Here is a 117,198-nt window from a genome sequence, read left to right on the forward strand (position 1 = left end):
ACCCCGCCCGGCCGCAGGGAAGGCCCCTGGCCCCTCGGGCTGTGCCCCCCCCCCCCCGGGTCGGAGAAACACGGAGCGGGGCCTGGCCGGGTGCCGGCGGGGCGGCGGGGTGGGCGGGACGCGGGGGAGGATGCACGGCCGGGGGGCGGGCAGACCCCAGCGGCGGACGGGACGGCCGCCCGGAGCGCGCGCGCTTCCTCTTCCCCGGCGGCCGGGACGCGGGGGCCGCAGGGCGCGGGCCGGTGCGCGCGGCCCGGCGGGCGCGAAGGGGTTAAGGCACCTGGGCCGCCGCCCCCGGCCCCTCCCCGCGGCCGCCCGCCCCGTCCCGCCGCCCGCCGCGGCCAGAGCCCGACCGCGCGCCCGCTCGCCGGGGCCGCCATGTCTCAGTGGTGAGTGGGGGGCGCCGTCGGGCCGCGGGGGTCCCGGGAGGGCGGGGACCCCCGGGCGGGCCCGCGCCCCGCGCGCCGCGGCCCCTCGGGGCTGACCCCCCGCAGTCGGGGCGGCCCGTCGGGGGCGCGGGGCCGGCGGGAGCGGCTCGGGCGCGCCCCGCACCCCGACCCTGCGCCGGGGCAGCCTGGGGGTCTCCCGGGGAAACGCGGCGGGGAGGGGACCCAGCCTTCTCCGCGGGCGCCGCCTCCCCCCCATCGCCCCGCCGCCGCGGCAGCCCTCCCGGCCTGCCCAGGACCCCCGGAACCCCGGGCCCGCTGCCGCTCCGCTCGGCCCGGCCGTCTCCCCTCCCACCCCCACGGGAGCCGGGGGTCCGGGGTCCCCGGCGGAGCCCCGCGGGCGCTTTGGCCAAGCCTCATCCTGCAGTCGGGGGCAGCGCGGTGTCTTGGCCGGGGGCCGAGGGTCCCGATAGGGTCCCGTCCTGGGGCAGTGGAGCCGGGCGCCCTGCAGTCTCTCCAGGATAAAAGCTTGGGGGGCCCGGGGTGAGGGGACAGCTGACCGGGTACAGGTGGGACTCACGCGGGGAGCAGCCCCCCTGGCCAGGCCTCCTCCGCCGGCCACCAGGGGCAGCCTGGGCCAGTGAGGGGCCCGTGTGGAGGGACAGGCCCGCACCCGGGCCCCCCCGCCCCCCAACCGGACAGCAGACGGGGGTGCCGCACGCGTTCACCGCGTTTGTACAGGGGAAGGACAGCAGATGGACGGGGTACAGGGTGTTCGAGGGCACCCCAGGCCCTCCAGCCTCGCCTCTGCCATCACCCTCCCTTGGGGGGAAGTCAGGAGGGGGAGAAAGTGGGTTTGGGGTACCACAGAGGGCCCTGAGTTTGAGTGCCTGAGCTCCGGGGGGGGGGCAGGGTGGGGAGAAGGGAGGGAGGGAGAGGGAGCAGGACCCCCCCACTCCCCCACCCTTCTGGCTGGGAAGATCCCGGCGGCCTCACCACCCGCTCCCCCGCCTCCCCCCTGCAGGAAGAAAACCATCTACAAGAGTGTGTGCCTGTCCCTGGCCGTGCTGGTGGCCGTGACCGTGTTCCAGCGTGGTCTCACCCCGGGCCAGTTCCTGCCGGGGCCCGCAGCGCTCCAGCTCAGGCTGCACAAACCCAGGGGCCCCTTGGCGCAGCCCCAGGACTTCTGGAAGACCCCCGAGGATGCGGCGCCCCCCACGCCAGCGGCCTCCCGGGGGCCCCGGGCCTGGGACGTGACCAGCGTCAACTGCTCGGCCAATGCCAACCTGTCGCAGCAGGCCTGGTTCCAGGGCTTGGAGCCACACTTCCAGCAGTTCCTGCTGTACCGCCACTGCCGCTACTTCCCGCTGCTGCTGAACCACCCCGAGAAGTGCCGGGGCGCCGTGCACCTGCTGGTGGTGGTCAAGTCGGTGATCACGCAGCACGACCGGCGCGAGGCCATCCGGCGCACGTGGGGCGCGGAGCGGGCGGCGGCGGGCCCGGGGCTGGGCGCGGTGCGGACCCTCTTCCTGCTGGGCACGGCCTCCAAGCGCGAGGAGCGCGCCCACTACCAGCAGCTGCTGGCCTACGAGGACCGCCTGTACGGCGACATCCTGCAGTGGGACTTCCTGGACAGCTTCTTCAACCTGACCCTCAAGGAGACGCACTTCCTCAAGTGGCTGGACATCTACTGCCCCCGAGTGCAGTTCGTCTTCAAGGGGGACGACGATGTCTTCGTGCACCCAGGCAACGTGCTGGAGTTCCTGGCGGGCCGGCGGCCCCAGGAGGACCTGTTCGTGGGGGACGTGCTGCGGCACGCGCGCCCCATCCGCCGCAAGGACAACAAGTACTACATCCCCGTGAGCCTGTACGGCAAGGCCAGCTACCCGCCCTACGCCGGCGGCGGCGGCTTCCTCATGGCCGGCGGCCTGGCCCGCCGCCTGCACGGCGCCTGCGACTCGCTCGAGCTCTACCCCATCGACGATGTCTTCCTGGGCATGTGCCTGCAGGTGCTGGGCGTGCAGCCCACGGCCCACGAGGGCTTCAAGACCTTCGGCATTTCGCGCAACCGCCACAGCCGCATGAACACGGAGCCCTGCTTCTTCCGCTCCATGCTGGTGGTGCACAAGCTGCTGCCCCAGGACCTGCTGGCCATGTGGCGCCTGGTGCACAGCAACCTCACCTGCGCCCACCGCCTGCAGGTGTTCTGAGCCCGAGCTCGGGCCGGGGCCGGTGGACACCGCAAGGGCGGGCGGGCGGCCTGGCTCCCCGCCGCCCCAGCTCAGGTACAGAGCCAGGCCGGGCCCCGGCTGGGCCCGTGGCCACCCTCAGAGAAGAGTCCCCCCTGCCCCACGCCCTGGTGCCCCCCGGGTGCCTCTCCCCGGAAGTTGAGCCTGTGCTGGCTCACAGGTGCCCCTCCGTGCCCCGCCCCACACCCCGCCACGGTGCCTTGGCGTCAGCTGTGCCCTGTGAGCTCCGTCCCGGCCTATCCCTCAGCCCCGGTGGCCACCCTGACTACCTCAGTGACCCTCAGAACCTCCAGGGGGGGCGGCTGCCCACCCCGCCCACGGGCAGAAGAGCAGTGCTCGGCCCCCTCGAAGCCCGACATGGTGCCGTCAGGGCCCCCTGCAGCCTCTGCAGCCCTGGGCCCCGGATGTGGACGTTCCTCCGACTGTGAAGTTTATTTATGAAGAACCGGGAGGGAGAAGGCGCCAGGCCTGCCGGCCCCCCGATTCAGTGGACCACCTGCTCGTCGGCCTCCCCCGAGCACACCCATGCCTGGCAGCCCCCTTCAGAGCCCGGCCCGCACCCCGCTTTGCGGGGCCCATGCAGACCAGCGTCTGCCCCTGTGGAGGGAGGGCGCAGCCCCGGCTCCTGGGTACTCGGCAGGGGCGGGGGTGGGGGGCAGGCTGACCCCATGTTCCTCGGCCTCTGACACTGGTCTGACCCAGGGGTCGGCCCTCCTCAATAAAGGCTGGTTTCCCTGGTGTGGCGGTTCCAGGGTGTCATTCTGCCTGCGGGTTGATGGGGTAAAGCCCTGTTCCCCCCCCCTTCCCAGCTGGGGTTCCCGGGACCCCTGGCTGGGCTGGAAGGAGGAAAGGACCGAGGCGACATCCCTGGGGTCAGTCTAGAAGAGGGTACAGTGGACAGTGCGCCGGAGGCCCCCAGGCTGCCCCCCATAGCACCCCCGGCCAGCCTGGAAGCATCGCTGAGGTGGAGGAGGTGGGAAACTGCCCAGGGGGCCATCACGGCTGGGGGGGCCCTGGGCCACTTAGCTCCAGGTGGGCGGGCAGCACCCAGGAAGATCACTGGGCCCAGTGAAGCCAGAGCCGCCTGTTGGGGAGCTCGGCGGGGAGGGGGTCCCCAGGCTGGACCCCAACCGTTGGGCAGGATCTTGGAGCAGAAGAGGGGCCAGAATGGTCCGCCCTCCCTCCACATGGGTGCGAGCCCGGGAAGACTCCTTCCTCCCACCAACTCTCGGCCAGCTCTAATCCGTGTATCAGATGAAGGTGGCTGCCCGAGAAGCCCAAATGCACACATACGCACACGCGCGCACACACATATGCACACACACACACACACACCGAGAAAGAAGCAATCTGAGGGATCCAGGAGAAGTGGATGGGGCTGGGGGAAGCAAAGGCAGGCCTGGGGGTCGCCAGACCTCAGTCCAGAGAGGGCAAGGTTAGCGGGAGACACTCAGGAGACAGGGGTGCCAGTCCAGGGGGATCCCAGCGAACCCAGAGGAAGGGTGCCCCGAAGGAGTCACGCCTGGTCCTGAGTGCAGGGTGGGCACTGACGTGTGTGGGCTGGGGGGCGCCTCCCATCCCGCCTCAGACCCTAGGGGCTGGCCATGGGCTGGCTGAGGCTGGGGTGCAGCGGGAAGAAGGGCTGAACCCACTGGAGGGGCCCTGCAGGACCCCAGCACAGGGCGGGGAGAGGCTGGGGGGCACCTGGGCCACGTGTGGAGAAGGCGCTGCCCACCAGCAGGGGGGACTCGTGCGGGGTCCGGCGCTGGGAAAGGGGCCTGGTGAGAAAGGCAGACCCACCTGGATTAGGGTGCTCTCAGCGGGGAGGGCACTGGCCTTGCCCGCAGCAGTCCCGGGTTTGATCCCCCAAGCTCGAAGGAGCAATCCCTGAGTATCACTGGGTGTAGTTAAAAAAAAAATGGGTTGTTCAGTCAGAGCTGGGGTGCTCAGTCAGTGTTAGGGGCTCAGAGTCGGGGTGCTCATAGTTAGGGTGCTTAGTCAGCTGGGATGCTCGGTCGAGTCGGGGTGCTTGGTCAGAGTTAGGGTGTTCTGTCAGAGCTGGGGTGCTCAGTCAGTGTTAGGGGCTCAGAGTCGGGGTGCTCATAGGGTGCTCAGAGCTGGGATGCTCGGTCGAGTCGGGGTGCTTGGTCAGAGTTAGGGTGCTCTGTCAGAGCTGGAGTGCTCAGTCAGTGTTAGGGGCTCAGAGTCGGGGTGCTCATAGTTAGGGTGCTCAGTCAGCTGGGATGCTCGGTCGAGTCGGGGTGCTTGGTCAGAGTCAGGGTGCTCTGTCAGAGCTGGGGTGTCTGCTGAGCAGGGAAGAGACCCGGATGTCCCTAGCCTGGGACGCATCTCACCCCCAACCTCCCATGTGGAACTTGGGGGCAGACACGCAGCGCCCAGCACCAGGTCAGAACAAGGCCTCCTGTCACTGATCCAGTCCCTCTGCGAGGACCCCCCCCACCGGAAGAGGGGGCTGGTGACTGGGACCACTGTCCTCCGCCGGCCTCTGGCCCAGCTCCAGGCTCCCTCTCAGCTCACCAATGTGTCCTCTGTCTGCCCGAGAAAGAAACACCCCCCAAAAACGTTATTCTGGAAGGTTCCAGAACATTCAGTTATTCACAGTCCTGCTTCTGGATGAAGACAATAGCAAAGACAATAGCAATGACCACTTCATGGAACAAATAGCACGCGTCATTGGAGTAACCCGTCCATATGCCACATACCCTAGTGGCAGGGAACCGGAGCAGGGGCCGGAGCAAGTGCAGAGAGGCACTTACCTGGCGTGCAGCCAACCCGGGTTTGGTCCCGGCACCTCAGGGACCCCGAGCCACACCAGGAGTGATTCATGAGCCCAGAGCCAGGAGTAAGCCCTGAGCACTGCTGGTTTTGGCCCCCCCAAGAAAAAATATTGAAGGAAAACAAGAACATCCCCAAATGTGCCTCTTTGCTGCCATGACGCAGAGGAAGGGGCTGAGTGTTTTCCTCCCAGGCAAAAATTCCAGCCCCGGGGCTGGAGTGTTGGCACAGCAGGTAGGGCATTGCCTCGCACGCGGCCGACCTGGATTCCGTCCTCAGCATCCTATATGGTCCCCCGAGCACTGGGAGGAGTAATTCTTTAGTGCGGAGCCAGGAGTAACCCCTGAGCATCGCTAGGTGTGACCCAAAAAAAAAAAAAAAAAGAAAAAAAGAACTCACGCCCCAAACTGGGATCACCCCTCAGAACATGTTCCCGGTGGAGCTTCCAGCCTCGTCCTGGGAATTCTCAGGGCTCCCTTGGGGAGGGCAGGAAGTCCACACTCAGGACCCCAGACCCCTCTTCTCTTCATCCTCCTCCCCCAAAGGACAGCTGAGCCCTGTGGCTGCGGCCTGCTGGGGAACCCCCACAAACTCTGACCTCTCTCCACTACCAACTTCGGTGAGTCCCAAACTGACCTCTGGGAGCCGGTGATGGGGCTGCCCTTGGCCCCCAATTCCTGAACGGCCCACCTGCCCCCTCTGCCCGCATTCCAAGAGGCCCTGAGAGGGGCTTTTGTGCAGCCTCAAAAGGTCCTTTTCTGTCTGCCCTCCAGCGGGCTGAAGGTGTCTGCTCCCCGAATTTACATGACTAAGGAAGACCCCCGAACAAAGACAGCCTGTTCCTAGGTGACAGCCACCCAGACTGAGGACAAGCCAAGGAAGCTTCTGGAACCCTGCTATGCACCACTTCAGGTGATGACAAGGGTCCCAGGGTGACCTGAGCCCGAGATAGGGATGCTCTTAGCCCAGGTGGAGCTCCCTGGAGAGCCCTTCCCTTTCTCTCGCAGAGGGGTGGGAGTGGATATCGGGGTTCAGAGTGCTCCCCCACACACCTAGAGAAACACTGTTCCCTGTGTGATTGCAAATTTGGGACTTGGGTGTTTGGGGGACTGTGGTATTAGCACTATGAGATTTTTTTTTTTTTTTTTTTGCTTTTTGGGTCACACCCAGCGATGCTCAGGGGTTACTCCTGGCTCTGCACTCAGGAATCACCCCTGGCAGTGCTCAGGGGACCATATGGGATGCTGAGATTCGAACCTGGGTTGGCCGCGTGCAAGGCAAATGCCCTACCCATTCTGCTATTCCTCCAGCCCCAACTATGAGATTTTTTTTAGGGGCAGGAGAGCTAGTACAGCGGGTTAGGCACTTGCCTTGCACGTAGCTAACCCAGGTTCAATCCCCATTTGGTCTCCCAAACCCACCAGGAGTGATTCCTGAGTGCAGAGCCAGGAGTAACCCCAGAGCATCGCCAGGTATATTAATAAAATTAAAATAATAAAACAGCAATAATAATAAAAAGTTTTTAAAGGGAGGGGACCCAGAGCTATCGTACGGTTGGTAAGGTGCTTGCCTTGCATGAGGCTGACCCAGGTTCAATCCTAAGCACCACCAGGAGTAATTCCTGAGTGCAGGGCCAGGAGTAACCCCTGAGCGTTGCTGGGTGTATCCCAAACCACCACGCTGCAAAACACAAACAAAAAAAGACTAGCCCCAAGCACTATATACTTTTTAAGGGGACCTGAGTGGCCTGAGCCATAGTCCAGTGGGTAGGGCCATTTGCCTTGCAGGTGGCTGACTGAGGTTCGATCCCGGGCATCCCATAGGGTCCCCCGAGCACCACCAGGAGTAATTCCTGAGTGCAGAGCCAGGAGTAACCCTGAGCATCACCCAAAAAAGCCCCCAAAAAAGGCGGGGCGGGGGTCTGACAATAGTAGAGTGGGTGAGGTGCCTGCCTTGCACACAGCCAGCCCAGGGGGAGCACTCGTATGTTCCCCAGAGCCCACCAGGAGTGACCCCTGAGCAAAGAGGGAGTAAGCAGTGAGAGCACTGAGTCTCTCCGCAGAGACAGCACCCTGGGGTGCTCAGCGGGCACTGTTGCTGAAAGCTGGCCCAGTCTCCTTCTTCCTCTTCAGACTTTGCTCCCTGGTCCTCTCAGGTTCCCGGGGGCCAGGCATTCCTGGGAATGCTTATCTTGTCCAGAGGCCTCCCCTGATTTCCTCCTGCTGGAAAAACCAGTTTTCCTCCTCTTGCAATTCAATTCTTCCCCTCCATGTCAGGACGGGCTGCTCCAAGCAGCCTGTGAACCAGCAGAGAGGCTGCCGGCATAGGGGGGTAACATTCATCTTGAGCGTTGTTGTTCTCTCTGCGGAAGCTCTTTACTTGCCTTTTCCCAGCAAAGCGCCTTTCCCCAGCCGCAGGTGGACTCGGAACTGCAGCCTCGCAGGAGTTCGAACAGCCGAGGCTGCGGGCATCTCCTGCAAAGTTTGCAGCCCCGAATTTACTTCCCTTTTCCTCAGGGGCTGAGCGCAGAGCTCCGGCCTTCCCTGAGGGGCTCGGCTGACTTGATTGCCCCGAGTGAGCTTTGCAAAAGTCAAGTCCCACCTGTTTGCAAGTCCCACCTGCGCAGAGCTGCTGGGACCTCGCGAACTTGCAGGCGCGCTGGGCCTCAGGGTGGGCGCAGCCTTGTGGGGGACGCGGGTGCAACTCGGGCAGCGCCCCCCGGGGACTGTCCGGCCAGGACTGGGGTTCTGCGCCTGCTGGGCTGCAGGGACCTCCGGGGAATGTCTTCACGCTGTTCTGCTCAGGAATGCCCGGAATTCCTGCGCCCGGCCCCGGGCTGGAAACCGGCAGATAGCGGGGTGCGGGCATCCCAGAGGTCACTGCAGACCTGTCTCTCGCCCCTAGCTGCAGTGGCCCGCGGCTGTCCCAACCCCCGACGCTGCCCTGGCCGCCCTGGACGTGGGCACGCGCCCCGCAGGGGTTCCACCAAAGTCCTTTGCTCTCGCACGAACCGCGCTCCGGTGCACGCTCCCGCTCGGACGCCCCTCGCCAATCCCCAGGCCCCCCTGCCCCCCGCACCCGGGCAGGCTTCATCGCGCGTGCTGGGGTGAGGGTAGTCTCCACTGCACCCGGGCCGGGGTCTCAGGACCCGCAGCAGCGCCCCTCCGGGGCTCCCGGGCATCAGCGGACCGTCCGCGCCCCGCGCCCTCCTCGAGCGGGCAGGCGCGCCCCCCGCTGGCCACCAGGACGTGGTGCCGCTGGGAAAGTCGGATTCCTGCCGGTAATGGAAACCTGGGTCTTCCGCGTCCTCTGGGGACAGGTGTGCCTCAAAACACGTTGGACAGAGCCAGAGGTAGTGTTGCTTGCCTTGCACGCAGCCACCGGGGTCGCTCCTGGAATCGCTTATGGTCCCCTGAGGACCACCAGGAGTGACGTTTGAGCATAGATACACACACACACACAATCACAGCAATCACACACACACTCACACGCAATCCATGCAATCACACACACAACCACACACACGCAAGCGCACACACAATTGCACACGCAAACTCAATCACACATATGCAATCACACACACTCACACGCATGCAATCACACACACACAGTCTCACACATACACACACACATACACATGCGTCACACACGCACACACACCCACCACCTCTGCAGTGTGACTCAAAAACCAAGAAACAAATGAAAACCTAAACTGGAAAGTGTCACACCAGACTGTTTAGGATTCGTTTCCTGAGAACTGGGATTCTAGCTGGGGGGTGGGGGGTAGTATTTTTTTTTTTATCCTTTTCTTTCTGGCTTATCTGTGTAAGACTTGGGAGAGGGTTTGGCCCCAAACCTAGTTCTTGGGGGCCAGTCCTGGCTCTGTTCTGGGGTGTAACAGCAAGGCGAAGGCCCTGATCCCTGCTCCATGCCCCCAACTCCAGAAAAACCTTCCAGGTGAGCAGGTGACACTGAGCGAGGGTCCCCACAAACACGGTGGTCTTCCTAACAGGAAGGTGGCTTTAGGGTGCCAAAATCCACCTGCCGAGGTGGGGGGTTTTCAAGGGAAGGAGGAATGCTTCTGTTTGCTGATTGTTTTGGGGGTCACTGGCTTCCTCCTGGCTCTGTGCTCAGGGGTCAGTCCTGGTGGGGCTGAAGGATCTTATGTGGTGCTGGGGATCGAACTCAGTCAGCCAAGTGCCCGGCAACACCCTTCCCCGCTATCCTACGCTCCAGCCCCAAAGCTGCTCATTTTGTGCTTGACAGAGCGAAAGGCCGGCGCCCTCCCCGGGCCATTTGAGGTGGGACTTTGCTGTCATTGCCTCTGTCCAGTGTCTGACCCCTCCTGAACAAGCTATTCTGCGACCCACATTTATAAAAGCAAACCTACAGCAGCCAGCATTGCAGGGGTACATCTGGTTGCTTGCGCATGGCCCACCAAGCATCCCGTAGGGTCCCCCAGCACCACCAGGAATAATTGCTCAGTGCAGAGCCAGGAGTAACCCCTGAGCATTGCCAGGTGTGGCCCCAAAGCAACAACAAATTACTGGGGGGTTGGAGAGGTGGTTGGTGGAGGATCCGCACCAGCACCCCTCATGTAGCTGACCCAGCTTTGACTCCCAGCACCCCATGTGATCCTCCGAGCACCACCAGGAGTGGCCCCTAAGCACAGAGCCAAGAGTAACCCCTATTGCCAAGTGTGACCTCCCCCAACAACAAAAATGAACATACACATGATAGGTATTTTAAACTACTTTTAATTTGTTTGAATGTATAATCTACATTCAATAAAATATAGAAATCATCCCTATGGTTGACTTTTGTGAGTTGTGACATCTGAGTAGGCATGACCCCAGTGAAGATCTGGGCACTTTCCATCACCACAGAAATTCCCTTGAGCTTTTCCGGCAGAGACCAGCACTGTCTGACATCACTCACAAAGGTTTTCTGACTAGTTCAGTGTTTATTCTGCTTCATAGAGTATCTGTGCCTGCTGTCCTGAGTATTTTGTAAATTCTTACTACAGAATAGTGTTCTACTGTGCTCTGGACCCCAGACCGGGCCAGCAGCACCGGGGAGCCAGACGGAGGAGGTACAGCCGGTACGCCTTCTCCAGATGGAGCCCCGGCGACAATGAGCAGCAACTAACATGGCTCCGGGATGTGGGACTGGGACAGCTCCGAACCTCGCCCGCACAACCTTTTCTGAAAAATGAAAACATACAATCTGTTGATGCCATCCAACATGTCTGCCTGTTGGAGGAAAACCTCGAAATAATGATAGTGAGATCCCTGTTGAAAATTGAATGTAATCAAAGTAAGGAAAGAGTAAAGTGAAAAATGTCTGCCACACAGGCAGAGGGGGAGTGGGAGGGGGTATGTGGGAGGTTGGTGGTGGATCAAATATGAAAACTTTGTAACTGTATCTCAGTGATTCAATAAAAAATAAAATTAAAAAAAAGAATAGTGTTCTACTGTCCTAATTTCAGTTATTCATCCATTCTCCTCTTGACATGCAAGCGAGTTGCTTCCAAGTGTAGACTACTAGGAACAAAGCTGCTACGCACCAGCTTATGAGTCTTTTGGTCTTGAGGCCACACCCAGCGCTGCTCGGCATCACTCCTGGCTCTGTGCTCAGGTGTCACTCCTGCTGCTGCCGGGGCTGGAACCAGGGTCAGCTACGTGTGAGACAATGACCTTCCCAGCTGCCCCATCTCCCCGGCCCTATCCAAGTCTTAATGAAATGCTCTTTTTTTTTTTTTTTTTTTTTTTGCTTTTTGGGTCACACCCAGCGATGCTCAGGGGTCACTCCTGGCTCTGCACTCAGGAATTACCCCTGGCCTGCTCGGGGGACCATATGGGATGCTGGGAATTGAACCCGGGTCAGCCGCGTGCAAGGCAAACGCCCTATCCACTGTGCTATCACTCCAGCCCCCCTCTTTCCTTTCTTAATCCACGTGAGGAGGCTGGAGTGATCGTACTGGGGGAGGTCATTTGTCTTGCATGTAGCCCACCTGAGTTCATTCCCTAAATCCCATATTGTCCCCAAGCACCGCCAGGAGTAGTTTCTGAATACAGAGCCAGGAGTAACCTCTGAGTATCACCAGTATACCTCCCTCCATAGACCCCCCTCCAAAAAAAAAACAAAAAACCAGTGAGGGGCAGAGTTATAGTACTGCAGGTAGGGCACTTGCCTTATACGTGGTTGACTAGGTTTGATGCCAACCCCACATATGGTCCCCTGGGCCTAGCAGGAGTGACCCCTGAGCACTGGCAGGTGTGAGCCCTACCACTGAGTCACAGCTCAGCTCCTCTTGTGAAAGTTTCTTTTGGGTCACGCACAGCAGTGCAGGGAAGGACCAAACCCAGGCCCCCCTCAGCAAGAACCGAGCCCGTTGACTCTCCAGCCCATTTTCTGTTTGGTTTTGCTTCCATTTCTGTTTGGGGGCTCCAGGGGCCGCACCTGGTGGTGCTCAGGAGTCACGCCCTGCTGGAATCTTTCCTGAAGTGTTTCCTGATGAGCATCTTACTGTGATAAAGCCCATGTATTTTTCCCCCCCGAGGATGTTAATACTTTTGTGTCCTAAGACAACTTTTCCAACCCTTGTTTTAGTTTTGGTCACACCCAGCACTGCTCAGGTATCAGTCCGGGAGGCGGGGCTCAGGGACCATAAATTGTGCCAGGGATCAGGGCTCAAACCCCAATCAGCTGCATGCAAGGTGTGCCTTACCCACTGTATTATCACTCCAGCGCACCCTTGGTAGTTTTCTGCCAGATTATATTTTGTAATTTTTTTTCAAAAAAAAAAATTTTTTTTGGCTTTTTGGGTCACACCTGGCGATGCTCAGGGGTTACTGCTGGCTCATGCACTCAGGAATTATTTCTGGCGGTGCTCAGGGGACCATATGGGATGCTGGGAATCGAACCCGGGTTGGTCGCATACGAGGCAAATGCCCTACCTGCTGTGCTATTGCTCCAGCCCCTAATCCATTAATTTTTTTTTCATTTTTTTTTCTCTTTTTGGGTCACACCCAGCGATGCACAGGGATTACTCCTGGCTCTGCACTCAGGAATCACCCCTGGCGGTGCTCAGGGGACCATATGGGATGCTGGGAATCGAACCCGGGTCAGTCGCATGCAAGGCAAACGCCCTACCCGCTGTGCTATCCATTAGATTATGTCTTTTTAATCCATTAATTTTTTATACATAATTTGAAACAAGCTTTTTTTCCTGTTTTGGGGTCATACCTGTCTGTGCTCGGGGGAGCCTGCAGTGCCGAGGAACCAGAGCCCCCGCATGAAAGCCAGTGCTCCAGCCCACTCAGCCCCGGGCCCCATAGTCCTGCTTTGAATATGAATAGATGGTTTGCTCAGCACTGTTTAGTGAAAACACTCCTTTCCCTATGGACTGCCTTGATGGCTTCTTGATTTGGGGGCCACACCTGGCAATGCACAGGCTTACTCCTGGCTCTGTGCTCAGGAATCACTCCTACTGGTGCTTGGGGACAGTATAGGACAGAACCCAGGTTGGTCACGTGCACAAGCGTCCTACCCGCTGTGCCTCTGTCCAACCCCTGCCTTGGCAGCTTTATCAAAAATCAGTTACATCTAGGGGCCAGAGTGATAGCACAGCAGGTAGGGCGTTTGCCTTGCACGCGGCCGACCCGGGTTCGATCCCCGGCATCCCATATGGTCCCCCAAGCACTGCCAGGAGTAATTCCTGAGTGCAGAGCCAGGAGTAACTCCTGAGCATCACTGGGTGTGACCCAAAAAGTAAAAAAAAAAATCAGTTACATCTATTTGAAAAATCATTTCCATGTTCTAGGCCGTGTAAACACAAAAAGGGCAGCAGCGCTCTCTCCCGCCACCCGCGTTCCGTAGTCTTATGCCGCTTCCCCCACCCCGGGGAGATCGATGGCGATGGGCAGCCGAAGGAACGAGGGCCAGGCTGGCCGGTCTCAGTTGCAGTTTATTCCATTCCCGTCTCCATTCTCCTCTGATTCTCCTCCTGCTTCTCCCTCCCCCATCCTACTTCATTCTCCTTCCCGATCTCTCATCATTCTCCTTCTCCTCCTGGCTCTGGCTCTGGCTCCCCCGCCCCAGCCCACTCTTACAGCCCCGTTAAATCCCCAAGCATGAGGGGTTGGGGCTTATACATAGGTGTGGTCACAATTCTTTCCCTCGGGGGATGCTGCTTCTAGGACAGATTCCCATACAGCAAGATGACCCGCCTAAGGGCGAAATGCCATCTAGGGGCTCTAGGGGTCCTAGTTTCTCCTTTTCTTAGTCCAACAAGCATACATTCATAATATTAGTCATTTTGTATGGACACAGTAAGAGATACATTAAACTTATAGGATTGCTCTCCTGGGGTCATCTCGATCTCAGATGAGTGCTCAGGCCAGATTAGTCTTTCCTATCCCAAGCAGAGTCCTAGTCTCGTTATTACTTTTGGATCATGACAGCATTTGTCCATGATCAAGCTTTTAACTTAGAGTTAAGAATCGTGGTGCTTTTGCCTGGCCCATATTGATGCCAGGGTAGCTCACAGCTTGCCCTGGGTCCTTTTTTTTTTTTTTTTGCTTTTAGGGTCACACCCAGAGATGCTCAGGGGTTACTCCTGGCTTTGCACTCAGGAATTACTCCTGGCAGTGCTTGGGGGACCATATGGGATGCCGGGGATTGAACCCAGGTCGGCCGCGTGCAAGGCAAACGCCCTACCCGCTGTGCTATAGCTCCAGCCCCATCCCTGGGTTCTTTCAATCCTTCGTTGGAACCCTGCTTTTGGGGTGCTAGGAACTAAGGGCAACTGAGGCTTAAGTCAAAAAAGCAGATGCCCGGGAGGGAATAATATTCAAAGCCAATTAAATCCCAAGTCACAAAGCATAATATTGACTGTCTTCCTGCATCTATACAAAAAGGACATTGCTTTTTATTTATTTATTTATCTATTTATTTATTTATTTATTTATTTATTTATTGCCTTTTGGGTCACATCCGGCGATGCACAGGGGTCACTCCTGGCTCATGCACTCAAGAGTTACCCCTGGTGGTGCTCAGGGGACCATATAGGATGCTGGGATTCAAACTCGGGTCGGCCCTACTCGCTGTCCTATCACTCCAGCCTCAGACATTGCTTTAAAGTAAACTATTAACAAGACATAGAGGAGAAAGGCAGTATTTCACTCACACATATAAAATCATAGATTTCTGAGGAATCTGACCTTACAAGTTAACAGAGTCTGATTAGGGAGAAAAGGTGATAGACTGGTTAGGGAAGAAAGCATAAAGAGGAGTTCACAGATAAACACAGTGGAATGAAGTGCCTCAGGAGCACTGTGATAAATCTGAGTTCCCTGTGGCAAGGGGAACAGGACATACCAATTTTGTCCTAAAATGTTTAGACCTACATTCCAATAAACAGAAGATGGAGGTGCTTCAGGAGCACTGTGATGGGTATTACCAGATAAACCTAAAATCTCTGTGGCAAGGGAGAAAGGACAAACCAATGATATCCTACGGTAGGCTATTTCATTGACCCATTGATCCTACCTTACTCACTCCAAATATTGTCTTGAAGTCACGGTCACTGTCATCCCATTGCTCATCAATTTGCTTGAGCGGGCACCAGTAATGTCTCCATTGTGAGCTTGTTGTTACAGTTTTTCGCATATCACATATGCCACGGGGAGCTTGCCAGATTCTGTGCGGGTGAGATACTCTTGGTAGCTTGCTGGGCTCTCCGAGAGGGGCAAAGGAATCGAACCCAGGCCCGCCACATGCAAAGGCCCTACCCGCTGTGCTATCACTCCAGCCCATCTTGAAGTAATTTAGCCTAAATATCCAGCTATATATTTTTTTTCTCCTGATATTTGGGGGAATGGCTTCCCCTGCAGCACTCGGAAGGGGAGGGACTACTCCCAGTGACATGCAGCCTCAAAGTATGGATGGTGACTCAGTGCTCGAGGCCACACCAGCCCATACCAGCCCACGCCAGGTTGTCCACTTTATTTTTCAGTATTTTTTGTGTGGCTACTCTAGTTCTTCACTTTTCCACATAGGCTTTCAAAACACCTTGGTTTTTTGTTTTGGGGCCAGACCTGGCAATGCTCAGGGGTGACTTCCAGCTCTGCATTCAGGAATACTCCTGGCAGTGATTGGGGACCATATGGGTTGCAGGGGATCGAACCCTGGTCGGCCATGTGCAAGGCAAACGCCCTCCCTGCTGTGCTATCACTCGGCCCCATCTTGTTATTTTCTTTTTGTTTCCTGAGGGTCAGGAATATGGCCCAAGTGGTAGAATATAAGCCTCGAATGTGGCGGGGCTCTGGGCGACCCCTTGGTGCGCATAACCCCACTCCAACACCACAGGGCTGGCTCTCCAAAGGGTTGCCAAGGTGACGATCATAGCCTTGCAGAGCACTGAATCTTCAAGAGTCCTTGATAGCAGGCTTCAATCCAGAAAATGGTGCGTCTCCCTACAAGCTTTTTACTGAGGGGACGGGGTCTGGCCATGCCCCATTGCTCAGGGGTCTGAACCAGAGTTGGCCGAGGGCAAGGCAAGCCCCTTAGCTCCTGTACCATCTCATGTCTCTGGACTCCACTTCCATCTTTTTACCTGTCTTGTCTTTTATTTTTTATTTTTTTGCTTTTTGGGTCACATCCAGCAATGCCTAGGGGTTACTCCTGGCTCTGTACTCAGGAATTACTCCTGGTGGTGCTCGGGGGACCCTATGGGATGCTGGGAATTGAACCTGGGTCGTCCCCGTGCAAGGCAAACACCCTACCCGCTGTGCTATTACTCTAGGCCCGTCTTGTATTTAACACGATTCTCTCTATAAATAGCCAATGATTTGTTCTTGAATTTTCAGTTGGAGGGCCTCTGCTTGTCAATTGTGTATTTGCCTTAAGGTACTGCTGTGACTAAGTATGGGTCTATCATCTATGTGAATTTTAGTGTTCTACCGTAACTTCTGCTTTTCTATGCTGCCTATTTTGGGTTTTGTTTTGTAGTATCGCATTGTTTTTTTATTGACTTTTCAGCTATACCTTTACATTATACTTAATGATTACTATGGAGATGACAATACGCATCTTTTATTTACCAATATGCCTTGAATTAACACTGTTCTAGCTGAAGTGCAATGTAAGAATCTGAAATGGCCAGAGATGTAAAGCATTTGCCTTGTACAGATGAGGCTCTCTGGGTTCAATTCTGACATGGGAAAAAAGGGAGGGTGCATTTTAGGACTATAAACTCCCACTTACCCACCTCCCTTGGCGTACACTGTCATACATTAACTCTTCACATATATAATAAACCTCTTCAAAGATGTATTTGGCTTAGGACAGCCACCTTTCAAAGGGAATATATTTCCCATGCCCAGTGCTCTTGATTCTTCCTGCAGATCTAGTTTTCCAACTGGAATCACTCCACTTCCACCTCAGTAACTGTAGTCTAGAAAGACTCAGCTCCTGGGACTACACTGGGGCTCGTGAATTCTCTCAGCGTCATTCATTTGAAAGGACTCGCTTCACCTTTAGTTTTGAAGACTAGCTAGCTCGCAGGTGGAATTCCGGGTTGGCCCTTTTCCTTTAGCCCTGTAGCGACATCATTCACTGGTGTGTTTATCTTGATTCAGAATTAGTCATCATTCTTGTAGATGTTTTTCATTGTGCTGGGTTTTTGTGGTTTTATGTCTCACTCAAGTTTTTCAACAATTCCATTTTGATGAGCTGACACGTAGATTTCTTCTTGGATTACTGTTTTTTGTTTGAAATCAAATCTGGAATGTTCAGTCATTAGGTTCTGGAGATTTTCTTTCTGCTGTCTCTTCTCTTTCCTTGCTCTTGGGCGCAATTAAATATTAGACAACTTGATGTTGTCATTGGGGCTCTGATCATTCCTTCCTCAACCTTTTTTCTCTTTGAGCCATCAGTTTAGGTAAGACAAGGGAGGAAAAATACCTTCCTCCTCTACCCTTCTAAGTTCACGGCTGGAGCCCCTATAACAGAAGACAAATAAGAGAAAAGCATACAAACGTATTTAATGTACAGTTTACAGGACATGGGAGCCTTTCAAATGAAAAGCCCACAAAGTGATTAAACCAGGGTGTTTTTATCTTGTTTGAAGAGTTGTAAGAAAACAAATGATAGGCCCCAAGTCAAGGGTGTATGGTAGAGTAATCGGAGGAAGAGCAAGGCCTTGTTCCGATTCTTCAGAGAAGGCTGTGCCTTTCCTCTGGGTACTGACGGGATGGTGCATCTCATGACAGCCCTCTGGTCTAAACTAGGGCACATTTCCCAAGTCCTTCCTGCCCTTGCTATTTCTCACGTTCCTTCAGCTTGAAGTATTCAGTGTGCCAAGTAGCGGTATTTGGAGTGCCATAACATCTACAGCTGACCCTTTTTTCATTATGGCATCAGAGTGCATTTTTGCAGATCTAGGAATTACTTGGAAACATAAGAAATATCACAGTAAGGCAAATCCAAGGACTTTTTTGGCCTCCCTGGGGACATGCAAGTTTACACGATGCTTTAGTCTCTTAAGTTAGTAATAACATCCTTTAAGAAAGCAACATACATGCTTCAATGTGAAAAAAAACGACTTATTGCTCAGAAACACCAACTGTGGGGCAGAGAGGGCTCAGCAGTTGGCATGCAGGAAGCCTGGGCTCACTCCCAGCCGCACTTGGTTCCACACCTTTGGGAACAACCTTGGAGCAGAGTCAGGGAACAGCCCTTCAGCACAAAACAAGCGAAATTCTGCTATCAAAGTCCTTTATTAATCGAAGCTCTTACTGCCAAATGCTAATTTGCAACGTGTAATGAAGAAAAAATGCCTCCCTCTTACTTTGCAGTTCTGGGGCTTGTGTACGAGAGCCACATCGGCAGTGCTCAAGGGCTTACTCCTAGCCGTTCACTCAGGGATCACTCCTGGTGCAGCTTGGGGAATCATACACAAGGCTGAACCCAGCTCAGCTGCACGTAAGGCCACTGCCCACTGTAGCATCTCTCTGCCACCCCAGTTTAGTTTATCTTGGGACAGCATAGAGGAATGGACCACACATAGCCGTGTTCAGGGTTCACTCCTGGCGGGACCTGGAGAACCATGTAGGATGCCAAGGATTGAACATGAGTTGGCCACAATAGCCACTGTACCAGCTCTCCAGCCCCCAAAGACATTTTAAAGCAGGTTGCTAACTAATAGCATTCTCCTTTACACGCGCGCGCACACACACACACACACACACACACACACATATATATTTTTTGGTTTTTGGGTCACACCTGGCGATGCACAGGGGTTACTTCTGGCTCTGCACTCAGGAATTACCCCTGGCTGTGCTCAGGGGACCAAATGGGATGCTGGGATTTGAACCCGGGTCGGCCGCGTGCAAGGCAAACGCCCTACCCGCTAAGCTATCACTCCAGCCCCCCTCCTTTATATTTTTGCAATGTATTTTGAAGTACTTCAAATAAGTCAATTTAAGCACAGCAAAGTAAGCACCGTAACTCACGTACTAATTCTTCAGCCCAATCCTAGGAATACTTGGTTCTTTCTTTAGATCACAGAAAATCTCCATCACGTTTTTTTTTTCTTTTTGGATCACACCCAGCATTGCACAGGGGTTACTCCTGGCTCTGAACTCAGGAATTACTCCTGGCGGTACTCAGGCGACCATATGGGATGCTGGGAATCGAACCCGGGTCGGCCACATGCAAGGCAAACGCCCTACCTGCTGTGCTATTGCTCCAGCCCCTCCATTTTTATCTTTTATTTGGGTTTTGGGCCACACCTGGCAATACTTAAGAGAAATTCCTGGCTCCGTACTCAGGTTTTTCTCCTGGGCGTGCTCGAAAAAGCAAGATGGGAAGCCAGAAATCAAAACCAACTCTTATCTTGTCATGGGAGATGAGGGTACCCCTGTACTCTCTAGCCTGATTCTTTTCAGAACTCTTTTAAACACCACGGTTCAGTTGTTCATAATAGCTTTGGGCATGCAATGTTCCAACACTGACCCCAACACGTGACTTTCCCTCCACCACTGGACCAGTTTCCCAGCCACCCCAGCCTGCCCCTTAGCAGGTACAAAATAACTTACCCAATTTTTTTCTGGCATTTTGGGGCACACCGTGCAACACAGGAATTAATTACCTCTGGTAGTGCTTGGGGAACCATAAAGGCTGACCATACAGGGGTCCAATCCTGGTTGGCTGCCAGGCAAGGCAAACTCTCACTCTGGCAACCCAAATTCTCCATTTGAAAATCAACTTCCTCCTTCCCTGTACACTAATGAAAATCTATATATGGTGCAAATCCCAATAAACACTTTACATTTTGATGCTTTGTCCTTCTTTTGGCTCACACCAGTTCAGGGATCACTCCTGGTAGTACTTAGGGGCCATTTAATACCAGGACACCCTCAGGCGCCCACAAAGACCTAGTTATACAACAGAGCCTGGATTTACTAGTGGGGCTTCTTTATGGCTTTGCTGCGGTAGCCAGAGGCCTGGGCTGGGAGTGCTGCGGTGTCTGGATAGTGTTCTCGCCTGGTTTCTTCCTGGCTTTTTTGGTGTGGTGAGAACTGCAGACCCAGTGCTCAGGGGTTACTCCTGGCAGTGGTGGACAGACACTTATCAAATTCAGGTGGGCTACATGCATTGCAAAGGCGCAAACGCCCTATCCCTGAACTCCCCAGCCTGCCTTTGCTCCTGGTTTTTCTTGCCCTGCACATACACACAATTTAAGAATTAGCCAATCGGAAGGACTTTATGGCTTTCTCAAAGTCTTCCTTTCTAATGACAAAACTCAGTTAAGATGCTTTCTGTGAACTAAGAAACCGTACCAATTTGGATGTCCTCACAGGCAAAAGCAGACTAAACATGGACTTTACCTATGTCCTTACCGGATTCCAAGGATCTTTTGGTTCGTCTGAGGTTAATGTCCCACCCATTTTCTTAATGAAATTCCTTGAAAAATTTGGGAAGAGGGGGCGGGGGAATACACCAGCTCACTGAGGGGTTCATGTGATGCTGAGGAAGAATGGCCCAGGGTTCTGTATCTTTGGCCCCTAATTATCTTGAGTTTTAACTTTTTCAAAAGGAAATACTTTGCTTTTTGGTCCACACCCAGTAATGTTCAGGGGTCACTCCCAGCAGATCTGAGGGCCATATGGAGCAATGGGAATCAAATCCAAATTCAGTGTTAAGAACCCTACCCACTCGAGACTCCAAGTTGTGCACATTTAAGTAGTTCAGTTACCATTGGGTTTCCTAAATGACTGCCAGATACTACAGGGTTTCAAATACCACCCTCTGATCCTTGCATATGACCTTGAGCACTGCCAGGAGTAGCCTCTGCATATGCCCTGTGACCCAAGCCCCAACCACTCAAATGAAGTTTCTAGTCTTTTGAAATTGGTGAGAAATTAAGTCGAACTTGCCCTGAGGTTCACTTCTTGCTGGTACCAGTGCTCCCTGTGGTTGAGGGAAGGAGTTTCTTGAGCACCTGTGTCAGGCACTACTTGAGATCTGTGTAGGCCAAAGGGCAAATGCAAGTCTCTTCACATGTTCCCATGTTGAGGAACCATCTCTAGATGCCCTGGAGGCCTCTGATATAAGGCGGAGTCATTGGATAGCATTTCTGTTAATGGGGGAGAAAGGGTGCAAAGGAGCAAACCCGGGCTGGCTGCATGCAAGGAATCTTACCCTCTTCGGGCTCAAGTTCTCCCTTTCCACTCACCCCAGCCAAGTGCTGGAGCTGCCCCCCACCCTGAAGTCTGCCCAGATCTTAAGGTTGAAGAAATTTCCAAGCAGATTCAAGGGACTCAGCTACGAGGCAATGAAGTGCAGGACACGGAGAGGGCTGGATTGCCACAAGCAGGAGTCCAATCCGGCTCAGAGTGGGAGGCACGTGGGGAGCCCTTCTCAGTTTGACAAGGAAGGGAAAACAGAACAGCAGGGTACTTTGCCACACTTAGCTGAGGGGAGACGAGATGCCAAGGACATTAGGGAATGAAATGCAGGTCATGAGTTCCCAGACTCAGGACAAACAACTTTCACACGAGTCTCCTCCAGATTCCACTGTTTTGTGTGAATACTCTGCAGCTGCCCAGAGCCCCCTATGCAGGGCTGGAGGTGGAACCTGGGCCTGAGACAAGCACCTGTTCCATATGATCCAGGTTAAGGAACGGTTCCACTAAACTCGAAGGTTTCTCAGCATCCCAAGCAGCCGTTTCCATGCAGATGTGCTGCCACCTGCTGGCTGGCAGGAACAGTACCACCTGCTAAACGGAGCTGGACTCCCTAAAATGGCTCCAAGATCCCTCCCTCCAGAGTTCCAGTATAAGCAGCAGAGAAAGCACAAGATCAAGATGCTAGCAGAACTAATTCCTGAACGTTGCGCAACCCCTAGGGCCCCTCTAACCCTAGAGCAGGGCAACCCCCACCCAAGGCTCCTGGTCACTGCACAGGAAATCCCAAATTGGCTGAGAACTGCCCTGTAGGCTTCTAGACTACAGCTGCGGCACATCAGTACACCGAGTGCCAAGCACTCTACCTGAGTGTGCCTATTTACATGGCCAGTCAGTTCACACTTTAGATTTCCTACCAAAGACAGTTGCTCTACAAAGAGCCCAAACCTACATCCAAGTCTTCCTCTGCCTCACCGGCTGCCCTAGGCTCAGACTGGAGCAGTCCTAATTCGCGCGGCTAGACAGCTTATCACACAGGCCAGAGCCGAGCAGCAGCTACGGGATGCACTACTACTTTAGCACAAGGTTCTAGAGTGAGTCCCCAAAACCCCAACACACAGGTCCCTCAAAACCTGGCTCTAAGAGAAAGCTGTTTTGTCTAAACCCAATTCCACCTAAAGTAATTTAGGACTCACCACCCTGCCCCTATAGACGGTAATAATCTGGATAGTGCCAGGGATTCTGAACCCAAGGCAGGGCTCAATGTTGAGTTCAACCTAAGGCACCTTTTTTCCTTGATTATCAGTATATTTGACATTTCCACTAGCTAGATGGCAATACGCATTAAGACACACAGGAATTAGGATTTGAATTTTCAGGTAATATTGCCTGAGCGGCACAGGACATAGCTTAAAGGGCTAGACATCTTATTTGGCAAGATGGGCCCTGGGCTCCATCCCTGGCACCACCATTAGCCCCCAACACTGCAGGGAGTGGTGGTGGTGGCATACGGCTGAAAACAAACCCAGAAACACCTTTCTGCACTGACTGGAGTGGGGGCGGTTCTCCACTGCACCAAGAAGCCTTACCTTAGACGGCCTAGCCTTTACCCTGTGAGAAAGGGGCCAAGGGAAAGGGAGCCGCTCATCACCAGCCCCCCCTTCTTAGTACTACTCATAGTGGTAACCCTAAGACACCGGGTCAAGCTCAGCTGAGGTGGGAAGACGTCACAGTCCACAGCCTCCACTGTCCATTTCCACCAGCGTGAAGGCTAGTCACCGTCAATTCCAGATCCAGGCTCACGCCTCGGCTGCTCATTGTCGACGGAAAGCTGACCAGTGCTCTTGCCTTTCATTCCAGAGGCACTGCTTCAGGGCTGGTGTGAGCCGCCTAAGCCGCAGTGCACTGCCAACCACACACCAATCACTGCACCCGATCTTCCGGCCAGAATACTGGAACCCAAAGCTTCAAGCTTGTCTGTTAAGAGTAAGTAGGTGGACCTGGATGTGGTGGAGTTGGCCTTGCCAACGCTCCACTCTCTACCAACTAGTAAGTACAAGTCTGGCACCAGAGTTCAGGACTTTTAATTTGTCCCAAAGTAGCTGAAGCAAAAAAAAACATAAAACATTCTGCTTTCCTTTACACCCCCGAACACAAAACAAAAAACAACTATTTGTAGGAAAAAATGGTTTTGTACATGGGAAGAAACAATATAAATTCAAAACTTACAGATAAGGGTTAGCTCTATCACTCATCTCTTTAAAAAGTTTATACGAATATCCAGTCAAAACCAACAGTATTCTCCCTTGAAATGTTATCTATACCGATTTCCAAGTAGACCACAGAACTGTATACTGTCTTGGAATGTCCTCGGAAGGCTCTGTCATTGATCAGGTAACAGAGTAAAAACCTCAGAGTCCTTTCAAATGGAAGGAAAAAATGAGGGATCGAATAAACTATTCAAATTTCGTCTTCTTTCCTTGTGGCTTGTGATCTCCGCCTCCTCCTCTGCCTCCTCGGAAGCCTCCTCGGCCTGTAAATAATAAGGGCATTGTTCAGGAAGGACGCTCATTTTCACAAAATTTCCTTTACATGAATAATTTGATCGTTCTATTAGCCATATAATGGTAACAAGAAATATAAAATACTGTGGCCCTACTATGGGGGGGGCAGCTTCAGGGGTGGTTGGGACAATGGGGACAAGGTGAAAGCGGTAGAGGGACTGGTGTTGGAACATTGAATGCCTACAATAAATCATCATAAACAAGTCTGTAAACCACAGTATTCAAATAAAACGGGTGGAGGAAGACCGCTAAGCTAAATCCTCCCGGCCCCAGAAGGACGGGACAATTCAAGAGCACTGTCTGTGGAAACCCGAGCCCTGGTGTTGCCCGTTCTTACCTCCAAAACCTCCTCGACCTCCTCTGCCACCAAATCCACCTCGACCTCCTCTGCCACCACCTCGGCCACCAAAGCCACCTCGACCTCCACCACGACCACCAAAACCACCTTCACCCTTAGGCTTGGCCCAGTCCAAAGTAACTTTGTTTCCATCAATCTCTCCGTCTTCCATGGCCTCCTTGGCAGCTTTGGCATCTTCCTCACTGTTGAAATCTACAAAACCAAACCTGAACCAAACAAAATTCCCCAATTAGCAAAGCAAGTACATACTAAGCCAAGTGCCAAAATTAGCTGCACAGTCAAGTGATTCTCACAGGAAGTCTGAACTGAGAAAAGATCCAAGTGACCAACTCCATAAAAAGTTCCTATTATTAGGTCACTTGAATACCTGTCTCACAGAACAGCAAAATGTGCCTCCAAGATGGAAGCAAACGCACGCTAGCTCTGTGAATTGTCTCTTCTTCTCGTGCGAATCCATAAACTGCCACCAGTGGACAGCAAGGAGCTCAATGAGAAGACATTCTGGCTCAGGCAGGCCTCCACTGTGCCCAGGAAGCTCCCCGCATCTTACCCTTTGGAGGATCCAGTCTCCCGGTCAGTGACTATCCTTGCCCTAACGGAGCCATCAAACGACTCTTTCAACGTCTCCTCTGTGGTTTCCTCAGATAACCCTTTGACAAACAATGTTTTGGATGGCTCTGTAGGGGGGAAAAAAAGTCTTTTAAGATCATAGTTCGGGGCTGGAGCGATAGCACAGCGGGTAGGGTATTTGCCTTGCACGCGGCCGACCCGGGTTTGATTCCCAGCATCCCATATGGTCCCCCGAGCACCGTCAGGAGCTAATTCCTGAGTACAGAGCAGGAGTAACCCCTGTGCGCTGTTGGGTGTGACACAAAAAGCAAAAAATATATAATAATAATGATGATAAAATCAGTTCATAATGATCCCATGCTGATTTTGCGCAGAAGTCCCAACTACTGGCCAGAATGCTCACTGAAGGCTGGAAGACAGTACAGCAGGTACGGCTCCAGCATCTCATAGAGTACCCTGAGCACACCAGGAGTGTGGAGGCAGGAGTAACCCAAGCATTGTTGGGTGTGACCCAAAAAGCACCCCGCCTCAAGCTCAGTGTGCAGAAGTCAGTCATTTAACATGAGGGCACCAAAGCATTTGTGTGAGCCACCACTCACACATGGACAAGAAGACGTTGATGTGTTTAAAAATACAAAAGGGGGGGCAGCAAACCATGGACAAAGCTCCTTGAACTGACAAAGATCTGGATCAGAACTTGACTATCTAGAGGAATTTTCTTGATATTTCATCAATTATTTCTCAGATAATCAATCATCATTTCCAGCATGATTCAGCAACTTGGGGGTGGGGGGTTATGTGTTCATCTGAATAGACAGTTCAGTTCAAACACCCTCTAATAGCAACTTACGGCTTCTTGCATTGGGTGATCCCCTGGGTCCTTGCAACTCCAACCTGATTGCTCTGCCCTCAATTTCTCTTTTATTACATGAATTTAAAGCTTCCTTAGCATCTTCAAATGAGGCAAATTCTATAAATGCATACCTGAAAATGAAGCCAACATTTAGAATGTCACCAAGCACAAACATCTCGGCTCTCCCACACCATGCCACCAAAAGTGCTGAGATCAAGACAACTATGTAAAACCACGTTTTACTGTACACTGACATGTGGCTGGGAACAATTCGGCTTATGCCAACGTTCAGGGAAAAGGGATTTTATTTTCTTAGGTATATGCAAAGCACTCATACATGCTTTAATAATATTAAGTATTTTGATACTCTTACCCTTTAGATTTGCCATTTTGGTTTTGGGGCACTTTGATAAAAGTTGCCTTCTCAAATACTTCTTGAAGAGTTTCTTCTGTTGCACTGTAGGAAAGGTTGCTTAAAACCAGGGTTTTGGATTCACCTATAGAAAAACGAAAACACCAACCTGAGACTCAAGTGTGGTTCAAATTTCAATCACATCTTAAAATCTTACCTACATAGAAAGTTTTTATCAATGCAAATAATTCACATAACTTATTTAAAATACTGAGGGTCCTACTGTCAAGTAGAGACGTAACTCGCTTGATGTGTATCTACTTTCAATTACTAGATGTACAAAAGCACAAAGCCTGGGCTGAACTAGTGCAGCAGGCAGGAAGGGTGCTGGCCTTCCATGTAGCCAACCCGTAGGACCTCTCAGAGTCTTCCAGGAGTGACTGAGGTGTCAGCGTTGGGCACCACTAGGTGTGGCCCCAAAACAAAAAAAGGCACCAAGCTATTGGGACTACCATCAGTGAGAACACTGCAGGACCTGTAAGAAGGCCTTACCACTCCAAGTGCTATTCTTTCCACCTCTGAAGTCCTGATTTTGACCCTTCTCTCCAGTATAGTAGAGGGAAATGGACCGTCCATCTATCTCTGTTCCCTGTTTTTCTTCTAATGTTTTCTCTGCATCAGCTTCTGTTTTAAATTCAATGTAAGCAATCCTGCAACAGGGAAAAAGGGAATTAATGACTCATAAAAAACTGCATTATAACACAAATACAGGGCTGGAGCAATAGGACAGAGAGGAGCATGTTTGCCTTGCACACAGCCGACCCAGGTTCAACCCCCGGCATCCCATGTGGTCCCCAGAACACCACCAGGAGTAATTCCTGAGTGAAGAGCCAGGAGTAACCCCTGATCACTGAGTGTGACCAAAAAAAGAAAGAAAGAAAAAAACACAAATGCAATGGACCCTTGTTTTGGCTGAGGAGAATTAAGGAGGGACCAAAATATAAGGCTTGTTACTTGCCTGGCATAGTTGACACAGTTCAATCAATCCCCAACATCCTGTATGGTCCCTCTAGCACCACTACCAAGAGTGATTCCTGAATGCAAAGCCAGGAGTAACTCCAAGCACCACCAGGTGTAATCCAAAAGCCCCTACCCCACTTCCAAAATTAGAAAAGTAGCCTTTTAAATTTTTTGTCTTTTTAGCCACACTGAGCCAAAATCAAGAATGACTTTTAGAGGTGCTAAGGGACAGTCCAGGGATCACAGAAGTCGGCTACATGTTAAGGCAAGCACAGCCATGTCTTTTTTTTTTTTTCCGCTTTTTGGGTCACACCCAGCAATGCACAGGGGTCACTCCTGGCTCTGCACTCAGGAATTACCCCTGGTGGTGCTCAGGGAACCCTATGGGATGCTGGGAATCGAACCCGAGTCGACCACGTGCAAAGCAAATGCTCTACCTGCTGTGCTATCACTCCAGCCCCAACCAGAGCCAGGTCTTAACCTCTGTCTGCACTATCTCTCTGGCCCTGGCTTCGTTGACTGCAACATTCAAGGATTTCAATTAAACCCTTTCCTCTAGTATTTACAAAGTCCACAAAAAGATTATTTCTTCTTGGCAATTCTACCTCATCACAATATGGTCACAATATCTGGGCCGGAGCAAAAGCAGAGTGGGTGGGGTATCTGCCAGCTTATGGCTGGCCCAGGTCTGTTCCCTAACATGCCTTCAGACCCTAGCAATAACAAGGAGTAATTCCCGAGTGCATGCACAGCATCACCAGGTGTGGCCCAATGCCCCCCCTTCACCCCAAGTTCTTTTTTTATTCTTTTTGGGTCACACCTGGCGATGCACAGGGGTTACTCCTGGCTCATGCACTCAGGAATTACTCCTGGTGGTGCTTGGGGGACCATATGGGATGCTGGGAATCGAACCAAGGGCAAACACCTTACCCGCTGTACTATCGCTCCAGCCCCAGTTCTTCTTTGGTTTAGTTTTGCAGCCATACCTAGCACTGCTCAGGGCTTATTCCTGGCTCTATGCTTAGGGATGGTTGAGGGGACCATATGGGCCAGTGGGAATAGAACCCAGGTTAGCTGGGTGCAAGGCAAACACTACCCATGGTACTATCACTGGCTATATCTAACTTACAAGGGCTATTACTAAAATTCTATTACACTGCAATGAACCACACAACACTTGTTTTATACAAGTCAGCTTTCAAAATCACTCCACAAAAAAATGTCCAACTCTAAATCTGTCCAGATCTTAGAAAATACAACCACCGTAATTTAACTCAGGAAGTACATCCTTTTGATAAGTGAACGTTTTTCAACAGATACATACCCTTTACTCTTCCCATCTTTGCTGACTAATCTGATATCCACAGCATCATCAAATATTTCCTTTAATTCATCCTGAGTAACTTTGTAAGGCAGATTTTTAGCCAGAAGTGTTCTTGCATCTCGATCTATGTAGGAAACAAAAAAAAAAAATTGATGTACAAAACCCCTTACACAAAATCTAAGCAAAAGCAACCACTATGTTTCCTACAGAGGGAGGGACCTAGATGCACTTCATGGAGTTTCACACAGGTTCCTACACGCAGGAGGCCGGGGCTCATTCCATTACCAGCACAACCCAGTTCCCTTAAAGTACTGCTACAAGCAACCCTACCCCACCAGCAAACTGGGTGCAGCTCCCCAACTAAAACCAAATTTATGATCCATTACGTTGTTTTATTGGACCACATCCAGGGGTGCTCAGATTATGGGGTACCAGGGAATCGAACCTGGGTTGGCCATTTGCAAAACAAGCACCCTACCTGTTGTGGGCCCCATGCCACTCAAGTATGGAGTTTCAACGGAGGCAAAAGAGTCTAAGTCACATTTGCCATCTAACTGTGAATACACCAGATAATCCATACATATGGGAGGGAGTTCAGGCATGGCAAACATCACAATTCTGGGGGACAGTGTGGAAATAAATGTGGGGCTCCTGCATGCAAAATATGAGCTTTTGCGCTGTATCTCCAGCTGCAAACACAATCTGAGACACAGTGTGGAGGAAAAGGTTCGGATCCAGATCTACTTCTTCCAAGGGGCACTCTAGATTCCCCTGACCTATCAGGCATTGTATTGAACACTTAAAATATCCGGACTCACAACGATCCTTGATTATTAGAAAAAAGGGAGAAAGATTCAAAACATCATTATCACTAAATTTTACATACCTTTCTTACTGTCTTTTCCCTTTGGTTTTTCTAGTTTAATTTCATTGCCAAACATTTTTAAACCAGTAAGTTCCAAGGCTTTTTCCAAGTCTTCAGCAGATTCAAAATCCACATAACCAAACTTCCTTTATAGCAATAAGAGGGAAAAAATAGGGTCAAAATAAAAGGCTACTTAACATGTATCTCAATTATAAAATATTATGGTTGCATGTGAAAACTGGGATTCAAGCTGTGTAAATACCAAGACCTTTAAGGTGTTAATTAGCGGTTACACTGCTCGTTGGCAATGTCTTTGGGCCACAAACAGCTTTTGCTTCTGGTGCTTGAGACATGGAGCTCTGGTATTGAACCGGGTCAGTTAGCTTGTGCAAAACAAGCACCCTACCCACGTTACTGGCTCTCCATCCCTCCCTGGCATTGGACAATAGCAGATCAGAAATGTAAATCATGACATGAAGGATCCCATCTGGCTAAAAGTTCAAACTACTGCCACTATTCAGGGCTCACAGCTTTAAACATTGAAGAATGAGCACCAAATCTTATATACTTCATTAAAAATTATAAACTACTGCAAAAGTTTGATAATGAAAATGTTCAATTTTGGGATTTTACAATTAGGTAATATCAGGACTTCATCAATTCTGATCTACATTATTTGTGTGCAAGTATGGGCGTAACAGAACAGATTAGGGGCTGACTCCACTATACTTACCTAGATACACCAATTCTGACATCTACAACAGCAAGGTCATTTTTAGCAAAAAGATCACTGATACCAGTCTTTAACTCGGGGGCAGATTTGTTGAAGTTCAGGTTTCCAACAAAGAGATTGAAAGATGTCGTTGGTTCATTGCCTATACCAAAATAGGGGGGGAAAAAATCAAGCTAATGGATTTGTAAGTATGAAAAACATTAATTTTTACTACAATTTTTTTAGCACAACACATCAGAATATCAAGAATGTGACATCAAGTCTCAGCATTAAGTCCCTTTGTCATTCATCATTGTGCTGCTGTTACTAGGTAGCACCCCCACTCTGTCCCCAAGGTTACCTTCTACTTTCTGTTTCTTGGCTTCAGGAGCTGCTTTCTGCTTGACCATTTCCTTCTTTCTTTTCCCAGGTGCTTGTTTAACAGGTTCTGGACAAGATTTTGAACAAGTATTATCCACAAATAACCATATATCCTTACAATTAAGTGCATCCATATAACAAAACTCACGCTACCTTCCTCCTCTTCCTCGTCCTCCTCTTCCTCATCATCCTCGTCATCATCCTCATCCTCATCTTCATCGTCCTCATCATCATCTTCGTCCTCGTCCTCATCTTCTTCAGCCATATTCTTGGCCTTTACAGGAGCAGCTTTTACGGGAGCTTTCTTTCCTTTGGCTGGTGTAATTTCCATAGGTTCTTCTTCTGAGTCTGAAAATGCAAAAAACAAACAAAAAAACCTGAATTCTTTTTGCGCCAAATCAACATCAATTGTTTTTTAAAAAGCAAGAAATCTGGCTAAACAGAAAAGCCTCATGATTCAAGTACTTGCCTAATGGACGCCAGTTTGTCCCTGGGAACTGCACAGGCTCCCCAGCGCAGGAGTGACCGTGAGCAGAGCCAGAAGTAGCCTTAGTACCACTAGACACATCCCAGAAACTCTTATTTAATTCCCTAGAAACCTAATTCTTAACAGCAATAACCCACAGTTCTTGAAGTCTAGCACACCACACACCCAACGGGCCCCCAATGCCCCAAACAGTTATCTAATAAGAGTGTGTATGCTCCTATAGTATTGCTAAAAGTCATGTTACAAAGAACTACTAAAAAATGACTTACCCTCTTCATCATCCTCCTCGTCTTCATCGTCGTCTTCATCATCATCGTCATCATCATCCTCATCGTCATCATCTGAGGCAGGAGCAACAGCAGCTGATGTTTTTATCATGGTTGGCTCAAATTCATCTTCATCCTCATCCTCCTCATCTTCGTCGTCATCATCATCATCTTCTTCACTGTCATCCTCATCCTCGTCATCACTGTCTTCTTTCTTAGCACTTTTGCCATTCTTTGCCCCCTTGGCCGGGGGGACTACTCCCTTCTTCCCAGACACTGCCACCATGGCTTTGCCTGGTGTGGCGCCCTTCTTGCCCGGTGTTGCTACTTTGGCTGGCGTAGCTGCTTTCTTGGATGGTGGAGGAGCTGCTCCCTTTTTGCCAGGAGTGACAACTGCTTTCTTAGCTGGTGTGGCCACTGCGCCTTTTTTGGGTGGAGAAACCACCACCTTCTTTGCTGGAGTTGTGACAGCCTTCTTGCCTTTTTTCTGAGGGATGATAATCTTCAGAATACAAAGAAAGACTAAGTCACTTCAAACCCAAGAAATTCCATGAGCCAACAACTAAGTTCACACTGTGTCCCAGGTTCAAAACCACATGCTTTAAATTTGAGCACCGGAGGGCATGCCAATGCCTATGTAATCAGAGCCCCTGATTCCCAAAGCACCCAACCCAATGTTGAGGTGGGGGAAGCATTACCCAGACTCAACATTTAAAATACATCGGGATGGAGCCACAGTACCGTGAACAGGTCATTTACCTTACATGGGCCAACCCAGCTCTACCTCTGGCACCCCAAATGGATCCGAGCCCACCAGCAGTTATCCCTGAGCAGTCAGGCCTTGGACACCACTAAGTGGCCCTAAACAAAACACCAGAGGGTCTAGGAGAGTACAGGTGTTAAGTTGCTTGCCTTTCTCCCAGCCAACCCCCCAATCTGAATTCCCAGCACTGCTCATGTTCCCCTTAGCAATGCCAAGAGTACCCCCTGAGCAGAGCCAAAGCTAAGCCAAGCCCTGGTATAACCCAAATTCCTTAAATAAAAATTTTATTAAATCTTGGGACAGAAGGGGGCCGGAGCAATAGCACAGCGGGTAGGGCGTTCACCTTGCATGCGGCCGACCCGGGTTCAATCCCCGGCATCCCATATGGTCCCCCAAGAACCGCCAGGAGTAATTCCTGAGTGCAAAGCCAGGAGTAACCACTGAGCATTGCTGGGTGTGACCCAAAAAGAAAAAAAAAAAATCTTGGGACAGAAAAGTAGAGCAGATAGGGCACTTGTTCAATTCCAAGTACCTCATGTTGTCCAAGTCCCTCCAGGAGCGTAGAACCCTGAGCACCTCAGTGTGCCCCCCCCTCCCCGCCCAAAACAAGCTACATTAAGTCCTGATCCAGGAATCTAAGCAAAAAATAGTGGTTTAACTTGTCCAAGCTGGCAAAGAATGCTAAACTGTGTCAACAAGGAAGAGGTGGCAATATTCATGCCACACTTATGCTACCAAGAATTTACAAGTTCATCTATGATGGAATAGAGACCTATGTACCCCTGTTGGAGACTAGGAAAAGGAATCTGCTATGGAAAAACTCAATATATGAATAAACACCCAACAGGCAGAACCTACAGGCAAGTTACTGTCCAGGCTGCAATGTTTAAATGGGGAGGGGGGGGAGCAGAGGCTTATAATACCCAACCCTGTATGCCCACAGAGAGCTCAGGGAAAAGACACTGTAATTCTTTTCCTCAAAGACCTTCTCCTGTTATAACCTGATTCATGAAGCGCTCAGTAAAATACCCAGAGGCTGCTGAGGCCACATATGAATTTAACCCAACTGCCCGGGGATTTTGGCTAAAGCTCCATTTTGCAATCTCACATCCTTCCACATTAAGCTGCACCCAATTACGTGCAATTACCTCCTCTTCTCCACTGCTATCATCGTCTTCATCTTCGGACATTTCCTCGTCGTCACTGTCTTCTTCTACCTCCTTGGGGGGAGGAGCCATTTTCTTGGTGTCACCTTGATTTTTACTGGCCTGGAAAGGAATTATTTCGCTGGGTACACCCGACATTTCGGAGGTGCACTCACCGTTAACCTCCAACTCTCTTCCCACTTGGCCCTACTTTAAACCCCTCCCCCCAGGCCCCCCGCCTCCTTCCAGAACCTGGACCGCCTTTCAAACTAGTTACACACGACCCCCATCTCGGGGGCCGGCCCAGCCAGGGCCCCTCTGCGGGGCGGGTGGGCGCGGGGGTGCTTGCCCGAAAGCCGCCCGCCTGGCCCCCTGTAATAAGCCCTGCGAGGCGGGCACGGGCCGGCCCACAGCCTCTCTGGATGGCTCGCCGGGGCGGCCCCGCCCGGGACGCCACCCCGCCCCTCCCAGACCTGGCGGGCCACGTGGAGTCACCTCCCGGCCACCACGTGCGCGCGGGACGCACGCGGCCCGGCCTTCTTCCGGGGCTCACCACGTGTCCGGGCGCCCCCGTGGGCCGCGGGGCCCGCGGACCGCAGCGAGGCCGCCGCCGCCCCGCGCCCCAGGACCCGGGCCCCCGTCCACCCTACAGGGTCGCCCGGCGCGCGGCACACGTGGCGGACCGCGCGGCCGGACACGTGCGTCAGGGGGCGGGACCGTGCCCCCCCCTGCGCGCGCGCCCGTCGCTTCATCCGTCCAACCCGCGGCCCTTGTCCCCCCTTCTCCGCGCCCGGCCCGGCCGCTTCAATCCCTCGCGGCACCTGCCCCGGCGTTTCACCGCGCCATCCTGCTGCCAAAAGCCGCGAGACCTCCGCGCCAGTCGCGCGAGACTTCCCTCAGCATGGCGCCCCCGAACGCGCCCGGGACGGCGCGCAGGCCCTCCTCCTCGCAGCGCCGCGCGCGCTCCTCAGAAAGCAGGCCTCGGCGTCGCGCCGGCGCGGCCAAGGCCTCTTACCTTGGCGAGTTTCACCATGATGGCGGCTTATAATGGCTGAGTGTGCGGCGGGCGAGTGGCGCAGAGGAGCCCAGAGGAACCCAAGCGACGTCGATGGCGGCCGCTGGGACTGAAGAGCCCGGAGCACGTACGCTGGGGTGCCAGCTAGCGCTCGAGACTGTGTCGAAAGACTGAGCCTGCCCAGTAATCGCCTCTGGAAAGGCGACGACGGCACCCTCGTGACTCCGTCTGGGCCAATCAGCTCTTACTCTGGTCCCGTGAGCCAATCACGAGCCCCTGACCGAGAGCGGCGCGGGGCGGGGCGCGGCGAGAGTGGGCGGGCCCCGCCTGCGGGGAGGGGAAGGAAGTTCGGCGGCGGCGCCCGGGGGGCGGGACTCGCTTTGTGCGAGGCGAGCGCCGATTGGGCCGTGGGCGCGCGGCCTCCGGGTGCCGCTTCGTTGCCGGCCTGGGCGGCGCGTGCGCCGTGGGGCGGACGCTTTTGGCGCCGCGAGCGCCCGGGTCCCGGGAAGGTGTGTTCCGGAGGCCGGGGGTTCTGGAACGTGTTCCTCCTGTCTGGCGACCTGGGTGTTCCGCGCGGTGCCCCTCGCACGTGCGGCCCGGCCCGCCGCAGCTCCCGGCGGCCGTGGGGGGACGAGCGCGCCTCTGTTCCCCCGCTGAGGCGCCCGAGCTCGCCGGAAGTGCGGGGACCAGAAGGCGCCCGTCACCCTCGTCGGGGATCCCCCTGGAGCCCGCGGGCGGCTCCTGATACACGTGCCCGGGGCTGCCCGGCCGCTGGAGACGTTCGCGTGTGTTTCCGACCTCACTGTGGCCAGTGCCCAGGCCTTAACCCGCCGGGACCCCTGAGTTTTAGGGGCTTCTCCACACGGGGCCGCGAGAGACGGGACTCGGGCCGCCACAGGGGAGCGTGACGGCCGTGGGGGAGGAACTTGATGAGGCCGACCACCCCTCAGCCCCTCAGTAGTGCCGCGGACCCTCACGGCGCCCTCTCACTTCGGACTAACTTAGTCGTTAAAGGCGGTGGCGGAGGCGGCGAAAAGGTCGGGACCAAGGGAAAGTGGCCCTCTGTGGTGCGCAGATTTCGCATGTTACTCAAGTGTGTCGCTATGGGCAGAACTTGTTGGGTGCCAGGCTTAAACAAGAACACTGACTGCAGGTTACAGTCCACCCCTGCAAAAATAAAAGTCTTTTTGCAATGACGCCATTCCCCTCAGCTGAGGGGATGGTGTTCAGAATCCTCTCTGGAGATTCTAATTAGAGAGCTCTGGCTTGGGGGCCCGGGGTTTAACAAGAGCCCATGGGGATTCTGTGAGCAATCAAGTTATTTTGCAATTGTTACTCGAACACGCCTGAGACTGAGGGAAGAGGAAACCCACGGCCCGCCCCAGGGGCTCTGGCCAGGGAGAGACTGGGGACCCACCATGGGCTGCACGCTGCTTTCTGATCTGTGGGGAACTCCCTGAGGAGCTGCACACGGTTAGCTCTGAGAGGAGACTCTGGGGACCCTTGGTGGCAAGGGACAAGCCGGATTGCATGAGGCAGAGCATGGCAGAACAAGACCCCTGTGTTTCCCAACCAGGTGGCACAGGGCAGGATAGAGTGACAAGGGATGAATACTAGAGTCACAGGCATACCTGACTTTTTTTTTTTTTTTTTTTGCTTTTTGGGTTACACCCAGCGATGCTCAGGGGTTACTCCTGGCTCTTGCACTCAGGAATCACTCCTGGCGGTGCTTGGAGGGGACCACATGGGATGCGGGGAATCAAACCCAGGTCAGCCACATGCAACGCAAATGACCTACCCACCTCACTATCGCTGCAGCCCCATGCCTGACTCCTTGCCTTGCCCGTGCCCCTTCATCCCCCTCTTAAGTCTTCCCCGCCCCACCCATGAGAGGCGCCCCCAGAGACCCCTTTTCACATCACCCTGAGCCTTTACCCCACACATCCCCTCCCCGGGCGTGGGGGGGGTGGGGGGTGGGATAGTTTCCTTGGGAGTTGTCTGTGGGCTCCGTCCCAGGCCCGAGGACAGCCTTATCTGCTGGGTTCCTGGTGCCTCCTGCAAAGTCTAGTGTAAGTAGTACTGGAAATTCTTTGTTAAATGCATGAATTGATGCATGTCAAATGCATGAATGCCCAGGGATAGCTTAGTGGTTAGAGCTCATACCTAGCGCAGAAGGATCATCAACCTGATCCCTGCACCGTGTAATCGTGTAATCACAGCAGCTCTGTGGGGGATCCCGCTGCCACAAGAAAGCGCCATCTCCAGCACGCTGCAACCAAGGGTGCCAGCCTGCTCTTAGCAACCACGGAAAGGGAGGGGAAATGAATGACATCTTTGGTGTTTCGGTGGAAACAGGCGAGGGGAGCGAAGAACAGCTCACTACTTGCTCTAGGGCTTGGCTTTGAAGTCAGTCTGGGATGGAAAAATAGGAAGCTCTGGGGTCCTGACAGGTCACCTGCCTTGCCTGCCGTGAGTTTGACCCCTGGCACTGCCTCACATCATCAGATTCACAAAACAACACAGCCCAGTATACAACCCCCACCATCAGCACTAGGAAGGAAGGACAGTAATAACTCCTAATGTGGAATGCTTGGCACACTTTAAGTCTGTTTCAGTTCTTTCCATTGGAATTTCTTTATTTGGGGAGGCGGGTCTGAATCTGGCAATGCCCAAGGTTTACTCCTGGCTCTTTGCTCAGGCATCACTCCTGGAGGGGCTCAGGGGATCATATGGGGTACTGAGATCTAATCTAACCAGGATCAACCGAGTGCAAGGCAAGCACTCTGCCTGCTATACAAGTTCTCCAGTCCCAGGAATTCATGTGCATTTGAAAATCACCCTTGTTTTTACAGAAATGGAATAGAGAAGAAAGTCATCTAGTCTGGGCCGCAGTGAGTGGGGGAGGGAAACTCGCAATGGAGATGGGGTGTGCCATCCCCACCCCTGGAGAAGAGGTGGCTAACCTCCTGGACTGCTGCCACGAGTCCTCCCGGCTGTGTTCCCTGGTCTCTCACGGCAGCGCTCAGGAGACCGTTTGGTGCCAGGATAGAATCCGGCTCCTGCATGCAAAGCTTGTTCAGAGTGGCTGGTGCCTGGTGCTAACCGGGCTCACACCTGCACGGATTAGCTCCCAGTAAACTCGGGACCAGACTATTAGCCAAAATTCTGGCACCATGAAGGGGCTGTTTACACTGTGATCTGGAGCTCAGGGCCCTGCCCTACTGCAAGAGTATTTAACCACAGGGGCTGGAACGATAGCACAGCGGGGAGGGCGTTTGCCTTGCACGCGGCTGACCTGGTTTCGATTCCCAGCATCCCATATGGTCCCCTGAGCACCGCCAGGAGTAATTCCTGAGTGCAGAGTCAGGAGTAACCCCTGAGCATCTACAGATATGACCCAAAAAGCAAAAAAAAAGAGAGTAACTACTAACCTTGGAAAGGAGTTTATTTTTTTTTCTTTTTGGGTCACACCCGGCGATGCACAGGGGTTACTCCTGGCTCTGCACTCAGGAATTACCCCTGGTGGTGCTCAAAGGAACATATGGGATGCTGGGGATAGAACCCGGGTTGGCCTCGTGCAAGGCAAATGCCCTCCCCGCTGTGCTATCGTTCCAGCCCAAAGGCCTTAATTTTATTTTATTTATTTATTTATTTTGCTTTTTTGGGGTCACGTCTGGCGATGCACAGGGGTTATTCCTGGCTCTGCACTCAGGAATTACCCCTGGCGGCGCTCAGGGGACCATATGGGATGCTGGGATTCGAACCCGGGTCGGCCGGGTGCAAGGCAAATGCCCTACCCACTGTGCTATTGCCCCAGCCCCAAGGCCTTAATTTTTTTAATGAGGGCAAGTGAAGAGGGCTAGGTCTTGCACGCTGCTGACCCGTGTTTGATCCCTGGCACTGCCTGAGGTCCCCTGAACACTCAGGAGTGATCCCTGAGCACAGAGCCAGGAGTCAGCTAAAGACAGCTGGGTGTGGCCTCCAAAAAAAAGTAAATAAGGTCAAGCACCTGGGAAACCAATTTAAACCCAGCGTGCCCCTGTCCCCTGAACACAGCAGCAGCAGCTCCTACGCCCAGAGCCAGGGGTCCTGCCAAGCGCTGCCCAGACTAGCTCAAAAGAAAAAGGAAAAACAAAAAATAAACATAAATTTTAAAGGTCAAGTTTCCAAGAATGGGTCCTCTGGAACCTGCACCACTCTTCCAATACTGTAAAAACTGAAAAACTTTTTAAGTCTGGGTCATCCGTTCTAAACAGAAAATGAAAACGGGCCCAGAAAGACAGCACTGTGGGCTGAGCATGCTTGGGCCCGAGGCAGGTTCCTGCGACCTCGCTGTCCCTGTGTTCAGGCCAGCAGAGCTACAGTGTTCCTGGAGGAGGCGCATTTGATTGCGGGCCCCAGGGCTGGGCCTCGAGCACTGTTTCCCAGGCCTTGTTATCAGAGCCGGCCTGGCCTGGAACAGCTTCCGTGCCCAGAGACCTCAGGCCCTCCCCTTTGGATAGTTCTCCGCCAAGGGCCGCCTGGGGTCGGGGCTGGGAGCTGACTGGATGTTGGGGCAGTGAAGGGGGCAGAGGGACGGAGGAGCAGGGCCTCTGGCAGCCCCTACCACCCCCACAGCCACAGGGACCCCAACTCTAATTCTTTCCCCCAGATTTTCACACTGAGGTTTTGAAGGGGTTTTGTTCATTGTTTTTGTTTTTGTTTTTTTTGCATTTTGGGTCACACCCGGCGATGCACAGGGGTTATTCCTGGCTCTGCACTCAGGAATCACTCCTGGTGGTGCTCAGGGGACCCTATGGGATGCTGGCGATCAAACCCGGGTCGGTCACTGTGCAAGGTAAACACCCTACCCACTGGGCTATCGCTCCAGCCCCTTTTGTTTGTTTTTCTGGGGGGTGGCGGCCAGCATTGCTCAGAGGACCCTATGCAGTGGGTGGAACTGAGACTGGCCACAAGCCAGGCGAGGCCTGAACCGTGCGCTGTCTTCCCCTCCTCCAGCAGGGCGTTTGGGGGCCTTTGACACCGCTGAGCCGCGGGCACTCACTGACAGATGAGCCATCACTGCCACGCCAGCCCCATCTTCAGGGGGGCCCCCGCGGGCTGTGGGGTCTGCCCCCCTCAGCCTGGCCAGGACCAGACCCAGGTGCAGAGTACCAGACGGCCTTGAGGGCTGTTCCCCTTCCTGCCTCAGGTGCCCCGGGGCTGCCAGCCCCGAGGCCAGGGGCGCCTGCTCTGAGGAAAACATCATGAACCCGCAGTGCAGGTTCCCTCCCTCCTGCTTCCTGGCCACAAGGTTGTCACCCTCCCTGAGTTCCTGCCGCTGCCTCCTGAGGCCTGGGAAAGCCCTGATTGTCCCATCCAGGCGGGGGAGCACTGCCGGAGAGAACCCCAAAGACACCCACCTCCAGCCTGCCCACAGCTAGCCCAGGGCTCTTCTCTCAGGGCACTCCCCTCTTATCCCCTCTTCTCACTCCCAACAATTCCCTAATCTCCCACCCACAGAGAACCCCCTCCCTCGAGCACCCCCCCCATCTGCTTGCCTTGGCTCCCCCCTGAGCACTGCCACATGGGCGCCCATCCCTGGAGTGGCCCCGCCGCAGGTCCCCCGCAGACCTGACAACAGCGCCTGCTCGGGGGTCTCCCATCTGGCTGCCATGCTGGCCTGGGGGTCGCACACTGTCTGGCCTGCTGCTTTCCCCCTCACGGCCCTCAGCGAACTGTGGGGTCTGAGAAATGCCCATTCAGGGGTCAGGATGTGGTCTAGAGCTGCAGGAGGAACTTCAGGTGAGCCCCGGAGAACCCCGAGAAACTGCGAGGGGATTTCCACGGCCTGGGGGGCTCCCACACACTCCAGAGAACAGGGCAGCTGCATGCAGGCCTGGGGCTAGCCCAGCGCTGTCTGCTCCCGCCTCGCTGCTCCGTCCCTGGCCTCCACCTCCTGTCCTGCCGCCTGACCCAGCGGACTGAATGGCTACTAAGGGTCTGGACCTCAGCTCTGTCCCTCAGTTTGAATTTTTACTTTCCTTCTAAGAAACTGGATGGGGGACTACTTCAGGGGTCAAAACCGGGGTCTCACACATGCAAGGCAAATGGTGTCACTGAGTTATATCCCCACCCCAGAACCTTTTGTTTTAGGGAGACGCCTCACAGTGCTCAGGGGTCCTCCTGGCTCTGTGCTCAGCAGTTACCGCTGGCACTGCGTAGGGCACCATGCGTGGTGCTGGGGATGTGAAGCCAGGGAGCTACGACCATAATCTCATGCAAGGCAAGTGCCTTCCCTCTGCGCCCAGCCTTAAATGATCAGTTTTACCTCACCCCTACTAGGATGACCCTTGTAAGGAAAAAATAGGGCCTGGCGCAATATTACAGGGGGTAGGGCGCTCGCCTTGCACGCGGCCAACCTGGGTTTGATCCCGACATTGTAGGGTCCCCTGAGCCCACCAGGATTGATGCCTGAGCTCAGAGCCTGAGCAGTGCCAAGTGTGTCCCCCAAATAAAACAAGATGGGTTCGTGACCTCAATGTCAGGAGTGGGACGATAGAGCTGTTAAGGGGACCCGAAGGTACTAGTGTTAGGGTACACCCAGCCCCTCTAGCGAACTCTCCGGCCCTTGGTGTTGGTGGGGTGTCTGCTAGAAAGCGTCCAGAGCCCTGACAGCCACTCATGGAAATTCTCGGCCAGTCGGGCCTGCAGTTCACTGTGTGGGCCAAAGGATGAGGCTCTGTTTGGGTCCTGTAGTACTGGGGTGATCCTGTGGTACTGGGGTGATCCTGTGGTACTGGGGTGACCTGGGGCGCCCCAGAGGGACTCAGGAGATGTCCTTGGCTGCACCTGCATTGCTCAGGGGCTCGTGTGTGGGCTGCAGAATCCAAGGGGCTGGAGCGATAGTACAGAGGGTAGGACTAGAGCGTTTGCCTTGCACATGGCTGACCCGGGTTCAATCCCCAACATCCCGTATGGAAGTCAGGTGTGTGCCTTACACCAGCACTGCTCGCCGCCGTTTGATCCCTGCATAAGGCTTCCTGAGCACCGCTAGGGAGGGGTGATCCTTGAGTACAGAGGCAGGAGTAAGCCCTGAGCACCACATGGTGTGGCCACAAACAAACCAAATAAACATGAATTAACTCTCAGGGAAAACCAGGGCCAGGATGAGGATTGCACCGCTTGCATGCAGACCCGGAGAAACTGGCATGGAGGGGGAGGGGAACAGGGAGCAGGGAGCAGGTGGGCGACAGTCCAGCCAAGGTCAGGGACGTGGCCCTGCAGTTAAATTCAGGTTCGCATCTCACTTGCATGAGCCCTGGGTTCCACCCGGGCACTGGGAAGCGGAAAGCAGCACAATCCATCGGGAAGCCGGGGTAGGGGCTGGGCGCAGGATGGAGAGCGTTTGGCTCGTGTCCCCGAGGTCCGGCGGAGCAGGGCTCAACTGGCCTTGCCCGCATGTACTAATCACAGGCTCCTGGAGGAAATGACTTTAAGCTGGCCCGGAAGTCCAGAGGACCTAGGTTGGGAGCAAAGCGCTTCAGCAGGCGGGAGAGGGGGAGCAGAGGGGCCCCCTCGGACCCTGCTGAACACTCTGGAGCCCAGGGCTTAGAGGGCGTCCCCTCCCCATCTCTGTCCACTGTGCCATAGTCACAGCAGCCTCAAGTCTGCACCCCTCAGAGTCCTGAAGGAGCTGGGGGTGGGGGCCAGGGAACGCCCTTGGGTTCCTAAAAATGGGGGGTGGGCATGTACCGGACAATAGACAGGGGTCACCAGAAACCTTCCCAGCCCCAGAACCTCGGGTTCTAATTTCATTTCCTCCTCTCCGTGGGGGTATCTGCTCTAGCTCCAGGGGCCAAGGGCACAGAGGTTCCTGGCCACTGTGACTTCCCCTAAGACGCCCGCTGCCCTCCAGCCCCCCCCACCGGCCCTACCCCCACACCAGCTCTCCAATGAAAAGAAGGGAGGGGCGGAGCTACAGTACAGCGGGCAGGGCACTTGCCTTTCACACCACCCACTGGGTCCGATCCACGGCATCCCATGCGGTCCCTGCGCCCACCAGGAGTTATTCCTGAGTGCAGAGCCAGGAGCAACCCCTGAGTATGCCGAGTGTGGCCGAAAAAAAAAATTAATCAGAAAAGAGGCGGGAGCCCCCAGTTTCCCGCCACCTAGGACCGGCTCCCCAGGGGGTGCAGTGGCCCGCGGCGTCCAGCAGGTGGCGGCGCCGAGGCCCGTCGGGGCCTTCCCCTGGGGGCGCCGCCGGTGCTGTCTAGGGAACCGCACTGGGCCCGCCACCCGCGCCTTCGTGGAACTTGGATCCTGGCCTTTGGCTGTAGGCCCCAAGCCAGGTGGCGTGGCAGAGCCACACTAACTGCCCGGTCCCCTTCGCTGACATCGCCCCTGCGCCGGGCCCTGCTCTTGAGGTGCCTTGGTCCGGCCCTCCCGGGCGCGCCAGCTCCTTCCTGCAGAAGCTCAACTAGGAAGTCTGGAGAGGAGAGGAGGGGGCCCACCGGGGAGGAGGGGGTCTGCGCTGCGGGAGGGGTGAGAAGGGGGCTGCCAGGGGGAGGAGGGGGATTCTACATGGGGTGAACCCTGCCTCCCTCCTGCAGTCCCTTCTTTCTCTTCCTTTTATTTTTCTGTGTTCCAGACCCTGGGCAGTGCTGCTCCAGGTGGTCCCGGTGGGGGCAGGAGGCGGGGCAGGTGTGCTTCCTTCCAGGCGCCTTCCTGGGCATTCTCCCACCCGCTCCTGCTCCTCCGGGCCTCCCGCAGCGCCCGGAGACCACCCCCCTCCTGCCCCAGCCATCCTCACCGCGGGAAAGGGGTCTGGGCTGGGGAAGGGGTGCAGCGGGCTGGAGGTCAGGTTCCTTCCCAGGACCACAAGGTTCCCCCCAGCCCCCCGTGGGATCCCCCAGTGCAGGAAAGAAAGGGGCCTTACCCCTGGCTAACATGACCCCCTTCTAGAAGCTGTCCTGTCCCTTTCCTCCTTTTGACACCAACCCTCTGAACTCCAATCGCCCCCACCCCTAGCTGCCCCTCCCTCTGGTCACCATGGCCCCCTCAGTAGCCGACACCCTGCACTGTCCCAGGACCGTCTGGACCCCAGGCCAGCGATTGCCCGAATCACCCCTTTGTAAAAGCCATTCATGGAGGTGCAGGTTCATGTCTCTAATATTCATTTTTGGGGGGCTGGGGCAATAGCACAGCGGGTAGGGCATTTGCCTTGCATGCAGCCGACCCGGGTTCAATTCCCAGCATCCCATATGGTCCCCTGAGCAACGCCAGGAGTAACTCCTGAGTGCAGAGCCAGGAGTAACCCCTGTGCATTAACCCCAGCTGTGACCCAAAAAGCAAAAGAATAAAAATAAATTTTTAAAAAATTCACTTTTGGGGGGACAGAGTGACGGTACAGCAGGTAGGGCGCTTGCCCTGCACACATCCGACCCAGGTTCAATTAATTCCCGGTGTCCCATATGGTCTCCCAAGCCCACCAGGAATGACCCTGAGCGCAGAACCAAGAGTAATCCCTGAGCACAGCCAGATGTGGCCTTTCCCCCACCCCCCAAAAAAAAAAATTCACTCACTTTAGATGTGTGGTTTAGTGCGGTCCAGTAAACATCACTGTATCACTGTCACTGTCATCCCGTTGCTCATCGATTTGCTCGAGCGAGTACCAGTAACATCTTCGTTGTGAGACTTCTTGTTACTGTTTCTGGCATATCGAATACGCCAGGGGTAGCTTGCCAGGCTCTGCCGTGTGGGCAGGATACTCTCAGTAGCTTGCCGGGCTCTCCGAGAGGGGTGTAGGAATCGAACCCGGGTCAGCTTCATGCAAGGCAAATGCCCTACCCGCTGTGCTATCGCTCCAGCCCTCCAGTAAACATAATCCTGACAAAATCCAGTTTTCCTGCCCCCAAACTCCATGCCTGCCTTTTTTTCTCCTGCAAATTAAGACCTAAATTCAAGATTCAAACAATTCAGTCCACTAAATTGTATAAACCCGCCTGCCTGCTTTGGACTTGCTCCCCCTCCCGCCCATCCCCACTCTCTGACCCATTCTCTGTCTCTGGTTTGTCCCTTCCCAGACCCCCTGTCACTGGTCAGACAGCCTTAGAGGTCCGCTGTAGTCACACATTTTGACTTTGCTTTAATGTATCCTTTATTTCGTCTTATTCTTCCTTTCCCTTTGTTGTTGTGAGATGGTGATGGTGGCAGTGGCGGTGGCTGTCACTCTCTGGAGTGGCGGCCTGGGGGCTCCCAGCCAGCAGAGCCATCCGACCCTCCCTCAGCTCGTGTAGGCGGCCCCAGGGGTCGAAGAAGTCGGGCCTCAAGTTTCAGAGCAGGACCTTTCTGCCCCCGACAGGCCTGGACCCATCACATTGGGAATCTTCGCATTTTTTTTCCTTTACATATTTTATTGGACTGGAGTGATAGCACAGTGGGTAGGGCATTTGCCTTGCAGGAGGCCGACCTGGGTTCGATTCCTCTGCCCCTCTCGGAGAGCCTGGCAAGCGCCCCGTGGCGTATTCGATATGCCAAAAACAGTAACAAGTCTCACAATGGAGACGCTACTGGTGCCCACTCAGGCAAATCGATGAGCAGCGGGACAGTGCCACAGTGCTATTTTATTTTTATAAAGTTGTTCACAATAGTCCATTACAGATAATATCCAAACACCAATCCCACCACCGTGCACCTTGCCACCACCATAAGAGGAAAGTGTGTGAAGATTGTTGTATTAATCCTGGCGCCATTAAGCCCTTGTATAAGAGATTACAAGCACGTATGTTAAACCCAAACAAATGTGTACTATTCTTGGCACATCAGTGCATCTTTGCACTTCTTTGGCTGCTGGAGCCCAGTCACAGTTTAGGGGTGCTTCGGTCCCCTCTCCTCAGCCCTGCCCTCTCCAAAGCCCTTCCCGAAGCTTCCTTGGTCCCCAGGGCCCCACAGACTAGATCGACCTTGATTCTCTCTCCGGGCCACCAGGCAAGAAATGTGGGAGGCAGCTGGACACTCAGCCACCCAGCCACCCGTGTCCTGCTGTCACCCTCCCTCCCCCACTGCTGGGACAGGGCTGGTGGGGACCTAGCGTCCGCCCGGCCTCCTCCTAAGAGCGGGCGCGGCAGATGCCCCCGGCGCCCTCACAGTCTGGGCTGTTCTTCAAGGGCTCGAGGCCCAAAGCTCTCCAACAGCTTCTCCCTCACGGATAGGGGACATGGGAGCCGGGTGAGTCAGCGGCCCACGGTGCCACAGCCCTCCGTGCTGACTTGGGACTGTGAGGTGACACAGGCCTTATGCCAAAGTGCCCGGAGCCATAGGACAGCGGGGGGGGGGGGGGGGCTCTCGCCTTGCACGAGGCTGACCTGGGTCCAATGCCTGGTCGCTCATATGGTCCCCTGAGCACAGCCTGTGCTGGTCTCGTGCAAGGCAAACGCCCTACCCACTCGACTATCACTCAGGCCCCGTATATATATATATATATATATATATATATATATATATATATATATATATATAGTTTGTTTTTGTTTTTGGGTCACACCTGGCGATGCACAGGGGTTACTCCTGGCTCTGCACTCAGGAATCACCCCTGGCGGTGCTCAGGGGACCATATGGGATGCTGGGATTTGAACCCGGGTCGGCCGCGTGCAAGGCAAACGCCCTACCCTCTGTGCTATTGCTCCAGCCCCCCCGTCAATATATTTTTGAAAGACGAGACATACAGAGAAAAAGCTTTAATGAGTTAAGTATCTATGGGCCAGAAGCTAGTACAGCACATAGGGCACTTGCCTTGCACACGGCCAACCTGGGTTTGACCCCCTGGCATCCCACATGGCCCCCCAAGCCTGCCAGGAGTGATCCCTGAGCACAGAATCAGGAGTAAGCCCTGAACACTACTGGGTGTGGCCCAAAACCAACAAACTAAATATTTGGTTTTTTAGGGGTAGGGCAGGGCGGGTCACAGCTGGCAGTGCTTGGGGCTTACTCCCGGCTCTGTGCTCAGGGATCATTCCTGGCGGGGCTTGTGAGGCGCTCTGTGGGGCCGGGAGTGAACCCCGGGGTGAGCTGCATGAAAAGGTAGGCGGCCTCTCCCACACCCGCTCTGAGATAGCTCTCATCCCTGAGTCAGCTAAGGGTCGCTCGTCCCTCCCCGCCACTGCGGACTCGGGATAGCGAGTCTCTCTCAAGTCCTGTGGTAACGCCCAGCAGCGGAACTGTCGGAGCACACGGAGGTTCTATTTTGAGTTCTGGAGCAAACGCTATCCCGGGATCCCCAGTGACTCCGCTCCTGGGCATCAGTGCCTGGGGCTCCTCTCCACCCTGGCCATCAGCTGCTTCTTTTGGAGTGAGAAACACACAGGCAGTGTTCAGGGTTACTCCTGGCTCTGTGCTCAGGGGACCATAGGGGTTGCCAGGGACCCAAACCTGGGTGAGCACATGTGAGTAACTGCCCTCCCCATTGTGTTAACGCTCTGGCCCTTGGTTCTTGTTTCTGTTCCCACTGTTTTTTTTTTTTTCTTTTTGGGTCACACCTGCCGATGCACAGGGGTTACTCCTGGCTCTGCACTCAGGAATTACCCCTGGCAGTGCTCAGGGGACCATATGGGATGCTGAGAATTGAACCCGGGTGAACCGCATGCAAGGCAAACGCCCTACCCGCTGTACTATTGCACCAGCCCCGTTCACGCTGTTTCTGGATGGGTGTGAGGCAGCTGTCCCCTCAGCTCTGACGGGCACTCCCCGAGTGGTCAGGGTGTGACGCAGCGTCCCCGCAGCTCTGGTCTGCATGCACCTGGCAGCCAGTGGCGTGTAGCACCTTTCCAAGTGGCTTTGCCATCTGTCCGTCTTTTTTAGAAGTGTCCTTTCCCGTTTTGGGGGGGGGGAGCTACACCCAGCAGTGCTCAGGGCTTACTCCTAGCCCTGCACTCAGGGATCACTCAGGGGACCATATGGGGAGCTAGGAATCGAACCCAGGTCTGGCTTGCAAGGCAAATGCTCTACCCACCGACCTGTCACCTGCCCTCTCGGCCATTTTCTGATGGGTTCCTTTGGCACTGGGTGCGTTGCTGGGGTGGGGGGTTCTATTAGAATCAACGCAGGGGACTTTTGGGTCGTGTGAGGAGTCACATGCCCTAATTTGGTCTAGTTTTATCTTCTGGTTCCCGGCTGTGGACAGAGACATCAGAAGTCAGGAGATGTGAGGCCAGACCCACTGCAGGTGCTTCCGACTCATCCGCCCTTTATCACCCCCCCCAGCCCTGAAGCCTAAAAGCACCGAGAAGCCGTGGGGGCCCGGAGCAGGTGCCAGGGGATCAGCACGTTTAGGGGACAGAGGTGGGTGGGCCCAGAAAGTCCCCTCCAGAGAGGAGGGAGGGAGAGGAGAGGAATGGGATTTCCAGGAAGCAGGGTCAGGGTGACCACGGCAGCAGAGGGTGGGAAGGGTCAGCGCCTGTGCTGAGGGGCCCGGGGTCCTCGGACATTCTCAGCATAAACCCAAGGAGCCACGTGTGCTGATGCACGGAGGGACCTGGCTGATCACGGAGACCATCTAGGGAACATCAGGCTGTAAAAGGAGAGCAGGGGGGCGGGGGGGGGGGGGTGGGAGGGCTGGAGCTGTAGTACAGCGGGGAGGGCGTTTGCCTTGCACGCGGTGGACCCCGGTTCGATTCCCAGCATCCCATATGATCCCCCGAGCACAGCCAGTAATTCCTTCCTGAGTGCAGAGCCAGGAGTAACCCCTGTGCATCGCTGAGTGTGACTCAAAAAAAAAAAAGAGAGAGCCGGGGGTAGAACAGAGCAACAGGACAGTGGGGAGGGCATTTGACCAGCCAGCTGTGGGCCCAGGTTTTTTTTTTAATTTTATCACCATGTGGAAAGTTACAGAGTTCTCAGGTTTATGTCTCAGTTATACCATATTCAAACACCATCCCTTCACCAGTGCCCATATTCCACCACCAAAATCCCCGGTATACCCCCCGCTCCCCACGCCAATTGTATAACTAATGAATTTCACTTCATTTTCTCTTCACCTTGATTACGTTCCATATTTCAACACAAAACTCACTATTGTTGTGGGAGTTATATCCCCAAACAAGATAACCCTAATAAGGAGGCATTTGATAATTAGTTTTCCATTAACAAATTGTATGTTTTCAGGTTTTAGAAAAGGTCTAAAAAAGGCTAATGCAGCCGCGCGGCTCGGATGTGTCCCAGTCCTGAATCCTGGAGCCATGTTAGTTGCTGCTCAGTGTCGCCAGGGCTCCATCTGGAGAAGGTGTGCTGGCGGCACCTCCTCCTTCCGGCCCCCCGGTGTTGCTGGCCCCAATTCGGGTCCGGAGCATTTTCCGGGAGTGGGCTCAGGTTTGATTCCCGGCACCCCAGGGGGTCCCTGGATCTCTGCCAGGAATGATCCCTGAGCACAGAGCCAGTAGTAAGCCCTGAGCACCACTGGGTGTGGCCCCCTCCCAAAGTTTGGAACTAGAAATAATGAAAGTTTCATATCGGATGCTCCCCAGACCTGGAAGCCCCGCTGTGACCCCCCCCAGTGTCAGCTGCAGGAGGTGGGGGGACGCTGTGCAGCCCAGACTTCCCCCGGGGCCCTTAACTGGGAGGCACGTCTCGCTCTTTCGCTTCGGAGCCGCAAGCGTCGGCTCAGCGCGGCCGGGACAGGAACAGGAGCGCCAGGGATTCCCGCAGTCCGGGGATCTCCCGAGGCTTTCGGAGCATCTGGGGACCCCCCAAGCTCGCCCTTGGCCATCAGCCGGTGTCCCGCTACAATCCAACCGAGCCCCCCGGAGTGCTCGGGTCATGTGACAGACTGCTTGTCTGCGCAAAGCTGGGGGCAGTTTGGCCTGGAATCAGGCGGCAACGAACTCTCTCTGGTTCTGTCGGGGTTCTCGGCCACACCCCGTGCTGCTTGGGGCCGCACGGGGGACTGCACTCCACTCAGCCTCCGGCAAGGCCTTGACCTGTGCTCCCTCCCGCCCTGTCACCGGGGTCTGTCCTGCAAGCTGGCACTGTGCTGCCCGACACTCGCTGCAGCGAGGGAAGTGGGTCAGGTGTCTGAGCCAAGTGACCTCCCCAAGGACAGTGTGGCAAGGAGTGCCGCGTGGAGGGGTTCCAACCGAGAGCGCAAGCCTCGGGAGCACCCCAGCCTGCCACGCACGTGACCCCTCCCGCAGGGGTGGGGAGGGCCCAAGGGAGCAAGCGAGGCACATCCGTGTGACCACTGGGGGTGCCTGGGAGAGAACCCCCCCAGGTGCTTCTCTAGTCCTGATGTCACTGGAAAGGTGAATTCTCGGGCCTAATCTTGGCTGGTAAAATGCAGAGTCGCCCTTATGAAAGAGTTTACTTTGTCCCACTGTTAAAACAACAGACCAACCCTCGGTACCATTCTGTGACAGAGCAGGCCGCCCTTCGCAGGGCCCGCCAAACACACGGCTTTCTGCGGCTGGGGCCATGGGGACGAGGTCAGGAGGGGGGGCGGGAAGTGACCGTGTCCACGCCCTGGTCCATTTTTAGCGTCTCAATCCAGTGGGATTCCCGGAGCGTGAGGCAACACACTTCAGTTACGGTCTCAGCGCAGGGACAAGCTGAGGAACACGATTCAGGACGAGGCATAGGGGACGTCTGTGCTTGACACATAACCATCTGGGGGGGAGGGGGGTGTTGTCCACAAGAAATCTGATTTTTCTCAACACAATTCTTTTCCTTGACTGAGAGAAGTCCGAAAAAAAAAAATTGATTTCTGGATGTTGTGTGCCCAGGTTGAAAAGTTCACCAGTTCGGGGGCTGGAGTGATAGCACAGCGGGTAGGGCGTTTGCCTTGCATGCGGCCAACCCGGGTTCGAATCCCAGCATCCCATATGGTCCCCTGAGCACTGCCAGGAGTAATTCCTGAGTGCATGAGCCAGGAATGACCCCTGTGCATTGCCAGATGTGACCCAAAAAGCAAAAAAAAAAGAAAAGTTCACCTCAGTTACCTCAAGTTCCTCAGTCACCTCAAAGTGTCCATCGACACCCTGAATAAACAGTAAGTAGGGGGCAGTGTGGGACAATATTTGCAGTCAGCGCGAGGGGGCAGACAGTTGCTGTCTCTGGTGGCGCCAAGGATCTTGACTCGCTAGTGAGCCAGCTCATGTCAAGCCCGGAGTTTTCTCTCACCCCTGTGCAGTGGTGCCGCGTCTCTCCGTGCCTCTGGGTGGTTCTGTGCTGGGTGCGAGGTGGCACAGAGGCTGGTGTCCTTCCACGATGATTCTGCCTAGCAAACACCTGGAGCTTTTTTTTTTTTTTTTTTTTTGGCTTTTTGGGTCACACCTGGAGATGCTCAGGGTTCCTCCTGGCTCTGCACTCAGGAATCACTCCTGGTGGCGCTCGGGGACCATACGGGATGTCGGGAATCAAACCTGGGTTGCTGTCCTATAGCTCCAGCCCCCACCTGGAACATTCTTGACTGCCACAAAAATAGACTTCCTCCCTCACGGCTCCTGAAACTGGCGCTTTCTGGTCCCAGTTCTCTCGGTTCCCACTTCTGTTTTTTGGCCACACCCAGCTCTGCTCTCAGGAATCACTCCTGGTGAGGCCAGGGGAACAAGCAGGACGCTGGGGGTGGAACCCGGGTCAATCGCACGCAAGACAAACGCCATTCCTGCTGTCCTATCACTCCAGCCCCTTGGGGTCCCACTCTTTTTGTTTGTTTTTGGGTCACACCCGGTGATGCACAGGGGTTACTCCTGGCTCTTCACTCAGGAATTACCCTTGGTGGTACTCAGGGGACCATATGGGATGCTGGGATTAGAACCCAGGTCGGCCGTGTGCAAGGCAAACGCCCTACCCGCTGTGCTATCGCTCCAGCCCCTGGGGTCCCACTTTTGATGGAGACAAATACACCAGAACAGAAATGTCATCTTTCTGCTTATATGCTTTCAGGCTACACCCAGCCGTGTTCAGGGCTTACTTCCGGCCCTAGTGCTCACTCTGGTGCAGCGGGAAAATTAGGAGAAGAAGTGGAAACCAGCAGGACCTCTGGGTGTCCCATTCTAGGAGCTGGACGAAGATGAATGAATAGGTTGTAAACCATAGCATCGTGAGCATCACCAAACAGAAGGGCCAGACCCATCTGGCTGCTTGGGCAGAACAGACCAGGGCCCCGGGGACTGGGCCTGAGTGTCCACACGGAACTTCAGACAGAGAGCATTCATCACCGTACAATCATTACGGGCTCGGCCAGCTCGTGTCTGTCGGATGCAAACTGCTCCCGCCGCATCCTGTGTCTAGCATCCTGTATCTAACCTCCCTCGGCGCCCCGACGCTGCCCCGTGGCCTGGTGGCCTGGCCACGGCCTGGTGAGACCTGCATGCGACTCGAGATAAGTCGGTTCCCCTCTCTAATCACTCACTCATCTGTTGTCGAGAGCAGCCTTCCCCACCGCTGAGCTCATTTAGGTCGCCCAGATCTCCCCTGTGATCCCCCTCCCCGCCCCAACTCTCACCCCCTCGGGCTCACCGCAGACACTTCCCCTCCCTCCAGCCTGCTTTCTCGGACTGGGGGCAAGAGCCTGCCCAATCACTCACCGCCAAACAAATCTGCCCGTTTTTTCCCCTTTCAGTTTTGAGGCCACACCTGGAGGTGCTTGGGGACCACTTCTGAGGCTTCTCGGGAGACCCTGAGGGGACCGGGCTTGAACCTGGGGCTCCAGCATGCAAAGCCTGAGTGAGCTCCAGCCCGAGTTCGTCCCCTCCCCCGACACACGCAGTTGCTGGGGAGAAAGACAGGAGGGCTGGAGAGACTGCACAGTGGGTAGGAGTTTGCCTTGCACAAGGCTGACCCGAGTTTGATCCCCAGCACCCCACCGGGGTCCCCTAGCCCCGCCAGGAGTGAGCCCTGAGCACTGCCAGGTGTGGCCCCAGAAGCAAAACAAAATAAAGATTGTTCTTTCCGGGGAACTGCTGCAAGATCTGAGCCCGCACACCTAAGGAAAGGCACAGCCATTGGGACCCTTATTCAGAATAATTTCCAATGTGCTACCTTGTATTTTAATGACAAAAAGTTAGGAATTCCTGCTTTGAAGCGACTAATGTAAAGACTTGATAAAGTCTACGAAGATAAAAAAGAAATAATAAAAGCAGAGAATTTGGGGGCCAAACGGATAGTACGGCGAGTGGGGTGTCTGCCCTGTACATGGTGGACCCGGCTTCGATCCCCGGCATCCCATACGGTCCCCTGAGGCCGGCAGGAGTGACCCCTGAGTGCGGAGCTGGGGTTGGTCCCGAGCACTGCAGTGTGCCCCCAAAACAAAAAAGGCAGAGACTTCGGTGTGGGGGGCATGCCACAGAGAAACCCCTGGTGACTACCAAGGACAGACACTGCCTCTGGCCTCTCTTAGCAGGCGTCAAACGCCACGTGGTGACTTGAACTGAGGAGCAAACCCAAGGGCCCAGAGACAGCTCTTCCCCCGCTTCACTCCCTGGAGCAGAAGCACTGTCCTCCCCCTCTGCTGAAGAAGGACTGCCTGGAGGAGGAAGAGTCTTAGGGAGACGATGTCTCCGGCATCCCCAGCTAGCCAAGGCGACACTGGGTCAGACGCCTGCCCACCTGAACCAGAGCGCTCCCAGCTCCCAGCTGTGCAATCACCCCCACCCTTGCCTAAGGAAAATTCTCAGTCTTCATTTAGAACTAGCACATCAGAATTCTTGGTGGGTGATGCTCAGGGGTCACTGCAGGCAGGGCTCAAGGAACCATATGCGGTGTCGGGGATTGAACCCGTGTTGACCAAACACATGGCAAGCTCCTTCACCCCGTCCTTTCTGCTTTACAAGAGAGTCTCGGTCTCTCTAGGTAAGCAAGCTGCAGCCTGAGAAATACAGCATCTTTCCTCAGCGGGCCCCAGTGCCTTTAGTACCCCAACTCTCTGCAAACAGGAAAACATCAAAAGAGGGGACCCCACCCAGGCAACGGGGGACGATCTGCAGATACATCCCCCAGTCTGCCGAGAGGCAGGCAGCCGCTGAACAGGCTAAGGGTCTTAGCACGTGAACCAGCAGGAAACTTCTCTGACTGGGGAGTCGGCTCACAGGGTTGGACGCCGAGAGCCCGGAACTCAGTCCCCGGGACTGCATGACTGGAGCCCCAGCGCCACCAGGAGTGACCCCCGAGCACTCGGCACTGAGCCAGAACAGCTGGGCTTTACCTCCAAACCACTGAAAGCAAAAGTGGTGTGTGTTAGGGTGCAGCTGCTGCCCTTTTTTTTTTTTTTTTTTGCTTTTTGGGTCACACCCGGCAATGCACAGGGGTTACTCCTGGCTCATGCACTCAGGAATTACTCCTGGCAGTGCTTGGGGGACCATATGGGATGCTGGGAATCGAACCTAGGTCGGCCATGTGCAAGGCAAACGCCCTACCCGCTGTGCTATCGCTCCGGCCCGCTGCTGCCTTAAACGTGTCTGCTCCATACTAAATCATGGCTGGACCACCAGTGGTGTCTCCATTCCAAACTGGACTACCACGATGCCCTGAAAAGGCAAGCACACGCCCCTTGGTGAAGGTACCCCATAATACCAGGAGGTGCCCTGGTATTTCTGTGTGCGTGAGCTGTGCTGCATCCGTACTAAGCCCTACTTATGTTTCTTCGCAAGCCTGCTTATAAGCACTGTGTTCACTGTTCCCGTCATAATAAACCACGCAAGCCCATCGAATGCAAAATGTAAGCCACTGAATCCATGAACACAAAGTTGAACGCTCTGGGGGCCGGAGCCATAGTACAGTGGGGAGGGCATTTGCCTTGCATGCGACCAACCCAGGTTCGATCCCCGGCATCCCATATGGACCCCGAGCACTGCCAGAGGTGATTCCTGAGCGCAGAGCCAGGAGTAATCCCTGAGCATCGCTGAATGTGTACCAAAAAGCAAAAAAAAAAAAAAAAACACCACCAAAGTTGAATGCTCTGGACATGCTGGACGAAGCTTCAAAACCCCAGTCAGGTTAGGTTCGGGCAAGCCACCAGGAAAGAAAGGAGGAAACTGGAAAAAAGAGCAACTTGTGTTGTTTGGCTATTGTGTTTACAGGTTGGGTGAACTTTAAAGAAACAAAGCTGAACTTGCAAAAGATGCCAGTATAAATCTTACTTTACACCCGAGAAATAAGCTCCTCCAAAGGTGAGGCCAGAGGTAAGACAAGGCCTCGGCCTCACATCCAAAGACTGGGTCAAGGGCTGAGTTCAAAGTTCAAACGGCTGGGGCTGGAAAGATAGCACAGCGGGTAGGGCGTTTGCCTTGCACGCGGCCGACCCGGGTTTAAATCCCAGCATCCCATATGGTCCCCTGAGCACGGCCAGGGGTAATTCCTGAGTGCAGAGCCAGGAGTAACCCCTGTGCATCGCCAGGTGTGACCCAAAAAAGAAAAAAAAAAAAAAACAAAGTTCAAAGGGCTGCTATGCTGAAAAGAAAATCGCTAGAGGGCAATTCCTAGAGAACCTGCCCCCTGCCCAGGATATGCACCCAGGAAATCTAAAAGATAAGGCTTTCAAACATCCTGCTTTTCTTTCCTTGCCCCTTTATCTTTCTATCTAAGCCTTAAATCCTACCCGTGTGCTGTCCTAGTAAGAGCCAGTTTCCCACCTTTTCCAGACTAGGAGGTCATCCCTGTAGTTTCTCCTGGATTTTGTCTCCAGTCCTCTGCTTCCAAGCTTCACTAAACTAGCTGCGAAGCATCTGCAATCCCCCTCTTCAGATTAAGCAATGCAGTGGAATGACTTTTTCCTGGATCCTGATTTTGAAAGAGGAAGCCTCTGCTTCCCCTGGCCAGCTGCTAGACTCTCCCCAGCCTACACTCGAAACAGTGCTGCAAATTCCTGAAACTGAGAAAGTTCAGTCACCCCAGGGACTTGGGCTTACCGGAAACGACAATCACTTGGGCGGTTAGTCAAATATGAACCCAAACAGATCCCAAGTAGACAGTCCCCATCAGCCTAAGTGGGAATGCAAGACTTTAATCTTAGCAACACAAGAGGGCCCTAAATTAACAAGGCGTCTCACGGGACACAAATGATCCTCTAAGTTCCTCCCCCGAAGAAGTTTCTGTATCTCCAGCCTAAAGGAGTTTCTTTCTCTTCTACTTTTCAACAAATGTGTCTTTTTCTTCTTTTTTGTTTTTTTGGGCCACACCAGGTGATGCTCTGGATTTACTTCTGGCTCTGTGTTCAGAAGGATCATACAGGTTGGCAGGAATCGAACCCGCGTCACCTACACGGGAAGCATCCCACTGGTACTATTGCTCCAGCTCCAAACTTTCCTGACATCTTCATTGCTCAGTACTCTCATGCTTTGAGCACATCACTCTTAAAAATACTGACGAGGGCTGGAGTGATAGCACAGCGGGGAGGGTGTTTGCCTTGCATGCAGCCGACCCGGGTTCGATTCCCAGCATCCCATATGGTCCTCCTGAACACCGCCAGGGTTAACTCCTGAGTGCAGAGCCAGGTGTGACTCCCCCCAAAAACAAACAAAAAAAAAAAATACTGACGAGGGGCCGGAACCATAGCACGGTGGTTAAGGTGCACGCCTAGCATGCAGCAGACCCCGGTTCAATCCTCAGCACCCCAAATAGTCACATGAGCCCAGCAGGCGTGGTTCCCGGGTGCCGAGCCCAAAGTACACCCTGAACACCGCTGGGTGTGGCCCCCAAACAAACAACCATGAGGCGCAGCAAGAATTAAGACCAAAGCGGCACGTGGGCAAGGATTTCTCCTCTCCCTCGCATTCAGCTGCCTTCCCCTTAAGTTTTCAAAAAAAAGCGTTGTTGTGTGGGGCTGGAGCGACAGCACAGCGGGGAGGGCGTTTGCCTTGCACGCAGCCAACGCAAGTTCGATTCCCAGTATCCCATAGGGTCCCCTGAGCACCGCCAGGAGTAATTCCTGAGTGCAGAGCCAGGAGTAACCCCTGTGCATCCCCGGGTGTGACCCAAACAAAAAAAAAAAGCGTTGTTGTGAAACACGGAGTCCACCACTGTTCTAACGGGTGCACGGGGCTGGGCGAAAACCTCCATCCGGGCCCGAATCTGCATGGCCCGCGCCAAAGCACCTGCCCAGACGGCGGGCTCTGTCCAGGGGGCAGCTCGCAGCTCTGTCCGGCTGACTTCCATCCCAAACAAGGATCCTCACGCCAGAAGCGCTTGGCACCACTTTCCCCGGCTAGGCCCGGCGCGGTGCGGGCAGCAGACCGCACACGGGCACGCGCGGCGGACGCGTCCAGCGTGCAGCCCGGGCACCGCGCGAGTCCAGGGCGTCGGTATCCTCGCGACCGTCCTCGGCCAATCCGAACGCTTGCCGCGTCCTCCTCCGAGCCAATCCCGAGGCGCGGCCCCGGGGAGGAGGCGGGAGGAGCGCGCGTCGGGGCGGGCTCTGGAGCGCACTCTGCGCCTGCGTGCTGGGCGGCGCTCTCGCTCCCGGCGCGCGCGCACCTGCGGGTTCCGGTGCACCTGGGGCGCTGGGCGGTCCCACCGGGTGCGCGGGGAGGAGGCGCAGGTGTCCCGCGGCCGATGCCGGGCTGCAGTGGGAAGTGAACAGCGGCCCAGTAAGCCGGCATTCGTGGAGGGCTCGTATGTGGAGGATCGTGCCCTCACCTTTTGCAGAGCGGGGCTAGGCTCAGAGGTGGAATATGGAATATTTCAGGTTCCATCCCGTGCATCGTCTGTCACCCCCCAGTATTGCCGAGTGGAGCCTCGATGGCCCCAGAACTGCCAGGCCTGAGTATCACAGCCCCAGACTCAATGTCTCATAGATGGATGTGGGACCCCTGTTTAAAAACAACAACAAAAAAAAAAAAAAAAAAAAAACCTGGAGGGATGGTACAGCGGGTAGGCGCTTACCGACTGGGAATCATCAGCATCTCATGTGGTTCCCCCAAGCCCACCAGGAGAAATTTCTGAGTGTAGAACCAAGAGTAACCTCTGAGTACCGCCAGGTGTGGCCCCCAAACAAAACAAAACAATTAGGAATTGGGGCCAGTGAGATCGTTCAGTTGTTAAGGCATTTAACCTGCACACGGTTGATCTGGGTTTAATCCTGGCACCACATATGGTTCCCTGAAACCCCAGAGTGATCTCAGCATAGATCCAGGAGTAAGCCCCGCGCATGCGTTGCCCCACCACCACCAAATTACAGGGGTTGGAGAAATAATACGGTGGATAAGGCATTTTCCTTGCATGTGGCTAACCCGGGTTTGATCCCAAATACTACATATGGTCCCCTGAGTCCTACCAGGAATGATCCCTGAGCACAGAATCAGGTGTAAGGCCTGAGCACTGGCAGCAGTGATCCTGAGTACAGCCAGGAGTGGCCCCAAAGCCACTTATTTACTTATTTATTTATATGTATATGTGTGTGCGCACATAACATTTAATTTGTGACTTTTCAAATATAATTTTTGGCTTTTGGGAACCCAACAGGAGGTGCTTGGGGCTCTTCCTGGCTTATGGTGCTCAGAAGCATGTGGGATTTGAGCCAGATTCTGTGGGGTGCAAGGCTTGCACCTCAACTCTTGTACTATCTCTCCAGCCCTCAAATCTTCCTTTCATAACAAGGAGAATGCCCTTTTACATGCCACTTACTATATTTCACCACATAAATGTTTCTTGGGTGGTCCAAAGACAAAAATAAAGTCTCAATTTTTTTTAAAGCTTCACATACCGGGGCTGGAGCAATAGCACAGCAGGTAGGGTGTTTGCCTTGCACATGGCCGACCCAGGTTCGATTCCCCGCATCCCATATGGTCCCACAAGCACTTGCAGAAGTAATTCCTGTGCATCACCGGGTGTGATCCAAAAAGAAAAAAAAAAAACTTCACATAGTTTTTTGTTCTATATCTTAGGTTCTGGAGGTAGCTGCTGCCCTCCGAGCTTCGAAATGCCTCCCAGGACGACAAGAAAAGGAAAGATGCTGGCAAGTTGGCCAAGAAAGGCAAAGACCCAGTGAACAAATCCAGTGGCAAGGCCACAAAGTGGTCCAAAGGCAAAGGTCGGGACAAGCTCAATGACTGAGTCTCATTTGACAAAGCGACCCCACGACAAGCTCTGCAAGGAAGTCCCCAGCCATAGGCCTGTACCTCCAGCTGTTGTGTCTGAGACGCTGAAGATTCAGGGATTCTTGGCCAGGGCGGCCCTTCAGGTGCTCCTTGGTAAAGGGCTCACTAAAATGTTTCAAGGCCCAGAGCTCAAGTAGTTTACACCAGGAACACCAAGACAGGGGATGGCCCAGCTGCAGGGGAAGATGTGTGAGGAGGCCCTAACTGTACATTTGGAAAAATAAAACTTGCTTTTGCTTTTTGGGTCACACCTGGTGTTGCACAGAGGTTACTCCTGGCTCATGCACTCAGGAATTACTCCCGGCGGTGCTCGAGGGACCATATGGGATGCTGGGAATTGGACCCAGGTCAGCCGCGTGCAAGGCAAACTCCTGTGCTATCGATCCAGCCCCAAAATAAAACTTTTTTTTTTTTAATTTTTGGGTCACACCCGGCTATGCTCAGGGGTTACTCCTGGCTCTGCACTCCAGCCCCCAAATAAAACTTTCTAAAGAAAAAAATATATATGTATTATCACACCCAAGGGGCCACACATGGTGGTGCTCAGGGATCCCTCCTGGTGAGCTCAGGGGACCGTCTGGGGAGCCGGGGATTGAACCAAGGCCAGCATGGCACAAAGTGCCCTACTCACTGCACAATTGCTCTGCACTATACAAACAACTTAAAAAAAAAGAGTTTTTTGTGTTTTTTTTGGTGGGAGGGGGCCCTCATGTTCCTCTGCCCCTCCTTGTTCCTGGAAGCCAGTATCGGGGAGTGTGAGTTCAAGTGTGTGTGTGTCCCGTGGCCGAGAACCACCTCCCCAAGTCAGCCGACAGGGATGGGCACACAAAGGAAGGGGCCACAGGTTGGCCAGTAATCTGTGACCCTTCATTCAAGCCTCACAGCATTACTTACATAGACAAGCAAGAAGGTGGGGGTACACATAGGTGTGGTTGAACATTATCATAACAACAAACATATTTTAAAGCCCCTCCTTCAGGGGAAGTTCTTTTAAGAGATTAACTCAAAGACAATCCAATCTGGGGTCTCAGCACTCTAGATTACTAGAAAATCCTCTCAAGGGCGGGATTCCACGTAAGGGCAGATTGATTTCTCCTTCCCTTAGTAATTCATTTAAACAATCATATTAAATTTACTTTTTTTTTTTTTTTTGCTTTTTAGGTCACACCCAGCAATGCACAGGGGTCACTCCTGGCTCATGCACTCAGGAATCACCCCTGGACCATATGGGATGCTGGGATTTGAACCCGGGTCGGCCGCGTGCAAGGCAAACGCCCTACCCGCTGTGCTATCACTCCAGCCCCTTACATTTACTTCTTATAATATTTCTAGTCTTTTTGTATGAACACAGTAAGAGATATATTAAGCTTAAAGGTTGGCTCCTGCTGGGGACATCTCGCTATATATCCCAGACCACAGTCCTCGGGCCAGGTTAGTCTTTCCTAACCCCAGCAGGGTCCTTATTCAGTTACTTCTTTTTATATCATGACAGAGTTTGTTGCATGACCATGCTCTTAACTTATTATATTTCTTATGGTGCTTAGTTCTTTCCCTTTTTTTTTTTTTTTTTTTTTTTGCTTTTCGGGTCACACCCGGCGATGCACAGGGGTTACTCCTGCTGGCTCTCCACTCAGGAATTACTCCTGGCGGTGCTGGGGGACCAAATGGGATGCTGGGAATTGAACCCGGGTCGACCACGTGCAAGGCAAACGCCCTACCTGCTGTGCTATCACTCCAGCCCCAGTTCTTTCCCTTTTCAATGCAGGGTAGTTTACTGCTTGCCGTGGGCCCATCCATGTCCCTCGCTGGGACCTTTCTTTTGGGGGTGTTAGGAAGTAAGGGCAACTGAGATTTAAGTCAGGTAAATATGATGGATGCCCAGAAGTAAATATTGTAAGAGTCAATTAACTCCCATATCATAAAAGCATAGCAACAACTGTCTTCCTGTGTCTGTACAAAAAGAACATTTCTCTAAAATAAACTATGCAAAGGACACAGGAAAGAGAGAAGCAATATTTCACTTATATACACAAAATTCAGAGTCCTCAGAAGAATTTGACATTACAAGTTACAGGGTCTGCTTTGGGGATAGGTGATTAACAGGGAAAGCAGAGCACAAAGGAGAAGTCAAAGATAAAGGCAGAGGGGCCGGAGCGATAGCACAGTGGAGAGGGCGTTTGCCTTGCACACAGACAACCTGGGTTCGATCCCCGGCATCCCATATGGTCTCCTGAGCACCGCCAGGAGTCATTCCTGCGTGCAGAGTCAGGAGTAACTCCTGAGCATCGCTGGGTGTGACCCCCAAAAAAAGATAAACGCAGAGCACTGGGAGTGCTGATGGGTGCCTCGGGAGCACTGCGGTGGGTGTAACCCAATAACCCTAAGGCCCCTGTGGGAGGAGCAAGGACAAACCCTGTTACCTAACAGGGGCGGCCCCTTCTCCGAAGCCAGGAGACAGGGTGGCTGGAGCTGGCGCTTCTCTTGCCCCCTGGGGGTCACCTTCCAGCTGGTCCCGCCTCACCCTGGCAACCACCCGCCTTCTGCCAGATGTTTCTCGGCAACTGTTTCTTTTTTTTATGGTGAATCACATGGATTTATTTATTTAGTTATTTATATTAGTAAATCACCGTATAGTTTCAAACTTACGAAACTTTGCACTACAGTCATACAATGATCCTTTACCCATCCCTCCACCAGTGGCCATTCTCCCCCACCAACGTTCCCAGCATCCCTCTCACCACCCCCACCCCCTCCCCCACCACCCCACCCCGCCTTAGCGGCAGGGAATTCCCTTTTATTCTCTCTCCTTTTGGGTGTTGTGGTTTGCAATTAGAGGTATTGAGCGGCCATCATGTTCAGTCTATAGTCTACTTTCGGCATGCATCTTTCAACCTGAATGGGTCCTCCCAACATCCTTTACTTGGTGCTCCCTTCTCTATCTGAGCTGCCTTTTCCCCCAGTATGTGAGGTCTCAGCAACTGTTTCTTGAGGCAAATGATTGGGTACTGTCTGTGCTCCACTCCTGGAAGGAGAGGATGTGTGTTGAGAAATGACAGTCATCATGGCTGAAAAGATGGGACAGTGGGAAGGGCATTTGCCTGGCATGGGACCAATCCAGGGCATCACCAGGAGTGAACCTGGCACAAAAATAAAAGGAAGAAAGGGAGGAAAGGAGGAGGGAGGGAAGAAGGAAGGAAGGAAGGAAGGAAGGAAGGAAGGAAGGAAGGAAGGAAGGAAGGAAGGAAGGAAGGAAGGAAGGAAGGAAGGAAGGAAGGAAGGAAGGAAGGAAGGAAGGAAATTGTCAGGGATAGGACATTGTCGGGGACAGTACCAGGTTGGGGCCCTTGCCTTTCATGCTGAGCCCTGGTTCAACTTTTTTTTTTTTTTTTTTACTTCTTGAGTCACACCCAGCAATGCTCAGGGGTTACTCCTGGTGGTGTTCGGGGGACCATATGGGATGCTGGGAATCAAACCCGGGTCAGCCGCGTGCAAGGCAAACACCCTCCCCACTGTGCTACTGCTCTAGCCCCCCCTTCCCCTCGGTTCAAATCTTGAACATTATATATGGTTCCCTGAACACTGCCAGGAGTAATTCCCATACAGAGCTAAGTATGTACATAGCTACTCCCACATTTTGTTTGCTTTTGGTTTGGGGCCACACCTGGCAGTGCTCAGAGCTTACTCCAGGCTCTGCACTCAGGGATCACTCCTGGAAGAACTTGGGGGGACCATGTGCTCTGTCAAGGATCAAACCCAGGTTGGCAGCGAGTAAGGCAAATGCCATACCCACTGTACTGTACTATTGCTCTGGCCCCTCCCTGAGCAATAGTACAATAAAAAAAAAATCGAATTGCCAAATGGCTCACAGAGGTTAATTTCAGGTATTGGGGGGAAAATTATAATTATATTCACTTGATTTTTTTCATGTATGTGTGTGTGCTTTAATTCAAGTTTTTTTTATTATAAAAGGTACATTTCTGTTTATATTTAAACAACAAAGAAAAAACATCTACAAACTTAAAAATTAATTTGATAACCCTGAGTCTATTTTAACTCATTTTAAAATTCTGCATACAAAAAAGAAGAGAAAAAGAGAAATACTACATACAGAACTAAGAATGAAGTCAGGGAGCTGGAGCGGATCGATAGCACAGTGGGTAGGGCATTTGCCTTGCATGCGGCCGACCCGGGTTCAATTCCCAGCATCCCATATGGTCCTCTGAGCACCGCAAGGGGTAATTCCTGAGTGCAGAACCAGGAGTGACCCCTGTGCATCGCCGGGTGTGACCCAACAAGAAAAAAAAAAAAAGAATAAAAAGAATGGAGTAAGGCTGGGAAGAAGAGGACCACGAAGAAAACACAGACAATTCCTTGTCTGTTGTGGGTCAGGCAAGAGGCATCCTGAGACACAGGAACTCAGTGAAACTTTGCTCCTAACTGATACCTGGCCCCTGTTTGTTTCCATTCACGTCCATCAAGTGTCCCCGATGCTCCCTTCAGGGCCCAGCTGGAGGGGCCTTCAGTGACGGCCTGGCCCTGCCCCAGGTGCCTAAGAACCTGGAACCTGCCATGTCCCTCGCCATCACATCCCGAGTCCCCGTGGGTCTGGCTGTCACAGCCTTCGCAGCCTTCCCAAGTGTCTTCAGCACACGTGTCATCACATCCGTGTTCTTTGCATGCTGCTGGCAGAAGTCTGGAGGTGGGTGCGGGCTCTGGGTGCCCGAGGCCTGGGCTCGCGGGCAGGAGCACCCTCAGTAGGTGGAGGTGGCCCCTCTCATGCGGGTATCATGCCCCAAAGCCCCCCAGGGGTGACTCCACGACCCCTGGGAGCTGGTGGAGGTGGCGCAGCTCCCCGCTGGCCTCCCGGGAGGGCCCCCCCGCACCCGGGAGAGGGCTCGCTTCGGCAGACAGGGCGGCTGGGCACTGCTCCTGGCAGACTTTACCCATCAAGTCCGGTTACTTAACAGATGTTTGAGGAAAAGTGAAATGATAATTTGTCCAACGTGATACAGCTCACTCCCAGTCCAGTGCTCTTGCTACAGTACCAGGAAGCCTCTCTGGGAGTCTGTTGTATAACATTGGTTTGTCCTTACTGCTCCCACAGGGAGCTTAGGTTTATTGAGTTACTCCCATCAACAGTGCTCCGGAGGCACTCCCAGTTCCATCAGGCACTCCTAATATTGCTTTTCTCTTTCCTTGATGTCCTTTGCATGGTTGAGCAAAGTCCTTTTTGTACAGAGAGGAAGACAGTTGATGCCATTTTTGTGTAGTATGGGAGTTAATTGACTCCAAATAATATTCACTCTTGGGCACCCATCATATTTCCTTGACTTAAGCCTCAATGGCCCTTACTTCCGAACACCCCCAGAAGGAGGGTCCCAGCAAGGGATAAGGATGCACCCAGGGCAAGCTGCAAGCTACCCTAGTATTGAACAGGGGCCGGCTAAGTGCCATAAGAAATATGTTAAATTAAGAGTGGGGTCATGGAACAAACTCTGTCGTGACCCGAAAAGAAGTAACGGATGGACCGTTCATGATTTCTGTATAACTAGGCTGTGAGACTGGAATAAACGGTCACTGAGGGGCTGGAGTGATAGGACAGCAGGTAGGGCGTTTGCCTTGCACGCGGCCAACCCGGGTTCGATTCCCAGCATCCCACATGGTCCCCCGAGCACGCCAGGAGTAATTCCTGAGTGCATGAGCCAGGAGTGACCCCTGTGCATTGCCGGGTGTGACCCAAAAAGCCAAAAACAAACAAACAAACAAACAAAAAAAAAAGACGGTCACTGATTACCAGCCACCTTCAGCCCGTTCCTTCATTCCCTCGTTCCTTCGTTCGCCGGTTGCAGTTGGCAGGGCAGTGGGACGGTTCTCGGCCACCAAACACAGCCACGATTTGAGCTCACGGGAGTCAATGGCAACTGGCCAGTCATAGTCCGTTTGTCCATCGTCCAGCTCCGGCGTGGCGGCTGAGGAAGCCCAGGTGTTCCCAGAACGGCCCTGTCAGGAAAAGATCCGCTTCCAGGGGAGCTTAGGAGGCGAGCCCTTGAAGAGCAGAGAGGCCGGCCAGTCTCGCACAAGGACCTCACGCACGCTGGGCACTTCCTTCCCTTCTGGTGAACTACACGGCAACCAAGGGAACACGGCCAGTCACGCCAAGAAAGAGCAGGAAGGACTGAGAGGACCTTTGCACACTGAATTCCAGGAAGAGCAGCGGGGCCCGGGGTGGCCTCCGTGAGCGTGGGGCGCCGTGCCCGCACCTGCTCTGTGTCCATTTCTCCTCCCCTGGGTTTAGTCTGAGCGACAGGGCTCAAGCTGAATAACGTCCACAACCCCCCCAGCCCCCGCCCCCACCCCCACCCCGACCACAGAGTCCCCCTCTCCCGGAGTGACAGCCGAGAGCGCTTTCCTGCCAGCATGCCCAGGCCCCATCAGTCTGGTAGAGAGCCTGGCACAAGGCTCATCCTTTGTGGGCTGAGTAAGTAAGCCGTGGCTGAGAGCTGAGGGCGGAGCTGGATATTAAGACGAGAAGCCCCCAGATACGCCTGCAGATGTCCAAGGGAATGTAGGGGCAGAAACAGCCTTTTCTGTTTTGTTGTTTTGGGGTCACACCCGGCGATGCTCAGGGGTTACTCATGGCTCTGCACTCAGGAATCACACCTAGCGGTGCTCAGGGACCATATGGGATGCCGGAGATCGAACCCGGGTCAGCCACATGCAAGGCAAACACTACCCACTGTACTATTGCTCTGGCCCCCAGAAATAGCCTTTACTGGACCCCTCTGGCCCCGTGATCTCTGCCCCCAGGGCCTCCCCCCAAACCGTTTTGTCCGATATAAAAAAGTTCTTTTCGGGGCTGGAGCAATAGCACAGCGGGTAGGGCGTTTGCCTTGCACGAGGTCAACCCGGGTTCGATTCCCAGCATCCCATATGGTCCCCTGAGCACCGCCAGGATTAATTCCTGAGTGCATGAGCCAGGAGTGACCCCTGTGCATCGCCGGTTGTGACCCAAAAAAAGCAAAAAAAAAAAAAAAAAAAGTTCTCTTCGTGGGCTAAGGAGTTTTAGGCTATAGAAAAGGGTCCTGTGTTTCCGGAGTCAGATTCCTTCTGTCTGTCCACTATTCTGGGGGAGTGAGCATGGGGTGCGGCTCAGGGGTCACTCCCAGGGGATACAGGAGGTCGGGGTTGACCCAGTACCCCCCTCTCTCTTGTCTCTTGGGGTGAGAAGAAGGAAACAGAGTGAAAGTGATTATTAAGCAGTGCACGCTACTGTCACTCGGGGTTCCGAAAGTCCTGATAAAATCTGCTGTTCTGAGAAGCCAGCAGCGGGAAGGGCGGTGGGAGAAGGCGCATGCGCGAGGGGGACGCGGCGGCGGGTCCCGGTGGGGGCTCGCCAGGCTGCAAAAGGGCTAGATCTGATCTCACAAGTAGTGAGATCAATGCAAAGCAACGGTTTCACTGAAAGATAAGCGGGGCTGGAGCGATAGCACAGCAGGGAGGGCGTTTGCCTTGCACGCGGCTGACTTAGGTTCGATTCCCAGCATCCCATAGGGTCCCCCGAGCACCGCCAGGGGTAGTTCCTGAGTGCAGAGCCAGGAGTAACCCCTGAACATAGCAGAACGTGGCCAAAAATCCGAAACAAACAAAATTAAATAAATAACAAATAAAAGAGCGGAGCTGGAGAGAGGAGAGAGGGGAGGGCGGAAGGAAGGAAGGAAGGAAGGAAGGAAGGAAGGAAGGAAGGAAGGAAGGAAGGAAGGAAGGAAGGAAGGAAGGAAGGAAGGAAGGAAGGAAGGAAGGAAGGAAGGAAGGAAGGAAGGAAGGAAGGAAGGAAGGAAGGAAGGAAGGAAGGAAGGAAGGAAGGAAGGAAGGAAGGAAGGAAGGAAGGAAGGAAGGAAGGCCTCTGGCCTGGAGCCCCGCACATGGGGTTTGGACCCTGAGTGAGCTGGGGGACATTGTTACAGGCTAGGCAGGCACCCCAAAATATTCCACGAAGCCAGAGTTTTGTCTTAAATCAAGGCGTCTTTATTAGCTGACGGGTGACTGCTACCTCAAGCCCGCCTGGGGGAGAGGGCAGCCCTGCCAGGAAAAAGCAAAGTTCTGAAAGGGCCAAACCACATCTTGGAATCTCACTAAGCAAGCAAGCAAGTTTACAGAAGCCAAGAAGCCATTAGGGAGGGGGCCGGAGTGATAGCACAGTGGGTAGGGTATTTGCCTTGCACGCGGCTGACCTGGGTTCAATCCCTGGCATCCCATATGGTCCCCCAAGCACTGCCAGGAGTAATTCCTGAGCATTGCTGGGTATGACCCAGAAAAAAAAAAAAAAGAGCCGTTAGCTAAACCATCCATCGATAAATATAGACACCAAAAATGAAGAAGTTAAACAACAGTTAAACGGAAACCAAATACAAAGAATAAAGTAGTCAATCAATAAAATAGTCAATCAATTAATTGATACAGAAACTTAAAAAAAAAATAATGGTTGGTTACTCTCCTTATTGATCCACAGCATCTTCCGTCCTGTTTTTCTGTCACTCGAATATACATTCCGGATGCCAAGCCAAAAATAAAGCAGTTTGTTTCTCAAGGGACCGGGGTCAATCTCCCAAAGACACAGGAAGCTGTGGGCCCACTAGAAGTCAAGAATCGGGGAGAGTGAGAGTGTGCCGAGTGAGGTGACCAGCGCCCGGATTCTCCGGAGCAGACACAGGGCAGGAAGGACTCCTTGCAATTTTCTTCCCAGAGACCCACCTCCAGCTCCAAAATCCCAAAGAAGGGGCCGGAGCGATGACAGTGCAGTGGATAGGGCCTTGCACGTGGCCGACCCAGGTCCGTTCCCCGGCATCCGGCATCCTGAGTGCAGAGCCAGGAGTCACCCCTGAGCTTCACCGGGTAAGACGAAAAAAGAAAAAACAAAAAAACCCAAATCCTAAAGAAAGCAAAACAAGGGTGATTCTAGAGCATTCTGAGGGTGGCCCTCGGAAATGTGGGCTGAGGGGAGGGAGTCTCTTGCCCGCACGCCTGGCTGTCTTCCCCGGGGCCCCTCGGAGGGGATGGGCTCCAGCTTCCCTCCCCGCCCCGAGCAGAGCTCCTGGCGGCCAAAGACCACCGGAACCTAGCCACAGCCATGCTCAAGACCCCTCTCCACACATTCAGACAAGCCTCATGCATGAAGGCACCGGCAGAGGAACCCAGGTGTGTGTAATCCCATCAACGGCCAACATCCAGAGACTTAAAAGCAATCTCCCAGAGGCGATATCTTATAACCTACTTCTCCCTCTGGGAGAAACTGGCAAGCTACTGAGAGTTTCCTGCCCACATGGGACAGCCTTGCAAGCTTCCCATGGTGTATCCATATGCCAAAGCCAGTAACAGGCTGGATCTCATTCCCCTGACCCTGAAAGAGCCTCCAACGTGGCATCATTGGGAAGGCCGAGTGGAGAGAGGCTTCTAAAATCTCAGGGATAGGACGAATGGGACGTTACTGAGCCCGCTCCAGAAATCGACGATCAACGGGATTTCGTGATTCGTGTGATTTTGAGGGTGGCCCTCGGAAACGCGGGCTGAGGGGGGGTATGATGGCCAGACACGGGCTCTCTTGAGAAGGTGAGCGGGGAGGAAGGGACTGACTCAGCCAGGGCAGCTCGCTGAAGGCAAACCCACAGTGCTGGCACGGGGCGAGAGCACCCCCCTCAGGGACGGAGGGTTCTGGAAGGGCCTCTGGAGGTCGAGCCGGCAGGGGCGGTGCGGCAGGCTGCAGGGAGGGGAGGCAGCAGCCCAGGGGAGCCAGGCTTTCACCCCTAGCCGACTCCTGGTCTGGGGACAGGCCCGGAGAATGCCGCCCCGCCCGCCCCAGGCAAGGAGCCCCCCCCAGGCTGAGCCCAGAGTGGCCGGACCATCTTCCGGCCAAGAGTGCGTGGGCCCTGGGCGAGCTCCTGCAGGCCTCTGGGGTGTGCAGACGACAGCCCCCGGCAGCTGGCCGAGGGGAGCACAGGGCAGGTGCGGGGTCAGCCCAGAGAGTCTCTCAAGGGCCAGCTCCCCTGAGGCTGGGCTCCCCTGGGTCCCCGTTTTCCACGATGTTCCAGAGGACCCCCATCCCCAGGGAGGAACGGTAGCCTGCTTTTTCTCTTCTGGGTCTTTGGCTTTGATGGCGGCGAGGGGCCGCTCCCAAGCAGTGCTCAGGCGGCTCAGGGGCCACACCCGGTGCTCCCTGTGCAGCTGGATCAGAGTTCTGATACTCGAGCCCAGGTCTACCTCGGCCGGGCCGCTCGGAGAGGCCACCAGAACCACACCGGGATGAAACCCCCGGGGCTACACGTGGGGCTGGCGGGGAGGGCGCTGCCTTGCACGAGGCTGACCTGGGTTTGATCCCCGCTGCCGCGTCTGGTCCACCAGGAGTGAGCCCTGAGTGCAGAGCCAGGAGGAAGCCTTGAGCACCGCCAGGTGTGACCCCAAAGCCAAGACAAAACCAAAAGAGGGTTCTACCCGGTGGTGTTCAGAGGACGGTGGGGTGCTGGGGATCGAACCCAGCCAGGCCACGGCCCCGACGCCTGAACAATGTGCCCGGCTCCTGCTTTTTCTTTCCTTCACCAGGGCGGGGGACATCAGGCCCACGGGCCACCTAAGGCCCAGTATCTCATGCCCCGATCCTAGCACGCGGCAGGACAGACAGGGCACGCTCGTCAGCTGCCCGCAGTTTCACCTGCCCGTGTTGCACAGCCTGTGAATGATGTTGCACACACGCAAAAGGCCCAGCGGCTCCCCCCACCCCCCGCCCTCCCCCAACACTGTGGTGAGACACCCACAACAGACTCTGTCTTCCTTCAACCTGCAAAGCCCCGACTCTGCATAATGGGGATTTTTGCTGCTTCTTTGGTCCTTAGCTGTGGGGGCCCTACCGGGAAGATTCTGGGAGGAGCCTGGGGAGGGGGACTGAGCCAGCCTCGTTCCTGTTTCCTCTTTCCATGGTTTGCCCTGTCCAGGTTGCTGTTTGGGGGCATATCCAGAGGCACTCAGGGCTTTCTCCTGGCTCTTGGCTCAGAGACCCCTGCTGGCGGGCTTGGGGGCCATCCGGGGTGCGACGGGGGGGATTGAACCTGGGTGATCACATGCACGGCAAGCCCCCTCCCCGCCGGACTGTCGCTCCCGTCCTGTCTGAATGTCCAACACCGTGAACCGTGGATTTTCTCGGTTGAGTTCCAGCTCTCCGGGATGTGGCTGCTTCCCTGTCAGCTCCACCGTCCTCGTGGGAACCAGACATGACCAGGGTCAGAACCACCCCCACATGACCCCCAAAAGCCGGCCAGGGAGCCGGGGACCTGGCCTGAGTGGGCCCTGCAGGCCACAGGTCTGCCTTTCCTCCTCCCCCTGCACGGAGGCTCAAGCAAGACTGTTCCCCAGGCTCACTCCCGGCCTTGGCCTGGTGCGTCTCCCGGCCCCGGGGCTCCAGGGTGCAAACCAGCCTGTGCGGAGGTGAGGGCCGAGGCGGGCGGGGGGGCTCTGGAGGAAGGTGCCTGGTCCTACCGTTCTTGGCCAGGGAGCACCCCTGAGAAGACGGGCAGGGGTCGGGGGGAAGCGGCCGCCTTGGTTTTAGGGGGTCTGTGAGCACAGAAGCCACAGCGGCAGCCAGGGCGTGGGGCGGGCACGGCTGTTCTCAGCTTCGAGGCCAGGCGAGGGGCCCGGGAGGCTGCCTGCTCGGTGCCACGGTGCAGGGTGGGCAGCTGGGCTGAGCTGGGCCCCTGTTCCCAGCACCCCTGCAGCTGTAGGGAGCCATCTTACAGAGCTTGGCTCTTATGGTCTAGTCCAGCGGAGGCTGCTTGGGATTCCTGTGATCTTATCATTTCACCACTTGTCTCACTAACCAACGGCCATGCCTGATCAACATTTTACTATTGTTCCTGTGGGGGTCCAAGCATGCACCCCCTCCCACCAAGAGGTATAAGTATTGTAACTGCTGTGAGTAAACTCTCTCTCTCTTCCTCCTTCTGGCATCTGCATCTGTTCATTCGGCTGCGTCCCCTCCTTAGCCCCACGAAGGGTCCTCCCTGCGGGACAGGATGATGCCCGTAGGGAGGACCCCACATGCAGCCAGCCGCTCCTCCGGTGGAGGAGGCCCCAGAGCAGAAAGGGCTGGGTTGGGGGGCTGTGGGGGCTGCTGGGCCAAGGGGCTCAGGGTGGGCGAGGGTCCCAGATGCAGTGCAACAGGGATGAGGAGCCGGGGGAGCCTTCCAGAAGCAGGGGTGTGAGGCGTGTGCTATGCCCGGGCTGCTTCTGCAGAGCGTCAAAAGGGGGACACGAGCCGCTGTATTCCCCCCCGCAGGAAGTGGCGCGGGCAGGCCGCGGGCTGCTAGTCGGTCTCCAGGGGGAAGCGAGCATGGGCACCCACGGGGTCATGCGGGGAGGGCGTGGAGGCGGCGCTGAGGGAGGGGGCCAAGGGCCCACTGATCAGGGGCCTGTTCTGCGGCGAGTCCCCGTTCTCAGCCAGAGAGTGGCCCTTGCCACCCACGGAGCCCAGCTCCAGGAGGGTGGTGCCCGTGACCACTCTGCTGAGGCTGTAGCCACGGCCGGGGGCCACGCAGCGGCCGGACCCCAGGCACAGAGCATCCTGGAAGGTCTCCCGGAAGCGGGTGGACATGAGGCTGTAGAGCACAGGGTTGGCGGCCGAGCCGATGTAGAACAGGGCACCCGAGAAGATGTGCACGTAGTAGTAGGCGGCCTCGGAGCTGAAGTCAGTGATGAAATTCCACAGGAGGCGCTCGGTGTGGAATGGGGCCCAGCTGATGGCAAACACCACGACCAGCACAACTGCGGGCACAGAGGGGGGACCTCGGGGTGTCTGTCGCCACAGCACCCAGCTTGCTCCACCTGTCCTAGCCCATGTGGCCCATCTGGAACGTTCTAGAATGTTGCCATCCCCCACCGTGGTCACCGGATGGTAGTGCCAGGCCTGCACGCCTGAGCCCACCCCGTCTCCCCGGGAACCCGGAAGAGGCTGACGGAGCAGCGTGCTGGGCTGGGCGGCCGGGGGTGTCTGGAGTTCGAGACGGACCGCAGAAAGGGTTTGTGCTCACACAGCCGGGGACCAGAGGCAGCCACACCCGCGACCCCACACTGCGCCCGCGAGGGGCTCCCTGCCCAGGCCCAGTTCCTAGCTGAGTATTCGGCCCCAAACTCAACCCTGCTTTCTTGAGGACCTGGCCCTGCTCCAGGCCAGTCTGACGCTGTGTCCGTTTCTCCTGTCTCAGCTGCCCTAATGCCACCCCCTCACAGCCTTTGCGGCCGCACACTCCGAGTTTCAGGTGCCAGAATCCTGGTGGTCAAGAGGTGGTTAGAGGTGCAAGGTGATGTGGTGCAAGAGGAAAAGAGAGAGGGGGCTGGAGCGATAGGACAGTGGGGAGGGCATTTGCCTTGCATGTGACTGACCCTGGTTCGAGCCCCAGCATCCCTAGGGTCCCCCAAGCACCACCAGGAGTGATTCCTGAGTGCAGAGTCAGTAGTAACCCCTGTGCATTGCAGGGTGTGACCCAAAAAGAAAAAAAAAGAGAGAGAGAGAAGAGACTGGAAAGATACTCCACCCTCCTGGGGTTCTAGGTGACCGGCAGAGCAGACTGTCCCACGGCGGGGGGGACAGAGGGGACTGTAGCATGAACTCAGACAGAACTCAGGGGTGGGTCCCTGGGCTCAAGGATAGTGTTTCTGGGGTGAGAGACAGGGTTTCTCTCTGAGGACAGGCTAGTTGTAACAGTGTGGTTCTGCCCAGGGTCCCGCCAGCCCCAGGCAAGCCCTGTGGGATTGGAGACAGGGACCCGGGATTGTCAGAGCCTCAGTTTCCCCTGCCTTCCCAGAGCTCCTCATCTGTCTTCGTTTGGGCCCCACGTGGCAGTGCTCCGGGTCAGCTCCTGGCTGTCACCCCCAGGCGTGCTCAGGGCCACTTGGTGCCGGCTCAAACTGTGTCCCTGGGCTCCTCCTGGGGCATGTCCATGCTTGGCTTTTAGTCTCTTGGTCTGTTTGGGGGCCACACCCAGGGTGGTTCTGGCTCCGTGCCAGGGCGTGGACCCGGCACCCTCCCCACTGTATTACTGCCCCAGCCCCATCTTTGTAATTTTGGGATTAAGGGAGCCCAAATGTTATACCCGAACCTGCCCTGGGGCTGGGAGGGTCAGAGCCCTCCACACGCTCGGCCTCACGCCTCCCAGGTCCCAGAAGCACCCCCCTCCCTGCTCCCACCCCCCTGCCCCGCGCCCGGGTGCCTCGCGCTCTGACACACTTACACAGCATCTTGGTGACCTGCGTCCGCCCGTGCTCCCTCAGGGACAGCCGCCTGGAGCTGTCGTCGGGCCCCACCTCCGGCCCGGGCATCAGCAGCTGCTCCCGCCGCAGCTGGCGCCCGATGAGCAGGTAGAGCACGCTGATGACCCCCACGGGCAGGAAGAAGAAGAGCAGCGCGGTCACCAGCACCACCAGGTGGTAGAGGTCCTGGGACCTGTCCGGTACATAGCACCAGGCCGAGCCGGGCACCGGGTCCTGCCGGCAGGGCACCATCATCTCCTCAAACACGTGCAGGCTGGTGTTGGGCACGGCGGAGAGCACGGCCAGGGTCCAGATGGCCGCGAGCACACGACGCACGTGGGCCCCCGTCACCAGGCTCCGAGCCCGCAGCGGATGCACCACGGCCACGTACCGCTCCACGCTCAGCGCCGTGACGTTGAGCACCGAGGCCAGGCAGGCGGTCTCCAAGAGCAGCGTGCGGGAGTAGCAGCCGACGGTGCCCAGCAGGTAGGGGTAGTTCTGCCACATCTCGTAGATCTCCAGGGGCAACCCCACCAGCAGCACCAGCAGGTCGGACACCGCCAGGCTGAAGAGGTAGTAGTTGGTGGGGGTGCGCATGGTCTTGTGGCGCACGATGACCGTGCAGGTCAGTGCGTTGCCCACCACGCCCACGGCGAAGATCAGCAGGTAGGCGACAGAGATGGGCACGAAATGGGGTTGCTGCCGCGGGCCCAGGTACTTGGTTCTCAGCTGCTCGTCGGTCAGGTTCTGGTCCCCAGTGGAATTGCAGAAGTAAATGGTTTTAGAGTCCCAGGAGAGGGGGTCAGTGGAAGCCGAGAGAAGCCTGTGGGAAGGAAGACAGAGGCGCCTGGAGCGGTCACGCAGGGCGGCCCGTGCCCGCCTCTGGAGGAGGCATGGCAGCGTCAGTGACGGAGAGACAGGAGACAGGAGAGGGCATCTGAAAGGCCCCGAAGCCCTGGGTGCGTCCCATCATCTGCTCTCTGCATAAAGGACACCCTGGCAGGGCTCTGCGCTGGCCCCGTTTCTTCCTTTTTAAGCTGTGGACTGGGCCTGAGCGATAGCACAGCGGGTAGGGTGTTTGCCTTGCATGCGGCCGACCAGGGTTCGATTCCTCCATCCCTCTCGGAGAGCCTGGCAAGCTACTGAGAGTATCCCGCCCACCCGGCAGAGCCTGGCAAGCTACCCGTGGCATATCATATGCCAAAAACAGTAACAACAAGTCTCACAATGGAGACGTTACTGGTGCCCGCTCGAGCAAATCGATGAGCAACGGGGATGACAGTGCTACAGTTCAGGTGTGACCCCCCCAAAAAAAAATTGAAACTGTGGACTTAGGAGAGCCTGTGTGGGCATCCATCAATTGGAGACAAGAGTGGAATCTCACTGGACAGGGGTGTTGGGGCCACATCCGACTGTGCTCGGGGATCACGCCTGACACTGTGCTCAAGGATCACGCATGATACAGGGAACCATACGGAATGCGGGGACCCAACCCCACCGCACTGTCTCTCCAGCTCCTCCTATCTTGGGCACTTAAGGACAAGAGCTCAGAGAGGGCTCTCCCCTCCAAAACACAGAACAAGGGTTCCAGAAGCAACGATTCGAATCCTGCCTTGCTCTTTCCCACTTCTGCGGCCTCTCTGCGGCTCTTACCTTCTTTCTCAGGAGGGTGGGGTTGGGGCCACCCTCAGTGGCGCTCAGGGATCACTCCTGGTGGGCTCCGGGGGACCACGTGCGGTGCCAGGTATCATCATCACCCTACCCACTGTCCTATCATCCGGTCCCACCAGGGCGCATTTTTATCCCCAGCACCTCGGAGCAAGGAAAGCGCAGGGGACTTTGGAGAGGGAGGGTCCTCACGCTAGAGCCCGCAGCCAGGTTCCTCCCGGACAGGAATCCCCATAAACAGTCCCCCAGGAAGAGGCGCCTGGACGGGTCCTCAGACCCCTCCTGGCCGGGGGAGCCCTCGCCCACGCTCTCCCGTCGCGCGGGTTCATACCGGGGGTGCCCAGCGGCCCCCTCCACACCCCGGGGCTTTGCACCGCTCCCCATCCATCCCCGGGTCCTCACCGCGCCATCCGGTCACCCCGCTGCGAGGCGCCCATGCAGATGCCGGGCTCCCCACCTCGCGGTCCAACCCCGGGCTCCCCAGTGCGCCCCTCTCCAGTTCCCCGGGGCGCACGGTCTAAGCTCGGGACTCCCCAGCGCGTTCCTTTCCAGCTCCCCGCTGCGCGCGGTCTAACCTCGGGACTCCCCAGCGCGCCCCTTTCCAGCTCCCCGCTGCGCGTGGTCCAAGCCGGGGCTCCCCAGCGCGCCCCTTTCCAGCTCCCCGCTGCGCGTGGTCTAAGCTCGGGGCTTCCCATCGCGTTCCTTTCCAGCTCCCCTCGACGCGCGGTCCAAGCCGGGGCTCCTTAGCGCGCCCCTTTCCAGCTCCCCACTGCGCGTGGACCAAGCCCGGAGCTCCCCAGCGTGCCCGTCCAGCAGCAGGACCCGCATCTCCTTCACTTACATGATTGCGAAACGCATTGGGCGAGGGCTGCACAGGCGTCCTTGGACCCTCAGCGGGACAGACAGACCGACCGAGGCGGCGCGGGGAGCGTGCAGCCAGGCGCTGTGAGCGCAACTGACCCAGAGCAGCCCGCCCCGTCTCTGGCCCCGCCTGGCTCGGGCAGGGGGCGCGCCCGCGGGAAGGTCACTAGGGGGCGTGGGTCCCTCCGAGCCCGCCTTCCCGCCCAGCGCTCTCCTTGGGACCCCACGTCCCCGCAGAGCCCTTACTTTGTTCTAACCGCGCCCAAAGGGTTGCCCCTAAGATCCCAGCATGGTTTCCCCCTAGGACTTACACCCCCTTCCCCGAGGTCCTCAGCCTCCCCAGCATCTGCCACCTCCCACATAGCACAGTCAGCCCCCTGAACCCCAACAATGTCATTCCTCGCAGGAAGCGTTTTGCTGGGGGGGCCCACTTCCGTCTGCTAAGGAGCACACAGGAGTCTCCACCCCATCCCACTTAACCTCCTTGTCCTCCCTTCCTCCAGCCCCCCAATACCTCCTCTCTTATCCATCCAAGGGTCCCCACAGCCCTCAGCAGGCTACAGGGGGTCTGCAGAGAGGAAGGAGGGGTGACTCTTCCCAGGGGTCAGAGGTCAGTTATGAGTCACTGGGAAAAAAACAACTTAGAAGTGGCTGATCAGAGTTCCCCAAACACTAGGAGCCCAAGACATGGGGTGCGAGGTGCAGCCCCCCAGAGAAAGTGCGGTGGAATCGTCCCGTCTTCCACCTGGCTTTCACCTCTGTCCCTCCGTCCCTCCGCGGTCTCTCTGTCTGGCCAGCCTGGGGGGCTACTCCAGGAACCCCACACCAAACACAGCCTGGCGTTGGGGCAGGAGGCAGTTCAGGACAGATGGTCCCAGGCTTTGCTGGGAAAGGGTTCTGGGGAGTCCTGGAGAGTTCTTTGAGGACTCCCAACGGGGAGCTCCCAGGGGAGCCAGCCCCGAGCAGAACCTTCCAGATCAGGGCGCTCACACACCTAGTAAGCAAGGAGGGAAAAGCTTCAGCTGAGAAGGTGGAAGAGGGTCTCTGGCTCCTCACTGGGACATGCTCATATGTTCACACTCATACACACACATGTACTCACACATGGTCACACACTGATGCACACACATGCACTCACATATGGTCACACACTCATGCACACACATGCACTCACACATGGTCACACACTCATACACACAAGAACTCACACATGGTCACATACTCATGCCTACACATGTACTCATATAGGGTCACACACTCATATACACATGCACTCATACCTGGGTCCCCCACTCATGAACACACATGCACTCATACATAGCCACACACTCGTGCACTCACACAAGGTCACATTCATGCACACACATGCATTCACACATGGTCACACTCACACACATAATTTTAAACATGATTATAGAAACACTCATGCACACACAAATACACTCACACATGGTCACACATTCACGCACACACATGCATTCACATATGGTCACACACTCATGTACACACATACGCTCACACATGGTCACACTCATAATTTCAAACATGGCCACAGACACACTTATGCACACACAAATGCTCTCATACATAGACTCATGTACACATAAACTCATAGATGATCACACATTCATGCACATACATACACTTACACATGGTCACATATGCACTCATATAGGGTCACACACTCATATACACGTGCACTCACACCTGGTCAAACTCACACTCATAATTTCAAACATGGTCACAGACACACTCATGCACATACAAATGCACTCACACATAAACTCGTGTGTACCCATGCACTCACACATGGTCACACACTCATGCACACACATGCACTCACACATGGTCACACTCATACACTCAAACGTGGTCACAGACACACTCATGCACACACAAATACATTCACACGTAGACTCATGTGTACACACACACTCACACATGGTTACACAGAGGACCAGAAGGAGTGACCTCTGAGCGCTGAGCCAGGCCTAGACTCTGAGTGTTACTACGCAAGGTGGAAGCAATAATACAGTGTTGCAGAGAGTTTGCCTGCGTGAATCTGACCCAAGTTCGAGCCTCAGCACCCCAGAGGGCCGCCGAGGCATGAATGATCCCTGAGTTCAGAGCCAGGAGTTAGCCTGAGCACTGCCCAGTGTGGCCCCTCATTCCTCATAAGAAATAAATAAAACTCAGAAGAGGGAATCAGAGAAATATTAGAGCACCTATCTTGCAAGTATTTGGTCATGAGTTCGAATCCTCATGTCACACATACACCATGCACATTCCCAGAGCCTGCAGCCCCCTGCCTGTGATCCAGCTGTGCGGGGAGGGCAACAACCTCCGGCAATCACCATAACAAACAGAGGGATGGTGGAGATGGAGACATAGCACAGCAGGGAGGGCGTTTGCTTTCCATGAGGCTGACCTGGGTTCGATCCCCGATCCCCGGAACCCCATGTGGTCCCGCACACATCACCAGCGCCGAGCCAGGAGTAAGCCCTGAGCACTGCCGGGTGTGGCCCCACAACAAAACAAAAAAACAACAAAACAAACACAACAAAACAACAAGCCCAGAGAACCCAGAGGCATAAGCGCATGTGTGAGCCCCGCAGCCCGCTCTGCGAACACCACCAGCCCCACCTCGGCCTCCGCCAGGAGCCTGAGCCCCGGCCAGCGGGTATGCGAACTCCGCAGCTCCAAGAGCACTGGCGGGGAGCCGGCAAACCCCAGCCATCCCGACAGCAGCCTCAGAACAACCAAGAAAGTAGAAATTTTACAAGGCAATTTTTTTAAAAAGGGAGGGGTGTGGAGCAATAGCAAAGCGGGTAGGGCGTTTGCCTTGCACTCGGCTGACCCGGGTTCGATTCCCAGGATTCCATATGGTCCCCTGAGCACCGCCAGGAGTGATTCTCTTCAGTGCAGAGCCAGGAGTAACCCCTGAGTATCACCGAGTGTGACCCAAATTAAAAAAAAAAAAAAATCAGGGGGCTGGAGCCATAGCACAGCGGGTAGGGCGTTTGCCTTGCACGCGGCCGACCCGGGTTCAATTCCCAGCATCCCATATGGTCCCTTGAGCACCGCCAGGAGTGATTCCTCAGTGCAGAGCCAGAAGTGACCCCTGTGCATCACTGGGTGTGACCCAAAAAGCAAAAGAAGAAAGAAAAGATCAGCAGGAGCACTGCTCTTTGGAGCAAGGGCACAGGGGCTGACAGTTCAAACACTTCTGAGTTTAATAAAGAACCTTCTGGCATAATAAACAACCTGCCCTCGGGCAGAGACCCTGTTGCTCCGCCCCTGGCCTCAGGCCAAGATTCTGCCAAGGAGTGACCAGCACCAGGCTGCAGTGGGCGGGCAGTCTCTGGAGGGAGGCTGGAGCTGGGCTTTGAAACTGTGTATCTGTTTAAAATTGCTTTTATGCCCTCCGCTGACCCCTGGCCTCGCATTTCCAAAGACGGTCAAGATTCTGGGTCCAGATTTAAAAATAAACCCGTGTGTCTATTTAGCCCCCAGGAGACTGGATTGGGGGCTCAGCGCTGGAGCAGGGACCACAGGGGGTAGCCACGGGTGACAGTTCCCTCCCCTTCTCCCTGAGCTGCCCGCCCACCCGCCTGCTGTCCTTCCAGCCCAGAGCTGCTGGGAAGTCCCAACAGGGGCCAGTGGGGCACCCCCTGACCTCTGGCAGCTTTCCACTGCCACCAGGAGGCATTGATGGTTTGGTTTTTTTTTTGGCTTTTTGGGTCACACCCAGCGATGCTCAGGGGTTACTCCTGGCTTTGCACTCAGGAATTGCTCCTAGCAGTGCTTGGGGGACCATATGGGATGCTGGGGATCGAACCCGGGTCGGCTGAGTGCAAGGCAAACGCCCTACCCGCTGTGCTATCGCTCCGGCCCCTGCTCTTTGAGAAACTGGATTTTTTTTTTTTTTTTTTTTTTTTTGCTTTTTGGGTCACACCTGGCAATGCACAGGGGCTACTCCTGGCTCATGCACTCAGGAATTACTCCTGGCGGTGCTCAGGGGACCATATGGGGTGCTGGGAATCGAACCCGGGTCGGCCGCATGCAATGCAAACACCCTACCCGCTGTGCTATCGCTCCAGCCCCGATTGATGGGTTTATTCTAGAACTTTAAAGAAAAGATGGAGCCTTCCCTCAGGTCGTTCCAAGCTCAGGGAGGTGGTTCCAGGTAAAGCAGAAGTTGGGGGACCAGGGCAATAGCATGTAAGGAGTTTGCCTTGCACACGCTGACCCGGATTTGATTCCCGGCATCCCATACGGTCCCCGAGCACCACCAGTAGTGATTCCTCTGGTTCGTTCATTCGTGTGTTTGGGGGTCCACCCGGAGACCCCCGGAGCTTACTCCTGGCTCTATACTCAGGAATCACTCCTGGGCCAGAGCGATAGTACAGCAGGGTGGGTACTGCCTTGCACACGGCCCACCCGGGTTTGATTCCCAGCACCGCACAGGGTCCTCTGAGACCACTAGACGTGATCCGGAGCACAGAACCAGGAGTAAACCCCGAGCATCATGAGGGTGCAAACAAACAAAAAGAAATAATTTCTGGAGGCGCTCGGGTGACCCTATGGGGTGCCAGGCTCTAACCCAGGTTGGCCGTGAGCAAGAGACACGCCAGCCCACTGTGCCAGGGCTCTGGCCCGGGAGTGGGTCCTGAGTACAGAGTCAGGAGTAACCCCCGAGCATCGGCAGGTGCGGCCCCCGCAGCCAAAAAAACAAACAAACAAACAAAAAAAGCAGAAGCTTAATCTTGACGGTCAGGTAGCGCAGCCGGCCCTGCAGAGGTCGCGGCGAGCGTGGCGTGAGCCAAGGGCAGAGTGCCCAGAAGGCCCTTAGCCGCACTTAGCCGCTGCTGACAGCCGTGGAGGAGGAAGTGCCCTGCGCCCGCCCGGCCCAGGGGAAGTGATCGTCCACATTCTTCCTCCAGGGCCGGCAGAGAAAACAATATTAGAGGCGTCTGGCTCTCTCCCCAGGGACCGCGGCGGGCCAAGTCCGGCTGTCTACGGCTGTTCACGTGGAGGTGTGGCCGCTGGCCCTTCCTGGCAGAGGAGGGGAGGTCTCTCCTGCTCCTCAGAAGCTGCTTCCCAGAAAGCTCTCGAATGTTTGCCTCTGAGATAAACACGCAGGGAGCAGGTCTTTCTCGGGGCGAAGAGATTACAGGAACATGTCGGGCCTTCAAGGGCCCAAAGCCGGAGAGGCACCTGGTCCCTGCCACAGCCCGTGCCAGGCCCCCACTGTCTCGCCGCAAAGGGCACGCGGCCACAGGAAGGGGCAGGAAGGAGCGGCCGGGGATGCTTTCAGGCCAGTGCCCCTTCAGCCTGTTTCAGGGACGCCCCGCCGCCCCTCAGAGCCGCTGTGGGGGTGTTCCCTGCCACGAATGAGTGAGGCTGGCCCGGCCCACTGCAGGCCCACGGGAAAGGGGGGCAATGATGGTATCGCTGGGGTCACGTGGCGGGAGAGGGGAAGCCAGTCTTCGCTCTCAAAACGCTTTCATGGGGCCAGAGCGATAGTACAGCCGGGAGGGCGTTTGCCTTGCATGCGGCCGACCCGGGTTTGATCCCCGTCATCCCATATGGTCCCCCAAGCCCTGCCCTGAGTAATTCCTGAGTGCAGAGCCAGGAGTAACCCCTGAGCATCACTAGGAGCGACAAGAAAAAAGCAAATATGTAGATAGATAAATAAATAAATAAGCATTCAGGATGGGGAGGATTGGCAGGACAGTGGGGTAGGAGCCCACCCTGCAAGGCCTTGATCCCCAGCACCCGCTCCAGTCCCCCAGAGAATCGCCAGGGGTGATTCCCAAGTGCAGAGCCAAGAACAAGCTCCGAGCGCTCCCTGGTGTGGCCCCAAGCCCAGCCAAAGCCAGTGGATGGAGCCTCCCAAGGACATGGTCTGGGTCCCCTCTACAAAGCCTCTCCTGTCACCCAGGCATGACATCACTTGTCCTGTCCCTTCATGCCGGTTCAGCTCGTGTCCCGGTCTCGTCCCTCCACCGGTCTCTGTCCAGCCTTCACACTCCTGGCTGAAGCCATCAGCTGTGCCCCCTGGCCGGGGCTGCAGCTCTCGGACCTGTCACCAGTGCCTCTGGACTGGCCCCCGGGCTTGGCCTTCAGCAGGTGGACACCCTGCAGTCAGGGAGGACAAAGACAGCGTCACCTGCTGGGGGCTTCCTCTCCCACCCCCAGCCCTCCCCCATTTTACAGGAGACTTTTCTTGGCAGGTGAGATTTGAAGTATCCAATGGAATGAGCTGGTTGACCTAGCTGCCATGCCCACGGGAACACCTGGAGGGCTCAGGGTGACACAGAGCAGGGGGGACCCCCCAACCCAGGCCGGAGATAGGCTGTTTCCACACTGCACAGTCTCAGAGAGTCCTTGCCAGGCCTGGCTGGCACTGCCCAACTGCCCGCGGCACACCCAGGATCCGTGGTTGGTTCAGCCTCCTGGGATCTCAGCAGTAGAAGTTTCCATTATTGAAACATTGTCAGGACACGTGACCACGCACACACGCACACACACACACACACACACACACACGACAGAATGTGGTGGGCTTGGGGGCGCACCGAGGTGCTTCCGCCTCGCCGGCCTCAGAACACCGTGCCAAGCACAGGAAACGGGACGCACAAACGTGGAGGTAAGGATGTGAACACACATGCTGCGTGTGTATGGTGGCGTGACAGGAGCGTTCGTGCCTCCTCTTAGCAGCTTAGTCTTGTTTGGGGGGTCACACCCTGCTGTGTGTTCAGGGACCGTTCCTGCTGGAATTGGGGGAGCACATTGGTGCTGGGGTTCGAATAGGAGTTGGCATTGTGCAAGGAAAAGTGTCCTTCCCGGGGGGAAAAAAATTATGTACTTAGAACAGTGGGATGCTTGGGCAGTCTCGGGCCTATACCAGCACATGCTCCACCGAGATTCGACCCGGGTGGCCACACTTTTGTGTAGCCGCTTTGCTGCTGATCAATCAGAATCCAGAGGCCAACTAGACTACTTTTGGTTCCAGAAACTACCTGCAGCCTTGTCTCTAGACTGTGAACTAAGCCATAGCCCCACGCCGGCCAAGGACGGGAAATATCCTTTTTTCTCGTTGGAAGGCGTGGCGTCAGCCATAATGTGAGGACTATTTATTAAACAGGCATGAAATTGGTGGCACGGGAAGGAGGAAAAAAAAATTTATGTACTTGAAACAGCGGGACTTCATATCTCTCCATTCTCAGCAATGGAAAACTAATTATCAAATGCTTCCTTGGCAGTAGGGCTGTCTTTCCTGGGGGGAAACTCCAACAATAGTGAGTTTTGTGTTAAAATAGGAAATGTAATCAAGGTAAAGAGAAAATGAAGTGAAATTTATCAATTACGCAGGCAGGGTTGGGGGTAGAGGGGCGGGGGTTGGGAGGTATACTGGGGTTTTTGGTGGTGGAATATGGGCACTGGTGAAGGGACGGGTGTTTGAGTATTGTATAACTGAGACATAAGCCTGAGAACTTTGTAACTTTCCACATGGTGATTCAATAAAATAAATAAATTTTTAAAAATTGTAAAAAATAATAAAAGAAAAGTGTCCTTCCCACTGTCTTGCTCTCTGGCCCTGTTTATTAGTTGTGTGTGTGTGTGTGTGTGTGTGTGTGTGTGTGTACGCGCACACAAGCTTGTTTTGTTTTGGGGCCACATCTGGTGGTGTTTGGAGTTTACTCCTAGCTCTGTGCCCAGGGAATGCCCCTAGTAAGCTCAGGGACAATATGGGGTGCTGGGATGGTACCTGGGTCGGGCACATGCCAAGCAAACACCCTATCCTATGGACTAACTCTCCAACTGTAATTTTTAAAAACAGTGGGCAGAGGGACCTGGAAGATATTACAGGGTTAGGGCACTTGCCTTGTGCGTGGCCCTGGTTCAATGCCTGCCGTTCGGGAGTGATCCCTCAGAAAAGAAATTATGTTTTGGAGCTGGAAAGACAGTACAGCTGGTAAAGTATTTGCCTTCCATCAGTCTGATCCCCCGCATCCTGTATGGTCCCTGGAGCACCACCAGTAGTGATTTCTGAGTGTAGAACCAGGAGTCACCCCTGAACACCACCAGAGATGGCCCCCCAAAAAATAAACAAATGAAAAAATTCACTTTTGTATTCAGATTTTCAGCAATCCATGTGTTTTGCTTTTGTAGTCACTGTCACTGTCATCCCATTGTTCATCGATCTGTTCGAGCGGGCACCAGTAACGTCTCCACTGTGAGACTTATTGTTACTGTTTTTGGCATATCCAATACGCCACAGGTAGCTTGCCAGGCTCTGCCGTTCGGGCTCCATACTCTCAGTAGCTTGCCGGGCTCTCCGAAAGGGATGGAGGAATTGAACACGGGTCGGCCGTGTAAAAGGCGAACACCCTACCACTGTGCTATCGCTCCAGCCCGCTTTTGTAGTCATAAAACTAAACATAAAAAAACCCAAAGTATAACTGAAAATCAAGTAAAGGGGCTGGAGCGAGAACAGAGGGTGTTTGTCTTACAAGCAACCAGCCCAGTTTCGATCCATGGCATCCCATACGGATCTCAGAGCACTGCCATTTGTAACTCCTGAGTGCTGAGTCAGGAGTAATCCCCAAGCATTGCCAGGTGTGACCTAAAAAGCCAAAAAAAAAAAAAAATTTAAAAACTGGGGCTGGAGTGATAGCACAGCGGGGAGGGTGTTTGCCTTGCACACGGCAGACCTGGGTTCAAATCCTAGCATCCCATATGGTCCCCTGAGCACCGGCAGGGGTGATTCCTGAGTGCATGAGCCAGGAATGACCCCTGTGCATTGCTAGGTGTGACCCAGAAAGCAAAAATAAAGAAATAAAAAATAAAGTTTGTTTCTTTTAAAAAAAATTAAAAACTTACCAAAAATAACAACTAAAACTCGAGTGAGGACAGACGGACGCAGGGAAGAAGGGTTGTATCTGCTGGGCGGAGCGTGAGTCAGCGGAGAAGGAGCAGGCCGGGCTGGCATCGCAGGGCAGGGCTCCTGGCTGGGTGTCCTGACATCAGGTCCCCAGGGGGTGGCAGTGGGCCTGCCCGCCTGGACGGGGCCCAGGAAACGGGGTGCTGAGTGCAGCGCCGCTTCCCTCCTGCAGACGGGAGTCCGCAAGGCTGGACTTGCACGGCTTCAGAGCCTCTCGCCCGGAGGTGCAGGTTTGATGGTTACAAGTTATGGGACTGGACGAGGCCAGGGGTGAAGGCTCTTGCCTCGCAGGAGGCCGACCGCAGTTCCATCCATCCTCAGCGCCGCTCATGGAGCACCAGCAGGAGTGACCCCTGAGCACAGAGCCAGGAGGAAGCCCTGAGCATCACCAGGTGTGCCCACATCCCTACAAAGATACACATGACAATGTCTAGGGACCAGACCTATAGCAGGGATCAAGGCACTGGCCTTGCTGGGGCTGACCATGGTTCAACTCCAGAATTGCAAACGGTTCCCAAGCACAGTCAGAAGTTAGCCTGAGGGGGGCTGGAGCGATAGCACAGCGGGTAGGGTGTTTGCCTTGCACGCGGCCGACCCGGGTTCGATTCCCAGCATCCCATATGGTCCCCTGAGCACCGCCAGGGGTAATTCCTCAGTGCAGAGCCAGGAGAACCCCTGTGCATTGCCAGGTGTGACCCAAAAAGCAAAAAAAGAGAGAGGTTTCTTTAGCCGCGGGGCCCACGGGGGTCACCCGCCTTTCCAGTGATGTCACACACGCCCGGCTGTGCGGTGGGCAGCTCGAGTCCCGGGGTCGGAAACTGTCTGCACCGGGGACGGCCCTCAGGCCCTGGCCGCAGGGCCCTGGGAATGTGGGGGCCCAGGGAGGAGCCCTGAGAGACGGCGCCCACCGGGGCCAGCCTGAAAGGCCCGCTGAGGGTCAGGAACGGGGAGAGCCCGCCCCGAGCACCTGCCCGCACAGATGCCCACCAAGTGGCCATCAAGCTGCGCCTCGTACCCACTTGCTGCAGGCGGGGGCATGGCCCCCACTGCCTGGGTCCTCAGGGAGATGGGACTCGGCCCCCGATGAGGACGCCAGGAAAGTCGGTCCTCACCTGGGCACAGGCGTCCCTGTCCCTGGCGCCCGAGCACGTGTCGCCCACGTCTCCCCTCTTGAGAAGTGGACTGTCCTGTTTCCCTCCTGTCTGACACCGGGGTGTGTGCAGGGCTCTCTCCGCCTGGGGGAGGCCCGCTGGAGCGCGTGACTCTCCCTCCCTTTCTCTGCTTCCTTCCCCTTACTCTCCCTCCCTTTCTCTGCTTCCTTCCCCTTACTCTCCCTCCCTTTCTCTGCTTCCTTCCCCTTACTCTCCCTCCCTTTCTCTGCTTCCTTCCCCTCCCTCAAAACTCTCCGAATGCAACCCGCTTTACTGCTGCTCGCCTCCTCCTGAAATCCTTCCCTGCGAGGCGAGACAAGGACCCGGTAAGCCTGAGCGAGGCCTGGGGCTGACTTTCCTCTCTGCAAAGAGGAGTTCCTCGCTCCAACCTGAGCCCGTGGTTCCCTGAGAAATCGGGTGGTGGGGACCAACTCCCGAGAAGACCAAGCGGACGATCGTCAGGTGTGGCTTGCCAGCCACCTGGTGGCGTTGGCAGGCTCAGGCCCGTGCCACGCAGGGGCTCCAGGTAGACTCTGCCAATCCTCGCCTCCAGGCAGGCCTGGGGCAGCAGAGGCGGAGAGAGTGACCATCTCTCTCCTCTCACCTCCCATAAGCCATCCATAAAGTCCACCGACTTCAACAGCACCACTCAGCTCCCCGAGCACTGCAGGTCTGAGCACCCAGGCCCGTGTAGCTGGGAGGATTTCCGGGGCTAGTCCCGGGACCCCACGCTACTGTGAAGGGTCCCCTCAAAAGCAGCTAGCTCATCTACCGCAGCTTCCTCCTGTCTCTCTGGGGAAACCGAGGGGAGTTCCAAGGCCTCCCGAAGGCCCCCAGCCCCAGAAGCCCCCTTTCCTGGTTACGGGGTCCCCTTCTCTGCCCTCAGGGCCGTCCCACACTGCCCAGACCAGCCACGGCACCCGCTCCACGCTTGCAGAAATGGACCCAAGCAGCTGTGTTCGTCACACTGGTGTCGAGGTCCCTGGGGTGGCCAGCGGACCCAGAAACTGGTCCCCATCCTGTGCCCATGGTGGACAGTCCAGGGCAGAGACTTGGCCCCGGGCCCAGAATCTCTGGCACGCACCGCCTGGGACGCTCGCTCTGGGCTGGGAACTGGGGCCCCCTCCCCAGCCTCCCCTCCCCCGCCCGTCGTTGTCCTTTCACCCAGAGTCAGCACATGGGACCTTTTCCTTCCTGTTTGTCAGTCCCCTCGCTGGGCCTGAGCTAACCACACAAACCACCGAGGCCGCCAGGAGGTCAGAGAGTTCAGCTGTCTGGAGGCCTCTGGTTAAGGCCAGGCAGCGATGACCCACTGGAACCTGCAGCCCCTGGATCAGGAACAGCCCCGAGGAGCTCCAGACCAGGACCCCTGTGACACTGGACCCCACCGATGCAAAGGTCCAGCCCACAAGCCGACAGCCTCCAGCCTGAGCCAGCCCGAGCCAGCCCACCCTTCCTGTGTCACTGCCCCTGTCCCAGGGCCTTTGCACACACTGGGACTCGCCTTCCTGCCACGATCTCCTTCTTCAACTTCCCTAAATACAAGTTCTTGCTCCCAAACTTTCTACATCTCCGTGTACCTCTATGTCCATGTCGTGGGGCCCAGCCAGACCTGGAGAGGCCTCACTGGTCAGTGCTCTCGTTGAGTGAGTCTCTCTCTCTGGTCTGGAAGACCTAGGGGAACGGACCCGCTTTCTTACATGGCTCTCCAGGGCAGGTAAGAGCTAAAGTGGCCCCTGAGCTCATGCCCTTTGGGGCCAGGGTCCCTCCCACCTTCCCACAGTGCCCTGGGTCTGGGGTCTGTCCCACTGTGCCCCTGATGAAGGGTGGTCCCCTTCTTGCCCTCAGGGCCCCCCTCCTCCCCACCTCCTCACCTCTCCTCTTGCCTCTAGCTCTGGGCCTAATTCCCCTCTTCTCCTCTCCCTCCTCTTTATCCTTTTTTTCTTTTGTGTGCACGTATGCGTGTGTGTGCATGTGTGTGCATGCGCACATGTGCATGTGTGCATGGGTGTATGTGCTTGCGCATGTGTGTGCGTGTTCTTGTGCATGTGTTTCTTGTGCATGTGTGCATGTGTGTGTGTTTAGGCCACACCTGGAAGTGCTCAGGGCTTATTCCTGGCTCTAGTTCAGAGATCGCTCCTGGCAGTGCTCAGGGAACACTTTGGGGTGCCAGGGATCTGACCCTAGTCTGGCCAGGCGCCTTCCCCCACTGACCGCTGGCCCTGCAGGTTAACTCTCCTCTCTTGGGTTCTGCAGAGTGAGGTCATCGAGGTCATGGAGCACTGAGAGTGTGCGGGCACCGGGCACACGCTCGCAGCCCCCACCCTGCTCCTGTGTTTCCCCAAGGGTTTCATGGAGAGTATGAAATCTTTTTTATTTTTGCTTGGAGCCACACCCAACAATTTTCAGGGACTTCTACTTCTGGATCTGTGCTCAGGGATGACTCCTGGGGGTTCAGGGCACCCTGTGGGGTGTCGGGGATAGAACCCAGGTCAGCCTCGTGCAAGGCGGGCCCCCTCCCGGCTGTGCCACCGCTCTCGGCCCGGACACCGCCATCTAGAACAGAATTCTGGAGTGTATCCAGTGATTTACCCAGCCTGTGTGCGGGAGAGAGAATCTGGCACTGCAGGGTCCCCTGAGCACCTCTGGGAGCAACCCCCAGAACCCTGGGCCTGACCCCCAAACAGAGGCAAAACCCAGCAAATTCCGCCTGCAGGGCCAGAGAGATGGAACAGGACCGAGGGCTCCGGTCCCCTTTAGACTCCCCAAGACTGTAGTATTCCCTGAGAATCACCAGGGGACACTCCTGAGCACAAAGCCAGGAGTAACCCCAGACCCAGGCTAGGTCTAATCCCAACCGCCTCTCCGCACAGCCTGCGGGCTGGAGAGCTAGTTCAGGGGGGGCCCTTGACCCTAGTTCCGTTTCCGGCACTACATACATCCCCGAGCAGGGAAGCGGCTCCAGAGCGTCTCCCGGGCTCCCTGCAGCTCTGCTCCGGGCACTCTGGGCTCCACCCACCTGGCACTGCACCCGCTCGGCCCCTGCAGCTCTGGGTGAAGGCACCCACCTCGCTCCCGGGCCCAGCTCCCAAGCTCAGTGCTCTTGCTACAGCTCTCCGGCGTGGCCCCCGATTGGATCCAGGAGAGCAGAGAGGGGGTGATCAGGGTGCAGCACGTCCTGGCCGGGGCCCTGAGCCCCCCCCCGCTCCAGAGTCCCCCGAGGACGAAGGTGGAGGGAAGCCGGTGGGAAGGTCAGGGCCGGCCGAGCCCAGAAGCCCAGCGCGGCCTGCCCCACCCGCCTCAGCCCTGCGGGCGCCAGGGCCTGGCCCAAGCACCTCTTTCTCGCTACCCACCAGGCTCCCTCCCGGCAGGCCAGCTGGGCCCCATCAGCTACTTACAGCCCTCCCCTGCCTGGTCCCTAAATAAAGCCTCCGCCCCTCGTGCTCACATGCTCCTCCCTGGACCCAGGCCTCCCCCCAGAGATTTGCCCCCACCCCCTGGAGGCCGAGCGACAGTGCAGCAGGGAGGCACTTGCCCTACACACAGCCCGCCCACGTCTGGTCCCCTGAGCACTGCCGGGAGTGACTCCTGAGCACTGCAGGGTGTGGCCAAAAACGTCAAAGAATTTCTCCCACCAGGATCCCTGCAGCCCCGGGCTGGGCCCTGCTCCCCACTGGCTTCTCAGCCGCCGTCATCTCCAGGACGCCAAACCAGGCCTGCTCCCAGAACCCTCCGCGGCAGGCCCATGTTCCCCACAGGCCTCGGTGTGTGCGTGTGCATGTGTGTATGTGTGCGTGTGCGTGTGCGTGTGCGTGTGTGTGTGTGTGTGTGTGTGCGTGCGTGCGCGCACGTGCATGTGGTGGGGGGATTCTCTGAGGACATGAAAGGAGCAGAGCATGGTTGTGGGGTCAGGGGAAAGGGCTCTCCGCCCCTAGAGAGGACAGGAGGCAGAGAGACAGAGCGGGGTGTCTTGGGGTGTCTGAGGACAGAGCTCCCTCTCTGTGCCCTTCCAGGCCAAACCCCTGGCAGGCCCAGGAACAGGGCTTCCCCTTAGCCTGGGGTGCCCAGGACCCTGGGCCCCACCCAGGTGGGGGTGTGGCCACCTCGGGAGTCTCAAAGCCGAGGCCCCTCTGCTCCCCGACCCTGCCTGGGGGTGCGGGCACAGAGAGCCCCCATCAGACCGTCCCCCGGCTCCGAAACGGGCCCAGCTGCCGCGTGTCCGTTCCTGACACTGGCTCGTATCTGGGGTGCCAGGAAGACAGTAGGTGGGTCCGATGCTGCCTCGCACGAGGCCGGTCCTGGGTGTGGGCCCCGGCCCCGCCAGGAGTGAGCCCTGAGGCTGGCGGGTGTGGCCAGAAACCAATCTATAAAATGAAGACAGAAGTCAGGGCCTGTTTTTATTTTATTTATTAATGAATCGTACAGTAGGGGCTAGAGAGATAGCACCGTGGGGAGGGCGTTTGCCTTGAATGCAGCTGACCCGGATTCGATCCCCAGCACCCCTCCAGGAGTGATCCCTGAGTACAGAGGCAGGAGTAAGTTCTGAGCACTGCTGGGTGAGACAAACAAACAAACAAACAAAATAGGGCAGGACAGCTCAGGGGCTGGAGTGTGGCTTTGGGTGTGGGAGCCCCAGGTTTGCTCCCCAGGCCCACATGGGCACCCCCGGCGCTGCTCGAAGAAACCCCCAAGCACCCACCAGGAGGACTCCTGAGCACTGCTGGGTGTGGCCCCCAAGATAAATAAATTAGTAAATTAGTAAAATAGGCTTGGGGGAGGTCAAAGGGCTGGCATGCATGCTTCGCATGCAGGAGCCCCCAGGGTCAATTTTTTTTTTTTTAGTTTATTTTTAGACAGTCATCGTGAGGGTACAGTTACAGATCCATACATCTTTGTGCTCATGTTTCCCCCATACAAAGTTCGATAACCCATCCCTTCACCAGTGCCCATTCTCCACCACCTGTAAACCCAACATCCCTCCCCCCCTCCCCAGTCCCCTCTCCTCCCACCCCACCCTGCTACTATGGCAGGGAATTCCCTTTTGTTCTCTCTCTCTGATTAGGTGTTTGCAATAAAGGTGCTGAGTGGCCATTGTGTTCAGTCTCTAGTCTGTATTCGGCCCGCATCACCCTTCCCCCACATGACCTCCGACCACATCCCAGGGTCAAATTTTTAATTTATTTTTTGTTGTTTGGGGGGCTACACCTGGTGACTTTCAAGTTATTCCTAGCTCTGAGCTCGGGGATTGCTCCCAGAGGGCTCAGGGACCATATGTGGTGCCAGGGATCGAACCAGGGTCAACCGCGTGCAAGACAGGTTCCCCCCCACCCCCTTAACTGTCAGCCGGCCCCACTTAGAAATCACATCTGGTGTGGGGTGCAGATGCTTCCCCGTGTGTCCAATATTGAGTCGGACCCCAAAATAAAATTGTCCGCCAAGAGACCGTGGTTGCTGACGACCTGTGTCCTGCTGTCCACATCACACCTTGTGGATTGACGGTGGTGCGTGTGTAGTCTGGGGTGTAGGGATAGGAGTGAGACGTCGGGCCTGAAACGTCTCTCAGCCTGCAGGGTGAGGGCTTGGACCTGGGGTTCACACCCACGCCCTGAGCAGGGTGAGACACCCCAGCCTGAGCCAGGGCGCCACCCTTCTGCAATGGCGCACAGTCGGCACCAGGGGGCAGCAGACAATCAGCCCGGGCGCAGGGGTACCTCGGCTCGACCCCTCGCCACTCCCGTCTCTGCCCTCCTCACCACCATCTCAGGGGCTTCAGTCTGATTTTCAGACAGTGCGTCTTCTTAAACGAAAATAAAGACCTCAGTGTTCTGCTGCCTCCCTGCTGGGTTATGTAAGAATGCTCTCGGTAGGTCCGTGTTTGCAGGTTTGCTTTTTTTTTTTAAGATTTTATTTTATTTTATTTTATTTTATTTTGCTTTTTGGGTCACACCCAGCGATGCTCAGGGGTTACTCCTGGCTCTGCACTCAGGAATTACTCCTGGCAGTGCTTGGGGGGACCTACGGGATGCTGGGGATCGAACCCGGGTGGGCCATGTGCAAGGCAAACGCCCTCCCCGCTGTGCTATTGCTCCAGCCCTGTGTTTGCAGCTTTAACACGTTCTGTTGCTTAGATGCTCCCAGAGCCGCAGCCACAGAATAGGGGTAGGTCACTTGCTTCGCCCGCGACCCACCCAGGCTTGATCCCCAGCATCCCCAGTGGTGCCCCGAGCACAGCCAGGACTGATCCATAGCTAATATCCAGGGGTGACCTGCCAGAAGCTCGAGATTCCTGATTGTTACTATTTTGGGGCCACAGCCAGTACTGCTCCAAGCTTACTCCTGACTCCTGAGCACGGAGGCAGGAGTTACCTGAGCATCACCAGTTGGGGTCCAACAACTACAGAACAGAGCTTAGAGGATTTCCGGTCCAAGACCGGGGCAGGAGCTGTGGAGAGTGTTTTGTATCTTTTACTAACAGTGTTTTGTTTTGTTTTGTTTTAGGGTCTCCCCGGCAGTGCTCAGGGTTTGCTCCGGGCTCTGCACTCAGGATCACTCCTGGCGGGCTCAGGGGACCATCTGGGGTGCTGGGGGTTGAAGCCGGGTTATCCCGTGCAAGGCAAGCGCCCTCCCCGATGCACTATGGCTGTGGCCGGAGCGTTTGGGACCCAGCTGGGAGCCTGGGCCCCTTCTGGGCTGCGTTGCTGGTGGGTGACAGACACCTCAAGGTGACACTCCTGGAAGCTGAGGCTCTGGGCGGGGCTTGGCGGGGCGGTCCCTCTGCTGGTCTCACCCTTGTTCACTACGTGGCTTTGGCCAGCGGGCAGCGGGGCTAGGACCTGTTTGGGGGTGCCTGGTGTTTGGCTGGAGTCAAGAGGAGAGGGAGGGGCTGGAGCGATAGCACAGCGGGGAGGGCGTTTGCCTTGCACGTGGCCGACCCGGGTTCGATTCCCAGCACCCCATATGGTCCCCTGAGCACCGCCAGGGGTAATTCCTGAGTGCAGAGCCAGGAGTAACCCCTGTGCATCCCCAGGTGTGACCCAAAAAGCAAAATAAAATAAATAAATAAATAAGGAGAGGGAGGGGCCGGAGCAATAGCACAGCGGGGAGGGCGTTTGCCTTGCACGCGGCCGACACGGGTTCAATCCCCGGCATCCCATATGGTCCCCCAAGCACTGCCAGGAGCAATTCCTGAGTGCAGAACCAGGAGTAACCCCTGAGCATCGCTGGGTGTGACCCAAAAAGCAAAATAAAATAAAATAAAAAATAAAAAAAAATTTTTAAATAAGGAGAGGGAGCCCCAAGAATCTCCAAAGGGAGCCGTGAGCCAGGCTCGGCTGCTACGTGTTGCTGAGGCCTGTGTGTCCAGCGGAAGCTAAACCCTCCTTTGCGAAGAGGGGCTGCGAACCGTGAGGACCTTTGAGACAATGACCCTAGAATGGGACGGATAGGACAAAGGTCAAGCTTTACCTCCCACACAGCCATGGGAAGTCGGGGATGGAGCCCGTGTCGCCACCACGCAAGCCCCCGACACACTGCGCTGCACTCAGACCCCTTGCTGGTCTGTTCTGGATTGTGAGGCCACACTGGTTATGCTCAGGGCCACTCCTGGCCCTGTGCTTGGGGCACATGTGGGGTCGCGGCAGGCAAGGTGGACCCTGTACTATTGCTCCGGCCTCTTCGCTTGTCTTGGAGAACATTTCCCCATTTAATATTTATTTTTATTATTTTTTTTCTTTTTGGGTCACACCCGGCGATGCACGGGGTCACTCCTGGCTCATGCACTCAGGAATCACCCCTGGCAGTGCCCAGGGGACCATATGGGATGCTGGGATTCGAACCCGGGTCGGCCACGTGCAAGGCAAACGCCCTCCCCGCTGTGCTATCACTCCAGCCCCTAATATTTATTTTTAAATATTCACTTTTATTCTGTGGGGATCACGCGGTGCTGGGGTAGAGCCCAGGGTCGCCCACATACAAGGCGTGTATCCTCCCACTTGAGCTTGAACTGCGGGTTTTTGTGGGGGGGCGGGGTTGGGGTCATACCTGGCAGTGCTCAGGGCTACTCCTGGCTCTGTGCTCAGGGGACCACATGAGGTACGTGGGGGGTGGAACTGAGGTTGGTCGGTGCCTCGGCCCTGAGTGTCTCCAGCCCAGGGCTGTGCTACCTCCGCTCGCCGCTGTCCCCTCTCGTCCCTGTCCCCTCACCGCTGACCCCTTTGCCACTGTTCTCTCTCATCTGTCCCCTTACCTGTCCCCTCTGGCCTGTCCCCAGCCGCTGTCCCCTCTCACTCCTGTCCCCTCTCACCTGTCCCCTCTCGCCTCTGTCCCCTCTGGCTCGAGGTCAGGGCCTGCTCCCTCCACTCCGCTCTTGCCCAGACCCTTCCCTGCTTCCCTCAGCTTCCTGCTCTGCCCTCCACTGCCAGGGTGCACCCCTGCACGGACCACCCCTCGCCTCTCCCATCTCTGCCATCCAGACTCCTAGCACCCTCCCTGCCACCCCAAGTTTGCCCCCAGCAGAGGGAGGGTCTTCCCGACCGGGCCTGGCTCAGTCCTAGCCAGTGGCTGGGGTGCTCAGGGGGGCCCTGGGGCCCGAGGGGTCCCTTCCGTCCCAGCTGCCTCAGTTTTCCCTCCAGCCCCCGGACAGGCCCCGCTGTCCTGTCCACTTGCTCGAGGGCCATTCTGGTAGGGCTAGGGGCTACTCAGGCCGCTGCTGGGCCCCTCCCAGGGCTGCTCCAGGCACCCTGGGGTGGGGGGGTGAAAGCCCCGGCTGCAGGGGCTCCACCTGTGGGGCTTGCACGGGTCGGCCACCAGGTGGGACACAGGCGGGCCCTGAGAGGTCGGCCCTGTGGCCAGCTCACCCGCCGGCTGTGTGAGTGACACGTGCGGCGTGGGCTGTGTCTGGGCCGTGGGGGTGTGGCGAGGGTTGCGGGTGGATGGTGTGAGTGGGGTGTTGGGGTGTGTCCGTGATGTATGCGCAGTGTATGTGGCGTGTGCTGTGTGGGATGCAGTGCCTGTGTGATGTGTGGGGTATGAGTTGTGGTGTGTGTGGCGGGGGGATGTGTGGTGTGTGTGGTGTATGGAATGTGTGATGCGTGTGTGGCGCTGAGATGTGAGGTGGTGTGAGTGGGGTGTGTGTGGCGTGGTGTATGGTGCACGTGGTGTGTGGGTGTGTGGGGTGTGTGTGGTGTGGAGAATGTATGGCATGTGGGGGTGTGGACTGTGTGGTGTGGGGTAGGGGTGAGGGGAGAGATGTGAGGGTGTGGAGTGGGGGTGGTGTGCCTAGGGTGTGTGGTATAGACTGGGAGACCGAGTACTCTGTGCCCCCCACGGCCGTGGGTGTGTGGGGGCATCGGGAATGCAGTTTGCACACAGGCCCTGGCCGGCTGCTGAGAGCCTGGGAAGATGGAATTTATTTTAACTTGCAAATTTGTTCTGAGACAAAGTAACATGCGCCCATTGTGGAAAGGGCAAATGGGCTGTAGAAATTCAAAAATGCACAAAAGCTTCAAAGAAACCTCTGGCCCCCCATCCCCGCCCCCACCGCGCCCTGCCCAGCCAGGCCTGTGGGCCCTGTGCAGGCTCCGTGGGGGGCACCAGCCTGAGCCGGCAGGTATGAGGGGGGAGGGGGCCTGGTCTTCCGTTTCTTGGATGCTGAGCTGATTCGGCTGTAAGCTCCCCGTTCACTCAGAGAAGAGCTGGCTGTGCAATCGGGTGTCTGAGGAACGCACCATTCTCTCTGGGTTCTTCATGTTGCTCCTTTATCTTTATTTCTGGCATGGGGGCCACACCGAGGACATTGTACTGTCATCCCAGGCCCTCGGTGATGGCATTTGTAGCAAAGAGGTTCTTCTCACCGGATTCCATCCCTGGCACCAAGTATGTGCCCCTGTGACCCATCAGGACTGACCCCTGGGCACGGAGCTAGGAGTCAGCTCTCAACGCCAGGTGGGGCCCTCCCCCAAAAGCACCAACAAGTAAACAAAAGACAGTTTTTGTTCTCCAACTTTTAGAGTGTTTTCCCCTTTGCAGCGTCCTTGCTGGGTTTTGTTGTCCAGCCTTTGGGCCCTTCCTCAAATCTTTCCTTCTGGCACAATGGTTGCTCTCCCTCCCCCACCAGCTGTCTTTCTTTGTCTTTATCTCTCTTTCTCTTTTCAGTTGCCTCTTTAAAATCGGCCTGCAAGGGGCCAGAGTGATAGCACAGCAAGTAGGGTGTTTGCCTTGCACGGGGTCGACTCGGGTTTGATTCCCAGCATCCCATAGGGTCCCCCAGCACCGCCAGGAGTCATTCCTGAGTGCAGAGCCAGGAGTAACCCAAGCATTACTGGGTGTGACCCAAAAAGAAAAAAAAAAAAAGGCCTGCAAGAGCCAGAGTACAGTGGGTGGGGCCTTTGCCTTGCACGCCGCCAACCCCGGGTTCAATCCCAGGTACCCTGTATGGTCCCCGGAGCCACACAGGAGTGATCCCTGAGTGCAGAGCCAGGAGTAAGCCTGAGCACCAGTGGGTGTGGAAAAAAAAACAAAACCCTTTTGGCCTTCTTTCTCCTCCAGCTCCTGAGGCAGGCTTCCAACCGTGGAAAGGAAGCTGGGATAGAGAAGGGATCACTAAGCCACTGATGGTTGGAGGGATCACTCGGGATGGGAGAGGCTGGAGGGATCACTCGGGATGGGAGATGCGTGCTGAAGGTAGACAAAGGACCAAACGTGATGGCCTCTCAGTACCTGTAGTCTGTGTTGCAAACCATAATACCCATAAGTAGAGAGAAAGAGCGCAATTGTCTGCCATAGAGGCAGGAGAAGGGGTAGGATGGGGTAGGATATGGGCAGGAAGGGGCACTGGGGACATTGGTGGTGGAGAGTGTGCACTGGTGGAGGGACGGGTGTTCGATCATTGTATGACTAAAACTCAAACATGAAAGTTTTGTAACTGTAGCTCACGGTGATTCAATTAAAAAAATAAAACTTTTGGGATCGGAGCATCTCCAGGTGTGGCCCGGAAACAAAATAAATAAAAATCTGCCTGCATGGGGGTTGGAGCCATAGCACAGCGGGTGGGTCGCTTGCCTTGCACCTGGCTGACCCGGGTTCAATCACTGCACCCCATAGGATTGCCCCAGCACAGACTAGGAGTGATTCCTGAGCAGAGACAGGAGTGTGCCCTGAATCTCCAGGTGTGGCCCAGAAACATTTCAAATCTGCCATGGAGGTGAGGAACAAAAATTAAAAATAAAATCTGGGGCTGGAGCCATAGCACAGCAGGTAGGGCGTTTGCCTTGCACACGGCCGACCCGGGTTCGAATCCCAGCATCCCATATGGTCCCCTGAGCACCGCCAGGAGTAATTCCTGAGTGTAGAACCAGGAGTAACCCCTGTGCATCGCCGGGTGTGACCCAAAAAGAAAAAAAATAAAAATAAAAATAAATTAAAAAAAATAAAATCTGCCTGTGAAAATGAAACGTGAGCCCGATATTTCCCCAACTGCGCGACTGTCCACAGGACTGTGCACCCCTGCCCTGCTCCCGACCCTGCCCTCGTCCCTCCGGAGAGCCTCCCCAGGCCACGGTGTCCCCTGGCCACTGGCCCATGTGAAGGATAACCTTTGATGTCCTGGAGAAGAGAGGGGCTTTACCTTGGAGACCTCAACATAAATAACTTTAAAATTCCCTCTAGAACCTTCTGTTCCGCTCAGCCTGGCCTTGGCTCCCTTCTCCGCACCTGCTGGGCTCCCGCCTTTCCGGGGCTCTGGCCACGCCAGCCCTCTCAAACAAAGGCCCTGAAGGCCGCAATCTCTAGCCCTCAGGAGGCTGGGAGAGAGGCCCTCTGTCACCGAGAATGCTCCAGGGGCCTCTCCTCTCCTCCTGGGGCTCATTAACCTCCTGCTTCCAAACAAAGCCCAGCACTACCCCAGTGGAACCTCAGACCATCTGCTCCCCCGCCACGCCCTGCCGGCTCATCATGTGTTTCAAGCTTGGTGCGGTGCCCAGGCAGAAGCCCAGCCGTGCAGGGATGAGCCTGGGCCTGGGGCGAGCCCAAAATGTACCCCAGGCCTTTGAGTCACCCCCACCCCCACCCCTTATCTCCCAAACCCTCCCCAGGCAGAGGGGCCAGAGCGGTAATGTGGAGGCTAGGCCACTTGCCTTGCACACCGCCCACCCAGGTTCCATCCTCAGCCTCCCAGACGGTCCCCTGAGCACTGCCAGTAGTTCCTGTATGCAGAGCCGGGAGTAACCCCAGAGCACTGCACTTCCAGGTGTGGCCCCAAACCCAAAAAATCCTAGCAGAGCTGAGAGACCATTTGGGGTGCAGGGGATAGAACCTGGGTTGGCCACGTCCAAGGCAAACACCCCACCGCAGTCCTATCGCTCCAGACACCCCCTTCCCCTTTGAGTCACGATAAAGGAGCTTGGGGCCCAAGGCTGGGGCGCAGTGCCCCCCCCAGAGCAGCCAAACCATGGAGCAGGGACTCAGGCCACCTGGCAGGTAGTCGCACCTGCAGGCTAATGAAGATCACCTCCTCGAGGTGGACGGGGCCCTGGAGGACAGGCGGGCAGCACCACAGGGCCTAGACTCACAGAATAGCCTTAGCGTAGACACCCCAAGATTTGCTGGCCCCTGGAGCCCCTCCAACCCAAGCAGCAACAGAAAGTTATTAAGGTAGGCCACGCCCCCACGTCTAGGCCACGCCCCACTCTAGACCACGCCCCCAGAGGCCATGGCCCAATACAGGCCACGCATCTGTGAGGCCACGCCCTCTTGTGTCACACCCCTCGGGAGGCCACGCCCTGATTTAAGTTGCACCCCATGAAGCCACGCCCTCTTATAAGTAGGCCCTTCTAGAAGCCACGCCCCCTTCACACCACGCCCCCAGACCGCGGAGCCGAGACTGCCTCGCTTCCACCTTTGACGCTTCTAGATGGTTCCTGATCCACTCTGCTGCTGTCCTTCCCAGCTGGCTTCCACGTGTCTGGCCTCTCGGTGTCCTCGCCCTCGAGTGTGGCCGTGCCTTGTGGAGGGAGCAGTGGGGTCCGAGCCCGGCCGGACTTGGGGTGAGGGGGTCCCTGGCCCACGCGGGACTCCCGGGTGCTCCACTTCTCTCCCCCCTCCCCTCGTCCTCCTCTCTTCTTTCTCATCTCTCTCCTTCCAGCAAAGGCTACCGCATTAGCCTGTGCTGATCACAGATTTTATACCAAATTCTGTTTCTGCAAAAATTTGGGTGTGCCCCTTCCGTGACTTGCTTGCTTTGGGGGCCACACCCTGCTCTGCTCAGGGCCCTTCCTGGGCCCCTGCTCATGAGTGGCCGGGGTGGTGCTGGGGCTCCAGATGTCCTGCCAGGCTCGGACGGGGTGGGGCACTCGAGCGCCTTACCTCCTGGACTATCTCTGGGGCCCCCAGCTTTGTTTTTATTGAACAGCGGGGTGCCAGGACGACAATGCTGGTAGTTAAGTGCCGTAGCCACAGACTGGGGACCATCTGGGAGGACGCCACTCCTCCAGGGAGCAGGGGGGGCTGTCAAAGTTCAAGCCTAAGGAACTTTGGGGGAAACTGAGGAGATTCGGGGTTGGCAGGAGCTTCTCCGTGGACAGGGAGTCGAGTACCCCCTGCGGGCACAGAGGCCCCCACTGCAGTCCAGCCCACTCCTCCCCTAGATGCCTTGTATCCTCCCCGCTAAAATGCTCATGTCGGCTCCTCACACGTGTCCCCCGTGGGGCCCAAGGCCTCGGCCGGGTCCTGAGTCTGAGACGAGACCCCGACTACAGGAAGGAGCGTTCTCTTCCCAGCTCGATTCCTCTGTGCCGAGCCACTCTCTCGTGCTTTCTGCTTACACCAGGAAAGGCGGGCTGAGAGTAGGAAGCAGCAGGTGCCCCCAGTGTTCCCCCAGAGCACAGCCAGCCATGTCCGAGCACCATGACCAGAGTCCATGAACATCACAACAGAAAGGTATGTGAGCACCAGCTTCAGGACTGTGAATGGGGAGCACCCCTGGGAGCACTGGAGCAATCCCCGGGGAGCACCTCCACCACACGTGTGTGAGCCCCACACTCTAGAGTGGGTCCCCGAGATCTGGGTGCAACACCCGCCCCCGAGAACATCAATTAAGGGAAGCTAGGGAGGGGACAGTCACGCCTCACCGACTGGTTCCTGGGCTGCAGGGTCTGGCCGTGCTGTCCCCGCGTGACCCCGCAGCCCGGCAGCCCGACGGCGCAGCCATCGTCACAGACTCAGCCACTGATTGGTTTTGTTTTATTTTGTTTTGGGGACACACCCGACAATGCTCAGGAGTCATTTCTGGCGCTGCTCAGGGGACCCTATGGGATGCCGGGAATCAACCTTGCACAAGACAAACGCCGGTCCCATTGTACTATCTCTCTGCCCCCCACCCTGAACATCTTTAGGGGGTGCGGGACTGCAGTGCTGGAGAGCTGGAAGTCGGGTTTCTGGCCGTGGAGGAAGAGCCAATCCAGCGCGGCCTCGCACGCGTCACTTCTTCTCAGGACTGTCCCCAGGGGTCAGCTGGGTCTGAGAGCGGGTCTGTGCCTGCCCAGAGGGCAGCGGGGCCCCGGGAAGGCTGAGATGCCCGGGACCCCCATCCCCCTATGAGGAGCATCCCCGAAATGCAGGCTGGTAACCTCCGGGGGGAAGCGGTGGCTGGGCGACCCGTGCCCTGGAGTCTTGGGACGGCACAACCTCTACAGAGCACAGCGGGGCAGGAGGACGGAGCCCTGGGCCCTGGGCCCAAGGATCACCCCCACCCGGGGCCCCAGGGTGCCCTCTTCCTCTCCTCCGCTGCCTCCTCAAAGCGGGAAGTGGGCTGACTCTGCGCGTTCCCCCGGAGATCTCTCCGGCCCGCGGAGAGACAACAATGGAAAGCGCTCCTAATTGGGTGGATTCTGTGAGGGTCCCGATCTGAAATAAGACTAGTGAGGTTAGTAAACAGGGGGCCCAAGACGACACATGCCGATCAAGGGCAACTTTATTAACAGCCATGCTGGTTTTATACTTTTCTTAGCAGGGGGTTGGTACATAAGTTGTCAATCATCAGGGAAGTGTCTTCTCAGACCAAATAAGGAAAGGTTCGGGGCGTACTTTGGTGGGCTTACAACATTCTCCAAGAGTAGGTTGAGAAATAGTGGGGAGAGGAAGGCAAGGGTCTATCTGGCAGGAGCATCTGTCAGGAGGAATGCACAAGGCTTTTAGTGTAGAGGAAGGCACTCTACTTTACGGGCTTTTTGGGGTCTCTTAGTTAACTGCCCTGGGCTACTTTTATCTCTTGAGTTTAGCTATTTCCTTTGTCACAAGTGCACCTGTGCCTCAGGTTATGCAAAGCTGGTAATGGAATTTTCCGGTTTGTCCAGAGTAAAGGTTTCGGGGTCCTCTTTTGTTCAGGGTCCTGAACAGTCCCCAACATGACTCCATGCCTCTTTCTTTCCTTTCTTCCCCTTTGTTTTGGGGATCAGACCCCGTGGCTCTCATCGGGGCTTACTCCTGGAGGGGCTCAGGGGACCCTCTGGGGTAGCGGGCGTTGAGTCTGGGTCAGCCCTGCCAGGAGGCGCCACCCTGCCTTTCTTTTTAAGGGCGCCCGTCCCGCAGGTGAAGGCCCCACCTCATGACCTCCTCACCTCCCAACACTTCTATACCAGGGTCCACCTTGGGGACATAAGGTGGCCAGTGACAGTCGAGCCAGTGGGTCCCGGGATCGGCAGGAGCTTATCCCAAGCTGATCCTGGGTCTCCACTGCAGGGCATCCCTTAGAGCAACCGTCCTTGTCTGCCCGCCGGGCACCGCGTGCCCTGCCCCAGTTCTGGCAGCTCTGGCCCCTGCCTGACCGGCTCCAGAGCCAGTCCGCACCCTCCTGTGTGGTGCCTGTGACGTCACGAGCTGCCCACAGCTCCCTGTGACCTCACTCACCACCTGGGCAACACAGCTCGGCAGGGCCAGGGCCACTGCCCCGAGCGGCAGGGGGGGGCCTAGATGACCACCGTGCCCTCCGGGGCGCCAACATCCCCGCCCATGGAGACGTGACCGGCCAGGGGTGAAGAGCCAGCACAGGGGGCGCAGTCAGAAGCCAATGGGGGTGTCCCAGAGCCAACACGCCCTCCTTTCCGCTCAGGCTTCCCAGGACTGCGGGGGTCCTCAGTCGGCCGACAGCCACACCCACACCATGGCCTCCAGCGCCTCCCGCCAGACCACCAGCTCGCCGGATGTCTCCGAGGTGACCCTTGAGGACCAGGACAAGCGCGACAGTGACTCAGGGCTGGACCAGGACCAGCCGACACCCAATAGGTCATTCCTGAGCCTTCAGGACACGTCTGCAGACGACGGCAAGGACAAGCGGAGCGTCCAGACACTGCCGTCGCAGTTCCGCCTGATGGACAGCACCACCGCCCCGGAGGACATCATCGAGGGGGAGCCCGTGTCCGTTTCAGCTCCGCCCAGCACTGTCCCTGTCACTGCCCCCCAGGAAGCTCCCAGTGCTGGTTCCATGGTCAGTGCAGCCCCTGGCACTGCCCCCAGCGCTGCCCCTAGCACTGGTTCCACACCTGGGCCGGCCCGTGATTCTTTCGTCAGTGCTGACTCTGCCCCTGGAGTGGCCCCTGGCACTGCCCCCAGCGCTGCCCCTAGCACTGGCTCCATGCCTGGGCGGGCCCGTGATTCTTTCGTCAGTGCTGACTCTGCCCCTGGAGTGGCCCCTGGCACTGCCCCCAGCGCTGCCCCTAGCACTGGCTCCATACCTGGGCCGGCCCGTGATTCTTTCGTCAGTGCTGACTCTGCCCCTGGAGTGGCCCCTGGCACTGCCCCCAGCGCTGCCCCTAGCACTGGCTCCATACCTGGGCTGGCCCGTGATTCTTTCGTCAGTGCTGACTCTGCCCCTGGAGTGGCCCCTGGCACTGCCCCCAGCGCTGCCCCTAGCACTGGCTCCATGCCTGGGCCGGCCCGGGATTCTTTCGTCAGTGCTGACTCTGCCCCTGGAGTGGCCCCTGGCACTGCCCCCAGCGCTGCCCCTAGCACTGGCTCCACACCTGGGCCGGCCCGGGATTCTTTTGTCAGTGCTGACTCTGCCCCTGGAGTGGCCCCTGGCACTGCCCCCAGCACGGCCTCTGTGCCAGGTGTGGCCCGTGGTTCCGTGGTCAGCACTGACTCCCAGCCTGGTGTGACCCGTGGTTCCGTGGTCAGCGCTGACTCCCAGCCTGCTGTGACCCGTGGTTCCGTGGTCAGCGCAGACTCCCAGCCTGCTGTGACCCGTGGTTCCGTGGTCAGCACTGACTCCCAGCCTGCTGTGACCCGTGGTTCCGTGGTCAGCGCAGACTCCCAGCCTGCTGTGGCCCGTGGTTCCGTGGTCAGCGCAGACTCCCAGCCTGCTGTGGCCCGTGGTTCCGTGGTCAGCGCTGACTCCCAGCCTGCTGTGGCCCGTGGTTCCGTGGTCAGCGCAGACTTCCAGCCTGGTGTGGCCCGTGGTTCCGTGGTCAGTGCTGACTCCCAGCCTGCTGTGGCCCGTGGTTCCGTGGTCAGCGCAGACTTCCAGCCTGGTGTGGCCCGTGGTTCCGTGGTCAGCGCTGACTCCCAGCCTGCTGTGGCCCGTGGTTCCGTGGTCAGTGCAGACTCCACTCCTGGTGTGACCCGTGGTTCTGTGGTCAGCGCAGACTCCGTTCCTGGTGTGGCCCGTGATTCCGTGGTCAGCACAGACTCCGCTCCTGGTATGACCCGTGGTTCCGTGGTCAGTGCAGACTCCACTCCTGGTGTGGCCCGTGGTTCCGTGGTCAGCTCAGACTCCCAGCCTGGTGTGGCCCGTGGTTCCGTGGTCAGCGCTGACTCCACTCCTGGTGCGACCCGTGGTTCCACGGTCAGCACCTACTCCACTCCTGGTGCGACCCGTGGTTCCACAGTCAGTGCCTACCCCTCCACGCCTGGTGAGACACGTGGTTCCACGGTCAGCGCCTACTCCACTCCTGGTGCGACCCGTGGTTCCACAGTCAGTGCCTACCCCTCCACGCCTGGTGAGACACGTGGTTCCACGGTCAGCGCCTACTCCATGCCTGGTGTGGCCCGTGGTTCCGTGGTCAGCGCTGACTCTCAAGCAGGTGTGGCCCGTGGTTCCATGGTCAGTGCTGACTCCGCTCCTGGTGTGGCCCGTGGTTCCGTGGTCAGTGCTGATGCCCCATCATGTGTGGCCCGTGGTTCCTTCATCACGGCTGACAACGTATGTGGGGTGATCCGAGGTTCCATCACCAGTGCTCACTCCACGACGACGGCGGCCTCTGGTGCTATCCCCGGCGATATCTCCAGCTCTGTCCCCAGTGCAGTTTCTAGCGGCCAGTTCAAGCCGCATCCCGTCTCCAGTGTCACCACCTACCCCGAGGGCAGCGCTGGCCTCAGCTCTCATGAGTTCCTGACCAGCGCTGTCCCCAGCGCAGCCTCCAGCGAAGAGCTTGTGGCCAGTGACACCTGTGAAGCTGAGGCCATGGCCGCCTCCCAAACTCAGGTGGGCATGAGCACCACAGAGCTGCCCGGCCAGGAGCCCAGCCCTGCCCCGGACACGCAGCCGCCAGAGGAGCCCCAGGGGGAGCCGCCAGGGGGGCCGCAGGTCTTCGAGGCTCCGGGCCCCAGCCCACCGGCCCTGAGCCGGGGGCCCAGCCTCTGTGGGGACGACAGCAGCTACATGCGCTCCGTGACCAGCCTGCTGGGAGGCGGCGAGGGCACCATCAGCTCCCTGGCAGACATCCTGGTGTGGTCAGAGGCCACCATGGGCATCGCCACCGGCTTGCTGACGTCCGGTCACGGGCAGTTCACCGACTTCCTGCACAGTCGGAGCGCCCGCCTGCACTCCGTGTCCAGCCTCCTGGGCCACGCCAGCTCGGTCCTGCACACCCGGCTGAACCAGAGCACCAACGCGGCCCTGCGCTGCGCCACCCGCGTGCTGGAGACGGTGGAGCAGCGCACCGTGAACAGCATCCGCTCGGCCATACGCTACCTGAGCAGCCACCTGAGACCGGAGCAGGCGGACTTCAACTAGGCGGGCCCGGGGCTGTCCTCTACCCTGTCCCCGACGGGGCAATAAAGACCTAGAGAGCGTTTATTTTCTAAGCCGCCTGCCTTTTTTTTTTCTTCCTTTTTTGGGGGTTTGTTTTGGGGGGGCCACAGAGAGTGGAGGTATTCCTGGCTCTGTGCTTGGAGGGCCCTGTGCGGTGCCCGGGGGGGGACTGCGTGCCCGGCAAACACCTTCCCTGCCGTTCGGTCCCCCGGCCACCTGCCTTCTCCCGCCCCGTGCCGGAGACTGGATGTTCTGGAAGCCGGGCTGCTCCTGACACCAAAAGGGGTCCCTGCGGGGGGTGCTGCAGCTCAGGAACCTCTTAGGGGCTGGGGTGGAGAGGGCAAGAAGAGAGGAGTGGTGTCGGGGGTGGTCTCAGAGGTGACGCTGTCGTCCCGTCCATGGCAGGGCCAGAGCGGAGGACAAGCGCTTTGCTCCGAGCTGCTGCTCAAGGCCCCCAGCCCGTCCCCAGCACCAGCCCCAGCCTGCTGGCCACGGCGCCGCCGGCCCAGCTGGACGCCAAGGCTAATCCCGAATGCGCGGGAGAGTTTGCGTAAAAGAGTTTCTGCGTCTCGTGGGGGAGGAAAAGAACAAAACAGGGGTCTGGTTTCTTTGACTTTGCACTTGTGGCGCTGGGCTAGAAGCCAGCCTCCGGGCGGAGCGGGATCAAGTGGTCCCGGGGCTGCGGCAGCTGGGGCTGTGGGAGGGGGGGTGGGGGGTCTGTGTTCACCACACGCAGCCCGCCCCCGCCATGCTAGTGGTTCATGGGGGGCACCTGCGCCAGGGAGGCACGCACACGCGTCCCTGGGGAAGCCTCTGTTCTCTGCAGGAGAGACCGGGCGCCCCTCCCCCTGCCACGAGCTGAGTGCTGAGGGGCCAGGGGCCGGGGCCCTTAGAGCACCCCGGGCCGAAGGTCCCGGGAAAAGTGAGTGAGTCACATTGGGGGGGGCGGGGACAGAGAAAGAGACAGAGGCCAGAGGAGCCAAGTTCCTGGTGGGCATACCGGGACCAGGTGGGCCCAGAGGGGAGCCTGGGGCAGACAAGGGGCAGGAAAGCTGCTGGCAAAGACCCCCGAATAGGCTCAGGCCTGTGGCCAGCAGAAGCTTGTCCTGCAGAGGCGTGTCCCCCCAGGCCGTGTAGATGGGCACTAGAGGCCTGTGGGGAGGGGTCTGCACGGGCCTGTCATCCCGCTCTGCAGGCTGAGCCCCCTGCCCCCAGAGAGACGCCCCCCGTTCCCGAAGGCCCCCGGGGTGCCCTGCTCTGACCTGGGTCGTTCCTAAGGGTGCCAGAAGATGCTTCCCGTCTCCCCTACACTACTGGCCTGGGCTTCGGCCCTGCTGACGGGGCTGCAGCCCGCCCAGGGTTGGGGTGTCACCAGCACCCCGCTTGGTGAGGGCTCGCAGAGGTGAGGGAGATCTCCGAGTTGGGGTCCAGGCTGCCACCCTGGCTGGCTCACCGTCTCCAGGGACCCCAGGCCTGAGGGGTCACCTCATGCATGAGAGGCTGAGAACCAGCTGCCTGGGGTGCCCCGGAGCCTTCCCGGAGCGAAGGACGAACTTGGGGTGCTAGGAGGGCGCGGGCACCAAGGATGGGCCCTGCCGGCTGCAGGGAGACAGCTGCGTGGACAAACCGTCATTGTCATCGATCTCCTTGCAGGTGGGCACATCTGCCCTCCCTCGCCCGCCCCGCCCCCACGGGCGCCGGGCAACCAGGTGCCAGTGCGGGGAGTGAGGGAGCAGGTGGCCGGAGTGCAAAAGGCACAGGCCGGCCTCCAGGGATAGACTCAGGGGCCACAGCGCCACAGGGCATGGGGCCACTCCTGACCCTGGGATCAGCGTCCCAAAGTGCTGTGGAGGGGACAAAGGAGGCCGCAGTGGACAGACTACCACAGGGAAGGCACTCGCCCTGCACGCAGATGACCCAGGTTCGATCCTGGGCATCCCAGAAGGTCCCTAAGCACCGCCAGGAGTAACTTCTGAGGACTGCCAGGTGTAACCAATAATAATAACAAATTAAATTAAATAATAACAGACAAAAGAGAACCACCTCTCTGGGTTAAATAAAGCCTTTCTCCCCTACACTACGTGCATGAAGGGCTGGGACATGGCTCAGAGGTAGTTCACCGGCCCAGGTAGACAAGACTGAGAAGATGGGGCTGGAGGGATAGCACAGCAGGGAGGGCGTTTGCCTTGCACGCGGCTGACCCGGGTTCAATTCCCAGCATCCCATATGGTCCCCTGAGCACCGCAAGGGGTAATTCCTGAGTGCAGAGCCAGGAGTAACCCCTGAGCATCACCGGGTGTGACCAAAAAAAGAAATAAAAAAAAAAAAGACAGAAGAGAGTTCAGAGGTGAAGGCGCTGCCTCTGCCAACCCAAGTTTGAATCCCAAAGCACCTTATAGAGTCAAGCACGCCCAGGGGTCACGCCTGAGCACAGAGCCAGGAGCCAGGAGTAGCCCCTAACACCACCAGTCTACAAATAAAGAGGTTTACAGTGGCAACCAGTGAGGCTGGGGTGGTAGCACAGCAGGGAGGACTTGGGCCTTGCATGTGTCTAACCCGGGTTCCATCCCTGGCCCCACACCCAAACTGCACTGGAAGCGACCCCTGGGCACAGAGCCAGGAGTTAGCCCTGAACACCGCCAGATATGAACCCCAAAACAAAACACAACAAAAACTGAAGACCACTTTCCCATCTTTAAAAAACAAAAATGGAGGCCGGAGTGATAGTATAGTGGGTAGGGCGTTTTCCTTGCAAGCAGCCAACCCAGGTTAGATCCCGGGCACAGCATTTGGTCCCCCAAGCCTGCCCCAAGCACAGAGTCAAGAGTAACCCCTGAGCACCGTCAAGTGTGGCCCCAAAATCAAAAGAATTAAAAATAAAATAAAAATAAAAACAAACATGGACCATAGTTATAGTACAGCAGAGAGGGCACTTGCCTTGCATGTGGCTGACCCGGGTTTGATCTCTGGCAGCCCCTATGGCTCCCTGAGCACTGTCAGAAGAAATTCTGAGCGAGAGTCAGGAGTAAACCCTGAGCACTGCTGGGTATGACCCTACACACACACACACACACACACACACACACACACAACAAGCAAACAGGACATGAAAGAGAGTAAGGAGTTAAAGCACTTGCCTCACACGTGTTAATTACACACACACACACACACACACACACACCACCACCACCACCACCATCACCACCACCACACACACCTCAAATAATTCCCACGCCCTGGCAAGACGATCTCTGGACAGAGCCAGGAGTAAATCTTGAGCCTCGCTGAGTGTGGCCCAAAAATCAAACCAAATCAAAGGGAACAAGCAAACGCCCGCGTTCTTTTCTCAGTTCTGACTCTTTTGTGAAGACAAAACATTGCCCTAACGGCCACTTGGCTTATGAGCCACATGCGCCACAGACACAGCAGGTTTGACTGGGCCAGCACAGACGCTATCCAGCGCGTCTCGAGGAGAAAGTGATCACAGGGAGGACCAGGGCCAGGGAGACTGAGTTGCGCTAAGCCCAAGGCCGAAGGACTGAGTTAAGTTTCCTTGGCTGCGCCTGGGAAGGTCCCTGTAGCTCAGGCACCTGCCTGGTTGCGCGCCCCCTGCTGGACATAAGGTCACACTGCAGGGCCAGCTGGGCCTCGGACACAGCCTGGACCGCGAGGTCCCGGAGGAGAGTCCAGGGAGAAAGCGAAGGGCCCCCGACACTGGACAGCGGGGAGGGCGTTTGCCTCGCACAAGACCTGCACGGGTCCCATCCCAGGAATCCCATATGGTCCCCCGAGCACCACCAGGAGAAACTCCTGAGCATTGCTGGGTGTGACCCAAAAGATCACACACACAAAAAACAAAACAAACAAACGAAAGAAAGCCAGTAGGGTGGCTGGAGCGATAGCACAGCGGGTAGGGCGTTTGCCTTGCATGCAACCGACCCGGGTTCAAATCCCAGCATCCCATATGGTCCCCTGAGCACCGCCAGGAGTAATTCCTGAGTGTAGAACCAGGAGTAACCCAAAAAGCAAAAATAAATAAATAAAAATTAAAATTAAAAAAATCCAAAAAAAAAAGAAAGCCAGTAGGGCCTGGTGGGACCCCAAGGCAGATCAGGCATGTCTCACCGTGCAGACACAAACGTGTGGCTTCTCCACACCAAATCGTCCTCCAGGTACCTGCAGACGCCACCTGTTCGTCCCACCAATCACTTCTGACACTTCTGCCCCCACCCCACCCGGGCAGCGTGGCCCCCCGCAGGCTGGACGCTCAGCCCTCAGGACTCTTTCCAGGCCGGTGCCGGTCCCACCCGCTCCCACAGGTGGGCCCTGACAGTCTGCCCAGCCTCCACAGCTCTGACCCCAGCCGGGACCCTCCAGGGGTGGCTAAGAGGGGCTTGCTATGACTGACCAAAGATCTCTCCCCGTGGGAGATTCCGAGCGGTTTTAGGAACTCTGGGCCAGGAGGGAGGCGAGACGGCAAAAGGCCAGCGTTTCTCTGGCGCTGTTGGCTGGTCGGTCTGTTGGTTTGCAGGGTGGCGCTACATGTGATGCTCAGGGCTTACTCCTGGCTCTGTGCTCAGGGGCCACCCCTGGCGGAACTCAGTGGACCACATGTGATGTCCGGGATGGACCCCGGTTCTACCTCTCCAGCTGTCCCATTCCTGTTGTATTGGCTCTCCAGCCCCCAGCAGGTCTTATGCCTCCGTGTTCAGACACACCCTGAGGTACCCACCGCTGAACCCACGACTCAGGCTGGGAACGTGTTCCCAGGAAACTGAGGAACAAGGGCAGGAGGGAAGAGGGGCTTGGCCAGCCAGTACATGACACCACCCTGGTCACGTCTGTCAGAGGGAGCCCCCAGGCAAGAGCACCCAGCGCCTTCCGGGAACGGTCCAGCTGTTTCAGAGAACTCAAAGGCAGGGCCCAGCCCAGGGGTTAGACACTTCCCACTGACCCTGTGCCTGGAACAAAGTGGCCTAGCCCACGGAGGCCTCGGGTGAGGGGCTGGCTGTCTCCATGCCTCAGTCTGCTCGTCTGCAAAGTGGGTTCAGCTGCCTCACAGCAGTGGGGTGATAATCATGCAGACTCAGTGAACAAGCATGGCAGAGTGAGTGGCACCGACACCCACTCCCTGCCTGCCTGCCTTCCGGTTCCTACCGGTGTGACCACTGCTCACTCTCCTTGAAAAGAAGACTAAGGGACTTTTGCCTCGGACCGGCTACTTTGACATTTCGACTACCGAGGGTTGGGTCAGAGCAATAGTGCAGTGGGGAAGGCATTTTCCTTGCAAGCTGCCACCCCCAGCATCCCATTTGGTCCCGAGCCCTGCCAGGAGTGATTCCTGAGTCCAGTCCGGAGTGACCCCTGAGCATTGCTTACCCCTGAGCACCCCCCCAATAAATTATCTGGGGTTGAGGCCCACCAAGGCCCTGAAATCTCAACAGACACGATGGCTCCCCCTTTAGCTAAAAGATGAAAGTTGAGAGTGGGGGATGAGAGGGCTGCTCTTCCCCTAACTGGGGCCATTGCCAGATATCACCCTCTTTATCTGAGAAAGCTGCGTCCCTGCCGGGCAAACACCTCATCTGGGCCATGAGCATCACCATCTCGCGGCCAGGCGACCCCCTTCAGGAGCACCTCAAAAAGGGAAGGAGGGGGGGCTAGAGTGATAGCACAGCGGGGAGGGCGTTTGTCTTGCACACGGCCAACTTGAGTTTGATTCCCAGCATCCCATATGGTCCCCCGAGCACCGCTAGGAGTAATTCCTGAGTGCATGAGCCAGGAGTGACCCCTGTGCATTGCCAGGTGTGACCCAAAACTTTAAAAAAAAAATCTAAAAAAAAAAAAGGGAAGGAGGGAGCCCAGGCCGCCTGTCCCCTCCCGTCCCCTCCCGATACCCGTGTCCCCACCCCCCAGGAGCCCCTGCCCTGATTAGCTGAATTCTTCCCCACAAAGCCAGACACAGACCAAGAGAGGATGAAGCCCAGTCTGAGGCCAGGAGTCCTGGGGGGTGGCCCCCAACCACCAACTGCTCCCCCAATATTGTCCCGGCTTAGGAGTTGCCTTCAGTCGAGTGCCTAGATGGTTCCAGGTGCCGGCTCGCACTCTCTCCTGCTCCACGGATTATCAGGGGTGCGTGCGTGCGTGCATGTGAGTGTGTGTGTGTGTGTGTGTGTGTGTGTGTGTGTGTGTGTGTGTGTTGCCCAAGATGGAACTCGGGGGCACGCACGCCTGTGCCCAGGTGCTCTTCCCTTGCGTTTCTGAATTTCAAATGTCAGCCGGTGCAGAGGTTTAGCCTGGTTTTCCCACTGCCTGCATTTTATTAGCGACATTTATCACTATAATGACACATTGTAATAATGACATTTTATGAATGCACTTGTCAGATGGCAGTTTGGGGTAAGGAAAAACACCTTCCACCCACGGCCTCGCCCTGCTGAACAAGACCAGCCAGGTCCTCTAGACTAGGGCAGGGTAAGTGGAGGCCAGGCAGGGCGCAGCCCCGTGGCCAGGTTGCTTGCAGCAGCTCCCTGGTGCTTCTGGACCTTCCTCCTCCTCTGGGAGTCCGCAGGCCACAGTCCCCTGGGGTGTGAGTGGCGCAGAGAGAGTGAGGCGGCCATGTAAGGGCAAGGCCAGGGCAGGCCCACCCCGCGGCAACCCGGGGGGAGGGTTAAAGGGCACAGGCCCTGTGGCAGCAGGAGCAGGCGGGACAGGGCAGCCACTGCAGGCGGGGCCACGGGAGCACGGGAGGGGAGGGTCACGGGAGGGGAGGGCGACAGGAGGGGAGGGCCATGGGAGCACGAGAGGGGAGGGCCATGGGTGGGGAGGGTCACAGGAACACCAGCGCAGGAGGGGAGGGCCATGGGAGCACGAGCACGGGAGGGGAGGGCCAGGGAAAGGGAGGACCACGAGAGGGGAGGACCACGGGAGGGGAGGACTATGGGAGCATCAGCACGGGAGGGGAGGGCCACAGGAGCACGGGCACGGGAGACGGGGGCCACAAGAGCACCGGCCACGGGAGGGCGGGCCACGGGGTGGCGTGACGGGCCCCGCTGGCCGGTGGTCAGCAGAGCAGGCGCTGAGCCGAAACCAACGAGTGTGGTGCAGTCAGCCCGGGCGCCAAGTCCCGGGACCGCGCCGAAGCTTCGCGACGGGGGGCGGGGTGGGGTGGAGACGGGAGCTCGAGCTCGGGGTGGGGGACGGCCCCGGCGCTCCTAGGCCGGCCCCGCCCGGCCCGGCCCCGCCCCGCCGTCTCCATGGCGACGGCGACCTCAGCGCCGCGCGGCGCCGGGGGCGGAGGCGGGGCCGGGCGCGGTTGCTGCGCAACGGGCGGATGACGTCAGGCCATTGAGTTCGGTTCCCAAGGCAACCGGCCGGGCAGCTGGGCCGAGAACTATTTGTGTCTGTCCCCAGAGGGGCTGCGGAGCCGAGGAAACGCGGGCGGGGACCGAACAGAGGCCCTTTGAGGTCCCCCAGGCCGGGCCGGCGGGACGGGCACCCCAACTCCCAGCCCCCCAGCAGGCGCCGCCCCCGAGGCCCGGCACCCGCAGGCTCTGTCCTCCTTCGTGAGCTCCCTGGGGGGCGAACCCTCCCGGAGCAGCCTGGCCCCGCTGCGCCCCCTCGCCCTCGGCCGGCCGCGCCTTCCCTCGTGGACGGTCCCTCCTGGCGTGGGTCAGCTGCTCGGGGGCCCTTGACCCTGCCGCTCTCGGCCCCTCCTTTGGGGGCCAGAGGAACTGAGCCCCCCGGTACAGAATGACGCAGGGATCCAGCAGGAAAGATGCCCCAGCCCTGCCCGCTGGGGTCCAACTGCAAGGAAAGGGGACAAGGACTGGGTAAACTGAGGCAGGGGCATCCCTCAACAGGAGATGGGAGGGACAAGACGCAGGAGCAGAACCATGGGGTGGGCAAAGAATCGAGAGTGACCCTGATTTGGGCCTGGAGGGGTTCCTGGGGTCGCACCTTAGGCCTCATCATGCCTTCAGCCTGCTGCCTCTGTCCAACCTGTCAGTGCCTTCATGGCTGAACCCAATGTGGTGGTTCAGCTGGACCCAGGGGCACCCCAGGCCTAGGCCTGAGCATGGCACCAGGCACTGCCCATCCTGACTCCGCGCCCTGAGGGGGCCCCAGCGTCCCCCGGCCTGCCTGCCTAGGAAGTGAATCTGCACTGCCTGATCCCCAGGCGGGCAAAAGCTGCCACCGTCCGCCCCTCACTGGCAGGCAGCTCCTGACCCCGGTGCGCACACAGGGACCTCGCAAGGATGGCCCCTGCCCGCTCCCCAGGCTCCCTCGGGAGCCAGCCCAGGCCGGGGTGCTGGCGAGAGCTTCCAGGACACTGGGTCCAGTGCAGAATGACTCAAGGAGCCGAGAGGACGTACAGCAGGGAGGAGCTGCCTCCCACAGCCCCCCAGGTTCAGTCTCCGGCACCTCACACAAGCCCCCGAGTTCTATCAGCACGGAGCACAGAGCAGGGGTGAGCCCTGAGCACTGCCTCGTGTGACCCCAAAGCAAGACAATGAAAGGTATCCAGAAGGCCAGAGAGAGTGCAGAGATAATAAGGTGCTTATTTTGCACACAGCCAGCCGGGATCCTGGTCCCCAGAGCCTCACCGAAGGGATCCCTGAGCACCGCCGGGAGGGATCCCTGAGCATCGCCAGGAGTAGCCCAACCCCTGCACCGAGGCCCTGGTGACCCTTGCACACGGCACAGTGCTCGAAGCCAGCCTAGCCGGGCGTCCAGCCCCCCGGCACTGCCCGCCTGGCCACAGGCTGCCTGGTCCTCTCAGAGCCTGTCAGCCTTGGCCACGCTGCTGCTGTCGCTTCCCGCTGGCCACGGCCCCACCCTGCATTCGTTGGGGCGAGGGCGGAGCCAGGGGGGTGCCAGGTTTACCCAGCAAAGACTCAGGGCTGCGGGGCACTTCCAAAAATACTCGGTTCTTACAGGGCTGGAGGTGCGGCTCTCCCCAGCTGAAAAACATCAAGAGCCAAGAGTGGCCACTGAGGGATGGGCCGGGCCAGGTCGACAGGAGGCAGAACCAAAGTCAAGGACCCCTTCCCCGGGGGAGGGCGGCTGCGTGCCCGTGACTCCTGGTGGTGGGTGCTTGCTGGGGGCCAGGGCCTCTGCACATCCTTCCCGCCCCCACAGCCTCTGAGGGGTCCCCTGCTACCAGGGAGGGCTGGGCGGGGCCCTCCAGAGGGACGGAAAGACCCCAGCGGGGAGTGCAGGACGGAGGCCACAGCCATGGACTCTGGGAAGCACCTCAGACTCACGGGCCAGACCCATCGCACAGAGGGGTGGCCACTTGCCTCGCACATGGCCAACCTGGGTTCGATCCCCAGCATCCCATATGGTCCCCACAAGCACCACCCAGAATAATTCATGAGTGCAGAGCCAGGAGGAGTGACCTCTGTGCATCGCTGGGTGTAACCTGTCTGTATCACTGTCATCCCGCTGTTCATCGATTTGCTCGAGCGGGCACCAGTAACATCTCCATTGTGAGACTGGTTACTGTTTTTGGCATATCAAATACGCCACAGGTAGCTTGCCAGGCTCTGCCGTGTGGGTGGGATACTCTCAGTAGTTTGCCAGGCTCTCCAAGAGGGACAAAGGAATCGAACCTGGGTCGGCTGCGTGCAAGGCAAACACCCTACCCGCTGTGCTATCGCTCCATCCTATGCAAAATAAATCATGCAACTGGCTGCTACCTGAATGGATATGGAGAGTATCGTGCTGAGTAAAGTTAGAGGAGAAAGACCAAAACAAGATGACCTCTCTATGTGTGGGATATGGTAGAGGAAGTATTTAACTGGGAGGGGGGAGGGCAGCTGAAAGGTAGTCAAGTCATACCTGACTCAGCAACAGTACCATAAACCATAGTGCCAAAAGTCATAAAAACGCGCCTCTCAAAGAGGCAGACTGGGGGGTAGGAGGCAAAAGAGGACGGGAGCACTGCTGCAGTGTGACCTAAAAAGCAAAAAAATAAATAAATTAAAAATAAGAAAATGCCTTACCATGGGCCAGAGGAATAGTACAATGGATTGGGCGCTCGCCTTGCACGTGGCCAAGCAGAGTTTGATCCCCAGTATCTCACGGGGTCCCCCGGAGGACTGAGTGACCCATCCACCGGGTCACTCAGTGGATCCCACACAGCCAGGAGTGACGCAGCACTGCTGGGTGTTGTCCAAAACCAAATATATTATATATACATATATATACATATATATAAATATACATATGGTCTCCCATGCAGAGCCAGGAGTGATTCCTGAGCACAGCCAGATGTGGCTCAAAAACAAACAAAATACAAAGACCCCAAGTCAGGGCAGTGACAAAAGACCAGCTTGCTTCTCCCTCTGCGCCCCTTCTGTGGTGCTGATACCCCAGAGCCCCCCAATTGTCACCACCTCCCCCCCCATGCAATACCCAAGCCCCTGCACGCCAGGCCCTACTCCCAGTATGCATGGAAGCACTTCTGCCCTGTGGGACCATCCCCGGCCAGGGAGCGAGCAAAAGGCACGTGGGAATGAGAAAGTCTCGAAATGAGAGAGAGCAGGGCCGGAGCGATAGTACAGAGGGGAGTTGCCTTGCACGCGGCTGACCCGGGTTCAATTCCCAGCATCCCATATAGTCCCCTGAGCATCGCCAGGAGTAATTCCTGAGTGTAGAGCCAGGAGTAACCCCTGAGCATCGCCGGGTGTGACCAAAAAAAATAAAATAAAATAAGAGCACCCCCATAAAGTCTGCTGAGCCCAGTCAGGAGCGGCCCCCGAGCACAGAGCCAGGGGTAAGCCCTGAGCACTGTCAGGTGTGGTCCCAAAACCGAAACAAAAAAGATGAGAAGGGAAGGGTGTGTTAGAGGGCAGACCTGGCCAGGGCAACTTCCAGGGATGGAATTTCAGAACTTCCTTCACGCCAAGAGGGGGAGCACTTCTAGGTGGTGTGGGGGGGGGGGTTCCAGAGGCCGAGCACCAGACAGTCTGGAGGATTAGCTGTAAGCAGGCTGGGTTCCAGGGAACAACCCGTGTAGCTGCATCCAAAGTGCAGCCTTATCCCGCCCCCAAAATGTGAAAGAATAAAACGAAGCTAAGCCTTGACGGAGACAAAGAAGATGTGGCATTGTCCTGGGAGGGAGCGGCCAGCAGTGCTCAGCAGAGCAGGGACTGTTTACCCCGCCAGCCTCGCCCGCCCGGCCAGCAGGCAAGGCCCCTCTCCGCAGGCACCACAATACACATTCTGCAGAGGCCTGAGCTTGTTTGTTTGCTCTCTTTATTTATTTATTTATTTTGTATTTTTCCGGATGACACCCGGCACTGCTCAGGGCTTATCCCGGCTCTGTACTCGGGGATCCCTCCTGGCGTGGCTCAGGGCACCGGACGGGGGAGAGAGACGAAGGTATGGAAGGGAAGCGCCCTAGCCCCTGGACTCTCTCTCCGGCCTTCTTGTCTTTCTTCTGTAGTATCTGGGACTTCTCCTTTCTTTCTTTTGCTTCTAGGGCCACACCCACGTGCTCAGCAGGGTCGACTTTCTGCTCTGGGAAGCCAGATGGTACTGGATCAAACTTGGGCCGCAGGTGTGCACCGGGTGTGGCCCAAAAAAGCAAACCAAAAAAAGAAAATGACGACCACGGGCCAGAGAGAGAGTACTGTGGGTAAGGTGCTTGCCTGGCCTGCAGCTGACTCAGCTCTGATCCCCGGCCCCCCCACGGGGTCCCCAGAGCACAGCCAGGAGTGATTCCCCAGCGCGGAGTCAGGAGCAAGCCCTACCTACGCACGACCAGATATGGCCCCAAAGCAAAATTAAAAAATGGAACAATCACAAACCACCAAGGTGGCCTGTGGCTCCGTGGCAGAGCACTTGCCTTGCACGCAGAAAGCCCAGGTCCCATCTGGCACCACACAGGCTCCCTGAGCCAGGCGAGCACTGCCCCCTCCGAAACAAAGAGAATCCTCCCGAGTCCCGAGCAGGCGGCTATGAAGCAAACTCTTCTGGGCACGCTGTGTGCCAATACCGGGTCTGTGTGCCCTCCCTTGCATTAACGAATTCCACCCTTAAGAGCGCTCTAAAGTGGTACTATTCCACAGCCTCGGCCACACCCATGTTGCAGATGAGAAACCGAGCCCCAGGGTGGCAGGATTCCAGAACCTTCAGCAGGTCCGCACACATTTGGCTCTCCCTGGCGCTCGCTGCCAGCTCTGCTCCCGGGGCTGCTGCCCGTTCAACCGGTTACTCAGTGTTTGGACCGTCACCCGGGGAACCAGGCTGGATGGAGGGGGTAGGAACCAAACCAGTCTGCCCTGATGTAACCTGCACAGGAACCCCGTCCTCTGGCCATCGATGCTGTCGCCAGGACAAGGACTGGGTGCCAAGTGCTTCATAAGTTACAAAAGCACAGTTTGAGTGGCAAGGGTGCCCAGGCCAGCCCGCCCAGAGGGAGGGAGGCCTGTTAAAGCAGAAGCTGGGCCACGGAGGGCCAAGGAGAGGCTGACAGGCTGGGTGGGAGGGGAAGCAGTATACTCTCTGGTTGCTCCAGGGGGAAACTGAGTCAGAGAGAAATGCCTCCCTCAGTGGAACCTCAGATCAGCCCCCTGGAGACTAACTGGCCCCAGCCCTGGAGCGAGCGCCGGGGTGACAGACCAGCGGGCCCTGCTGCTACTGACCACCAGGGGGCGCTGCTCCCCAGCCTTCGGACCCTACCTGCTCTCAGGAACCCTAGTCCCAAGGAATCCTACACCCGGCGCTGAGGAAGGGAAGAGGAAGGCAGGGTTGGGATGATGGGCTACACCCACTCTCTGTCCCCGAAGCACCGCTGCAGCAAAGCTCTTGTTCCCATTTTACAGATGAGGAACTTGAACCCCAAGGTCTGGTTAAGACTTCCCCAAGCTAGGGAAGTGTGCGCAGGTTGGACCCTCTGGCACCAACCTCCCCTCAGCAGGGGACCACAAGCACCTCTGGCCCGTGTTGCTGGGGCCCCTGCTCCTGGGGACTCTATTCCAAGTGGTGACCGGACCCTCCATGTGTGGTCCCTGTGTTCCAGAGATAATTCCAACCGCCAAGAGACTTAGAAGCAGCTCCTTCCTGATCTTGGAACCCTACAGGGGTGCTGAGCCCTTTGTGACTCTCCTCTGACCCTTGGACCCCACCGACCATCTTAACCCAGGACTCTCCCCATTCTGATGCCCTCTGCTGGGAGGCAACACACACACACACACACACACACACACACACACACACACACACACTGGTCCTACTCTACATCCACAGGGTTGGAGGCATCTCTCTCTCTCTCTCTCTCACACACACACACACACACACAAACACACTGGTCCTACTCTACATCCACAGGGTTGGAGGCATCTCTCTCTCTCTCTCTCTCTCTCTCTCTCTCTCACACACACACACACT

The 117,198-nt window shown here is 56.5% G+C and overlaps 3 protein-coding genes, 3 non-coding genes and 1 pseudogene across 6 annotated transcripts; 2 read left to right on the forward strand and 5 right to left on the reverse strand.

Annotated features, from left to right (window-relative positions):
- Positions 1–266: 266 nt before the first annotated feature.
- B3GNT7 (UDP-GlcNAc:betaGal beta-1,3-N-acetylglucosaminyltransferase 7) lies at positions 267–3,343 on the forward strand. The gene is made up of 2 exons (XM_055121993.1): positions 267–389; positions 1,411–3,343. Exons 1-2 carry the CDS (start codon positions 379–381, stop codon positions 2,594–2,596), a joined length of 1,197 nt encoding a protein of 398 aa, XP_054977968.1. The 5' UTR covers positions 267–378; the 3' UTR covers positions 2,597–3,343.
- Positions 3,344–23,194: 19,851 nt separating this feature from the next.
- On the reverse strand, positions 23,195–34,099 carry NCL (nucleolin). The gene is made up of 14 exons (XM_055120553.1): positions 33,802–34,099; positions 32,790–32,909; positions 30,882–31,380; positions 30,279–30,473; positions 30,106–30,192; positions 29,766–29,907; positions 29,054–29,178; positions 28,168–28,291; positions 26,376–26,533; positions 25,845–25,968; positions 25,469–25,602; positions 24,599–24,725; positions 24,028–24,254; positions 23,195–23,659 (listed from the first exon to the last, which is right to left on the reverse strand). Exons 1-14 carry the CDS (start codon positions 33,817–33,819, stop codon positions 23,583–23,585), a joined length of 2,157 nt encoding a protein of 718 aa, XP_054976528.1. The 5' UTR covers positions 33,820–34,099; the 3' UTR covers positions 23,195–23,582.
- LOC129400581 (small nucleolar RNA SNORA75) lies at positions 24,414–24,546 on the reverse strand. Its single transcript, XR_008627793.1, has one exon. It is a non-coding gene; the product is annotated as a small nucleolar RNA SNORA75 (small nucleolar RNA).
- LOC129400644 (small nucleolar RNA SNORD20) lies at positions 25,304–25,383 on the reverse strand. The gene has a single exon (XR_008627837.1). It is a non-coding gene; the product is annotated as a small nucleolar RNA SNORD20 (small nucleolar RNA).
- Positions 29,995–30,064, reverse strand: LOC129400641 (small nucleolar RNA SNORD82). Its single transcript, XR_008627834.1, has one exon. It is a non-coding gene; the product is annotated as a small nucleolar RNA SNORD82 (small nucleolar RNA).
- Positions 34,100–36,716: 2,617 nt separating the features above from the next.
- Positions 36,717–58,053, forward strand: LOC129399881 (40S ribosomal protein S25-like; annotated as a pseudogene).
- Positions 58,054–63,863: 5,810 nt separating this feature from the next.
- Positions 63,864–74,227, reverse strand: NMUR1 (neuromedin U receptor 1). The gene is made up of 5 exons (XM_055121280.1): positions 74,220–74,227; positions 72,131–72,972; positions 70,333–70,664; positions 68,873–68,931; positions 63,864–63,981 (listed from the first exon to the last, which is right to left on the reverse strand). The coding sequence occupies exons 1-5, from the start codon at positions 74,225–74,227 to the stop codon at positions 63,864–63,866; spliced, it is 1,359 nt and encodes a 452-aa protein (XP_054977255.1).
- Positions 74,228–117,198: the final 42,971 nt, after the last annotated feature.

Source organism: Sorex araneus, chromosome X (genome assembly GCF_027595985.1).
Source record: "Sorex araneus isolate mSorAra2 chromosome X, mSorAra2.pri, whole genome shotgun sequence".
NCBI lineage: Eukaryota > Metazoa > Chordata > Mammalia > Eulipotyphla > Soricidae > Sorex > Sorex araneus.

Coding starts and splice junctions, on each gene's coding strand:
- NCL (XM_055120553.1), bottom strand. Junction 30,474..30,881: donor CGAGGAGGATGATGAAGAGG/GTAAGTCATTTT, acceptor TTGCATTTTCAG/ACTCAGAAGAAGAACCTATG. Junction 25,969..26,375: donor AAAGAATAGCACTTGGAGTG/GTAAGGCCTTCT, acceptor GTTTTTCTATAG/GTGAATCCAAAACCCTGGTT.
- NMUR1 (XM_055121280.1), bottom strand. Junction 70,665..72,130: donor GCAGGTCACCAAGATGCTGT/GTAAGTGTGTCA, acceptor CTGTGCCCGCAG/TTGTGCTGGTCGTGGTGTTT. Junction 68,932..70,332: donor GCCACTCTCTGGCTGAGAAC/GGGGACTCGCCG, acceptor CGTCGCACCCCG/GATGGCCCCCAAGCCCGCCA.